General features: G+C 45.5%; 1 protein-coding gene and 2 pseudogenes across 1 annotated transcript; 1 reads left to right on the top strand and 2 right to left on the bottom strand.

The window, feature by feature from the left end:
* Nucleotides 1-13,176: 13,176 nt before the first annotated feature.
* On the top strand, nucleotides 13,177-92,875 carry TRIM71 (tripartite motif containing 71). Its single transcript, XM_054481256.2, has 4 exons — nucleotides 13,177-14,042; nucleotides 69,502-69,669; nucleotides 80,976-81,110; nucleotides 85,404-92,875. The coding sequence occupies exons 1-4, from the start codon at nucleotides 13,191-13,193 to the stop codon at nucleotides 86,853-86,855; spliced, it is 2,607 nt and encodes an 868-aa protein (XP_054337231.1). The 5' UTR covers nucleotides 13,177-13,190; the 3' UTR covers nucleotides 86,856-92,875.
* Nucleotides 92,876-113,856: 20,981 nt separating this feature from the next.
* LOC129033172 (large ribosomal subunit protein uL23-like) lies at nucleotides 113,857-114,397 on the bottom strand (annotated as a pseudogene).
* A 1,141-nt stretch (nucleotides 114,398-115,538) lies between these two features.
* LOC129034343 (U6 spliceosomal RNA) lies at nucleotides 115,539-115,638 on the bottom strand (annotated as a pseudogene).
* Between the last annotated feature and the right edge of the window lie 15,247 nt (nucleotides 115,639-130,885).

The raw sequence follows: 130,885 nt of genomic DNA, 5'->3' as shown, positions 1-130,885 counted from the left end.
GAAAACAGTCATGGTGGTTCCTTGAAAAATTAAAAATAGAACCACAAGCTGGGCATGGTGGCTCATAGCTGTAATCCCAGCATTTTGGGAGGCCAAGGCAGAAGGATTGCTTGAGTCCAGGAGTTTGAGACCAGCCTGGGAATCATAGTGAGACTCTACCTCCACAAAAAATAAAAAATTAGCAGGGCCTGGTGGCCGCACCTGTAGTCCTAGCTCCTCGGGAGGCTGAAGTAGAAGGATTGCTTGAGCCTGGGAGTTCAAGGCTGCATGCAGTGGGCTATGTTTCAGCCACCACACCAGCCTGGGTGACAGGGTGAGACCAAACAAAAGAACTACCATATGATCCAGTAATCCCACTTCTGGGTTTATATCCATAGAAAATGAAATCAGTATGTTGAGGCAGTATCTGCACTTCCATGTTCATTGCAGCATTATTCACAATAGCCAAGATATGAAATCAACCTAAGTGTTTGTGGAAGGATAAATGAATTTTAAAAATGTGGTATATCCAGAGAATGGAATACCATGGAGCCTCAAAAAGGAAGGAAATGTGGTCATTTGGAACAACATGGATGAAGTTGGAGGACATTATGCTAAGTGCAATAAGCCATAATAAGTGAAATAAGACTTTATGCTAAGTGAAAATAAAAAGATAAATATTGCATGATAAAGATATCACTTATATATGGAATCTTAAAAAGCTGAACTCATAGAAGCAGAGTGTAGAATGATAGCGGCTAGGGACTGGTGGGTGGAGGAAATGGGGAGATACTGCTCAGTTATTATTATAGAGCTGTTTTAGTCATGCAAGATGAGTAAGTTCTAGAGATCTAACATACGGCAATTATAGTTAATAATACTGTATTGTATAGTCGAAATTTGCTAAGATAGTAGTTTTTTTTTCTGGGGTGGGGGATGGACTGAGTCTCTCTCTGTCACCAGGCTGGAGTGCAGTGGCGCAATCTCGGCTCACTGCAACCTCTACCTCCCGTGGTTCAAGCGATCCTCCTGCCTCAGCCTCCTGAGTAGCTGGGACTACAGGCATGCACCACCACGCCCAGATAATTTTTTGTATTTTGAGTAGAGACGGGATTTCACCATGTTGGCCAGGATGGTCTCAATCTCTTGACCTCGTGATCTGCCCACTTTGGCCTCCAAAACTGTTGGGATTACAGGCATGAGCCGCTGCGCCCGGCCGAGAGTAAATCTTTTTTTTTTTTTTTTTTGAGACGGAGTCTCACTCTGTCTCCCAGGCTGGAGTGCAGTGACACGAGCTCGGCTCACTGCAAGCTCCGCCTCCCGGGTTCACGCCATTCTCCTGCCTCAGCCTCCCGAGTAGCTGGGACTACAGGCGCCCGCCACCATGCCCGGCTAATTTTTTCTATTTTTTGTGGAGACGGGGTTTCACTGTGTTAGCCAGAATGGTCTCAATCTCCTGACCTCGTGATCCACCCGCTTCAGCCTCCCAAAGTGCTGGGATTACATGCGTGAGCCGCCACACCTGGCCCTGAGAGTAGATCTTCTCACATACACAAAAAGCAAAAAGTTAACTATGTGAAGTGATTAATATGTTCATTAGCTTGATGTAGTGATTATCTTTTTTTTTTTCTTTTTTTGAGACAGGGTCTCACTTTGTCACACAGATTGAAATGCAGTGGTGCAAACCCTGCTCACTGCAGCCTCAACCTCCCAGGCTCCACCAATCCTCCTGCCTCAGCCTCCCAAGTAGCTGGGACTATAGGTGCATGCCACCATGCCTGGCTAATTTTTTTTTTTTTTTTTTTTGAGATGGATTCTTGCTCTGTCGCCCAGGCTGGAGTGCAGTAGCGCAGGTTCACGCCATTCTCCTGCCTCAGCCTCCTGAGTACCTGGGACTAGAGGCGCCCACCACCACGCCTGGCTATTTTTTGTATTTTTAGTAGAGACGGGGTTTCATCGTGTTAGCCAGGATGGTCTCGATCTCCTGACCTCATGAACCGCCTGTCTTGGCCTCCCAAAGCTCGGCTAATTTTTGTATTTTTTGTAGAAACAGGATTTCGCCATGTTGCCAAGGCTGGTCTTAAACTCCCAGGCTGAAGCAATCCACCTTCCTCAGCCTCCCAAACTGCTGGGATTACAGGCATGAGTCACTGTGACCAGCAGATGTGGTAATTATCTTACAACGTATAGGTTTATCAAAATGTCATGTTGTTAGTCAGGCATGGTGGTGTACACCTGTAGTCCCAGCTACTCCAGGGAGGTAGAGGCTGCAGTGAGCTATGATTGTGCCACTGTACTCCAGGTTGGGCAACAGAGGGACACCTTATCTTTTTTTTTTTTTTTTTTGACAGAGTCTCCCTCTGTCGCCCAGGCTGGAGTGCAGTGGGCACTTGGCTCACTACAGCCTCCATGTCCCGGGTTCAAGTGATTCTCCTGTCTCAGCCTCCCGGGTAGCTGGGACCACAGGCGTGTGCCACCACACTCAGCTAATTTTTGTATTTTTAGTAGAGATGCGGTTTTGCCACGTTGGCCAGGCTGGTCTTGAACTCCTGACCTCAGGTGATCTGCTCGTCTCAGCCTCCCAAAGTGCTGGGATTACAGACACAAGCCACCAACATGCCCACCCTGGGAGACCCTATCTCTAAGAAGAAGAAAAAAATTGTCTGTATTATTCACAATATGACTTTTTTTTGAGATGGAGTCTTGCTTTATCACCCATGATGGAGTGCAGTGGCGCTATCTTGGCTCACTGCAACCTCCGCCTCCCAGGTTCAAGCAATTCTCCCGCCTTAGCCCCCAGAGTAACTGGGACTATAGGTATGCACCACAATGCCTGGCTAATTTTTTTTTTCAAAAATTCATTTTAATTATTCCTTTATACCTATTTTACAAAATAAAGGTAAGACACATTTAAATCCTCCTTGTCCTAATTGGCTACGTTCCTAACTTGTTTTCTATCACTACAGTGAATGCTGCAATTCCCATCAGATGCTGATATAAGAAAAAATAAAATAAAATAGTAATCTCTGCTTCAATGTACAGTTTCCAGAATCTGCCAGAACTGGGGAACTGGGCAACAAGGCGTTCATAAGTCTTCCGTGCTTTGTCTGTAGGTTGATTCTGTGCCTCTCGAATGAGAATGCTCCAAGCATCAAGGTCATATGGATTCTCTTCTAATTTCTTTTCCGCTTTCTTCACCTTCTCTGAGACATACTCAGCTGCCCCCTGCCCAGCTGAGCCAGACCGCCAACACCAATCGCCACCACCCACTCAGATATGAATTAAAATAGGCTGCGCCCCTGCCAGCCGAGGAGGAGGTGTGTCTCTAATTTTTGTATTTTTAGTAGAGACGGGGTTTCACCATGTTGCCCAGGATGGTCTCGAACTCCTGACCTCAGGTGATCTGCCTAGGCCTGGCATTACAGGGATGAGCCACTGTGCCTGGCTTGTTTTTGTTATTTCTTTGAGACAGTGTCTTGCTCTGTTGCCCAGGCTGGAGTGCAGTGGCACAATCACAGCTCACTGCAGCCTCGACCTCCCAGGCTCAAGTGATCCTCAATATACTATTGGCATGTGCCACCACACCTAATTTTTTTTTTGCAGGGACAGAGTAATGCCATGTTGCCCAGGCTGGTCTCAAACTCCTGGCCTCAAGAGATCCTCCTGCCTTGGCCTCCCAAAGTGCTGAGATTACAGGCATAAGACATTGTGCACTCATATACACTTTATCAATTACACCTCAGTAACCCTTGAAAACACTTTTAATTTAAAAATAGTCAGGTACAGTGGCTCATGCCTGTATCCCAGCACTTCGGGAGGCCAAGGTGGATGAATCAGGTCAGGAGTTCAAGAACAGCGTGGCCAACATGGCAAAATCCATCTCTATTAAAGATACAAAAATTACGTATTAAAAAAATACAAAAATTACTCAGGCGTGGTGGTTCATGCCTATAATCCCAGCTACTTGGGAGGCTGAGGCATGAGAATCTCTTAAGCCCAGGAGGCAGAAGTTGCAGTGAGCTGAGATCACGTCACTGCACTCCAGCCCAGATGATGGAGCAAGACTCTGTCTCAAAAAGAGAAAAAAAGGTCAGGCGTGGTGTCTCATGCCTGTAATCCCAGCACTTTGAGAGGCCAAGGTGGGTGGATCACCTGAGGTCAGGAGTTCGAAACCAGCCTGGCCAACGTGGTGAAACCCTGTCTCTACTAAAAATACAAAAAATTAGCCGGGCATGGTGGCGAGCACCTGCAATCCCAGCTACTCAGGAGGCTGAGGCAGGAGAATCGCTTGAGCCCAGAAGGTGGAGGCTGCAGTGAGCCAAGATGGCGCCAGCCTGGGAAATAGAGCGAGACTTGGTCTCAAAATAAAAAAAGAAAAAAGAAAAAAAAAGTCTCCCCTCAATTTTTTTTTGAGACAGAGTCTCACTCCTTTGTCCAGGCTGGAGTGCAGTGGCACTATCTTGGCTCACTGCAGCCTCCACCTCCCAGGTTCAAGCGATTCTCCTGCCTCAGTCTCCTGAGTAGCTAGGATTGCAGGTGCACACCACCACGATCGGCTAATTTTTGTATTTTTAGTAGAGACCATGTTGGCCAGGATGGTCTCAATCTCCTGACCTCATGATCCACCCGCCTCAGCCTCCCAAAATGCTGGGATTACAGGCGTGAGCCACTGCGCCCGGCCTTAAAATTTTTTTCTGGCCAGGCGCGGTGGCTCACATCTGTAATCCCAGCACTTCAGGAGGCCGAGGCAGGTGGATCACCTGAGGTCAGGAGTTCAAGACAAGCTTAGCTAACACAGTGAAACCCCGTCTCTACTGAAAATACAAAAAATTAGCCGGGCATGGTGGCGGGTGCCTGTAGTCCCAGCTACTCGGGAGGCTGAGGCAGGAGAATGGTGTGAACCCGAGAGACGGAGCTTGCAGTGAGCCAAGATCGCACCACTGCACTCCAGCCTGGGCGACAGAGCAAGACTCTGTCTCAAAAAAAAAATTTTTTTTTCTTTGAAGTTTTTGTAGAGATGAGGGTCTTGCTGTGTTGCTCAGGCTGGTGTCAAACTCCTGGGCACATGCAATCCTCCTTCTTTGGCCTCCCAAAGTGCTGGGATTACAGGTGTGAGCTACTGTGCCTGGCCAATGAAGCTGTTTTAAAAAAAGAGCTGGGAGCGGCCAGACGCGGTCACTCAAGCCTGTAATCTCAGCACTTTGGGAGGCTGAGGAGGGTGGATCAGCAGGTGAGAGGTTTGAGACCAGCCTGGCCAACGTGGTGAAACCCCTTGTCTATTAAAAAAACAAAAATTAGCTGGGTGTGGTGGTGTGTGCCTGTAATCACAGCTACTCGGGAGGCTGAGGCAGGAGAATCACTTGAACCTGAGAGGCGGAGGTTGCAGTGAACCTAGACTGCACCATTGCACTCTAGCCTGGGCGACACAGCAAGACTCCATCTAAAAAAAAAAAGAAGAGCTGGGAGTAATGGATGTCCCAATTATTTATTGCTATGCTGCAGCAAATGACCACAAAATATAGTGGCTTAAAGCAACAATCATACCATTATATTTCACAATTTTGTGGATCAGGAATTCAGACAGGCTCGGCTGGGTGGGATGTTCAAGGATGGAGGTTTCAAGATGGCTTCACTCTTAACACCTACCACCTTGGCAGGGACAGCTGGGAGGCTGGGCTCCAGTGGGTCCCTGTCCTTCATGCAGATTCTGAGCCTCTTCATGTGGTCTCTCTGGAAGAAAGGTCAGACTTCTTACATCGTGGCTCAGGCTATGAGCGACCAAGGTGGAAGCTGCCAATTCTCTGAAAGGTTAGGCCTGGACCTGGCATAGCATTACTTCTGCCATGCTTTATTAATCAAAGTAGTCATGTTCTGGGAGGAGGGAAAAGGCTGAGTTGGAACCGCCAGGCAGAAGCTATATTGGGAGCTATGATGGCACCAGTGCACTCCAGCCTGGACAACACAGTGAGACCCTGTATCTAAAAATAATAATAATAATGCAAAATAAAAAAGGGAGCCATAATGGGTCCTAAGCAGTTGAGTCTGGGTATACGATGGTTGCGGTGGGCCTTGTGTGGAAGAGTGATGGAAATAATACTGGGTTGGGCATGGTGGCTCATGCCTGTAATCCCAGCACTTTGGGAGGCTGAGGTGGTTGAATCACCTGAGGTCAGGAGTTCGAGATCTGCCTGGCCAACATGGTGAAACCTCGTCTCTACTAAAAATACAAAAATTAGCTGGTGTGGTGGTGCATGCCTGTAATCTCAGCTACTCGGGAGGCTGAGGCAGGAGAATCACTTGAACCTGGGAGGTGGAGGTTGTAGCAAGCCGAGATCGTGCCACTGTACTCCAGCCTGGTGACAGAGCAAGACTCTGTCTCAAAATAAAATAAAATAAAATAAAATTAAATTAAATTAAAAAACAAAAAAAAAGGAAGTAATACTGGACAGGGAGTTATGAGAGACTAGAGAGGTCTTCGGCTGTCAGGTTAAGCAGTTAACTTTTCTAGGTAAGAGGGAGTCCTTGAATTCTACAGCAGGGGAATTCAAGGAATGAGTGAAGGACAGGATTAGGTCAAACAAGGATGAATAAATGGCGTAAAAATTTTCAGCTACAAAATCAGGCAGCATTTGGAGAAAGAAGCTGGTCAAGCTTAACAGCATGTATTGATTTATATATCTTTTGATTTTTCTGCTTTATTTATTTATTTATTTGAGACAAGTTCTCGCCCTGTAATTCAGGCTGGGGTGCAGTGGCAGGATCTCGGCTCACTGCAACCTCAACCTCCCGGGTTCAAGCGATTCTCCTACCTCAGCCTCCCAAGTATCTGGGATTACAGGCATATATCACCATGCCTGGCTAATTTTTGTATTTTCAGTAGAGACAGGGTTTCACCATGTTGGCCAGGCTGGTCTCGAACTCCTGACCTCAGGTGATCTGCCTGCCTTGATGAGGCACCACGCCTAGCCCTGGATAATTTTTTGTATTTTTTGTGGAGATGGGTTTTCGCCATGTTGCCCAGGCTGGTCTCAAACTCCTGGGCCCAAGCAATCTGCCCTCCTCGGCCTCTCAAAGTGCTGGAATCACAGGCATAAGCCACCATGCCCAGCCTATATTTTAAAAACAACTTTCGTTTTTAACCCTTATTATGAAAGACACAAATTTCATTTTCAAAAATCCAGAATGACAGTTTAGCTTTAAAATGGTTGGCAGCAGGCAGCCACTTTGGGGTCTTGAGCTGGGAATGACAAGAGGCAAGACTGCAACTTTCTGTTATGGAGGGGAAGGAGGATGTGGTTTGTTGTGTGAGATGCTGAGGTCCAGGGGAGGGTAGTGATTAGACAATGACAAACTTAAGGGTCGGCAGGCAGTTTGCAAACCACTCTGCTGAATACCAATTATTACACTTTTTTTTTTGTCTTTTCTTCCCCCCCGCCTTTTTGTGGAGAACAAGGTCTCGCTATATTGCCCAGGCAGGTCTCGAATTCCTGGGCTCAAGCTATCCTCCCGCCTCCGCCTCCGTAAGAGCTGAGATTGCAGACGTGAGCCACTGCACCCGGTGAATACCAGTGATTAAAAAACAGTGAACGGCCGGGAGCTGTGGCTCATCCCTGTAATCCCAGCACTTTGGGAGGCCGAGGTGGGCAGATCACAAGGTCAGAAGATTGAGACCATCCTGGCTAAGATGGTGAAACCCTGTCTCTACTAAAAAATACAAAAAAAATTAGCGGGGCATGGTGGCGGACGCCTGTAGTCCCAGCTACTCGGGAGGCTGAGGCAGGAGAATGGCGTGAACCCGGGAGGTGGAGCTTGCAGTGAGCCTACATTGTGCCACTGCACTCCAGCCTGGGCGACAGGGCGATACTCCATCTCAAAAAAACAAAAATAAAAACAAAAACAAAACAAACAAAACAAAAAAAAAGGTGAACATTTATAGCTTGGTACTATACTAAGCACTGTACATTTAGTAACTCATTTAACCCTGATAGTCAGGTACCTGTATCATTCCCATTATATGGACTAAAAATTTGAGGCACCGAAGGGTTAAGCAACTTGTCCAAAGCTCCAGTTAAGAGTGGTGGAGTTCTCAAGTCTGTAGTCCCAGCACTTTGGGTGGCTGAGGCAGCAGGATTGCTTGAGGCCAGGAGTTTGAGACCAGCCTGGGCAACACAGTTAAGACCTTGTCTCTAAAAAAAAAGAAAAAGGGAAAAAAAAAGAAAAAAAGAGTAGTGGAGCTGAAGTGTTAGTTTAGCTGAGTTCTGTAGTTAACCACCAAAGCTAGATATCTACTTTTACCATTTATATGTGCAATTCAAGTTTCTCTATTCTAATTTATAAAGTTCTAGGTGACTAGAGCTCCCATGATATCATCTGACATGTTGCTGTTCTGGACTCAGGGTTGTTGAAAGCAGCTGACACACTCTGTTAATGATTCCAAGGCCAGAGTCAGGCTGGAGTGAAGAGTTGGCCTGGTGTGTAAGAACTCCATCCCCCCCTAACTGGCAGGATGCAGGCAATGATTCAGTAGGTTAGGCTGGTCCCCCCCACCCCATCCCCTCACCCCCTGCCATCGTTCAAAATAGTAATTATGATGTAATGTTTGTTTAATGTTTAAAAAAATACTCTGGTGATTTATGGACTTAAAAATTATCTGAATGCACCCTGAGGATGATGCTGAAAGGTGCAATTTTGACATCAAAACAAGCGAGTGCATCGAATATTTAATTAAAGGATCAGATGAAGAAAGCAGATGCAAAGTCGCTCAGATGGAAATGTGGCCTAACCCCCAACCCAAGGTCTGAGAGAGTGGCAGAAGCTAGTGTCACCTTTGAATACAAAATGGCTACAGACGAATTCAAGAAAGAATGAAAATTTATTGCTTATATAATTTTAGGGCTAGTTTCTTTTTTTTTTTCTTTTTTTACGAGGCGGAGTCTTGCTCTGTCACACAGGCTGGAGTGCAGCGGCAGGATCTCAGCTCACTGCAACCTCTGGGTCCCGGGTTCAAGCAATTCCCCTACCTCAGCCTCCTGAATAGCTGGGATTACAGGCGCCTGCCACCACACGCGGCTAGTTTTTTGTACTTTTAGTTTCTTTTTAGTTAATTATTAAAATACAAGATGATTTATTTTCAGGATTCTTGAAGGCATATAGACTCCCTTTCAAATGTAAATGAGTGGAGGAAAAACTGGAAGCCTGTGTCCTCCTCCTTTGCTAACAAAGGGTGTTTATTAGCTAGGATGGCAATGAAAAATTTAATACAATGTAGTTTATAGCAGTGGACTGTGTCTTTGGCTCCTCATCTGGATGTGTAGCTCTGGCTCCTCATGGATAAGCTGTATAAAGCCTTATCAGATTCAAATACTGTCACTATGCCATATTAAAAAAAATCATTATAGCTATAAGCTGTATTTCTTATACAAGTGGGGTTAAATTGGTTGATTTAAAGATTTCCCTCTTTCCTACCGGTGCTAAAAAATTGTCTTAACCAAAATTAGGAATGTGCTAATTTAACAATTTACACTACAGGCCTGCTTCCTGGCAATGTGCTGTCAATTCAAGAAAAGAAAGAAGGAAAGCTACTTCACGATGAGAAATCAAACCTCACCCCCACTTCTCTCTCTTTCTTTTCTTCCTTTTTTTTTTTTTTTCTCTGAGCAATGGTCCCCAGGAAACAAACCCACAAACCGCTGTCAAGTTTGATTCCTCTTTCTGGAGTTACAGCCTTCCTGCTCCTCGGTGACGGCTCAGCTGGCATACCACCTCTGCGACTCGTTTTCAAAATACATGTTGAGTCTTAGGACCAGGAAGACGATTGAGGTTTTTTTTCCTTGTCATCTTTCTTTTCTTTTTCTCTCTTTCTTTTTTTGCTGGTGAGTGGGGCCATACTAAGAGGGAGACAGCAGGTCTGGGCCATCCCTCTTCTGACCCTCTGGGGCCATCTTCCTTCTGGCAATTCTCTTCCCCCATCTGTTTTCCTCTTGTTTTTGTTTTTTAAAAGAGAAGGAAAAACAATCAAAGAAAGGAAAAGAAACGAAACAAAACAAAATTACATGAAACATCTCTATGGCAAGACCAGTATGGTAGAAAATTATGGTAAAAAATTATAGGAGTGCATTGATTCATATGAGTATTTCATGTTTCTACACAGGTCTCAAATTATGGAAGAAATACATTGTTTACGCAAGAGATGGTGGCATGAAAGCTTCCTCTTTAATTTTTAAATTATACAAAGTTTGCTTCTTCGTTTGGCAAAGGAGGGACTCTGTTTTGGTCTTACTTGATCAATAATTTTTCACTCCTCACAAATTTCAGAAAATGTTCACTGATCTTCGTTTTGCGCCAGGTGCTGAGGAGGGAGCTCTGGGGGCAGCTGAGGGCTTAGGCATTCCTGGTGGGGCTGCCATGTTATTCCTCAGCCTGGGAAATGCTCCCATCTCAGGACAGCACCCTGGCACCCGAGATGGCTTCATCCTTTTGGAGAGGTACTTCTGCAGCTTCCTAGGGCCATCAGCACATGTGTCCAGCTGGGTTGATTTAAGAGCTCTTTCCAGGGTGATCTTCCCATGGATTCCAATGAGCAAAACCAGAGGAGCTGGGGAGGTCCGTGTAGTGTATTTTTAAATTTCTCCATCTTTATGATCCAGGCATATTTATGCAGGTTGAACACCGAGGTGTTTTTTTAAATTGCTTATCGAAGTATAATTTAAACAGTGAAATCGTGCACAGATCTTAAAGGGCATTTATAAGTTTTGACAAATGTACATACACGGCAATCTATTTTTATTTCACCACCCCAGAAGTTTCCTTCATGCCCTTTCCCAGTCAATACCTCCTCATCCCCAAGGGTACTTTTCCTCTCCCCATAGCTTAGTTCTGTCTGTTCTAGAATTTCCTGGAAATGGAATCACACAATATGAACTCTTTTGTGTTTGGCTTCTTTCTCCCAACACGATGTTTTTGAGTCATCAGGTTGTTGCCTGTACCAGGTTAAATAGGATATCACTAAAAGTGAGATAGTGTTAAGAAGGGGACAATTTTTACCCCATTGGCCTCCAGGCCAGATATTACCTAAATCCTGGTAAGTGGCCCTCCTTGCCCTTCCAAGTGAGTCTCTCTCCAGGGCCATGCAAGTTCCTCTCCCAGAACCGCTCAGGCGGCCTCGGGCACCACCCAGATGGCTGCGGGGCCATCACCAGGTCGCCTCCCCAGAACAGCTGCCCCCTGCTTCCCCCTAGCCCCATTAAAACTCAAAAGGGAACTCTGGCCCCTCTGCCGATCAGAATTCAGACTCGCTTAATTCCATGCATCCAACTGCACACAACCGTGTGATGTTTTGGTGATCAGATATGCAGAGTTCTTTAAAAAACGTAAAAAGAAAAAAAGAAAAGGTGGGTAAAAACCGAGATCTCCCGGGCAGTGGGTATGTCTCGGTTGAGCAAGGGATTCAGAATGAGATCTTTTCTTTTCTTTTTTAAATAAACGGAAGAGTCGTTCTCTGCTCCTCGCTCAGAAGGTTTCAAAGGTCGTCACACTGAAGCCCGGGGGCGTTCATCTCCCCAGCGGCCGGGAGAAGGGAGGAGGTTGGAGGGAGGAGGGAGGGAGCACACAAAAGCGGGCCGTGCTGAGAGGGCTAATGTTTCCTGTTTGCCTGGAGCCCCCTCCCCTGCCTCCCCTCCCCCAGCCCCCTCCCAGCACTCGGGCGGAAGTGAGTTTGCTCCTTTGGAGATTAAAAGGATTCCGAATTCCGATCAGTCCCAATAACCGGCGTACTGAAGAGAAGAGGAGGAGGAGGAGGAGGAGGAGGCAGAGGCGGCAAAGCAGAGAAAGAGGGGGCGCGCGCGCGCGCACGCAACCCGAATTGGGGGAGTTGTGCAAAGCCCCAGGAGGCCGGGGCACGGCGGGAGCAAAGCTCGGTAGGCGCAGCGCGGCCGAGGCCACCCGCGTCCGGATCGGCGACTCCTTTCAGAAAGAAGATGACGCGGGCGCGAGCCGGCGGCGTTGGCCACGCGGCTCCCGAGCTCGCCGCGCGGGGCTGTTGCCGGTTCCACTGATTCCAGCGCGCCCGAGAGGAGCCTCCATCCCCGAGGCTCGGGATCGGAGGGGGGACCAAGGCGAGGGCGAAATGGCCCGATGACAAAGGAAATGTGATCCCCCTTCTCTGCCAAGGTTTCAGAGAGGACGGACGTGAGGAGGAGGAGGGGCGCAGGGCGCGCGCGGAGCTCGGATAGCATTGCACGACGGCCCGCGCGGAGCGGGTACATCTAATATCTTCCTGCCGATGAATAATTCAGGGCGGCCCGCGGGGACCTGCGGCCCCGCGCGCTAAGCCGAAGGGGAAGGAGCGTGCGGGAGGCGCCCAGGCCAGGCGAGGCGGGGGCACGAGGGCTCCGGGCCGCGTGGGGCGCGCGTGCGTGTTAAGCGCGGGCAGCCGCGGCCCGGCTGGGCAGGCGCGCGGGAGACTCGAGGCGCGTGGGACGCGCGTGCGTACTGCACGCGTGCGGCCGCGGCTGGGCCACCACGAGCTGCAGCTGCTGCGGGGCCCACCGCCCTGCAGGGGAGGCCGTGCCTGGCCGTGCGCAAGCCCCAAGCGCAGCACGCCGGGCCACCCAGGAGCCCCTGGCCGCCGCGTCATGCGGCGAGTCGGCCGACGTCGCGCGGGGAGACACCGGCTTGGCGACGCGCCGCTCCCGCCTTTACTAGTTTGGGGCGCCTTCCCCTCCCAAGAACAGACTAAATCCGTTTAAAGAAAAGCAACGCACCAAATACTCGTTGAACCAAATTCTGCTCTCGCCAGGACTGGGACTGCACAGCGAACTCTCCTTTTGGGAACTCCTTTCGGCTATCGCGAAGCGAAGCCCCAGCTGCTCCAGGGAGTCTTCCGACCTCCCTGCCCCCGCTCGCCCCTCGCCTGTCGGGGCTTGTTCCGGCGTTCCCTCTTCGGAAGGCACGCGGCCCCCAAGTTATCCGGAGGAATCTGTCGCCGCTGGATAGGGGCATTTAATGCCTGCAGTGTCGGGGGTGGGAGCGCTCGGGCCGGACGTGGCGAGGCCAAGCGGGCAGCGCTGCTCTGGTGCCGGCTCCCGGATTGCAGGCCTAATCGATGCATTTTTCTGAGTGAGTCGGTGACTCCCCCACCCACCTCGTCCGCTCTCTCCTCCTCCTCCTCCTCTTCCTCTCTGGTCTCCTCCCTCCTCCGGGCTGGGTTGCAAATGGCTTCGTTCCCCGAGACCGATTTCCAGATCTGCTTGCTGTGCAAGGAGATGTGCGGCTCGCCGGCGCCGCTCTCCTCCAACTCGTCCGCGTCGTCGTCGTCCTCGCAGACGTCCACGTCGTCGGGGGGCGGCGGCGGGGGCCCTGGGGCGGCGGCGCGCCGCCTACACGTCCTGCCCTGCCTGCACGCCTTCTGCCGCCCCTGCCTCGAGGCGCACCGGCTGCCGGCGGCGGGCGGCGGCGCGCCGGGAGAGCCGCTCAAGCTGCGCTGCCCCGTGTGCGACCAGAAAGTAGTGCTAGCCGAGGCGGCGGGCATGGACGCGCTGCCTTCGTCCGCCTTCCTGCTTAGCAACCTGCTTGACGCGGTGGTGGCCACTGCCGACGAGCCGCCGCCCAAGAACGGGCGCGCCGGCACTCCGGCGGGAGCGGGCGGCCACAGCAACCACCGGCACCACGCTCACCACGCGCACCCGCGCGCGTCCGCCTCCGCGCCGCCACTCCCGCAGGCGCCGCAGCCGCCCGCGCCTTCCCGCTCGGCACCCGGCGGCCCGGCCGCTTCCCCGTCGGCGCTGCTGCTCCGCCGGCCTCACGGCTGCAGCTCGTGCGATGAGGGCAACGCAGCTTCTTCGCGCTGCCTCGACTGCCAGGAGCACCTGTGCGACAACTGCGTCCGAGCGCACCAGCGCGTGCGCCTCACCAAGGACCACTACATTGAGCGCGGCCCGCCGGGTCCCGGTGCCGCGGCAGCGGCGCAGCAGCTCGGGCTCGGGCCGCCCTTTCCCGGCCCGCCCTTCTCCATCCTCTCAGTGTTTCCCGAGCGCCTCGGCTTCTGCCAGCACCACGACGACGAGGTGAGTGCGTGGGGGCGTGTGTTTGTGTCCATCGGATAACTGCATGTGTGCTCGACAGGGTCTCCCGGCCGGTCCCACAGCGAGGGGAGGAGGCCCTCTCCGGATTTCTTTGTATTTCCTTTGGCTACGTGGCAGTCCTTGCTACCAAAGTAGATCATGACCTGGGAAGTATGTGGAAGTGGATTCTGTGTACGTGTCGCGAGGGGCCCCGAAAAATCCCATAGCGTGGGGTCCTCCCTTTTCCGATTTTAATTTCTATTTGGCAAAACGCGGCAATCGTCTTCAGTTAGGCGAGAGTTGGCAAGAGATAGGTGTGTGTGTTTGTGTAGACGTGGCCTGCTCTTGTGGGCACACCAGAGGCCTCCCAACGTGCTGAGAAGGCGCTCCTTTATTTTCAGATTTTTGTTTGGAAAACTCATAGATTGTTGCCTTTAAAATGGGGCGTGAGCCCGAAAGAGATGGTTGTGTGGGTGAGTGCGTGGAGTTTGTGTGCCTCCGTAGACCTGGTTTCCACGTGCGCACTGGTGAGGGGAAGACTGGTTTTTTTGTTGTTGGGACAGCATGGCAGTCCTTGCCTCCTTATGTTGGGTAAGAGTGTGAGCGTCTGTGGATCTTTGAGGGCCAAGGGCCCCCAGTCTTAAGCCCTTCTGTCTCCGCGGCTGCTTCCTATATTGTTTAAAATGCGTGTTCTGGCCCCTGAATTCTCCTAGCGTGAAATCGCCGTTCGTGGGCCCACGGCTGCACCCCGAGATAGAAGCGGAATAAGGGGACGACGTTACCTTCACCCGCCTGAGTCTCTTGGGCCGCGCCCGCCTGCCCCGACTCCAAGCCCTACAGGAACCGGTTTCCCTGGTTAGGAGGTATCCACCCGGCTCAACCAGGGGCTCGACTTCCTTGGAAAACACCAAGGCAGCCGTGCGCTGCTGGAACGCCGGAGTGCAAAGACTCTTAGGGCTACATCGCAACCCTCGGGCTCGATTTCGCCCTTTGGGCTGTCGAGTAAACTTTTGCTTATTTTTCACACGGTGGGACCCCTTTCTCCTTTCCACTTTGGTATTACGCGAGTGTCGTTTTCTCCCCCGAACCCAATAAAGGCAGGCCAAAAGTCATGAGAAGCGGGCTCTGGCCGAGGGGGTCGGTGACTTAGGCAATATACCTGTAGACCGGTGGGAGAGGGTGTGGGTGAAAGTCTTGACTTAGAGCGTAAGCTGGAGACTGCAGAGGCTTGAAAAGCCATAGTGGGGGTCGTGGCCTGTGTGAGCTGGAGAGTGGGTACCGAGCACCGCAAAGGTGAGCCCAGCGCCGCCGCCTTTTCCACTCCTAACCTGTTATTTGGGGAGGAGGGCGGAGCTGTTTATTGCCTGATGCCTTTAGCTGGCTTCTCCTGTTGGAAAAAAGTTGAAATTCTAATCTACTTGTTGTAGGCATCTCCTTTTAAAAGGTTTCTTCTAGGTAAGAAACTAGGGGGCAGTTATCTTTTTTTTCCCGTTTTTAAACTTTGAATGGACTCCTAGTTTTAATATACTATGGGTTCATGTTCTTTCATCACTTTTAGAAAAATGAGTGATTGAGGTAAATACCGATCCAAATCCCAGGAACAGAAAAATGGAGCCAATTCACTTGGAGATTGGGATCAAGTGCAGGGCGAGCAGAATGGGGTTGAAACCAGGAGTTTCCCCTCCTGAGAGGTGTTTTTAATGTCAGTTTATATTTCCAGTTAAAGATACACCTATATTTTATTTGGGCTGAAACAGTAGATGCTCAGTGTTGGCAGACTTGTAAAAGATTTATTCACTTTTAAAATTAGAAAACCTTTCAAACTGCATTGGGGAGTGTGAATTGAGAAGTGAAGCTCTCCAGTCACCCTGGGAGGTACTCGGAAGCTCTTCAAATTCACTTTTTAGCATGTGCAATGTCAGGTTGAAGTAACTAATAATCCTTAACATAAAATTTGCTCAGTTTTGAGCAAGATTCTACTTGCTCTCTTTAGCTTTTCATTAAAAACGTTTTGGAAATTAATTGGCCCTTTTATTCATTCCTGGATTTAGAACGCTAGAAATTTGAGATTAAAGGTGACAAACCAGTGTTCTGAGTAGAAGACTAAAGTGTCAGGAGAGACAGCAGTAACAGGTAGTGAGGTTTATAAACGGTTCCACCCACAGCTTAAATAATTCCTTTTCTTTGAAGGAAGTTAACAATTTGAGAATATTGTTCCTTTAAAAAATCATCCCTCTCTGGCTGGGAAGGAGCTTTAGGACATTTGGAGGATGATAGACTGACCCATATCTGGGTCAGTCAGTGTATCTGCGATACACTGAAATGCCTAAATCCACATATTTTAATGTGTATACTGCCTACCTCAGTTTTTAAGATGAGCTCCTTAACTGAGTTGCTTCCCTTGTCAACAGGCTCCGTTAAATAATTCAGAGTAGCACCTTTTCCTTATAGTGACTGAGGCCACCTGACCTTGGGAAGGAGGGCCCAAACACCCTACCCCAGCCTGCAGGGTCTCTCGCCTAGGGGGATTTTCTTCCTTAAGCATCCCCTTGGAAGTGCCTTCTTAGAATTGGCAAGTAAGGTGTCTTGTCTGAGCAATTGGCTTTAAACTGTAATTATGATAACCTGGAAATCTTTGGGTTTTCCAACGAAATAATGAGGCTTGCTGCTACTCTTTTATTTGGCTTATTTCAACAACATAGTTGGGGCTTTTCACTAGTTCTGTGCCTCCAGAGTCCGAAAGGCCTGCAGGCTCAGTGGCCCAGCCAGCATCCGGGCGGGGAATCCGAGGCGAGGAATCCGAGGTCGACGTCCCCGAAACAGCTGGCCGCGGGCCCGCTGCGTGCCGCGGGTCCCGGGAGAGGCGGACGCAGGTAGAGTCGCCGCGGGCCTGCGCCGCCGCCCGGCCAGCCCGGAGCCTGCCTCGGCTCTGGGGACGTGGCCTGGCCGGCGGCTGCTCTTCTCCCCGCAAGCACTCGCTGGGGTGTTCACGGCCGCTCTGGTCATGGAGAAGGGTCTTCGCTTGAGTTTTGGGGGAAGAGTTTCACAACTAGGGAGTTGTGAGTGCAGCTCCAGCAAGTGGCCCTTTAGTGTTGTTTTGCTTTTGGCATATAGAACGTGAGCCCTTTGCAGCCTTGGAGGCGACACCGGCAGCAGAAATCCTGGGTGTGTTGTGTGCCTAAGCTGGGCGTCAGGATTCTGTGACTGGCGGGAAGTTGAGCAGGGTTTGAACCCAGGAAAGCCTCTGTCACTAGCGGTGAGGGGCAGTGGGGGTGACATTGTTGCCACCTGGAAAACATTGTAGCCCGCCCCACCCGAGGATGGCAATATTGTTCTCAGGCAGGTCTGGGGGTGGCGTTTTCTGGAGTCTGGTTGGAAAAAGGGGTGCAGGTGTTGGTAGAATCCTTGCGATCCCTGTATTGGGCTTTAAAATGCCTCCTGAAGAGAAAAGTTCTAGAATTCCAACCTGATTTGACCCTGAACATTGAGCACTCCTGGGACTGTCTCCTGGCAGGAAACTTAAAGTGGCTTCAGACACTTGGAACAAGGAGGTTTGCTGCCTAAAATAATCGGTTGTTGTGTGAATTTGTTTTGTGTATTGTAAGTCATATTGTAAATGGGACCGTACCTGTATTCAGCACCAGTGTATATTATTCTCTGTTCCCAAAGTCTAAGTTTTTTCAGGTCTGCATATACTCAGTGTATGCATGCTTATTTTAAAATTATATTCATGTTTTTGCGTAAATTATAAAACCCATACCAAAATATTTTTAAAAGCATAATACAAATTTCCCACTTACACTGCAAGTCGAAGTAATTCTCTTTTTAAAGGTGCGAAAAGATATAGCTAAAGAACCACTTGCCTATCTTTTCCGTCTTTAGAGGCGATCAGATGTAACTAAGTTGGTGAAATTTATGATAAACTGAGAATTTCTACCAGAAATTGGGATTTTAATTGGAATCCAATTGATTCATATTAATTTCAACAGCTTTTTACAAAATTTTTTTTAAAGTAAGGATAAGGAGAGAAAGTGAACGGAAATGGGTATTATAGTATTTCTGTTACCTGCCTTCAACCTGCTCTACACTACTGGGTGAATGTGTCCTCTGAGTGCAGACATCTCACCTACTGGCTGGAAAACCAAACTTAACGTGCCTTGAAAATAATTACAGAGGTTGCTGCTTTGAATCCAGTTCAGCAGGTAGACATTGGGAAGCCTATTGAATTCAGAAAATGCTTGATAAAAATATATGGGAGGGAAATGTTCATTATTGGTATGTTAATTGCTTAGCCTTTGTGGGCTTAAGGTATTTCCATTAAAGTGCATAGGAATGGATTTTTCAACATGGACCCTCAGGAAGTGGGCCACGGCTAGTTTGGCAAGCCTGTGCTGATGAGGTTGCCTTGAAGGCATAACCTGTCATAAACTGTGCTAGTAATATGGAGGCTGTTGTGGTATCAGCACTGTCTGGGAAACCTTTTGTGATTATTTGTTCAGTTTCCTTCCTTTACAAAGATAAACTATAGTGGTTTTAGTGGTTTGGGGATTGCATAGATTTGATACAAGATTTGTATTTCCAATTCTAGGAATATACATTTTGGAAGACAAGATATTTGGGGAAAAAACGGTACTTTTTCTAGACTTCCAGTTCTTCATTTGACAATAGTATTTGTTCTTTATCATTGACATTGTTTTCAAAGTGAAATAGTTGTACTTGAAATGGGGAAACCCAGGAGGCGGAGGTTGCGGTGAGCCGAGGTGAGGTTGCGGTGAGCCGAGGTGAGGTTGCGGTGAGCCGAGGTGAGGTTGCGGTGAGCCGAGGTGAGGTTGCAGTGAGCCGAGGTTGCGGTGAGCCGAGGTTGCAGTGAGCCGAGATCATGCTATTGCATTCCAGCCTGGGTGACGGAACGAGACTGTCTAAAAAGATACAGGGAAATCTTCCTAAAAGTGTTTGAAGAGGGTCAGGTGTGGTGGCTAACGCCTGTAATCCCAGCACTTTGGGAGGCCGAGGCGGGCAGATCACGAGGTCAAGAGATCGAGACCATCCTGGCCAACGTGGTGAAATTCTGTCTCTACTAAAAATACAACAAAAATTAGCCAGGCATGGTGGCGCGTGCCTGTAGTCCCAGCTACCTGGGAGGCTGAGGCAGGAGCATTGCTTAAACTGGGGAGGTGGAGGCCGCAGTGAGCCGAGATCGTGCCGCTGCACTCCAACCTGGGCGACAGTGAGACTCGTCTCAAAAAAAGAAAAAAAAAAAGGTGTTGAAGATTGGATAAAAATTGCCATTTCCCATCTATTTCTCCCTCCCATTGTATTATAGCTACTTACTTAATACTTTTATTTAGTCCTTTTCTTTTTTTCTGAGATGGAGTTTCACTCTTGTTGCCCAGGCTGGAGTGCGGTGGTGCAATCTTGGCTCACTACAACCTCCACCTCGCGGGTTCAAGTGATTTTCCTGCCTCAACCTCCCAAATAACGGGGATTACAGGCGCTCATCACCTTGCCCGGCTAATTTTTTCTTCTTCTTTTTTTTTTTTTTAAAGTAGAGACGGGGTTTCACCATATTGGCCAGGCTTGTCTCTAACTCCTGACCTCAGGTGATCCACCTGCCTTGGCCTCCCAAAGGGCTGGGGTTGATTACAGGTAAGAGCCACCGCGCCTGGCTCTAGTCCTTTTCTTAAGGCTGAGTCTCACTCTTTCCAGGCTGGAGTGCAGTTGTACAGCTTCTTAAAGCCTTGACTTCTCAGGCTTAAGAGATCCTCCTGGCTGTGTCTCTCAAGTAGCTGGGACTACAGGCTCTAGCCACCACACCTGGCTAATTTTTGTAATTTTTATGGAGATGGTCTTTCGCCATGTTGCCCAGGCTGGTCTCGAACTCCCAAGCTCAAGCGACCTGCCTACCTAGGCCTCCCAAAATGCTGGGATTTCAGGCATGAGCTACCTGGCTGGGCTAGATAGTCCTCTTCTTTTCTTTTCTTTTTTTCTTGAGACGGAGTCTCGCTGTGTCACCCAGGCTGGAGTTCAGTGGTGCTATCTCGGCTCACTGCAACCTCCGCCTCCCTGGTTCAAGCAATTCTTCTGCCTCAGCCTCCTAAGTAGCTGGGACTACAGTCGTGTGCCACCATGCCCGGCTAATTTTTGTATTTTTAGTGGAGACGGTGTTTCACCATGTTGGCCAGGCTGGTCTTGAGCTCCTGACCTCAAGGTGATCTGCCTGCCTCGACCTCCCAAAGTGCTGGGATTCAGGTGTGAGCCACCGTGCCTGGCCCTTAGGTAGTCCTTTTCTAGAAGGATCTCAGGAGGCTAAAATGTCTAGTTTCCTCAAGTACTACTTAATATGGATGTAACTTTCTCCTCACATGTAAAATTATGAGCATAATTGGGCTTTATGTCTTTTCACTGAAAAAAGGAACTAATAATTGTGCATATATAGTAAGGGAGTTAGCTCTTGTGGAAGCTGTCAATGAAGTGAAATGGCTAAAATGCTTTTTTTTAAGTGGTTTGCCAGGGTAAAATGTGTTTATAAATTTTTCTGGTTCAAGAGAAATTTTCATTAAATTCTGTAGCTCTAAAATTTAACCCCCTCTGAGTTATTTCTGGTGCTAAAAGTCACATGGTTTGCCATTTCTCCATCCAGTTCTCTACACAGGGCAAGGTTTATTTTGTCTGTATTCATTCTTAGCAAATAAAGGACCATTTCATTGTCATTTTTGACACAGGCAAAAGGGTGAGATGAATTCTACACTATGCAGGCAGTTGCAAAATATTGCTTCCCCCCTTTTCCCACTCCCACCCATAAAACTAATAAAGGTTAAAGGCCTGGCTCACTAAGGCTGTTTTTAGCTATCTCTGACATTTTGGAAGAGAGCAAGAGAAAGATAATGATAAAGAATTACAGTTGCCTTAAGGGAGCAAGATGCCACCCATTGAAGCCTACTCTGTTACCGCTTTTCTTCTTGACCTTTCAAGCATTGTGGCTTGCAAGAGTAAGCTTGATCCATCTTTCCTCTAAAGCTGATGTGACCTCCTGCTTGTTCAATATTAAATTATTCCCCTCCTTTTGAGGTTTTGTCTATACTCACAAACTGAGTTGACTGAAACCAGATTGACTGTTTTGATTGACAAGACTCTGACTTGTCAACCTAAAAAGTGGGAGGAGTAGGGGGCCTAGTGGTGTCCCTTTACATTTGAAACTGTTTGACTTAAACGATATTCCAAAGTAAATCTTTGCCTCTCCCATGCCATCTCTTGCCTTCCTCATGCTATAGATAAATGCAGTTTGCTTACAACTGGCTTTGAAGGTAGAATGAAATGAAATGGGGAAGATCCCACTCAACTCCCATCCAGGCAGGGTGCGGTGGCTCACGCCTGTAATCCCAGCACTTTGGGAGGCTGACGTGGGCAGATCACATAAGGCCTAGAGTTCGAGACCAGCCTACCAACATGGTGAAACCCCATCTCTACTAAAAATACAAAAATTAGCCGGACGAATCCCAGCTACTGAGGCTGAGGCAGGAGAATCACTTGAGCGTGGGAGGCGGAGGTTGCAGTGAGCCAGGCTCGTGCCATTGCACTCCAGTCTGGGTGATAGAACAAGACTATGTCTCAAAAACAAGCTCCCATCCAAACCTGAGTTTTAGAGATACTCATATTAGACTTAGGCTAATAGGTTTTTTTGTCATCTTTACTGTAGATTTGCTGCTAACCTAGATGGTTCCTAACCGGAACTTTAATTCCCATCAGGTGAGTTTTTTTTTTTTTTTTTGAGAGGGAGTCTTGCTCTGTCACCCAGGCTGGAGTGTAGTGGCACCATGTTGTTCAGGCTGGTCTCAAACTCCTGACCTCAAGTGATCCACCCACCTCGGCCTCCCAAAGTGCTGGGATTACAGGTGTGAGCCACCACACCCAGCCAGGTGAGTTTTTTGTTTTTGTTTTTGTTTTTTTGTTTTTTTTTTTGAGGCGGAGTCTTGCTCTGTCCCCCAGGCTGGAGTGCAGTGGTGCGATCTCAGCTCACTGCAAGCTCCACCTCCTGGGTTCACGCCATTCTCCTGCCTCAGCCTTCCGAGTAGCTGGGACTACAGGCACCCGCCACCACGCCTGGCTAATTGTTTTTGTATTTTTAGTAGAGACGGGGTTTCACCATGTTAGCTAAGATGGTCTCAATCTCCTGACCTCATGATCCACCTGCCTCGGCTTCCCAAAGTGCTGGGGTTACAGGCGTGAGCCACCGTGCCGGGCAATTTTTTGTATTTTTAGTAGAGACGGGGTTTCACCGTGTTAGCCAGGATGGTCTCGATCTGCTGACCTCGTGATCCGCCCGCCTCAGCCTCTCAAAGTGCTGACATTAACAGGCGTGAGCCACTGCACCCGGGCTATGAGTTTGTTTTTAGTGAAGCTATAAATTATCATTTGGTACAAAAAATTAGCAGCCAGTTGTATTTCACTCAAAAACAATTTTCCACATAGAAGTAGTAGTCTTTAAATAAAAATACTGTTTTCAGTAATTATGTTAGCATATTGAAGTTGTGATTATTGGGAATGAGGTCCTTTATCATGAAGGGTAGGGGGATAATTCTTTTTTTTCTGATTTTGGTGGAGTCTCACTCTGTTGCCCAGGCTGGAGTGTAATGGTGTGATCTCGGCTCATTGCACCTTCTGCCTCCTGGGTTCAAGCGATTCTCCTGCCTCGTCTCACGAGTAGCTGGGATCACAGGCATGCACCACCATGCCTGACTAATTTTGTATTTTTAGTAGAGATGGGGTTTTGCCCTATTGGCCAGGCTGGTCTCGAACTCCTGACCTCAGGTGATCTGCTGCCTCAGCCTTCCAAAGTGCTGGGATTACAGGCGTGAGCCACCGCGCCTTGCAAGGGGGGATAATTCTTGATTGTGGTCATTTATCTGTATGAGCTTCTGCAGAATAGCACATTTTGTCAATATTAATAGGTTTTAAAGCAGAGCAGTGGGCACAAAAAAGAATAAAGTGGGTGCAGATCAGTTGTGTAGACTGAGAACATACCCTCCTGGCTCTGACACCCTGTGAATTCCAGGGACCCTTGAATGGACTTTGGAGCCTGAGTGGTCAGTCAGGTCAGGCGCCCCAAGAATGAGAGCCTTTGTAAACATCTGTTGGCTGCTGCATCCTGTAGCTGTTACTTCTGGAAAGTTTGGCCAGCCATTTTCTTCTCCTCTTAACCTTTTGCAGTTAAAATGTTTTTCTTGAAATGCCAGTGGATTTGGGGAAGTTGTTTCATACTCTATTGGGACTAATTGGGATAATTATTAAAATGCTGTTGTATAAAAAATCTGCACTTAAGTTTTGCTACTAAATATAGATTGGATGACTACTTAAGCACTGGTGTTTTAGAAATGAGAATTGTGAATGGTGGCATCAGCAGCCATTATTACCATGTTTTGGACACTTAAAGGAAGTCAGGAGTTTAGATCATGTATCTCCACATTTTGGTCTGTGCCCTCTGACATCAGTGTCAAAGGGAGATATTTTTATTACTTAGGATTATCAATAGATTTGTACTGAAAATGCTTCCAGAAATGTTGTAAATAAGCATTGAGCAGGAGAGTAGAAAGTTTAGGTAATAGTTGGAAAAATGTAAGATTCCTGATAGGCAGTCTTAATCCAGTGTCTGTTTAATTATTTGGCTTTGCTTGAGCACTCTGATTCTAGGTTAGATTCTCCTTTGCCTCAGTTTTTGCATCTGCAAAATGAGGGTAGCTCTTTGCAGTGTTGTAAGGAATAGAGCTGAAATATAAAGTCTCATAGCACAGTGCCCTACAATTGAAGGCAATTGTAAACTTTTTTTTTTTTTTTTTGAGATGGAGTCTTGCTCTGCCACCCAGGCTGGAGTGCAGTGGTGCAATCACAGCTTACTGCTGTCTCAACCTTCCCGGCTCAAGTGATCCTCCCACCTCTGCCTCCCGAGAAGGTGCATGCCACGATGCCTGACTAATTAAAAAAAAATTCTTTTTGTAGAGACTGGGTTGCACCATGTTGCCCAGACTGGTGTCCGACTCTTGGGCTTAAGCCACCCTCCTGCTTATCCTCCCAAAGTGCTGGGATTGCAGGCGTGAGCCACCTCATCTGGCCCCAGTTTACATTTTATATGAGGTGTTTGAAAACCACTAATTTTTCCTATAATTTTTTTGTAGAGACAGGGTTCTCACTTTGTTGCCCAGGCTGGTCTTGAACTCCTGGCCTCAAGTGATAGCAATCCTCCTATGTCAGTCTCCTAGAGTACTGGGGTTACAGGCATGAGCCACTGTCCCCCACTAGAAAACACTAATTTTTTTTTTTTGACACGGACTCTCGCTCTGTCGCCCAGGCTGGAGTGCAGTGATGTGATCTCGGCTCACTGCAACCTCTGCTTCCCAGGTTCAAGCGATTCTTCTGCCTCAGCCTCCCGAGTAGCTGGGACTACAGGCGTGCACCACCATGCCTGGCTAATTTTCTTTTTTTCTTTTTTTGAGATGGGAGTTTCGCTCTTGTTGCCCAGGCTGGAGTGGAATGGCGCGATCTCGGCTCACTGCAACCTCCACCTCCCAGGTTCAAGCAATTCTCCTGCCTCAGCCTCCCGAGTAGCTGGGATTACAGGCATGAGCCACCACGCCTGACTAATTTTGTATTTTTAGTAGAGACGCGGTTTCTCTGTGTTGGTCAGGCTGGTCTCGAACTCCTGACCTCAGGTGATCTGCCTGCCTCCCAAAGTGCTGGGATTACAGGCATGAGCCACGATGCCCTGCCGACACCACTAATCTTTAAAGCCAAGATATTGTGTGGGGGCTGGGGAGAGGAAGGGAAACTGTGGCATGTCAAGGAAGCAGATCAACTTGCTCAATGAAACAGTCTAATCTCAGCAACTAGAATATTTAGTAAGCATTAACGTCATGGTATTGTGTGTGTGTGTGCGTGTGTGTGCATTGGAGGAGGCATCTGAAGAGGAATCAAATCACAAGAAAGGCCTTAAGTCTTCATAGAAGAAGCTTCTCCATTACAAATGGGAATGCTGAGGCCTGTGGTATGAAATGACTTCATCAGAAACTGTCCTAACTCCTAGTCTAGCATTCTTTCCACATTGCTATTTATGTGACAATAACATGTGTTATTGACAAATGTAGCTTTTTGAGATTAACCCTTAAAAATCTGCTTAATACTAAATTTACTGCCTGAATTTTTTTTTTTTTTTTTTTTTTTTGAGATGGAGTCTTGCTCTGTCACCCAGGCTGGAGTACAGTTGGCATTATCTTGGCTCACTGCAACCTCGGCCTCCTGGGTTCCAGCATTCTGCCTCCCCAGGTATATGGGACTATAGGTACATGCCACTATGCCCGGGTAATTTTGTATTTTTAGTAGAGATGGGGTTTCACCATGTTAGCCAGGCTGGTCTTGAACTCCTGAGCTCAGGTGATCCGCCTGCCCTGGCCTCCCAAAATGCTGGGATTACAGGTGTTAGCCACCGTGTCCAGCCTCTAAATGTTTTTGTTTTTTTGTTTTTTGTATTTTATCTTCCTGCTTTGACCTTTTCTAAGTCATTAAGGAGAACATTAAAAAGCGTGAATGGGCTCTGGTGTCTTAGCCAAAAAGTGAGTATAACCATCTTGCAAAAAACTGCCTGTCATTCCAAAATTAATTTAATAGTAAGTATTACCAGAACAATAATTTAACAAGGGAGAAAGCTTTGAGTTTTGTTAATCTCTTGAAATGATAACTCCATCTCATAGTATCAGGGTGAGGTGCATCCTCTGAGCATATTCTATTCCAGATTGCCGGGAATGGAGCCCACCTCCTGCTCCTGTCCCCATACCCTCTCACCCTGGCCCCAACACCTCAGAGCAATTTGGCATTGATGGATTGGGGATTTTTACACTAAGTCTGGCCTCTGTCGATATCAGTGGATTTAAGGACCAATTCCAGCTTTTGCCTGATTGTCAAATTCCAATGAGTTATGCAAGTTGGGTTTGACCCTCAGAAGATCCCCAAACTCTGCCTTCATTCCTTTGCAGAAACAAAGAACACTTATTAGTTTTCAAGCCATAGAATACCTCCCCCTACCCCACATGTTGAGGGTTTTTTTTGTTTGTTTGGATGTTTGTTTGTTTTTTTGCCGGAACTGGAGTGCAGTGGCGCAATCTAGGCTCACTGCAACCTCTACCTCCTGGGTTCAAGCGATTCTCGTGCCTCAGCCTCCCCAGTAGCTGGGATTATAGGCACCCGCCACCACGCCTGGCTAATTTTGATATTTTTTAGCAGAGACTAGGTTTCACCATGTTGGCCAGGCTGGTCTCAGGTAATCCACCTACCTAGGCCTCCCAAAGCGTTGGGATTACAGGCGTGAGCCACTGCGCCTGCCTGCAAGTGTTGAGTTTTGATGGACTTTTCCCCACGTTATATAGATGGGGGTGGGGGACCGTGGGGGATTTTGGAGATGAAAGGGGAAGAGTGGCTTGAAAAATGCTCTCAGCTTCTTGGTATAGGTAAGACCATGAGCTACAGGATAACAACCAGATTTAAGTCCTAGTGTTGCCCTGTGTGACCTTGGACAAGTCACTTAACTGACTTGATTTCTGACCTTTAAGATGGGAGTGATAGGGGTGGCTACATCTTCCAGACCTATTTATGGGGAGCTCTTTCACATGAAGGTGATTTGAAAGAGCTAGAAAAATTTATATTGTAATGTGTGTGCCCATAACTGTAAATAATCATGAAAAAATTTGGCTTCAACTTTTCCTGCAAGTTGCAGCCAAACAGCTAAAGTTTCTTTTCATGAAATTAAATAATGTTGCTTATCTTCCTTTTTTTTTTTTTTTGAGACAGAGTCTCGCTGGGATGCCCAGGCTGGAGTACAATGGCGCGATCTCGGCTCTCTGCAACCTCCGACTCCGGGGTTCAAATGGTTCTCTTGCCTCAGCCTCCAAAGTGGCTGGGACTACAGGCGTGTGCCACCACGCCTGGCTAATTTTTGTATTTTTAGTAGAGATGGGGTTTCACCATGTTGGCCAGGCTGGTCTTGAACTCCTGACCTCAAGTGATCTGCCCTCCTTGGCCTCCCGAAGTTCTTGGGATTACAGGCGTGAGCCATTTCACCCGGCCATTATCTTCCTTAAAAGATATTTTTGGTTGATGGCCAAGCAGTATTTGATGCCATGAAATAACTTGGGCTGTTCCTCATTGCTGACAGAACTTGATGTGTTAAAATTTGCCATCAAAATATTTGAATGCCTGTTTCTGCTCAGTGTGAATTGTGGTCTTTGCTAAAGATGTTTAAGAGCAGTCTACATCCTGTTCCTTGCTTTAGTCTTGTGGTTTGACTGTTTGGGAATATAAAACTGAAAAGGAAAAGGTGAATTGTGGTGGGGGGGATTCTCTACTTCCCTATATGGCCACTTTATATGTGGTCTTATTTAAATTACTAGATGAAATTTAAACACTAAAGTTGGCCATACACAGTGGTTCATGCCTGTAATCCCAGCACTTTGGGAAGCCAAGACAGGAGGGTGGCTTGAAACTGGGAATTTCGAGACCAGCCTGGGCAATAAAGCAAGACCCTGTCTCTACAAATGAGCCGACCACAGTAGTTGTGCCCCTGTAGTCCCAGCTACTGGAGGAGTGGAGAGGGCCTGAGGTGGGAGGGTCACTTGAGCCCAGGAGATCAAGGCTGCAGTGAGCTATGATCATGCCATTGCACTTCAGCCTGGGCAACAGAGTGAGATCCTGTCTGCTAAAGTTAATGGAATCCAAATAAGTTCAGATGCGGAGATGAGTTTGAGGCTGAATGAACAGTAATCTTGGGGAATAGCCAGGTGTGGTGGCACACATATGTGTTCCCAGTTACTCAAGAGGTAGAAGGATTGCTTGAGCCTGGGAGGTGGAGGTTGCAGTGAGCTGAGATCATACCACTGCATTCCAGCCTGGGTTGCAAAGTGAGACTCTGTCTCAATAAAAAATATTATAATAAAGATTTTCAAATTAGACCTTTTATCTAATTTTTTCTACTTCTTTAAACATCCGTAAGGAAGAGATACGGGTACCCTCCTCTTCCTCTCTTCCTAGGGGGTGGACGATTGATACATTGAAGAAATAATTGGTGTATCAGGGGCCAGAGCCACATTAATTAATAGATAATATAAAGAATTATTGACTGGGCTGGGCGCGGTGGCTCACGCCTTAATCCCAGCACTTTGGAGGCCGAGGCAGGTGGATCACCTGAGGTCAGGAATTCGAGATCAGCCTGGCCAACACATGGTGAAACCCCGTCTCTACTAAAAATACAAAAACTAACCAGGCTTAGTGTTACGCACCTGTCATCCCAGCTACTCGGGAGGCTGAGGCAGGAGAATTGCTTGAACCCGGGAGGTGGAGGTTGCAGCAAGCTGAGATCGTACCACTGCACCATTGCACTCCAGCCTCGGTGACAAGAATGAAACTCTATCTTTAAAAAAAAAAAAAAAAAAAAAGAGGCAGCTGTTTTTGTTCCCAAACCTGTTGATTGTAATTAAGCCAGCTCAAGTAAAGATGAAATAGGAATGCAGAATATCGTAATTTCTATGAAAACTGACTGGAATTTCTATGAAAACTGATTTGATAAAGTAAGCCCTGGGGAAACAGCAGAGAACAAAATAGTCCCACATCCCTCAGGCCCTTGTAGACTTCACATTGGGATAATAAGATGATTTCCTGCCTTTGCTGTGTCCTTAATCTGCTTCTGACTGGAGTGGAGGCTGCTGCTGTTGCACAGAGGGAGCATCTGTGGATGGCTGGTTTGGAACCCCCGGCTATCTCCCAGGTGTGAAGTAAGACATTCAGTGTGTGATGGTTATAATCTTAAGAGTGAGAGGAGGAGGTTGAGTACAGGCTGCGAGAGTACTGAGAATGCTTTTTTTTTGGCTCAGGCTGAAGTGCAGTGGGAAGAATGACCTGACTTTTTTGTTTGAGAATCAAATGAAATATTTTCTGCAATATGCCCTGTTTATAAGTGAAGACATTTATGTAGAAATGTGGAGGAATTCATATGCGGACAGTGCTGCATGGGGGCTAATGGGAGCACCTGCTATGCCCCACCCCCATCCTTGACTATTGGAAAAAAAAAAAAACAATGGGTTTTTGTTTGTTTTTTAATTCTTCATTTTCCTAAAACAACAGGTTTTTACTTCCTTTGTTTCTGTTTTTAGCTTGAAAAGAGCCTTCAGGGATTTAGAGGAATATTCCAAGAGGAAAATTCGTTTTTCCAATTTAATTTGATTTTTAAAACCACATAGGTGCTGCAAATACAAAGAAAAACCACAGCTCTGTTCAGCTGTGGACTGACCCAAATATTTGGAGCTTTGGGGCTCAGAGTTACCTCCATGTGTATGGATGAAGTAAGGTTTAAGTGTCTCCACTTTTAAACTGAAGTTTGGTAGGTGAAACCTAGTGATTGTGTTTGTTACAGTGATAAATGGAAACCATTTTAAGAAAGGATAGCAAATCCTCTCATAGCAGGAGATAGTGATTAAGTCTAGATGATGTTTGGGACTTGACACAACAGCTACAAATTTCATGTTAAGCCTGTTGTGCAGTAAATCCAGACTTGCCTTGATTGAGATCCTACAGCTAAAGTTGTTACCTGTCTTCATCTGCAGCTTTATTGTTGGTTTATTTAAGTAGATTTTGTGTTAATTACATACACAAATGTTAACATACACAGGCATACAATGAAAGGCATTAAATATACCCGGGCTTCCTAGATCGGGGGAGTTTTACTTCTAGTATAGCCAGTTTTAAAGTTGGAAAATGAACATTTCCTTTTCTCATAAAAGGAGGGATGGTGGGAGGCCGGGTGCAGTGGCTCACACCTGTAATCCCAGCACTTTGGGAGGCCGAGGCAGGTGGATCACAAGGTCAAGAGATCGAGACCATCCTGGCCAACATGGTGAAACCCCGTCTCTACTAAAAATACAAAAATTAGCCAGGCGCGGTGGCGGGCGCCTGTAGTCCCAGCTACCCTGGATACCGAGGCAGGAGAATCGCCTGAACCTGGGAGGCGGAGGTTGCAGTGAGCCGAGATCGCACCACTGCACTCCAGCCTGGTGAGAGTGAGACTCCATCTCAAAAAAAAAAAAAAGGGATGGTGTTCACATTTGGCGTTTTGAGCATTCATTTTGTCTAGGGTCTACTACAGAATCTGAGCACAGAATTTGTCTGAATTTAATGACATTCTGCCTAAACTGGCAGAATGAACTGTCAGTTCCTTTTTATCCTAGCCCCATAGAACTTAATTTTTCCAGATTTTTTTGTTTGCTTGTTGAGATGTAAAACCAATTGTCTTCCCCATCAAAAAAGGTATGTAAAGCATCAAATGGAATAAAATTTAAAAGCCGTGTGCAAGATGAAATTATGAAGATGAGAAGGAGGTGATGTTAAGCTCTGGTTTGAGAGAAGAGGTTGAGTTTCAGGCTCTGCTGGGTTCCCGTTATTGCCATGTTAAGGACATCTGGACAAATCACAGTTTTTGCATGTGTAACATGATGGGGGGAGTGGGGGCAGAATGTCCATGGTGTAACAGTTCTGTAGCTTCAGCAGGTTAAGAAACATTCTCATTTTAATTCCTTGACTTTACACCTATTTGTAAATGTTATCACTGTGAGAGGGTCCTCTCCCCCTCTAAATAAAGCAGACAGGTTGGCTCACTGTAAACAGAAAAGAGGAACCCGGATCAATGAATGCTTAATCAAAAGTATGTTAACACTTGATAGGAGTGAAAAGGGAGGGAAGAGGTTACAATTTTGTTTTAAATGTGTGTTTAAAAGATAACATTTAAGCGTTTTGGGAAAATGATGTTTTGTTTAGAATTCACAACACTTGTCATTTTAGGTTGTTATTTTTCTGAGTATGTCTGTGCCTGTGAGTATAATATTTGATGTTTTTCATTTCTCCTTCCTTCACCATCCTTGGTCAGCTCATAATTGCTGGGTGAATAGAAAACTGAGATTTTTCTTGGGGATATCTTTTATCCTAAGAAGTAACTTTAGTTAACTCTAATCCTGATTTAATTATAAGTAATATATAAACCTATTTTGTTTGGATTATCTGTAAATTTTATTTTTAAAATGTACCCCTGTCCCACTTCTTTCCAAAGCTGTGGTGTTCCAGGTTCGTGGGGCTCCTTTCAAACAACCATTTACATATACAAGCATATAGAGGTTAGTCTTAAAGAACATGTGTAGGTGCTACCCTGTACTGACTTGCCGGTCATTACTTGCTCTAAACTTGGCCATTATGGTGCGAAATTTGTTTTGCCTTTTTCTGCTTCTGATTGCCTCTTTTATTTGGCTGTTGCCAGCAATGCACATCCTTGTGTCCCTGTAACCCTCTCTTATAGAAGGGAGATCCTCCCCTCCCCCGACAGCTCCCCCAGCAAGGAGATCTCTAGAACCCTGGAGAGGCATGTTTGAGATGTTAATAGATCCCAGCACTTTGCTCCTGAGAGCTTGCCTCCCAGCAGCCGCATTTCCTCCCTCCCCACCCCTCCCTTACTGCCATCAATCTAATGAAAAAAATGGATCGTCCTGTTGTTTTACTCTTCATTTGTGCAATTGCTATGAGGTGTGCGTGAGCTTTTCGTATGTTTATTGGCCATTTGAGTTTTCCTCCTGAATTCCCTGCTCCTGTTCCTGGTCTGATTTCTTGGGTTAAAAAAAAATTCAATTTGTAGGCATTTTGGATAAATACTGATCACTAGTTGTGTGTTACAAAAGATTTCTCTGAGGCCATAGTTTGCCTCCATTTAGTTTAACTTGGTATACATTTTAAATTTTAGTGTGATAGACGTTTACTTTCTCTACATTTTGTGTCTTTAGGTCCCACCTTAGAATATAGTCTTGGTATATCATATGAGGTGGATCTAATTTTATTTAGAACAAATAATGAGCCTAATGTCCTGTCTGTTCGTGAATGGTTTCTTGTCCTTTTTTTCTTTGTACCTTAGCTTTCAGGGAAGCCATTCTGAAAATAGCTGTTGGCTGTGGTGAAGAGCAGGTATATGAAGGCCCTTAACTTGTGAATGCCAGCTGGCTTGCAATCAGTTGAGTGTTCATGCTTCGTGGCCATATACTGGTAGCTATTATACTGGTAGCTGTTAAGGAAATAGTCTCTGCAGACGTTCAGTTATTCACAGCAGACGAGTGATGATGCTTGTATTGGTCTAGGTCTTGTTACAAACTACCCATTCCTTCAGCATGTACCTATTCCTGGGCTGGGCTCTTTCTGTACAGAATTGCTATCTTATAGGTGCCTTTTCCCCCAAATTTTTGTCTTCATTGGATTTTTAAATTGCAAAAGAAATAAGTAGTCACTATAACACAGGCAAACTTGAAGTAGATTAAGAAAAAAACAACAACAGCTTGCCAGTTTCACTCCCCAAATGTAATCATTGTTAACAGTGTGGATAATATAATTGTTCTTATTTCCTAAGCATATGCAACGCCATCTTTATGACTGTCTGTAATTTAGTCGTGTAAACATTGATACAAAGGTGTTTTGAAATTATATTGTATTTTGTACTGTCTGTAATATGTCTGTGTCACCACCACCACAATCAAGATAGGACATTTCCACCAGCCCAGAAAGTTCCTTTACTGCATTGCCTTTTTTAGTACAAATCTGTGGAGAATTTGGCCTGCTTTTCTGGTCATGGGTCTCAAAAGGATTTATGAAAAGTATAGTTTTAGGGGCTGTGGATATGGTCAAATCTCTAATGATGGAAAGTTGCAATGTCTGATGTCCTGGCTTACTACTGATCTGAGGATAGTTGTCAAACTTACTAACGTCGCTGGGCGTGGTGGCTCATGCCTGTAATCCAGCACTTTGGGAGGCCAAGGTGGAGGAATCACGAGGTCAGGAGATCGAGACCATCCTGGCTAACTTGGTGAAACCCCCTCCCTACTAAAAATACAAAAAATTAGCCGGACGTGGTGGCACGCACCTGTAGTCCCAGCTACTCGGAGGCTGAGGCAGGAGAATTGCTTGAACCCGGGAGGCGGAGGCTTCAGTGAGCCGACATTGTACCACTGCACTCCAGGCCTGTGGGACAGAGCGAAACTCCATCTCAAAAAAAAAAAAAAAAAAAAAAACCTCCTGAAGTCTTTACCTCTATGGCATTTAGCTTCTGAGAAGGCCCAGATTCTATCTTTTCTGTGTTTAAGACATTTGCTGTTTCAGGGCCACAATGCAAATGGCCAGGGCACATTGTTTTCCTCTGAGCAGATGCCTGCTGGGAGGCAAATTCCTCAAGGATTGCTCGGAAAATGTGGATGTGAATTTTGCTGAGTCAACACACTTTTCATTGAGCATCTGCCATGTGCCTGGCTCTCTCTCCGGGTGTTTGAGGACGCAAAGCAATAAACAGGGCTTGCCTTCTGGAGACCCTTACATCACTATAAAGGGAAGTGGAATTACCAGGGATTTGCGGTACCGTGGATAATGATGTACATGTAGAAGGACTAAATTATTTTGGATTAGGTACTATATGCTTATTATTATGTTTTTTTGAGACGGAGTTTCACTGTGGTTGCCCAGGCTGGAGTGCAATGGTGTGATCTCCAGTTCACTGCAACCTCCTCCTCCCAGGTTCAAGTGATTCTCCTGCCTGAGCCTCCCTAGTAGCTAGGATTAGAGGCATGTGCCACCATGCCCAGCTAATTTTATGTTTTTAGTTAGAGACGGGGTTTCTCCATGTTGGTCAGGCTGGTCTCGAACTCCTGACTCAAGTGATCCGCCCGCCTCTGCCTCCCAAAGTGCAGAGATTACAGGCGTGAGCCACCGCACCCGGCCTTTTTTTTTTTTTTTTTTTTTTTTTTAAATCAAGCACTTAAGGGGCACGCAGTGGAGAAGTGAAGTCCTAACGCAGAATGCCAGTTTCTGTGTATTCTTCCAGAGGCAGTTGATATAGGGGAGCTAAAGCTCTTTGGTCCTTGGAGGAAGGTTGCTTGTAGAGGCTAGTGAACACTTATGAGAAAGTTCATAGCTTTTCAGGCCTGCTGGTCAATTGGATATGACAGATTGGTGGTTTCCATTCCTGAAGACTCTTCCTTTTAGGAAAAATGTGGGTTTTGAGCTCCTTTTTTTTTCTTTTTTGAGACGAGGTCTCGCTCTGTCACCCAAGTTGGAGTGCAGTGTTGCGATCTCAGCTTACGGCAACCTCCGCCTCCGAGGTTCAAGTGATTCTCCTGCCTCAGCCTCCTGAGTAGCTGAGATGACAGGCGCATGGCACCACGCCTGGCTAATTTTTGTATTTTTAATAGAGTCGGGGTTTCAGCATGTTGTCTAGGCTGGTCTCGAACTCCTCACCTCAGGTGATCTGTCCGCCTTGGCCTCTGGGATTTCTGAGCTGCCATGCCCAGCCTTGAGCCTCCTTAATCAGAAATCTAAACTTACAAGGACATTTCACTTCAGGGGTGTGAGTGGAGGGTGTTTCTTGTCATGGACCAGGTATTATACATGCCATTCAGAACCATCTTTCATGGATGATAAGGTCCTGTGTGAAAGTGACATGAGTTTTTTTTTGAGACAAGAGTCTCATTTGGTCACCAAGGCTGGAGTGCAGTGGCACCATCTCGGCTCACTGCAACCTCTGCCTCCCGGGTTCAAGTGATTCTCTTGCCTCAGCCTCTTAAGTAGCTGGGATTTACAGGTGCGTGCCACCACGCCTGGCTAATTTTTGTATTTTTAGTAGAGACAGGGTTTCACCCTGTCAGGCTGGTCTCGAACTCCTGACCTCGTGATCCATCCACCTTGGCCTCCCAAAGTGCTGGGATTACAGCGTTGAGCCACTGCCCCCAGAAGATGTGATCTTACCAAGGAAGGACATCTGACCCCCCAAGCCCCAGAACTTACAGTAGGCTTTAGGCTGTTTCCTCTGTGCATAATTGTTGAGTCTTCACTGTAGAAAGTCGAATTGATTATTGAGCTTTTTTGGGGGGGTGGGGGTGGGGTCCCTTATCACTTTTATTGCTCGGCACTAGCAGGGTTCGGAATTGGTTTCTCATGTCTAATTCTTCCCTCATACGTGGATCTGCTGGCAAGTTAGAGGTTGCTGGGCTGGAATTGGGTAAGGGCATTGAAGGTGGGGGTGCTGCCCGGGGAAGAGGGTAGAAAGCCACTTGCAATGGTCCCAGAAGAAAGACCTGGGTGCTTTTGAGGAGCTGGGTGTTTGAAAAACTGGGAAGCACTTTGCTGAGGACTCTACTGGCGATTAGAACTGTATCTACAAAGCAAATGTTCAACCAATGTTTACAGAGTTAATTCAAACTGGCTCCAGTTTAAAAACTTTCCACCTCTGCCCTTCAAAGCAAGAGAGAACCTTGCTGTTTTGTAAGTCTGCCTCAAAATGTCTTTCCCAAGGCCTCCGCAAGCCTCCTCCAAAACAGGAGTTGTTCATCTCCTGTTCATCTGAAGACGTACCCACTGTATTGTCAGTGGAAGAGTGCACCAGCACAGGGAGAAAAGTTTGCATTCACCAATTCCTGTTCCCCACCCCCTTCCCTTCCAAAGGTCCCTTTTGCTGGGGATCTCTGATTGGAATCTCCCTAGAATCATCACATGTTGATATAGGCACTCTTTTAAATAGGCCAACAAACCCCGCATTCTGTGCTTTGAAGGACAGTGAAATGTTTGCACTGGTTACAGTAAAAGCCAATACATAGCATGAATACAAAGACCCTCGAGATAAAGTTAATGATTAAATTCAGAGGTTTTGGCCTGTTCCCTATAGAGATTGCTCTCTCCTGAACTTTACTCCATTATGTTTTGAGACAAAGCCCCGAAATTGCCTTCTGTGTTTATAAGGTCCAATTGTAATCTGTGCTGGAGACTTTCCCTTGAGTTTTCTCCATTCCTCCGACAGGGCATGCAGTGGGGGTAGGCTTCCTTAGGGCCCCTTGCTGGGGCTGCTTTCTTCTGTCCAGTTTTGTTTGGATACCACCCCCAACCCACATGCTTGGGGCAGGAGGAATTCCTCCCTGGGCTCTTTGTTCAGCAGGAATGACTGCCTCCTGGAATGTTGATCACCTTGGCCCAAGTGGCTAACACTGGTGAAGCCTTGCGACTCTGCTGCTGGGGAGCTTTCAGGGCTCAGCTGGGGGTGCAAGGGGGCATGCTTCTGGCCCTGAGTGGTGGGCTCCCTTCTCAGTCACCCCTGGGCTGGTCTAAGTGAGCCAGCTTTTATCTTATCCACAAACTAAAGATTCTATCCCTTACTCATTTAAAAAAGCCTGGCTGGGTGCGGTGGCTCATGCCTGTAATCCCAGCATTTCGGGAGGCCGAGGTGGGTGGATCACGAGGTTAGGGGATGGAGACCATCCTGGCTAACACAGTGAAACCCCGTCTGTACTAAAAAACAGCCGGGCGTGGTGGCGGGCGCCTGTAGTCCCAGCTACTCGGGAAGCTGAGGCAGGAGAATGGCGTAAACCCGGGAGGCGGAGCTTGCAGTGAGCTGAGATCGCGCCACTGCACTCCAGCCTGGGCGATAGAGCGAGACTCCGTCTCAAAAACAAAACAAAACAAAAAACAAACCCAAGGAGCCAGGCACAGGGGAAATGTGTGCCCTGATTTTATCAATAGTACCCTGAGTGTGATATTATACTATTGTTTTGGGAGATGTTACCATTAGGAGAAACTGGGTAAAGAGTACTAGGTATCTTTACCTAGTGAAGTGGCTCACGCCTCTAATCCCAGCACTTTGGGAGGCCAAGGTGGGTGGATCACTTGAGCTCAGGAGACCAGCCTGGGCAACATGGCAAAACCCTGTTTCTACAAAAAAAATAGAAAAGTTAGCTAGGCGTGGCGGTGTGTGCAGTGAACCAAGATTACGCCACTGTACCTCACTGCACTCCAGCCTGGGCAACGAGTGAGGCCCACCCCCAACCCCCACCCCCCAAAAGAAAAAGCCCCAGAGGCAGGGGATTGGTTAATAAGTTTAGTGCCTACACATTCTTTGGCTTAACATGGGTAGCTTCTCTACTGATGAAGCGTTCTAGAGTTTATTGTTTCCTTTTTCAAGAGGTTTGTGGGACTTCACCTAACTTGGATTCCCTGGACTTACCAGGAAGCTTCCTTTTAAATTTATTTTAATATTTACTTTTATTTTAAAAATTTCTGTAGAGACAGGAGTCTTGCCATGTTGCCCAGGCTACTCTGAAACTTCTGTACTCAAGTGATCCTCGGCCTCCCAAAATGCATGTGCCACAGTGCCCAGCCAGGGTGCAGTTCTTGAACTCACGCCATACACCTAGGAACAGCTCCACTCGCTTCTGAGCACCTGTCTGTACCTGCTTTGCTCTAGCACAATAAAGATTGCCCCTGTAATTTCAGCAGGGATTTCCCCACAGCTCAGCAGAGAGAGAAGGGAGGGGAGAAAGGAAACTCTCAGTGCTGGTCCTCATATGCTCAGGAGGGGAATTTGCAGGTTCCATCACTGTCTAGGTTTACTGCTGGGAAAACATTGTCCATTTTGAAAACTGTTAGTTTGATAATGGCATAATTATTTATTGTTGGTCATTTTGCTTTGACTGCCAGGAAGCTCGGAGCCAAACCATGGTCTCAATCCAGGAAGTCCCATCTGCATGCTGCTCTCCTTTCATGACTGAAGCTTGCTTGTGTTTGTCTTCTTTGTAAGCTACTTTTCTTAGATTTGGGTGAGAGTTCCTGAAAAAAATTTCAGTAAAAATTGAGTGTGATGGGGTTGTAAATTTTCCAGGATAGACAGGTTTTGATCCAAGAAATCAGACTGCTGAGTTAGGTAAAAGAATTAAGCCATTGTACCAGCATAGCACTTGTCAAATATGCACATAATCCCCATGTATGCTCTGTCCCTTCCTGGATAGAGTCCAGACCCGTGCCAAGGGGCGGGTGCAGAGACTTGCTAGCATGTGCCTCACAGAGAAGCTGGGGCAGTGAGGACTACAAAGCTCTCCTCTGTAAAAATCAAAGTGATTTGAGAAACCCCAGGGTTATTCATGTCCCCTTATACAGGCCTTAGCCAGGTGTAGGCTCTTCTGATCCCCATCTCCCCACCCCCACCCAGGAACCCTCTATTCTGCAATTTGGTACATCTTGAAACCCCTTCTTGAGAGGTGAGAGGAAGTGGTTAATCCCCACTTCCTTCCCTGGGAGTTTTATGGGCCTCTGGGAGCCTGCCTTACTCTGGCCTTAATGGTCATAAATGACCCTCTCTCAGGGCAGGGCCAAGCCCCTGTGAGTCTTAGGTGCTTAATAAATGCTTTTTGATGGTGATTCCCTTGGTCTTCTGTAATTGGAGGGCGGGGGTGGGACTATTTATAGGATTATCAGGGTGTTGACCACAGCCCCTCCAGCTGGGTATAGGCCTGGAACATTGTGATGGGGCAAGGGCTTCCAGGGTGCTGGGACTAGGTTTGACTGAATTGGTCAAGTCATGCCTTTGTTGAGAAATACAAGAGGGGTAGGGCCTCGCCCTCCAAGGGAGCCCTCTGCTTCATGCTACTTTCACCCCCCAAGATCTGGCCTGCATGGTAGCAGGGGGTGGGAGAAATGTGAAGGTGATCGTAATTGAGGGTTGATCTGGATTTGCACCTCGGGACACTCCCCCCAACTCACCAGGATCCCTTTTTTCATCCACCAGAGTTTTAAGGCATAGCAGTAACTGCCCAGTAAGCTTATTTCTTGGTTTGCCCAGCTCTTGGGACAGGCTTACCCAGGGGCCTTCAAGTTAAGGGATACTGGGATCTGTGAAAATGGAGTGGATGGCCCAGTTGTGCTTAGCACATTTAATCTTTATTAGTGGCAAAAGAGCTCTGGGAAGGAAATCTGGGCAGGCATCACCTCTCCTGCTAGCAGGTCCCCCTCCCTTTCCCTGCCAACTAATCCCCGTGCCTCCCATTCTGCAGGGTTTTAATTAACTGTGTTTAATCTTCCCCGGGAAGCAGGCTTAATGCCCGCCTGCGTGCTTATCCCGTTACCCGCTGGGTTTTCTGTTCCAGCCCAGCCAAGGACAAGTAACATTCTGGAGGAGTCTTCACCCAAGGGCCATTAGCTGAGGGAACCTCCCTGAGCTCCTTTCCTGTCGTGCTGCTTTCTGGGAAGGTGCAGAGCCGGCCCAAAAAGCAACCAGGGTGTGGGCAAGGGTTAATCTGGGCCCTGCCGCCCACCCTGCCTTTGTGGAGGAGCTCCATAAATCCTGCTGGATTTAATGTTATGCAAATAACTCCAGATAATGCACTTTTTTCTGGTTAGAGTCTCAAGATGTCTTAATGTGAACTTTAGAGAAAATAAGTGTCCTAAAAACTATGAGAGCCAAAGTATTTTACGGGAAATTATTTGTAGTGACTGCCCACTACGTGCTTACCCATGCTTTCTCTCGTGGTCGTGGTTATTTTGTGGGGTTGTGTAAATCAGCCCTTCCTTGGCTAACAATGACCTGGGAGTTGGTTAGGCCTGGGGCTCCCTACCCCATGGAGATTCTGATTCTCTAAAACTGGGGTGGGGCTCAAATTTGCATCTTTAACAAGTACCTCTGGGGATTCTAATGCTGGTGGCCCGTTTGAGATTGAGAAACAGATTTAAATGTTGCCCTAGAAGGAAGAGGGGATTTTAGGTCACAACAGAGTTCCCAGCACACTGTTTTGTTTTGTGAATTGGCATTTTACCTAATTGTCAGTCATAACTTCACTTTTATTCCCTTTCCCTGAGACTGGGTCTCGGTCTGTCACTCAGGCTAGAGTGCAGTGGCGTGATCACAGCTCACCGGAGCCTCGGGCTCCCGGACTCAAGCAATCCTTCTGCCTCAGCCTCTGGCATAGCTAGGATTACAGGCATTCTCCACCATGCGTAGCTAACTTAAAATTTTATAGAGAGCATCTCACCAGTGACCCACCGAGCCTGGCCAATCATAACTTTTCTATTTAATTTTAAATGATATCTCCTGAGTTGTAAATTAGTAGACCTGTATTATTATCAGATGCCCTGGTGGGTTTAAGCAGCCATTGATAATAATGAAGCTTTAACTTAGCTGATGAAGTCGGTTAACCAACTTCAAGCCATAACAATTCCTAGAATATTGAATCAACCTTTAGCCATCTCCCTCCTCTGTGCCACCTTGAAAAGATAGCCAGTGGAGACATTATATTTCTAAGAAGCCATTCTGTACTTCCAGAGTTCCCCAATTTTAATGACATTGGGATGGAAATTCAAATTAAGACAAGGTAATGAAGACTGAGTTTTTGGGCTGAATTTGAGCGAAACTCCCCAAAGTTGTTTCATGTGGGACTCTGCCTTCAACACAAACAAGGACAGCTTAGAACTAGGTGAGGCTGTGCATTTGAGGGCCTTGCCAGGTCTTCCCTTCTGGTTTCACCTCTGGTTGGCATCTCTGTTCTCTCTCTGAATGGAGCTGAACAGGAGCCACCTGGAGGCTTTCCAGGTACCTGTCTGAATTGTATAAAAACAGCTGGTGCTGTGCTGCGGAGGGGAGTACAGTAATTTTCAGACAGAGCTTAAATGTTTGTGGCTGTGTCTCCCAGACCATGCCAGGGCTTCCATTTCACTCCCAGGGTTAATTGGGTGAAAATGTGGGAGACACATGGCTCAAACCCATAGAAAGCTTGCAAAGATGTAGGAATCCCCAGGAGCTAGGGCAAAAAGGATGAAAGAGAATGAAGGTGTTTAGTATATTCAGGAGTCCCCACTGTCCCTCATCTGGCTGAGCAGCTCCTGCCACCACACCATGAACAGTCTTGCTGCCACCTGGCTTGGCAGCCCTCCTTCCCTCTAGCGGGTTTGCAGGGAGTCTTGAGTTTGGGGGTTACTCACAGGTACAAACCCTTTCTTCAACTCAGTGGTCACTAGGTAAATGAGATCATATGATATTATAAGCCAGTTGTATGTATTGTTAATGACAATATGCCCTGTGAGAGAACAAAGGGCCTTGGGATCTTTCATGAGGTTACTGGGTCAAATTGCCATGCGACCTAGGCCAAGTTTCAGTTTGGATCCTTTTTTTTTTTGAAACAGAGTCTCTCTGTCACCCAGACTGTGCAGTGGAGTGATCTCAGTTCACTGCAACCTCCACCTCCCGGGTTCAAGTGATTCTCCTGTCTCAGCCTCCCGAGTAGCTGGGATTACAGGCACCTGCCACCAAGCTCGGCTAATTTTTGTATTTTTAGTAGAGACAGGGTTTCGCCATGTTGGCCAGGCTGGTCTCAATCTCCTGACCTTAGGTGATCCGCCCAGCAGTTTGCATCATTTTTTAAAAAACGGAGTTGGAGACTATGGCTCACTAGCTTGTGCATTTATTTATTATGTTTTTGGATGGGAAACTAACTTGGTAAGCCACTTATTTATTTATTTTTATTTTATTTTTTTGAGATGGAGTCTCGCTCTGTCGCCCAGGCTGGAGTGCAGTGGCGTGATCTTGGCTCGCTGCAAGCTCCGCCTCCCGGGTTCACAGGATTCTCCTGCCTCAGCCTCCCGAGTAGCTTGGGACTACAGGCGCCTGCCACCATGCCTGGCTAGTTTTTTGTATTTTTAGTAGAGACGGGGTTTCACCATGTTAGCCAGGATGGTTAAATTGCCATGAGACCTAGGCCAAGTTTCAGTTTGGATCTTTTTTTTTTTTTTTTGAAACAGAGTCTCTGTCACCCAGACTGGAGTGCAGTGGAGTAATCTCAGCTCACTGCAACCTCCGCCTCCCGGGTTCAAGTGATTCTCCTGTCTCAGCCTCCCGAGTAGCTGGGATTACAGGCACCTGCCACCAAGCTCAGCTAATTATTGTATTTTTAGTAGAGACAGGGTTTCGCCATGTTGGCCAGGCTGGTCTCGATCTCCTGACCTCGTGATCCACCCGCCTCAGCCTCCCAAAGTGCTGGGATTACAGGCGTGAGCCACTGTGCCTGGCCACCACTTCTTATTTTTAAATTGGCATAATAACTGTATATGTTTAGGGGGTACAATGTGATGTTTGGTATATACATACATTGCGGAATGATTATATTCAGGTAATTAACTTAGATACTTACGTTTTTTGTAATGATAATATTTAAAATATTTAAAATCTGTTCTCAACACATCATTAACAACTGTGGTCACCATGCCGTGCATTAGCTCTTGAAAACTTAAGTCTTCCTGTCTAACTGAAACTTTTAACCGACATCTCCCCTTGCCTCTCCCCTATACCCACCCCTGTCCCCACTCCCCACTCCAACCCCAGCCTCTGATATTCTACTCTCTACTTCTACTCTAGTTCTCTTCTCTCTACTTCTATGAGATCAGCATTTTTAGATTCCATATATAAGTGACATCATGTGGTATCTGTCTTTCTCTGCCTGGCTTGTTTCACTTAGCGTAATAACCTCCTGTTTCATCCCAGTTGTTGCAAATGACAGGATTTCCTTCCTTTTAAAGGCTGAATAGTATTCACCCATGCATATATAGCACACTTTGCTGTCTTGTGAACAATGCTGCAGTGAATATGAGAGGACAGATAGCTCTTTGACATACTGATTTCAGTTATTTGGGGTATATACCCAGAAGTGGGATTGCTGGATCATGTGGTAGCTGTGTTTTTGTTTTGTTTTGTTTGAGTTTCTGTCACCCAGGCTGGAGTGCAGTGGCACAATCTTTGCAACCTCCGCCTCCCAGGTTCAAGCGATTCTCCTGCCTTATCCTCTGGAGCAGCTGGGACTACAGGCTCAGGCCGCCAGGCCCAGCTAATTTTTTTTTTTTTTTGAGACTGAGTTTTGCTCTTGTTGCCCAGCCTGGAGTGCAATGGCACAATCTCAGCACACCGCAACCTCTGCCTCCCAGGTCCAAGTGATTCTCCTGCCTCCACCTCCTGAGTAGCTGGGATTACAGGCATGTGCCACCATGTCCCGCTAATTTTGTATTTTTAGTAGAGAGAGGTTTCTCCACGTTGGTCAGGCTGGTCTCAAACTCCCCACTTCAGGTGATTCGCCCGCCTTGGCCTCCCAAAGTGCTGGGATTACAGGTGTGAGCCACCGCACCCTGCCAGGGTAGTGCTGTTTTTAACTTTTTGAGTAACCTCCATGCCCTTGGCTCCATAATGGCTGTACTAACTTTAAGATTGTGCATTTTAAATGAGTTGATACAGGGAAGCATCCAGGCCAGTGCCTGACTTACTGTATCCTTACATTTGGCAAGTACACATTGACTATCTGTTTTGAGCTCAGCTTTGTGCTCAGTTAAATGCAGCCCCTTCCATATGTGACAAATGAATGTGCTGACAACCAGAGATTCGCCTGGAGTTGGCCTCCTCCCACATTTGCCTCTCTGAGTCTTGGCTTAGCTGGCTCTCAATATGGGGCTCTGTTTTTTTGTTTTGTTTTGGGAGTGTAATGTTTTGTATATTTATGGGTTCAACCAACTGTGGATCAAAAATATTTAGAAATAAGGCAATAAAAATTTCAATGCAGTATAATTATTGACATAATATTTACATTGTACTAGGTATTCATAACCAATCTAGAAATGATTTAAAGTATGTGGGAGGATGTTCATGCATTGCCTGCAAATACTACACCATTTATATAAGGAACTTGAGCATCCTTGGATTTTGGTATCCAAGGGGGTCCTGGACACCCAGTCTTCCACAGATAACGAGAGACGACTGTACTTTACACAAGCGTGGCAAAGAGCCAGTTAATACTGTGTGACCTCGTGTGAGTTAATCTCTTTGCCTTAGATTTTTAATTTGTTAAATAGAGATGATAGGTAGATACTTACGGTATACTGTGCACATGATGAAATGCACAGATCTGAATATATGGTGAGTTTTGACAGTTGTGCACCCCAGGGTAGTGTGCATTTCTTTCTGCCCTCTTAGTTCTACAGGTCAGAGGAATCCTGCCAAGGGAGTTTTGCAAGGTCTGGCCCATAAACTCTTATCTTGTCTGCAGAAGTCAGCTGGTCTTGTCACTTCTTTCCCTGATAACCACCCCTCTTCCCTGGAGGGGTGGGCGCCTGAGTCATCAGGGCATGAAGCTGTTGTGGAAGCTTCCCTCCGAAGAAATAAGGGGATTGTCTTTGCTAATTCTTTGCTATCTCTTTATCTCATATTTCTTAATACTGTTTTCTTTTTATGGTTCTTTTTGGGAAACGAGGCTCAAAAATACACCTAGTTTTGTCTATGATTAGGGTCCTGAGGTTATTTTTCCCTTGCGCCAGGCAGTTTTAAAATGCCTGATGCCTCTTCATTTTTGCCCCTTAAAACACCAACCTTGGCCAGCTGAATGAAACCTGGGGCAGTGGCCAGGCTGTTTGACCCAGTGGAGTCTGGGGATGGTGGGAATCACCTTGGTTAGCTGAGACTTGAGGTCACAGGAAAACCAGAAAGCTGAGCTTTCATGTGGTAGTGTCATGGAGCAGTGGAAACTTGTGGATTTCAGAGCCCTGCCAGACACATCTCTAAGCCCCTAAACCCCAATCCTTCACCCCTATTCAGTGAGTTCCCTGAAGCTCTGGGGGTCTAGGGTTGGAGAGAGAGTAAGATGATATTTAAATTTTTTCAAACACTCTTATTTTAGGAAGTGGGAAAACATGGGATCCTGGCCCTGGGCAGTCAGGGGAGCCTTAAGCTGGGGGTACTAAGTGGACAGGGGACTTAAGGCCATGATAACTGCAATTGAATTTAAAAAGCTGTTATGTTGGAAAATAAGCCCCTCAGTTTGGATGGATAAGGTCAGAAGGAACTCAGTCTTGTGGAACTACTACTTCTTGGTAGTTAAACATCGTTTCATGGTGAAGGGAGAGCGAGTTCATTTACCTGCCTTAGATTAGAAACCCTGGCACTGCAGTTTCCCCCAGGACTAATTTTTAAACAGTGTGGTTAGAGGAAGGATCCTGCATAGGGCCTGGAGTTTTTTTTTTTTTTTTCTTTTGAGACAGAGCCTTGCTCTGTTACCCAGGCTGGAATGTAATGGTGGGATCTGAGCTCACTGCAACCTCTGCCTCCCGGCTTCGAGCAATTCTCCTGCCTCAGCTTCCCCAGTAGCTGGGATTACAGGCGTGTGCCGCCACGTCCAGCTAATTTTTGTATTTTTAGTAGAGATGGGGTTTTGCCAGGTTGGCTGGGCTGGTCTCGAACTCCTGGCCTCAAGTGATCCACCCGCTCAGCCTCCCAAAGTGCTGGGATTACAGGTGTGAGCCTGGCCTAGGGCCTGGAGTTCTAATCCTTATTTCTTAATTAAGCTGTGGCTGTTTTACCCGGTAAACAAGCCTCGTTCCCCTTCCACTTTTTTTGTCTGATGGGGTAAGAGTTGGGTGCATTGGCTATGGATTCTTAACTTTTTTGTCAAGAACCCCTTTAAGAATATGACCTGTGTACTTTCTCTCCAGAAAGAACTGCACACTCAAAATTTTGCACACTAATTGAGGGGTTGCCAGGCCCTGAAATTGTGCACACAAATAGAAGGTAGCTCCCATCTAGCTCCTAAGCTTGTGTGGCTCAAAGCGTTCTTGGGGTATGTCTTCAGTGTCTTTCAAAGCAAGATAGTAATCTGTTAATCATGTATTGCCAAAAATGAAACACAACCCCATGCATCTGGATGATTTCAGAATTTAGGCCCTGTGGCATGGAGGTTCGTTGTCTTCCAGTCTCCCTCCTTTCCGTGCCTCTTTTCCAAAGGCAGGTATTGGGACAGAAAGGTGTTCAGGCATCTGAGTTTAAAATACTAATCCTGTGGCAAATCTAGGGTTTTCTATAGGAGGATGTGGTGGTTAGCGGGTGAAGTTTGCATTGCTAATTGGGAATACAGATTTTTTGTGTGTGTGTGCAATTCTCTAAAAGCAAGCATTAGGGAGGGTGAAAAGCTAAGAGGAAATTGTTTCCCAAAGGATTTTCGCAAAAGGCATTTCCCTTCCCCCTCCTCTTGTGTTTGACCTATTTATGTACTTTCAGAGTGTTGATGTCATAGTATTTCAAAGGGATATTGTATGTCTTGACTGGTAACTGCTTTTAAATAGGCCCAAAATACTCCGTCCTCCATTAATGATCGGCATGGCTCCCGCCAGGAATGGAAATTGTCAGATTGTCATAGAATGTTTTAGTCATCCTGATGACTAGAGTCATTCTCTCTCCTGCTTAATTCTGGACCTTTTTTTACAACCACTGGAACATAATCAGCAAATAAAAATAACCTTTAAGGAAGACTAGCTTGTGTAGATGAACGTTCTTTGAATTTTAAGCTGAAATACTGAGGGCAGGATGGAGAGAACGCTGCTAAGCAGGATATCTTGACCGGCTTGTTAGTGAGGGTTTTGTAGGGGGACCATTCCCTGCCCCATCCGCCTGTTTCTCTTGTGGGATTAATCATTTCCTTTTGACCTTGTGCTCTGCCCCTAACATGTTGCATTGATCAGATCCTGAAATCTCAAGTCATTCTCCACCCCCACCACCCACCTCATTCTAATTAGACATCCTGAGGTGCAGGTTGGGGAGGGGTTTAAATAGAAAAGGTGTTCTCTATCAAAATACACAAAATGAAAAACAAATTATTATTTTTCACAATAAGCCTCTCCACTTTCCTGTTTTGTTTTCTTATGATTCTGTCAAGCTTTTTAGAAAGCTCCACTTTCTCACTGTGACTATGGAAATGTTACTGGTTCAGCTACACATTTTAAAGCCTTGTGTTTCTCGGGCTGTGGGGAAAAAAGTTTGTTCTTTTTGATAAGCCTTACGTCTCAATTTCCTCCTCACTCTCACTTTTTAGAAAATTTCTTAAGTAGATGGTGAAATTTGAATTTCAGGCTACAATTAGTAAAAGAACTGAATACAGTTGGTAATAGAGTGGAATACAATGAACAAATGGCCAAAGCCAATAAGGAGGATGAGGAGGATGTGCAGAATTCACTGATTGGTATATTTCTCTCCTTAACTGAATCCACCCAGCTAAGTTCTTTGAAGACTTAGCGTTGTCCTCCTCACCTTTAGTTAATGAAAGTGAACTGGCAAACTGGAAACTTTATTTTTTGTTTTTGTTTTTGGTTTTTTGAGACAGTCTTGTTCTGTCACCCAGGCTGGAGTTACAGTGGTGTGATCTCAGCTCACTGCTACCTTCGCCTCCCAGGTTCAAGCGATTCTCCTGCCTCAGCCTCCCGAGTAGCTGGGATTACAGGTGCCCGCCACTACACCTGGCTGATTGTTGTATTTTTAGTAGAGATAGGGCTTCACCATGTTGGCCAGGCTGGTCTCTAACTCCTAATCTCAGGTGGTCTGCCTGCCTTGGCCTCCCAAAGTGCTGGGTTTACAGGTTTGAGCCACCACGACCTGCCTGAACTGGCAACTTTGAAAGGGTTGGGGCAGTTCTACTCTGTGTGACATTAATCTTGGGAAACTTAATTATTTCAAACTTAAATTTCAGGGTGGCAAAACAGGTCTGAAGAGTATCAAAATTGCAAAAGAGAAAGGAAAGCTGATGTTATCACTTAGGCATAGCAACAGCTTTCTTTTGCGGGGTAGGCAGGAAAGGAATTTTCTGTTCACTTCCCACTTGGGAACAACTATTCAGGAGAGAGAAGTACCCAAAACCCTCTGGAGCGTGCCCGAGGGGTCCTGTGGGAACAAAGGCTCTGTATTGGACCTGCTGACAGCTTGGACCAGGCTGTTTTATGGTCGGTCCTTGGCCTTGGACCAAACTGGTCACAGATTCCCTGGGGGGTAGCCTTTTGGATTGCGGGACCATGAATGAAATTGGGGACAGGGACAGTGTCACAGCCTAAACTGGAGCGCCGGAGGCACATCCTGGAGAAGGACATTGAGAGCTGTGTTCCTTTTCTCTGACCAGAGGGAGGGTGGGGGTTGGGAGGCAGATAAATAGGTTTCTCCAGCTTCTCCATACGACCACTACTGGGTTTATGCCTGAGGGTGTTGTGTAGAAATTTGAAGTATTGGGAAGCAAAACAGTGGTTCAAACAAATGCAGTGATAGGAGAGTGGGGCTCTCAGATGTAAGAACTTAGAAACGACCCAAAGCAAGACAAGAGCATTTTGCCAGAGAGGTCTTCTTGTGCTAGGCTCATTTTAGGGAGCTATGGGAATGTGCTATTAATGTCAGGCTTGTTAAACCCAGCAGGCATTTATTCTTGACCTGTAGGGGATAGGGAGCCGTTGAGGGTTCTTGAGTTTGGAAGTAATGAAAAAAAGAAAGCAGTTGAATTTAGCAGTGGTTGATGGCACACAGGTAGAATTGCCTCTGCCTGAGGATTGCAGAACTCTAACTGGGTCGAGGAAGGTTTGTATTTGTATACTGTCTTTAAAAAAAAAACAAAAAAAAAAAACTTTATCTGGTATTTATTTAGTATAAGCAATAATGAAACATGTAGCTTTGTCTTGGAAAATATTTTAGGAACATGAAGAGAATAGCAAAAGGTATTTGCAATTAAATTCTAAGTAGCTACACAAACACACCCCAGTTTGGTGTGAATAAAAAGTATGAAATTTTGTTCTATGACAAACACTTTACAGGGACCCCCTCACTATAGATTTGGTTACCAAGGAATACTTGTACCCATTTTTCTTCTTTTTCACAAATAGTAACATATGTATACATTACTCTGTTCTGTATTTTTTCCATAATAATGTATCTTGGAGATTATTTCTCTCTCTCTCCCTTTTTTTTTTTTTTTTCTTCAGACAGAGTCTCACTCTGTCACCCAGGCTGTACTGCAATGGGACGATCTCAGCTCACTGCAACCTCTGCCTCCTGGGTTCAAGCGATTCTCCTGCCTCAGCCTCCTGAGTAACTGGGATTACAGGTGCATGCCACCACACCCAGCTAATTTGTTTGTATTTTTAGTTGAGACGGGGTTTCACCGTGTTGGCCAGGATGGTCTCGATCTCCTGACCTCGTGATCCACCCGCCTGAGCCTCCCAAAGTGCTGGGATTACAGGCGTGAGCCACTATGCCCGGCCAGAATATCTCATTCTTTTTAATGGTTGCCCTGGAATCAATTTATTTAACCATTATTAACTAGTACTCTATTAATGGACATTTAGTTTGCTTCCAGTCTCATGTGGTGCTATAAATCACCTATTTTTAAGGAAGTGCTTCATTCCTGCCTGGATGAACATCTGAAGATTGTCTTGTAGCTTGCAAGTGTTTTTACTAGAGAAGAGACACCCTTTTTCCTGAGGAGAAATGGAAGTTAAAAGTTTGTGCTGAGATAGCCAGTGGTGAGTTTGTCAAGTCTGGAATTTGGTTTTGTCAAAAGTTTGTGGGAGGCCTGGTGCAGTGGCTCACGCCTGTGATCCCAGCACTTTGGGAGGCCAAGGCAGGCAGATCACTTGAGGTCAGGAGTTTAAGACCAGTCTGACCAACAGAGTGAAACCCCATCTCGACTAAAAATACAAAAATTAACCAGGCATGGCGTGTGCCTGTAGACCCAGCTACTCAGGAGGCTGAGGCAGGAGAATCGTTTGAACTCAAGAGGCGGAGTTGGAGTGAGCTGAGACCATGCCACTGCACTCCAGCCTGGGTGACAGAGCGAGACTCCATCTCAAAAAAAAAAAAAAGGAAGAAAAGTCTTAGTGTTGGCCCCTTTGGGCGATCTTGGCTCACAGCAACCTCTGCCTCCTGGGTTCAAGTAATTCTCATGCCTGAGCCTCCCAAGTATCTGGAATGACAGGCATGTGCCACCATGCCTGGCTAATTTTTAAAAATTTTTTGTAGAGACTCAGAGGTCTCATTATATTGACCAGGGTGGTCTCGAACTCCTTGACTCAAGTGATCTGCTCATCTCGGCTTCCCGAAGTGCTGGGATTACACACATAAGCCACTGTGCGCCTGGCCTACATTCCCATTTTAATAGTTTTGTTCTCTAGCACATTCTCAAAGATAGTTATTTCTGGAGAGGCACCTCATTCATGGACATATACCTGGAAAGATGCTTCTGGACATTGCTTAGGCTGTTCAGGCTCTGAGAGGTTGTGAGCAGCTCATGGAAACCTGAGTTTTCCTCTGGCTGTCTGTGGCTGCCCACCTGACCAAGGCTCTGGAATGGAATCCATGAATGAGATTTTGATGGAATTAGCTGTGTGCAGAGCTGGGAAGGAACCTTAGTTTGAATATCGTCTTCATTCCCTAGGCCTTACTCAAGGAGGAAACAAGGCATCATCTGGCTAAATCTTTCTACCCCTCAGCTCCAACTCCTCACAAAGCTGTTTTATGTTCTTTAATAGATGAGAATGGTGTTTTGATGATCATTTTCTGGCCACAGTTTGAAGCTGGTGGGATACAGTGCTAACCACCCACTTAAATAGAGCTATTGCATAAGCCGTTATTTCCTTCTTTCTGTTTGTTCAAATGTGTATTGAGCACCCATGTGCCAGACACTTAGATGCTTGGAATGAAGCAGTGAACAAGACGGAAAAGTCAGTTCCAGCCTTTGTACAGTGATCTCCCTTACCCACAGTCAGCCACAGTTGGAAAATAGGTGAGTGCAGCACACAGTGTTTTGAGAGAGATACCACATTCATATAACACAGTATATTGTTACACAATATATTGTTATAATTGTTCTATTTTAATATTGGTTGTTGTTACTCTTCTTACTGTGCCTAATTTATAAATTACATTTTATCGTAAGTATATACGTGTAGTGAAAAACATGGTATATGTAGGGTTTGGTACTGTCCGTGCTTTCAGGCATCCACTGGGGGTCTTGGACGTATCCCCCAAGGATAAGAGGGAACTACTGTACTTCAATTCAAATGAGCAGGTGGTGTACAAGTGACTAGATACACACTTCCAGGGATTGTAAAGGGCTATGAGGAAAATTAAATCGGGTAAGGGGGTGGAAGTGAGGGGTACCAGTGTTGTGTTTAGTAGTGGGGAAAGTGTCTAGTGAGGTAGGTATGGGGCCACTGTGGGGTGGGAGAGGGCGTGGCTTTCAGGCAGAGGGAATAGCAGGGAGTCCAGTGGGCACAGTGACCCCCAGGAGTGAAGTGGGGGAGCCTCTGGAGGGTTTTAAAGAGGGGTGTGGCGTGATATGTCTCTGACCTGTCTCTGGCCCTCCTCTTTTGCTGCTACATGGGGAACACACTAGGGCAGGAGGGAGACTCAGATCCTCGGCCGGTCGGTTCTCTGGAAAGTATCTGGGAGAAGCAGTGTTCCCCAGAGGGACATGTCCCAGAATGAAGGTTCATCTTCAGGAATGGTGGTTTTGGGGAGCACAGCAGGAGGGAGACCCTGGCTGAGAGAGAGGAGGAAGGATCTCAGAGAGACCCCAGTATAAGCTGACATGTGGTTTAAGTGGTGAGGGAAGGGATGCCCTATGTGGTACACAGGGCTAATGAGCTGCCTCTGTATTGTTTATAAAACAACTCAACAGTTCAGAGGGACAGCATACAGGAGAGATGCCCCAAGATGGGTAGCTGGCCTCTCCCACAGGCACCATCTGAGCAGAGCCTGGATTGGAGTTCATTGTTGGTGCTGACTTAGGCAGGCAGAGCTAGAAGGTACCAAGTTTTCTCTAACAGTTTTATTTATTTATTTATTTATTTTTGCTTTTTTTTGGTTTGTTTGTTTGTTTGTTTGAGATGGAGTCTCACTCTGTCGCCCAGACTGGAGTGCAGTGGTGCAGTCTCGGCTCACTGCAAGCTCCGCCTCCTGGGTGCAAACCATTCTCCTGCCTCAGCCTCCTGAGTAGCTGGGACTACAGGCGCCCGCCACCATGCCCGGCTAATTTTTTGTATTTTTAGTAGAGACGGGGTTTTACCGTATTAGCCAGGATGGTCTCGATCTCCTGACCTCGTGATCCACCTGCCTCGGCCTCCCAAAGTGCTGGGATTACAGGCGTGAGCCACCGCGCCCGGCCCTCTAATAGTTTTCTTTACCTGGAACTTTCACCGCTCCCCTGCCCCCCCATCCCTACTTGCACTTTAAGACTTGACTTCTCCTCCTCCAGGAAGTTCTCTGAGATTACATCTCAGCTGGCCTTATTCAGTTGTCCCTTCTATTAGACTGATAGCACTTTGAGGGCAAGGACATCATAGTGCCAAGCATGAGGCAATAAGGAAATGTACTGGATGTCAAAAATAGGACCTCTGTTGGTGGAAGGTGAAAGGGGTGAAAGGCTGTTTTGACTGGACATGAATAAGAGTGGAGTCACTGGCCTCCTGCAGAGGAATTTGGGACATGTAGGGTCAGAGGTCATCATTCAGCATGCTTTTTCCCAATCTTATTTATGAAATCTCTCAACGTTCTTTTCAACGAGCAAACAAAGTAACCTGGAGAACCTGGGGCAGGAGTGCCTTCTTGGCTCATCGTCAGTCCTGCCTTGCAAACACTGTGATTTAACTTGCCTTGCCACTTACCAGGCTGGAACCCTTACGGGCTCATGACCACGCCTTTTTCTTTTGGAACTGCCACGGACATTTTTGGGTTTCATGTACTCTCTGTTAGGATGAATTCATCACCACCACCCTGAGAGGAAATGTAGTATCCCCATTTATGGGTGAAAACAGCTCAGTGAGCCAGCTTATCCAAAATTGCTGGAGAAGGACCACTCAACACTTGAACCCAGGTTTTCTGACTCCACAACACAAGTTGGCCCAAAGTTGTGTCCTGGCCTCCTTCCACGTGTCTGTAACAATCACTAACCTCTGGCCCCTCAAGGTCACCCAGCTGCCATGTACACACTTCTCTTCAGGAGCTTTCCCTGGGTCCCCATTCCCTCTGTTTTACTTCGAATTCTTCCTCTGCACTTTGGCCAGGAATAGCGTGCTTCTTTGCTCAAGCTGTTCCTTTTAACTGGCAGATTTGTAAATCTTCCACCTCAGTCCTCCTGGGTCTGTCCCATTCTCCCTGAGAAGCTATTTCTGATTTACCTGCTTAGCGCAAGGGCATGCTACTGCAGTGTCTCCTAGGCAGCGGCTGAAGTCCTTGTTGGAGTCATTTTGTGCAAAATTTCTAGCCATTTTTAGCAATTTTTTTCTAACTGGCCTCATGTGCAATTCACCCTTGAACAATGTGGGGGGTTAGGGCCGCTGACCCCCTGTGCAGTCAAATTTGTGTGTAGACTCCCCAAAAACTATATAGTATGCTGTTGATTAGAATTCTTACAGATAATATAAAGTCAATTAACACATGTATTATGTATTATTTGTATGTTACATGTATTATATGCTGCTATATTCTTCAATAAAGTAAGCTAGAAAAAAATGTTACTAAGAAAATAATAATGGCCAGGTGCAGTGGCTCATGCCTGTAATCCCAGCACTTCGGGAGGCCTATGCAGGTGGATCACTTGAGGTCAGGAGTTCAAGACCAGCCTGGCCAACATGGCGAAACTGTGTCTGTACTAAAAACACAAAAATTAGCCGGGCGTGGTAGTGGGTGCCTGTGATCTCAGCTACTCTGGAGGCTGAGGCATGAGAATTGCTTGAACCCGGGAGGCGGAGGCTGCAGCAAGCCGAGATCACGCCACTACAGTCCAGCCTGGGTGATAGAGTGAGACTCAGTCTCGGGGTGACCGGGGGTGACACAAAAAGAAGAAGAAAATGTGTTTACTATTTAAATGGAAAGTAGATCATTATAAAGGTCTTCATCCTCCTTGTCTTCTTTTGAGTAGGCTGAGGAGGAAGAGAGAGAGGAGGGTTTAGTCTTGCCATCTTAGGGGTGGCAGAGGTAGAAGAAAATCATGTATAAGTGGACCCTTGTGTTTCAAACCAGTGTTGTTCAAGGGTCAACTGTATTTTGGTTAATTCCTCCTTTGTCTTACTGATCCTCTCTAGCAGGGGTATATTTTCCAAATCAGGCCATGTGTGAGAGTAAAAGGGGGTGCTGTTAACAGTTAAGCCTAGACATTGTGAGCAAACCTGCCCAGACTGACGATGGAACAGCTTTGGGAATAGAAGCTTCTCAAGTTGTTTTTTCTTTCAAGGCTTTTATCACAGTCTTAAATCCGATGTAAATAGTTTAAAAATTAGCAGTGAACACAGCACACTTGACTATGAGGCCAGGATACTGTGGCCTCATAGTCTCTGAGTCTGAGTACAGACCAACTTTAAGAGCTGTCTCTAAAACAGATGGAGTTGGAGGCCCAGGAGGAAGTTCTGGGAGAGCCGGGAGGCCCAGCTGAACAGCCTGAGCCTCCCTGGCCACCTGTTCTTGGGGAAGAGTTTTAGATGCAGTGGGATGAGTATTGTGGAAAGACTAAGGAAAGCCACATAGGGCCTCAGAACAATTTGGGGGAAGGACAGAGCCAAATATTTAGGTTTCTTGTGCTATGTGTATCACCTTTTCCTGACTTTAAGTGATAGACAAAGTAAGGGTGACTTTTTCAGGGCCAGATGGAGCAAGACAGGAATTCCAGGACCCAAGTAAAGACTAATTTGAGGGCTTAGAAAAGTCTCCTGAAAACTTCGATTATGTAACTGAAACCACCTGATTGTTTCACCAGCTAAGAGCTTGTGAATTTTCTTTTTCCCACCATAGCAGGTCTGGCTTCTCCCATCTTTGTGAAGTTTACCCTTGTGTATCTGGTGGGGTGGATGGTCAGGCTTTGCCGCTCACCACTTTTATAGGGCAGAAGTGTGGGGGTTCTCCTGGCTTCGTGACCTGCTGAGTCTGGGCAGTGGGTGCCTGTTTCCTGTTTCACAAGTTCTGTTGAACAGCACGCTTGAGCATTCAACAAGCTTCATTTGTTGAAATGAGGTAGGATTTCTGATTAACATTCACACCTGAGACTCGAAATTATTTTTCATTACCATCATTTGCTAAAAGGAAAAACATGATGAGTGGTACCGCGATTTTACGGTTTTCTTTTTTCTTTTGGAGACAGTGTCTCGCTCCGTTGCCTGGGTGGAGTCCAGTGACGTGATGTCGGCTCACTGCAACCTTTGTCTCCTGGGTTCAAACGATTCTCCTGCCTCAGCCTCCCAAGAAGCTGGGATTACAGGCACACATCACCATACCTGGCTAATTGTGTTTTTTTAGTAGAGATGGGGTTCACCATTGGCCAGGCTGGTCTTGAACTCCTGACCTCAGGTGATCCGCCTGCCTTGGCCTGCCAAAGTGTTGATTACAGGCGTGAGCCACTGTGCCTGGCCAACTTTGGGGTTCTGAAGAGGGGTTTGATTGCAGTGGTTTTGCATACAGTGTCCCCAAATGTTGGTCTTTTTTCTGATTGTATCTTATTACCATTTAGTTGACATTTCCCTGCCTGGAATGTTGCTGGCCTGGGTGCCTGGGTTCCCTGGCTTTCCAGGGGTCATTTCACTTGGTCTTTGCTTATATCTTGCTGTAGTGACTGCTTCTTTGTAGTGGACTGTGCCCACTGGTGGGAAGAGGGTTGGGGGGAAGCCAAGGGACTGGGACTTTTATTTCTGTCCTTAGTGGAGCCCAGTAACATGGTTCCTGGTTTGACAGCTGCATTCATCTTTTTGCAGTGGGTGGGTTTATCCCCATGTGATTCCTGCACGGGCTGGGCCCTTCTTCCTCAGGTCACACCACCTAAGGAATCCAGCTTTCCTGCCACCCAGTTCTGTTCCCTGTTGGGCCAGTTTCTTCTGGTTTGCCTAGTCCCTTTGGCCCACCCTTTGTTGTGCTTTCTCTTCCTCTTCCTCTCTCTCTTTCTCCCTCCCCTCTCCTCTCCTGTTCTCCCCTCCCCCTCCCCCTCCCCCTCCCCTCCCCTCCCCTCCCCTCCCCTCCCCTCCCCTCCCCTCCCCTCCCCTCCCCCTCCCCTCCCCCCTCCCCCCTCCCCCTCCCCTCCCCCTCCCCTCCCCCTCCCCCTCCCCTCCCCTCCCCTCCCCTCCCCTCCTCCCTCCCTCCCTCCCCTCCCCTCCCCTCCCCTCCCCTCCCCTCTCTGATGGAGTTTCACTCTTGTCAACCAGGCTGGAGTGCAATGGTGCGATCTTGGCTCACTGCAACCTCCACTTCCCGGGTTCAAGCGATTCTCCTGCCTCAGCCTCCCAAGTAGTTGGGATTACAGGCGCCCACCACCATGCCCAGCTATATTTTGTATTTTTAATAGATACAGGGTTTCGCTGTGGCCAGGCTGATCTCGAACTCCTGACCTCAGGTGATCCAACTGCCTCGGACTCCCAAAGTGCTGGGATTACAGGCGCGAGCCACCACACCCGACCCCTCACACCTTTCTTTAAAAAGCCCTTTAAATTTGAGGTATTTTGCCTTTTATGCCTCATTTCAGTTGCCCTGCTCTCCTCATTGCTCTACCCAGGACCCTCTAGATTATTGATGGTTGGTAAGAGAAGATCACCATTGCTCTCTACAGTTTGGAGTTTCTCTTGGGGAGGTGGGAGGACTCTTAACCTGCTCAGTAACTGCCTAGATCACAGCCGTGGGGCCCACCTTCCTCAAGTTACTCCCCTGTGTGGGGGACAGAGAGTTATCTTCCATCTCAGAAGCTCCTAAAGCAGGCTGCCTGGCCTGGCCTGGGCTCTGCGTGGCTGGCCTGTTGCCCCTTTGCCATTTGTAAAGGTGTCTGCAGGGTAGGTTTCCTACTTTTGGAGTAGAGGCTACAAACACTAACCTGAAAAGGGTTTTTAAAAATAAATCGTGGGGCCGGGCGTGGTGGCTCATGCCTATAATCCCAGCACTTTGGGAGGCCCAGGCAGGCAGATCGCTTGAGCGCAGGAGTTTGAGACCAGCCTGGCCAACACGCTGAAACCCCATCTATACTAAAAATTCAAAAATTTGCCAGTTGTTGTGGCAGGTGCCTGTAGTCCCAGCTACTCTGGAGGCTGAGGCAGGAGAATCATTTGAACCTGGGAGGCAGAGGTTGCAGTGAGTTGAGATCATGTCATTGCACTCCAGCCAGAGCAAGACTGTCTCAATAAAATAAAATAAATAAATAATCTTTTTTTTTTTTTTTTTTTTGAGATGGAGTCTCACCCTGTTGCCCAGGCTAGAGTGCAGTGGCACGATCTCAGCTCACTGCAACCTCTGCCTCCGGGTTCAAGCAATTCTCCTGCCTCAGCCTCCTGAATAGCTGGGATTACAGGCCTGCTTTGCCACGTTGGCCAGGCTGGTCTCGAACTCCTGTCCACAGGTGATCCACCCACCTTGGCCTCCCAAAGTGCTGGGATTACAGGCATGAGCCACTGTGCCCGGCCAATAAATAAATAAATTGTTGGCAGGCCGAGGTGGGAGGAACGCTCCAGAGTTCAAGACTAGCCTGGGCAACAAAGCGAGTTCCTGTCTCTACAAAAAAATCAAAATCATTTTCTTTACGAGACTAAGTGTCCCCCTTTCCCCTACTTTTGCACTGAAGATGTTTGCTCTGCTCTCGCTCATTTTGCCTTTTACTTACAGAGAAAGATGTCAAGAAAGGCTCTGGTAATTGCTGGAATGTCGGGGGGAAGATGAGGTACTGGGAGAGTGTGTCTGGCTTCTCTCTTTAATACTCTCCTTGACAGGTGCAGTTTTGGGGAATGCCATAGAAAAGCTCAGACTTGGGACTTGGAGACAAATCTCCGTAATTCACAGACACACCCCAGCACCCACTCCTCCACACCCCCACACCCCACCTGAGCCTTGGCAAGCCCAGTGCAGCATGGGTACTTCTTGGCATTCAGAGAATTCACAGAGGCCACTTATGTGCTATCCACTGCTTCCCAGGATTGGTCACTTCCCAATTTAAAATAATTACTGCCTGTGAACAACTCTGTATTAAAACAAAATTTCTATAATAATATCTTAACTGCTTGATTTTTTTGTGGGGGGGAGCGGGTAGGAGGAATTGCCTAGAAAGGTAACTGGCTCTAAGCCTTATCAACCAATAGGACAGTGTAACCTTGATTCACTAACCCTAATCAAGACAGAAGGCAACTAAGTAATGCAGGGGACAAGGACACAAGATGATGGAACTTGCAGAGAGGAGGGAAATGTTCGGTTGTGTTAAAGGTAGAAAACGTGACTAGTAATATTTACTAACAGTTTTTATTACTAGTGTATTCTCATCCGAGTCTGTGTTTCTGCTTCTGTTCTCAGGACAGTTTTACCCAGGTAATGAGTGCCTTCCCTTGCTTTAAAAAAATCTGCCTTTCTACACCATCTCAGCCACATGGGCCATTGAAACGTACTTGGCTACTTTAGGAACTGAAAAGGTTTCAGGTGTACACTGTTGCCCGCTGTTTAAGAGGCGAGGACTGAGTTACATGGCCACCTACAGAGTCTGACCATTTTTTAAATGTCAGCCTCAAAGTACCACTGAGTCTTGTCCATAGCACAACAGATTAAAACCGTGCTTTGCTTTTGCAACCTTGGAGGCAGCTGGAAAACTTGTGTGTCTACGTCCAAATCTGTCTTTTCGTGTCCAGTTTAAAAATATATAATTTACATGGGCAGTGATCTCAGTGTTGGAACAAATCTCTTTTATTTGCTGCTGGAAGCTGCATGGGCCACTCATTAATACAGCAGAGGTCAGATGCATGCCGGGGCGGCAGCTGGGACACTAATGATTTCATATGGCTTTGTATGACCGCTGGCTGCCTGTGGTGCTGTAAATCGGGACTCAAGGTTCTAATTTTTTCAAAACCTCCAGGGAGGTTGCCTCTTGCGAGATAGAACTTAAGATAATATTTATAGTAGAGGGCAGAGGAAAAATAATACCTAATGGGAACATTGTGGAAAGAATGGTAGCAACCTATTAGAAGTAAATTATGTGGGGCCATTGGAGTTAACTCATTTATGGGCTCCATGAGTATTTTATTAGGTCCTTAGCTATGAAGAGTGCTGCGCTGTGGCCAGGCTCCAAGCATCACCCCCTCAACACTTAGGTTGTCAGTGGAAGGATTCTCCCCTCACTTTTGGGAGGGAGGAGTATAATTGAACTTTTTTTTTTTTTTTTTTTTGAGCTGGTCTTGCTGTGTCTGGCTTGAGCCAGGCTGAGTGCAGTGGTGCATACATGGCTCACAGCAGCCTCGAACTCTTGGGCTCATCAAGCCATCCTTCTGCCTCAGCTGTGACTATAGGCATGCCCCACCATGCTTGGCTAATTTTTAATTTTTTTGTAGAGACAGGGTCTTTGTTGGCCGGGCTAAGTGTACATTTTGAGTTTGATGATTTATATATACCTGTGTAATCAATCCTCCCATCAAGATATAGATTTTCCCTAATTCCAGAAGGATTCCCTTGGGGTCCCTCTAGTTCACCCTCGTTCTCTCCTGCAACTACTGCTGTTTTCTTCCATGTTGAGTTTTATCTTCATATATTAATAAATGGAGTTATGCAATATATTCTCTTGATTTTGGCTTTTTCAGCAGTCTTAGTGCCTTTAAGCTTCTTGTATGTAGGTGTATTTATTTATTTGTTTTTGTTTTTTTGAGACGGAGTCTCCCTTTGTCACCCAGGCTGGAGTGCAGTGGTGAGATCTTGGCTCACTGCAGCCTCTGCCTCCCGGGTTCAAGCAATTATCCTGCCTCAGCTTCCTGAGTAGCTGGAACCACAGGTGCCCACCACCAGGCCTGGCTAACTTTTGTATTTTTAGTAGAGATGGGGTTTTCACTGTTGGCCAGGCTGGTCTCAAACTCCTGACTAAAAATGATCCACCCGCCTCGGCCTCTCAAAGTGCTGGGATTACAGGCATGAGCCACCATGGCTGAACTTCTTGTGTGTAGTTACTGACAAACATCCTATTGTATGTATGTACCACGGTGTATGTTGATGTGGAAGTTTTGTTTTTACTTTTAAACATCCAAGACTGATTGATTGAGACAGGGTTTCTGTTGCCCAAGCTGGAGTGCAGTGGAATGATGATAACTTACTGTAACTTTGATGTAATTTTGAACTCCTTGGGCTCAAGCCATCCTCCAACCTCAGCCTTCTGAGTAGCTATCAAGTTTTATTTAAGTAAACATATTTATTTGTTCAAAACTATGTTTGGGAGGCAGTAATCGAAAACACAACTCTGGCATTTTCTAAGCTGTCACTGAGTATTGTGTAGTGTAACTTGGATCTGTTAGAGGACACCCCAAGCACAGGTGTGGCACTCTCAGAAAGATGCCCTTTTATTGCAGAGCCTTCAGGGAAATGTGTTAGAGACTGAAGGTGGTGGGCTGGTGGGGCATGAGTTTGCCTCAAGCTGTGTGGGGTGGGTGAAGATAACAAGGTGCCAGCCCAAAAAGCAGATTCTGATCTGGGAGTCAAGTAAGTCCAAAGGACCTAGGGAGCTGGTGCCTGCTGGGTTTGCCAGAGGCAGAGTGTGGAGGACGTGTTGTTTATTCGAGATCCCCTGCTTTGAAAGGCAGGATGCAGGATGTCAACAGGGTCCTGACACCCCAGTGCCCCCAGGAGCAGAGCACGAGTGTCTGCCGCCTGCCCTCAGGGCTCAGGCTCAGGTCCAGTGTAGAGTGGATAGTCTGGGTAAAGGAAATGGCAGGCATAGCTACATTCCCCAGTACGCATCCCTCTTCCCCCACTGGCATGTGTTGTCCCACAGTTGGTATTTTGCAACATCATGATTATACTTTTAAAAATTAAGTGTTTTTGTGTGTGTGTGTGTGTGTGTGTATGTGTGTCTTCACAAAGGCCTGGAGAAGTGCTAATTTTAGCTCAACATGGGGGGTGCCTGTCATTTTCCCTGCGGGAATCCCCTCCTCTTCTTTTACCTCGACGTCTGCCCCTTATGGTTCACCTGGAGAATTGCTCCAGCCCTGTAAAACTCACTGTAGCAGGGCCGGGCACGGTGGCTCACGCCTGTAATCCCAGCACTTTGGGAGGCCGAGGCAGTCGGATCATGAGGTCAGGAGACTGAGACCATCCTGGCTAACACGATGAAACCCCATCTCTACTAAAAATACAAAAAATTAGCTGGGTGTGGTGGCACGCGCCTGTAGTCCCAGCTGCTCGGGAGGCTGCGGCAGGAGAATCACTTGAACTCGGGGGTTGGAGGTTGCAGTTAGCTGAGATCACACCACTGCAGTCCAGCGTAGGGGACAGAGCAAGATTCCGTCTCAAAAAACAAAAAACAAGCAAACAAAAACAAACCAAAAACCCCCCGCAAAAAACCCACTGCTGCAGCCTGCAGAGGGTCAGAATCACGGAAAACTACATACACAGTTACACCACCCTTTCTCAGGCCACACTGATGGCTGTGTGCTCGGGGTTAGGCAGCAGCAAGAGACATACTCATGAAACTACTTTGACTCTGCCAAAACTGGTTGAAGGCGTTTGCTGTGCTGCCCAGGGCATTGTTCTTATCTGGGTTTTCATCTTCCTTAAGAGAGTCATTGCTGGGGGAAAATGATTTTCTTCCAGGATGAACTCATTTTCACACTTTTTAATAGTTCTGATAGTTCCTGTGAGCCAAAAATGAGGCTGTTTCTCTTTTTATCAAGTCAGCAAGTAAGCTAAGCCGAATTCCAGCATTCAACTCTGTAAACAAAATTTAGTCACTTTCACTATCTGTACCTTTTACTTTGCTTTTTTTTTTTTTTCTTTTAAGACAGAGTCTGACTTGTTCTGTCACCCAGGCTGGAGGCAGTGGAGATTTTGGCTCACTGCAACCTCTGCCTCCTGGGCTCAAGCGATTCTCCTGCCTCAGCCTCCTGAGTAGTTGAGATTACTGATGCCTGTCACCACGCCTGGCTAATTTTTGTATATTTAGAGGAGATGGGTTTTGCCATGTTGGCCAGGCTGGTCTCAAACTCCTGACCTCCAGTGATCTGCCTGCCTCAGCCTCCCAAAGTGCTGGGATTACAGGCATGAGCCAACCATGTACAACATGACTTACTTTTAAAACATGATGCTTCCAGGATTTTTTTTTTTTTTTTTTTGAGATGGATTACAGGCATGCGCCTGTACTAGGATTACAGGCGTGAACCACCACACCAGGCCTTTTTGTTTGTTTATTTGTTTGTTTATTTGTTCTGTTTTGAGATGGAGTCTTGCTCTGTCTCCTGGGCTGGAGTGCAGTGGCGTGATCTCGCCTCACTGCAACCTCTGCCTCCTGGGTTCAATCTATTCTGCCTCAGCCTCCCAAGTAGCTAGGATAGGCGCCTGCCCCCACACTAATTTTTGTATTTTTAGTAGAGGCAGGGTTTCACCATGTTGGCCAGGCTAGTCAACAAGTGATCCGCCCTCTTCGGCCTCCCAAAGTTCTGGGATTACAGGCGTGAGCCACCACGCCTGGTAAATGCTTTGTGTTTTGTGTATGTTATTAGTAAGAGCTGTGTGTTCAGGAGAAACACCCAGACATGGTGGTGTGCTACTGGAGTATGTTGAGGCTCTGAGACTTTGGACAGGGTCGTGTTGATGGAAAATAATTCAGGGACTTGTGAAGCTGGACCACTTCACCAAGGGCCTGTGTGATTGTGGGGCCTGGTCCCACAAGCAGGGGAGCAGGTAATAGAAGGAACCTATGCAGCGTTTTGGAAGCCTTGTGGAATGGGGCATTGGGGGAGCAGGGGCTTGCTAGGTGTGGTTAGTTGGCTGCTGTTGGGGAGGAGCAGTGGCAACTTTTGGGGGAGGAGCAGTCAGTGGTAGTGCAGAATTTTTAAAGAAAATTAGGGAGGAAGGGAGCATGGTATGGTTTTTGGAGTCACATAAAAACTTTAAGTGAACAAGTGCTAACAGATGACATTTTATGTTTGTCAAACTACACCTCTCCCTGGGCACCAGCAGTTGCGATGAGTTCAGATGCAGAGATAACTGCATCCCTCTCTGATTTCAAGTTTTCCTTTCAAATTGCCTTGTCCATGGGGCCCAAACATTTAAATTTGAGATGAGTAGATGCCTCTAACCCCACTTTAGGTTGTTCTTGGACACTCCCACTTTCACCACCATCCCTCCCCCTCTCCTTTTAGATCTTCACATGTTATGTTGCTTATTTAGCCTGGGAATGAATCTTGTTCAGCCAGACAATATTACATGTATACATTTAATACTGTGCATTTACATAATACATAAAATGGGACTGCAAAAGAACATTATTTTTTGCAGTGAAATACATAAACATTTACTAAATGACATAGGTAAAAATGATTAATCATTTTCACACCAGTTCCAGTTTTTAAAATTATTTTATTGACAAAAATTTGTGTGTGTGTATGTGTGTATATATACATACATATTTTTGAGACAGGGTCTCGGGGCTCTGTGGCCTAGGCTGAAGTGCAGTGGTGCGATCGTGGCTCACTATAGCTTTCATCTCCTGTGCTCAAGTGATTCTTTTGTCTTGGCCTCCCAAAGTGCTGGTATTGTAGACCTAAACCAGCATCCCCAGCCAGAATCTTACATATTTATTGTGTACAACATGTTTTGAAGTCCGTATGCATTGTAGAGTATGTATATTGAGCTAATTAACATGCATTGCCTCACATACTTATATTTTTTGTGGTGAGAATACATAAAAATGTACTCAGTGATTGTCAAAAATACTATAATAACTATAGTACCTTGTTGTACATCAGTTTTGCTGCCAAATAGTGTATGGAAAAACTTTTGTTTTCCAGAGCATCATTTTGGATGTTGGAGTTGCCGAAAGGGGATTGTGGGCCTCGGGGTGTGTGTGTTAATTGCTTGTGTGTGTGTGTGTGTGTGTGTTTTAATTCCTAACACCCCTCTTTTTGTTGCCTGAGATTCCTTCAATTTCTAGAGATACCATGAAGCAGCCCCGCTTAATTTATTTAACAGACGCTGCTGAGACTGCCAGAACACAACACAACAAGACTTTTTCTTTCCTTGGACTGCTCCTCTTCTAGGCCCCTTTTCAATGTTGGCGCCCATCAAAGCCTTCCACCCAAGCAGAAGTAGATCTTAACTCCAGTCCCAACTGTGAACTGTGTCCATACTGACTGCCTCTCCTGGCATCCCCTGCTGGCCTTTTGTTTTTGGTTGTGTTGAGAACAGAAACTGGTACTTTGCCCTTCACATGGGTGAAGGTCGACCTGACTGAAAAGAATTTGAGAATTCTTACTATCCAAGCTTGCAAGTAGGTTTCCCCCAATAACCATTATATCAAGTGATGTAACAATTGAATATATTACCAAATTGAAAACTAGGGATTCTGTAAAGAACAAGGATGTTAACTGTGGCATTGCTTGCGATTTTTCAAAAATTAGGAAACAGTTTTACAATTTTATTAGCCTATACTCATTAAGTTGTGGTACATTCATATAGCAACATACCATGCAGCCATTCGGAAAGCCAGGCATCTCTGCATGGAGTGACCCAGAACATTCTCCAAGTTAATATAGTTAAGAGAAACTTTGTTTTGTCTTAAAAAATTAAGTTATGCCTAGAAAAAAGCTTTTTTTTTTTTCATGGTTAAAGTGGAGACAATTGAGTGAGACATTAGGGATTTTTTTAAAAAAACTGTTTGCTTGTATTACTTTCTGCATTTGAACAAATACTTGTTACCTAGCCAAATAAAAAATGTTTTGGAAACATTCCCTCCCCATACTCCCACCAAAGAAAGGATAATTTGTCTGCAGCCGGGCTCTGTTGTCTTGAACTGGTAAGGACTATGCCTGAACTGGGTCCCTATTCCTTTCTTCTATTTATCCAGGCCATAGTTGTGGGGCAGCACGTGGCCAGAGCTACAGGAGAGGCTTCTGCTGAGGGCTTGGGCTGCAGATTTGAGCGCAAGCACTCAGTCTATCTCTGTCAAGTAAAGCTTTGTTTTAATATTACTTAATAGACTTGTTTCATGGCTAGATTTTACCCCCTTGAACTTGGCTTACCGTTTTTAAAACGAATCCTGTGTTGTCCCACGTGAGAACCTGCAGAGTAGCACACACAGGTAAGGCTTCTTCTGGGCCTCATTTGCTTCTGGAACCGGTTGTTGCCTCTACTTTACTTCTGTAGTGGGAAACTCAGAAACCCTCTTGGGTGGGTGGAGATCTAGCCAGGTGTCAACGGTTCAACCTTGGTTTGTGGGAGGCCAAGTAAATGTCCTCAGTCATTTTAAGGGATACCGAACTAATCTTTAAAAAGTTTACAGCAGTTTATATATTTTAGTTGAGACATTTCGATGAACTTAAATGGCGATCTGGGCCTTCCTCTATCCTTTCAGCTTACATTCTTCACTGATATAGGGGTAGTTGTGTTTTAAACCTGAAGCTCATTCTTTCAGATGTGCAGGGCTCCAACAGAAGTCCTTTGGTGTGTGTGTTCCTTGTTGGGCCACAGATAGTGTAAAACCTAGATTCCAGAAGCCTGGGTGCATGTGCATTTGCATGTGCACACGTGCGTGCACACACGTTCATTAACAAAGCATTTTATTTAAACGCTGGCTAAGGTACAAACATGCCTACTTTGTATTTTTATTTATTTATTTTTCCTTTAACCTCCCTCCCCCATTCCCCCCCGCCTAGTCTCCCGCCTGTTCCTTTCCTGCTGGGCTCACATTCCTAGGTCTTTGTCTCTGCCTGGTATTCTAGAAATTTTGGGAGAGGAAGGCAATGGGTGGGACGTTCTGGAAGCTGGGGGCAGGGAAGAGGGTGGTCACTTGCAGGGTCAGAGGTCAAGCCTCCTCCATTTAGCTGGGGCAGCCGGATTGTCGCCAGGCCCGAGGGGGCGTGTCTGTGCATCTGCCCGGGAAGCCCCAAACAGGCCCTGGAATTCCTGCTGCTAGACGACCTGTTCTTCCCAGTCCCTTCCCCCCCTTTCCCGGGAGCCGCTGTTCATGGCTACTCCCACATTTCTGGCTATAGGACCCTCCACACAGCTCCAGTTTATTCCCTTAAAAATAATTTTACACCTGTTTCAGAGAGAATTACATCCATGCACATCCTTACCTATCGATTGTTTTAACAGCTCTAAAATTGTGGTTTTTCAATTTCAAATTGTGGTTAGATGAGGCATGGAGCTTCTAAGTGACGTATGAAATCTTACCAAAGTTCTGCTCCAACTTTAGCTGGAAGGTTTATAAAAGTGGATTTCATTTTATAGTTTTTGGACAATGCATTCTTTTAACAATTCATTGTTTACTAATAATGAGCACATTGAGGCCATTCTTTTACTCACTGGTAGCTTTTTATTATCAACCATTTGGGTGCTCCCCGCCCCCATCTCTGTTGGAGGCAGCCTGGAGCTGTAAAAGCACTGGCTCTTCCGAAACCACAGTGTGTTCTGGGTACTTAGAACTGCATTGATCCTGTGTAAAATGATACCAGGCAGGGATTGCATTCAGAGACCCCTTTCATTTGTATATCTGGGCTCTCAAGGCTGGTCACGGGAGGGCTCTGGTGTCGCTCAGGGCACCCTGCCTTTCGCTGCCATCACCGGCCACTACTTGTTCTGACCAGGATTTTTTTCTGGCCACTGCATCTGCAGAATCTTTTAAAACCTACCATTCATGGGGGGATTGCAAATGTCCAGCATCATCCAGGTTCTGTATTTTAAGGTTGATCTAAACCTAAGAAAAATCACCTTAATTCTTTATAGTTACATAGTTGGAGTCTGGAGTGGGCACCCTGGCTCAGCCCAGAACTTACTACTTGTTTTGTTGTTGTTGTTTGTTTTGCACTCTTAGCCCGTGTTGCCTAGGCTACATTCAGTGCCATGGTCACGGCTCACTGCAGCCTCGACTTCTTGGTCTCAAAGGATCCTCCCACCTCAGGCTCCTGAGTACAAGCATGAGCCACCACGCCCAGCATTTTTTTTTTTTTTTTTTTTTTTTTTTGGTAGTTTGGGCCCAAGTGCTCCTCTAGCCTCAGCTTCTCGAGGAGCTTGGACTACAGGCATGAGCTGCCACGCCCAGCTACTAGAACTTAATTTTGAAGCTCTTTAGTTTCTGTTGTCAAGTCTCTATAGATAGACTTTCTGGGATGGAAGGGGGGTCTCCCGGAGGTATCCAGTCAGGCCCCTTTTGTTTCACAGATGAGACTGAATGAAGCCCATACAGGTCAAGAGAGGTGATTAGACAGATGGTTCCATAGCCAGGTAGCGCCAGGCTCAAGTTTACAGCCTGAGGTTCTTTTCTACTCACTAGCCATGGAGATGAGAGCAATCTAGGTAGTTACAATTTGCAAGAGCCCCTTAGTCCGAAGGAAGCAGGAGAGTGCCATTCAGTCCACACAGCTGTCTTGAGAAGAGGGAAAGAACGGATGCTTTCTCAAGGTTGCTTAGCTGTTAGAAGCAGGGAGGCCACCCTAAGGTTTAGTGACATGTTTATTCACATGTAAAAGAACCTTTCTGATGGAAGGTTTTTCACACTTCACATCAGCATAGGAGTGATCCCTTCATTCCCATGATAAATGGAGAGAGCAAAGGAAGGGAATGTAGTTCAAACTGGTAGAATTGCTTTAGCACCACGTCGTAAAAAGGGATTGGCCAGGAATTTTTCCTGAATTTATCCAGCTCAGCATCTTTTGGTTAGTATTTATACTTGAGAATTTTAGATTTACAAGATCATTAGGATTAGATAATCTCTGAAGGATAGATCAGCTTAAAAAGCAACTGACTTAAAGGAGGCAAGTTGCTGCTACCTGGTTTCAGTCTGCCACCATTGCTGGCAAAGCACTGCAGTGATCAAAATTGGTAGGAAAGTTACAAACCCTTGTATAAAGTAGGATCTGGGCCGGGTGCGTTGGCTCACGCCTGTAATCCCAGCACTTTGGGAGGCCAAGGTGGGCGGATCACGAGGTCAGGAGATCGAGACCATCCTGGCTAACAGGGTGAAACCCCATCTCTACTAAAAATACAAAAAAATTAGCTGGGTGTGGTGGCGGGCACCTGTAGTCCCAGCTACTCCCAGGGAGGCTAAGGCAGGAGAATGGCGTGAACTCGGGAGGCGGAGCTTGCAGTGAGCCGAGATCGCGTCGCCACTGCACTCCAGCCTGGGCGACAAGAGCAAGACTGTCTCAAAAACAAAGAAAGAAAGTAGGATCCATAAAACCTGCTGGTTATAGCAGAACTGTTACTTTACAAAAGTAAAAACACAATATCCTAAATCTTTCCTTTTTCCTGTTTCTGAATCGTGAAGTTTCTAGAGAACCAGTTTAACCCATGCTAGATTACACACTTCCCTATTAACTCAATTAGCCCTGAGTGGAGTAACTTCTGTGTGCTTGACTGAACCATTTAGGGGGAGCATTTTTCTAGTGGACACACTTTATGTGAAGATTTTGGTCATTAATAAAATAAAAATCTTGGAGAAGGAAAGAAGCAGCAGTCTCCCTCTGTTTGCCCCCAGCCCTCTCTCTTTGGAGCTCTCCGCCTAAGAAAACCTTCTGGGCCACCTCCAAGCCTTCTCCCCATCTCTGTCTCCCACAACACTCTGCCCTGCTTCTCGCCAGAATGAGCTTCTATTCAGTCTGTGCAGAATCGCCTGGAATCTCGCATCCTGGATCTCCACCATAGCAAGGTGCTTTTTACTGGTGATGAGAGAGCTGGTGTCACACCTGTATTGGAACCAGTTCTGCAGAAGGCTCATGCTGGCTTCCCTGCTGTGTCTTTGCTAACACTGTGGCCTTGAGCACTCCCCAACTCCTGTCCTCACCTGGAGATGAAGTGTGGTGTTGTATTTGTGGAAGAATTCCCATAGTATACCGCTTCCCTGCCTGTTGGATGTTAGCTAGCTTCCCCTCATGCCCAGGTGTACCAGAGGCAAATTTAAGCTCTGCTCTTGAAAGCAATCCAGCAAACATTTACAGAGTGGCGCTAAGTGCCCCGCTCTGTGGAGAGATACAGTAATGAGACTGGCCCAGTTTCTGTGCCAAGGAGTTTTCTCTCTTGAGAGCTGCTTGTTTATTAGCAGGTAAAGGTTGTGCCAACCCTTCTTTCTCTTCCTCCCTCCCTCCCTCCTAGCGTGCTGGGCCCCAGGGAAGTGTAGAACATCGCATAAAGCAGTTCTGTCAGCACTGGCTGCCTCCCAGGTTCAACTCCTTGGAATAACTTGGCATGAAGAAGAAAGGCAAGGAGCTGGCTGACCTTACCACTAGCTTTTTGCCTTCGTTCCAGGAACTTAAGCCTGTAGCTTGCTTGAGTGCCTGGGAGAACCATGCTTTACACTTTGCATTACTAGCTGTGGTGTGAGGATGGTTGTTACTGGCTCTTAACCTTGCTTCACACATCTAGGCTAGAGCAGCAAAGGAAACTTTTCTGGTATATTCTGACTTCCAGGCCACCAATATCAGACTAGGCAACACAGTCTTAACAACTTTTCTGGATAATGAAGCTAAGATTCAGGGCAAACTCTCATGCCAGGAGGTTTGTTTTGTTTGGTTTCTGCCTTTGAAGTGTCTCTGTTACAGTTCTGAATGAGACTAGAGTGGGATGTGGCATTCAGTTGTGTTCCCCCCTCCATTCCCCCTTGATTTGGAGCAGAGAGAGTGGGAGAAAAAAGGAAGCAGATATTTTTAGTTACGTTTGCGGTTACTCCACTGCTGCCTCTCCCTTTGGGGTGTGCTTGCTCATTGGGAAGCTGGTGGTTCAGTTGTGGGATCCAGGGCCCTCCAGTTGCCATCTTCCCTCCTCCCGTCCTGCATCTCCATTTATGCCTGTACCCTCTCTTGTCCCCAGGTGCTGCACCTGTACTGTGACACTTGCTCTGTACCCATCTGTCGTGAGTGCACAATGGGCCGGCACGGAGGCCACAGCTTCATCTACCTCCAGGAGGCGCTGCAGGACTCGCGGGCACTCACCATCCAGCTGCTGGCAGATGCTCAGCAGGGACGACAGGCAATCCAGGTGAGCCTTCCCTGCCCTTCCGCAGTTCCCACGTGAATCGAGCCCCCCTTTCTGTCGGGTGGCATAGACAGACAATTGGGCAGATTCCAGTGTAGGGGGTGGAATAGTGACCCAAATGAGCTCAGGTGACTGCAGCAGCGGTCCCTTTAGGGGTTCTGGCAGTCTCGTGAAGATGTCAGGGATGTGGCCAAAGTTACTGGTCAGATTTCTAAGCACCTAGCCTGGGCCCCAGCATACCACCTGCACATGTCCCACCCAGCCACCTCCCGAAATCAAAGTGGACATTGGCACTTTCCAGCCAGGACCGCAGAAAGGCTGGGTGCTTAGTGCTTCTTCTTCTTCTTCTTCTTCTTATTATTATTATTATTATCATTATTATTATTATTATCATTATTATTATTACTACTACTACAACATATTTTTTGAGATGGAGTCTTGCCCTGTCACCCAGGCTGGAGTGCAGTTGTGTGATCTCAGCTAACCACAACCTCCACCTCTCGGATTCAAGTGATTCTCCTGCCTCAGCCTCTTGAGTAGCTGGGATTACAGGCGTGCACCACTGCACCTGGCTAATTTTTTTTTTTTTTGAGATGGAGTCTCACTCTGTTGCCCAGGCTGGAGTGCAGTTGTGTGATCTCAGCTAACCACAACCTCCACCTCCCGGATTCAAGTGATTCTCCTGCCTCAGCCTCTTGAGTAGCTGGGATTACAGGCATGAACCACTGCACCTGGCTAATTTTTTTTTTTTTTTTTGAGACAGAGTCTCACTCTGTTGCCCAGGCTGGAGTGTGGTGGCACGATCTCAGCTCACTGCAAGCTCCGCCTCCCGGGTTCACACCATTCTCCTGCCTCAGCCTCCCGAGTAGCTGGGACTACAGGTGCCCACCGCCACGCCCGGCTAATTTTTTGTATTTTTAGTAGAGATTGGGTTTCACCATGTTAGTCAGGGTGGTCTCGATCTTCTGACCTCATGATCCACCTGCCTCGGCCTCCCAAAGTGCTGCGATTACAGGTGTGAGCCACCGCGCCTGGTGCACCTGGCTGATTTTTATATTTTTAGTAGTGATTGGTTTTCACCATGTTGGCCAGGCTAGTCTTGAACTCCTGAGCTCAGGTGATCCACCTGCCTCAGCCTCCCAAAGTAGTGGGAGCTGCTGAGCCCAGCCAGTGCCTTTTATTTATTTTTGTTTTTGAGACAAGAGTCTTACTCTGTCACCCAGGCTGGAGTGTAGTGGCGGGATATCAGCTCGGTGCAACCTCCACCTCTCAGGTTCAAGTGATTCTGCTGCCTCAGCCTCCCAAGTAGCTGGGATTACAGGCGCCTGCTGCCATTCCCGGCTAATTTTTCTATTTTTAGTAGAGACGGGATTTCACCGTGCTGGCCAGGTTGGTCTGGAACTCCTGACCTCAGGTGATCCACCTGCCTCGGCCTCCCAAATGCTGGGATTACAGGCGTGAGCCACCATGCCCGGCCTAATGCTTTTTAGACAGAGACCTTTGTGATACAGATTTACTTACTTATATGTGAGAAATTAGTGAGCAGGAGAATGTTATGTGAGGTTTGGTGTCTATAGTCCTTTCCTGGATGGTAAATCACCTGTAATTTGAAACTGTTGTTTCTGTTGAATTCCTATCAGCAGCTAGGGAGGGGCATGTGTAACTTTGATAATTGGCAGGGTTCTCTTACATAGTTAGGTGATAGTGTGCCTGAATTTCTATTAAATCTTGTCTGATCCAGGTGCCAAGGTTTTAGGAAATCAGAAAATTGTGACGTTTTCCCTGTGTTATAGGATACTTTGAAAGTCAAGAAAAGTTGTTCACCCTCTAGGAGAAATTACATAGGAACCATTCTGGAATGTTTATATAAGTGAATTGTTTTAAAAGTAAGATTTGGCCAGGTTCAGTGGCTCACGCCTGTAATCCTAGCACTTTGGGAGGCCGAGGTGGTGGATCACTTGAGCTCAAGAGTTTGAGACCAGCCTGGGCAACATGGGGAAACCCTACAAAAGGTACCAAAATTAGCCAGGTGTGGTGTGACACTCGCCTGTAATCCCAGCTACTTGTGGGGCTGAGGTGGAAGGGTCACTTGAGCCCCAAAGGTAGAGGTTGCAGTGAGCCAAGATTATGCCAGTGCACTCCAGCCTGGGCAACAGTTAAGACTCTGTTTAAAAAAAAATCTGTTTTGAAAGTGCTGAAGAATTGAGATCATGTGTCTTACAGAAGAGGGAGGATTTGATTTAATAAGTTTCTCAGCCGCTATCACATTCCCATGCGTGATACTGAAACAATCTTTTCTGATGAGTCAGATTTTATGATGTTCAGATCATAAAATTGGAAGTTTGAGAGACTTTCTGGAATGACTAATCCTGTCATTGTTACGCCAGTATTGCTCGTTGTCTTTAAAATGCCTTGAGTGTCTCTGTGTTGCTCTTCTCCTTTGTCAGTGTCTTCACCTGTGTGTCATTCTGTTGTATATCAGTGCATCTGTCCCTGTGGATGAAGTGGTTTGTGTCTTTCATTTTATGCCACGACAGTTGGGACCTTGACAAATAAATGCCTTACCCTGCTGGCATTTCCTCGACACCGGTGCCCAGCCTTCACTGTGGCATCGCCTGAGGAACTTAACCACTGGTGTCAGCCAGGCACGGTGGCTCAAACCTTTAATGCGAGCACTTTGGGAGGCCGAGGTGGGTGGATCACCTGAGGTCAGGAGTTCGAGACCAGCCTGGCCAACATGGTGAAACCCCATCTCTACTAAAAATATAAAAATTAGCCAGCCATGGTGGCAGGCACCTGTAATGCCAGCTACTCAGGAGGCTGAGGGAGGAGAATTGCTTGAACGCAGGTGGCAGATCCTCCTTGAACGCAGGAGCCGAGATCGTGCCACTGCACTCCAGCCTGGGCGACCGAATGAGACTCCATCTCAAACAGACAGACATACAAAAAGAGCCACTGGTGTCTAGGTCTGAACTCCTAGATTGTGATATGGTTTTATTAACCTCTTACTCTCTTAAGAGATTGAAAACAGTTGGAGCATTATTGAGAGAATGCTGGTGCTCTCTGTGCTTAGTAGGAAAAGCCACTGTGGGGGAGAAAAATGAGTTGTAACAATTTGCTGGAGGCTTATTAAGGAAAGCACCCAACAAATCATGAACAGTTAACATGGTAAAATCTCAGAGAAATGGAAATTCAATGGAAATTCTGTGGGGAGAAAAGAGTGTGGGGAAAATAAATACAGTCAGCTGTGTAAGTGGTGAGAACTTAGGCATAAATCCTAGAGGTATGATTCAAATATTAGTTGAATCTGAATACTAGATCATGGGGCATTTTGGGTGGAGGCATTTTAGGCCTGTTAATCTATAAGGCCACAGCCAGGTACACTACATAGATTGTGATTTCCTAGAAAGTTTTTGTTTAACCATAACTTGTGTGTGTTTAGCATCCTTAAGTCTTGCTCTGTCACCCAGGCTGGAGTGCAATGGCGCGATCTCGGCGCACTGCAACCTTTGCCTCCCAGTTTCAAGTGATTCTCCTGCCTCAGCCTCCCGAGTAGCTGGGGTTACAGGCGCCTGCCACCACTCCCGACTAATTTTTGTCTTTTTAGTAGAGACGGGGTTTCACCATGTTGGTCTGGCTGGTCTCGAACTCCTGACCTCAGGTGATCCACCTGCCTCGGCCTTTCAAAGTGTTGGGATATCAGGCGTGAGCCACCGTGCCCAGCCATTATTTTTTTTAAGAGACAGGATCTCTCTCTCACTCAGAGTGCAGTGGTGCCATCATAGCTTACTGCAGCCCCAAACTCCTGGGCTTTTAGGCAATCGATCCCCTTTCTTTGGCCTCCCACGTAGCTAGGACTACAGGTATGCTCCACTACGCCCAGCTAATTTTTATATTTTTTGTAGAGATGGGGCTCGCTTTGTTGTCTAGGCTGATCTCAAACTTCTGGCTTCAAGCAATCTTTCACCTTGGGCCTCCCAAGGCGCTGAGATTAAAGGCATCAGCTACCTTGCCCAGCCTGACAGTTTCTTAAAATGTGACACAAGTCTTCATCCCTTCAAATTTTCTCATGAGATGGCAACAATTCAGTCACATCTTCAGGCTTCACTTCTAATTCTAGTTCTCTTTGTATTTTCACCACATCTGCAGTGACTTCCTCCACTACTTCTTTCTGCTACAAGGAGTTGATCCCAACCCTAATCGATGACCTTGAGTTCACCCATTAGGGTTGGGATCAGCTTCTTCAAACATCCTATTAATGTTGATATTTTGACCTCTACCCATGAATCACGAATGCTCTTTTATAGTATCTCCAGTTTTAGTATATGTGCTGCCAAAGTGAGTACCACACATGTTCTTAATGGCACCTGGAATGGTAAATTTTTTGCAGAAGGATTACAAATGGGTTTGTCCAGATCCATCAGAGGAATCACTATGTGTAGTAGCTATCGCCTTACGAAGTTTATTTGTTAAATAGTAAGACTTGAAAATTGAAACTACTTCTTGATCCACGGGCTGTAGAATGGATGTTGTGTTACCAGACATGAAAACAACTTTCATGTCCTTGTGCATCTCTAGCAGAGTCTTGTGGGTGACCAGGCGCATTGTCAATCAGCGGTAATATTTTGAAAGGAATCTTTTTTTCTGAGTGGTAGGTCTGAACAGTGGGTTTAAAATATTCCGTAAACCGGCCCGGCAAGCCTGTAATCCCAGCACTTTGGGAGCCCGAGGCGGGAGGATCACCTGGGATGAGGAGTTTGAGACCAGCCTGACTAACATAGAGAAACCTCTTCTCTACTAAATACAAAAAATTAGCTGGTCATGGTGGCACATGCCTGTAATCCCAGCTACTTGGGAGGCTGAAGCAGGAGAATTGCTGGAACCTGGGAGGTGGAGGTTACAGTGAGCCGAGATTGCGTCATTGCACTCCAGCCTGGGCGACAAGAGTGAAACCCTGTCTCAAATAAATAAATAAATAAATAAATAAATAAATAAAAATTTAAAAAATTCCGCAAACCATGCTACAAACAGACATGCTGTCATCCAGGCTTTGTTTTTCCATTTGTAGAGCACAGGCACGGTAGATTTAGCATAATCCTTAAGGGGCCTAGGATTGTCAGGATGGACAATGACTGTTGGCTTCAACTTAGTCACCAGCTACATTAGTTCCTACCAAGAGAGTCAGCCCGTCCATTGAAGCTTTGAAACCAGGCATTGACTTCTGTAGCTATGAAAGTCCTAGATGGCATCTTCTTCCAATATAAGACTATGTCTTTCCAATATCGGGCTGTCTCCTTCTAATAAAAGGATGTCTTGAAAGTCTGTTGTTTAGCTGTCTTCATCAATTACCTAAGCTTGTTCTTCTGGGTAACTTGCTGCAGCTTCTATATCAGCACTTGCTGTGTCACCTTACGCATATATGTTTTGGAGATAACTTGTTTTCTTAAACCGTATCACTCAACCTCTGTTAGCTTCAAACTTCCGCAGCTTCCTCATCTCTCACCCTTCATAGCATTGAAGAGTTAGGTCCCTGCTCAGGCAGGATTAGACTTTGGCTTAAGGAGATGTTATGGCTGGTTTGATCTTTTCTCCAGATCATTAAACTTTCTTCATATCAGCAATAAGTCTGTTTTGCCTCATTGCTGTTTGAGTGTTCACTGGAGTGAACTTCTAATTTCTTTCGAGAACTTTACTTTGCAATCACAGCTTTGACGGTTTGGTGTAAGAGGCCTAGCTTTCAGCCTGTCTGTAGCTTTCTACTTGCTTTCTTTACTAAGCTTAATCATTTTAGATTTGTGGGACCTTTTCTTTCACTTGAACACTTAGAGGCCATTGTAGGGTTACTAAGTGGCCTGATTAACACCAAAGATCACTTGTCACAGATCAGCACACCAGATAAAATAATAATGAAAAGTTTGAAATACTGCAAAAATTATCAAAGTGTGACACAGAGACAATATGGGCTTTTGGAAAAATGACACCAGTAGATTTGGTTGATGCAGTGTTGCCACAAATCTTTAATTTCTTTAAAGAAACAAAAACAAAAATAAAAAAACAAAAACTGGCTGGGTACTGTAGCTCAAAACTGTAACATCAGCACTTTGGGAGGCTGAGGCAGGAGGATCACTTGAGCTCAGGAATTCTAGACCAGCCTGAGCAACATAGTGAGATCTTGTCTCTACAAAAAATGAAGAAGCTTAGCCAGGCCTCGTGTTGCGTGTCTGTAGTCTCAGCTACTTGGGAGGATTGCTTGAGGCCTGGAGGTTGAGGTTGCAGTGAGCCAAGATTGTACCACTGCACTCCATCCTGGGAGACAGAGCAAGACAGAGTGAGGTGTAGTCTCACTCTGTTGCCCAGGCTGGAGTTCAGTGCCACGATTTTGGCTCACTGCAACCTCTGCCTCCTGGGTTCAAGCGATTCTCCTGCCTCAGCCTCCTGAGTAGTTGAGATTACAGGTACCCATCACCACACCTGGCTAATTTTGGTATCTTTAGTAGAGACGGGGTTTCACCATGTTGGCCAGGCTAGTCTCAACTCCTGACCTCAGGCAGTCCACCTGCCTCAGCCTCCCAAAAGTGTTGGGATTACAGACATGAGCCACTGCGCCTGGCCAAAAATTATATTTTAGAGTGGACCACAGTAGCTCCGCATATCCAGTATGGTCGCCTACAAGTGTATGGGTGATGATTGCATTCTCTTACCTTCTGACCGTTGGGCTCTTTAAATACCACTGTTCTCCACAGTTGGCATCACTGATCGATATCTATATTCTTTCCCTTGAAAGCCAGATTTGGCCCAAGTCTCCTCCATGCTGACTGACTGCCACTTAGTAGTCAGCTGGAAAGTGCACTGATGTGCCAGTCCAAATGGAGACCCTCAACTTTTAAATGTTTAATTAGCTCTGTTAACATCCCAAAGATGGTTAAATTTTCTCTCAAGCACCATGCTTGTTGGGTGATTTCTCTTTTCTTACTGTGAAATGGATATATCTGTTTTGGAAGTTTACCCAGCCTTTCTACATTGTCATTTCCCCCAACCCATCTGCTTTATATGTCCTTCAGATGCCCTGCTGTTAGAGGTTGGGAACTAGTTCAGTAAGTCCTGGTCTACAATGCGGTGCTTGGCTGGGTAGTGCGTAATTTGGAAGGGAAAGACCTATTTTTCCACTATGCATTGGGTAGGGCTCTCATTGGGTAGGGCTCTCATTTTGTGACTCTCAGCCCAAGGAATATCTTTGCATGCTTGCTGATAATTAAAATTGCAACAAAAGCTTTGAATCCCCTTTTGAACCTGTTTGAAAAATGGAAGAAACAGTTTTTATCATAAAATGTGAGTTCCAAACATGAGGGATAAGTGATAAGCCTGGCTAGGAGACTAGGGGAAGAGGTGAGAAGGGTAATACACCCATTCCTATGCAAAGGGAGTGGTGTTTTTGTTTTTTTATTTTTTTTTATTTTTTGAGACAGAGTTTTGCTCTTGTTGCCTAGGCTGGGTCTTTTTTTGTTTTTTCTAACATATGATAGAAGTTAGATGTAAAAAAATCAGTTTGGCAAGTAGTATGACATTAATATTAATAGAAAGCAGTTTGCCACCTCTGCTTTCTATTGAGGAATGATTAAGAAATGTTACAGATATAGGTTTGGTTGCCTTGGTGAAATATTAGCTTGGACACCAGTTGTGCTAATTAATAACCAACACATCTAAAAATATAGAGGGTGCCGGTTACTAAGTTCTACTCTTTGGGCTCTAACCCTATCACACTCTTGCCATGTGATGCTGGGGCTGTGACTCTTCAAACTACATGTATGGGAAAAGGATTTCTTCCCTTTTTCTTCCAATTCATATTAATTATATTATTATCATATATATTTGTTTTGAGACAGAGTCTTGCTCTGTCACCCAGGCTGAGGTGCGGTGGTGCAGTCACGTCTTGCTGCAGCTTCGATCTCCCAGGACTCAAGCAATCCTTCCAGCTTAGCCTCCCAAGTAGATGGGACTATAGACAAGCGCCACCACGCCTGGCTAATTTATTTTTTTGTGGAGATGGGGTCTCACTCTTGGCCAGGCTGATCTCAAACTCCTGGGCTTAAGCTATCCTCCTGCCTCTGCCTTCCCAAAGTGCTGGGATTACAGGTGTAAGCCACCGTACCCGGTCCCAATTCTTAATAGCAATTCTTTTTCACCCTGACAGCAGAAGTTGGTTTCAATTTCAGATCTTGCCACTCCCAGAATTAGCTGGACGTAACCTCGCCACCTTATTCTGGGTTCTTGTAACCACAGCTTTCTTTCTTTTGTTCTCTCAGACAAAGCAGAAGAAGCTGCTTCTGCAGGTACTGTCTGCCTCAGTGTGCTCTTTGCCCCAGCAGTTCTCCCATACCTGTTTAACCATTTCCCTGTGCTAAATTCTGTTTAAATGTCTAGGTAGCTCTCTTGCTCTCTCTCTCTCGCTTTCTCTCTTTTTCCCTGGATGAATCCTGACAGCGTGAGATACTAAAAATGTATCAGTGCTATTATGATACCTGCTTATATGCATGCTCATCTGCTTGGCCATTCTAATTTTTTAACTTTTAGGTAATGTGGATGTAATATCTGTCTGCTTCACTTTATTGGCTTCTGTATTAGTTTATCGGGTCTGTTGTAACAATTTGCCATAAACTGGATTACTTAAAACAGCAGGCCAGAAGGCCAAGATCAAGGTGTCAGGACCATGCTCCCTCTGAAGGCCCTCAGGAAGACTCATTGCTTTCCTCATCCTGGCTTTTGGCAGTTGCCAGCATCCTTGGCTTGTACCTGCGTCAGTTTCCGTGTCTGCTTTGGTCTTCGCATGGCTTTGTTCTCTGTATCTGTGTCTGCACATGACCCTCTGTGAACATCAGTTTTGGGATTTAAGATTCAACTTAATCGACTATAACCTCATCTTAGCTAATTATATCTACAGAGACCCTATTTCCACACAAGGTCACATCCTGGCCCACATTTAGTTGAGCCTGATGTTTGGAGGGACAATATTTAACCCAACACAGCTACCTAGTGCTTTGGTAAACATGGTTATGGCTAGAGATGTGCAAATATAAAATTTATAGATTGTTCTGCTAATTGTTCTGCTAAATCCCAGGTGCCTTAAGTATCATGGGCTTTGTACTTAGCTCCTACTTTGACATGTAATGGTACTTGAGACAGGATTGTAAAGGTGGAGCAGAAACATTACAGAAATGTGCTGTTCCCTTCCAGCTTCAGAAGGGAAGTGGCATCAGAACTGGGTTTGGAAATTTAGGGTGAAGCATTCCAGGCTGTGGATATCCTGTGAGCCCTCTGGATCTACCCAGTTCCTCTGTGAATCAGCTCAGTGGATCCTTAGGTCACACAGGATCTCCTTAGGCAGAGAATGCAGTGTGGCAGCTAACCACTGGAGTCATGGGTGGTGTGCTTTTTTGTTTTGTTTTGTTTAAATAGAGACCAGGTTTCACCATGTTGGCCAGGCTGGTCTTAAACTCCTGAGCTCAAGTGATTCGCCTGCCTCGGCCTCCCAAAGTGCTGGGATCACAGGCGTTAGCCTCTGTGCCCGGCCACCATGGGTGTTTTTGGGGCTGCACCTTTGAGCGTGTCTTGCATGCCATGAATGTGTCAGCTCTCATCCAGAGCAAGTCAAACTGTTGGGCAGGAAGAATATTCATAAAAATAAGGTAGATCGTGTATTGTATGATGATGCCATCTATATGAAATACCCAGAACAGGCCAGGCGCAGTGGCTCATGCCTGTAATGCCAGCACTTTGGGAGGCCTAGGTGGGCAGATCACTTGAGCCCAGGAGTTCGAGATCAGCCTAGGCAACATGACAAGATTCCCCCATCTCTATTTGGAAAAAAAAAAAAAAAAGAAAGAAAGAAAGAAAGAAAGAAATGCCCAGGACAGACAGATCTATAGAGACACAGTAGGTTAGTGATCGCCATGGGGGAGAAGGAGGGAAGTGGAAATGACTCCTTAATGGTTACGGCCTTTGCTTTTTGGGTGGTGAAAATGTTCTGAAGTTAGATAGTGGTGGTGATTACACAACACTGAACATACTAAGTGTGACTAATGGTAAATTTTATGATAGGAGCTAAGTGGCCTGACGAGACATAATGGCTGAACTTTTGTCCCAGGTGTTTTATCAGCTGAGAACTATTAATAACAGTGTTTTACTCTGTGCCAGGTGCTGAGCTCAGCTCTACCCATGCATTGCTCTGCATTTCCCTCACATCTACACTTTACCAAGGTTGGAGAGGACCAGGAGCTTGTCCAAGGCCTTACAACTAGTAGGAGGCCCTAAACTAACCCAGGATTGGAACCTGGGTTACCTGTCTCCAGGGATGACTGGCCTGGTTTGCCCAGGACTGTCCCAGTTTTAGCATTGAAAGTTCCACATCCCAGAAACCCCTCAGTCCAGAGCAAACTGGATGATTGGTCACTCTGATTCCTAAGCCCATACCAGGCTCCAATTTGGGCTTCCCTGACATCCTTCTGATTGGATCACCTACACTGAAACCTGTTATACCAAGAGCAATCACTTTGGAATCCCTGATTTAATACCTTGGTATCTCAAATCCTTGTGGCTTTTCAAGACACACCATGTAATATTAATGAAAACACCATGCCTTCTGTCTGGATTAATTTTTTATGAACAATAATACGTCTGATTAAACTGGCTGATTTAACTACGGCTGGTACAGGGTGGCGTGTGTGGTGACATGTAGATGGTCTCTGACCACGGGGCACAGCTTCTTAGGTAGATCGGGGGATATTCCCAGTGTGCACTTGGTGTTCGTTCTGGCTGGGATGAGCTGTGTTGCCAGTGCCTTGACAAAAGCAGGATGGATTAGCCACTACCCTGTCACACACCCTCACGTAAGGGATGTTCCTGGCCTGCGGGGTTTCGCCTAGGCAGAGGGTGAGGCCAGGAAGTCTGGGGAGGCCGCTTGTGTGGCTGGAGTTGTACATTTTACATCTGATCCTCATTCCCAGTTTTCAGCTGTCACCCAGCTACACTGGTTTCGCTGTGTCAGAGTATCTCTTAATAGTTCTGACATTAACTGTGTAGGTGCTATTTCTCATGCAAAGAAATCCAGCTCTTGCCAGCAACTCCTTTAGTTACATGTCAGACAGATGCCAGTCTCTCCCTAAGTGCCTGTTTTCCTTCCAAGGGAGTGAATCAAGTGGTCTGGGAAGCCAGGGTGTCAGCCTTTCAAGTCTGACAGAGCAGATTCAAATGTTTTGTATAAGGAATGATAGTCCTTCTAATGCCTTGAAGTTGTTTCTTTTTTGGTTTTCCAGCTGAGCATCGAGCAGGCCCAGACGGTGGCGGAACAGGTGGAGATGAAGGCGAAGGTTGTACAGTCGGAGGTCAAAGCCGTGACTGCGAGGCATAAGAAAGCTCTGGAGGAACGCGAGTGTGAGCTGCTGTGGAAGGTAACAGGGAGAGCTCCCCGACCCAGGCTGTGCCCACTCGGCTTCCATGAACCTCAGCAGCACTCTACGGGACTCTTTACAGATCCAGGAGCCAAGCTCTAAGTTTAAAACACTTGGTAATTTTCCAGAAAGCCTGTTGGCAGAAAGATGCAGGGGGTCCCTGGAACATTGTGGGTGCTGTCTGCGGTAAAACAACAAGAAGCCTTTTCAGAAGTACGTGGGTAACCAAGACTGGAAGCGGTCTCCAGTTTTATATTGCATTCACTCAAAAGGAGGCTGAAGAAGGGAGCATAGTCGAAACTGTTGTTAAGAAAGGCAGGCTGGTAGGAAACATCCCTATTTTTGGTGACCTGGCTGGTTGCACTTCCTGACCTCTTGTGGAAAACCAGTTTTCCTCTTCGGAGGGCAGTGAGTGTGTGTCCTTTCTTCCTGTTGGAGCAGGAAAGAGTGCCGAGCACACTAGTGTGCTGTTTAGATAAAAATCAGCTAGAAAGACTACTTGCCCCACCCAAGTCAGCATTCCAACTGTTCCTTTTGTGATTTTATGTCCCCACTCAGAAAGGAGGAGAGTTAAGTCTATGAAAGGGCCAGTACTCCATGCCAATTCTTTAACTATAATTACATTCTCTGAACACACGAAAAAGACTAGAGCTGATTTATAAGGGTATCCTTGTGGAGTGTGCGTGTTTCCATCTCCAAACAATATGATGATGGTGGGGATGGCACCTCAGTTTCTGCAAGTGACCTTTGCTAACTACTGTGCCCTACAATGTTCTGCAAGGTGTCCCTGGATTTTGCATTGCATTTTCCATTTAGTTAACTTCACAACTGGATGGATGCTTTCTGCCTCTTCTGACCTCTTAAGGAATATGGCTCAATTGCTTTCTGACAAGAAGAGACTTTGGAGGTGTTAGTCCAAGATTTTTAATTCAGCATATTTTTTGAGCACCTTTGTGGGCATGACATCGTTTTCAGACACTCAGATGTCCCCATGGGTCTGCCAGTGTTATGCCACCCACGAATGTTAATTATAACTGAGGGGCCCACTTCTTGCAACCTGAGAGCTTTGTAGTGAACTCTGCCACAAACTCGCTCTTCTGGATTTCCTGATGAAAAAGGCCTTTGTGTGTGGGGGTTTCTGCCGCTTTCACCTTAGTTACCCTCCCTCCTGTGAGGCTGACCCACTGTCCTCTTTAAAGGCAATTCTGTTTCAGAAGAAATAGCAAGTTTTTACTCTTGGGAGAAGCCTGTTTGAAAGAAGAGTCCATCCCTTCTTCATTGTAGTAAGCAGTTTCTGCTTGCCCAAAAATTCATCTTCAGAGCATTCCAAAATAAGCTTCCTTATTTTGGACACTTTTGCTATAGAACCTTGCTCCAAATCCAAATCCTTTGGAACCTTGCTCCAAATCCTCTCTCTTTGACTAATTACTGACTTTTTTTTTTTTTTTTTTTCCTGTTCCTTCCCAGCAAATCCCTCTTACTTTGCCTGTCTCTGTCTGGGCATCTCTTTGTTACAAGTTTTGTTTTCCTGCATCTCTGGTTACTTTAAGATATATAAGTGCAAGGATTAAGACAACCCTGTTGTAAATATCCAGATGCCTCTCTTCATTCTTGGGCCTTACGTATTTCCAGTGGACTTGGCTACCTCATGGGGTTAGCTGCATATATATAGTTCATGGGTAAGAACCAAAGGTGGAGGTTTGGCCCAATGGGCAAATATTCTTTGATCTGTCCCCACGTGGGCCTCTCCATACACATGTATCCTGGTTCACTGAGCAGATGAAAAAGCAGGAATGAGTCGAAATCATATAATCACCCCTCCCACCCTAAAGGGAAATTCAGGTTGAAATCCAGCTCTTTCAACAGTGGACGCTTATTCTGAAATAGCCTTCTATGGCTTTCAGATCTGTAGAACAACTCAAGTTATGGTCCTCTGTGAAAACTATTTGGGTAAGTTCGTTCCCCTTCACAGGGGGAAATTGCTTAGAATTAGAGAACTTTTAAAGAATAGAGAAACTAATGTTTCATTGGTAAAACAAAATTCCATAATTCTAAATAGCATGGTTTGAGAACCTCAAGCAGGAATTATTTTGGCAGGTTAGAATCCATGTCCATATATATTATAGCATTTTAGATTTAAAGGGCTCTTTTGGAAATAATATAGACAAATTATTGCCAAAAGCGTGCTATCTTAAAATTTGGGGTACAGGGCTTCTCAGGTTCCCAGATGGGTTTTCAAAATCATTCTTAAAATACAGAAGTAAAGAGAAACTGGCCAACCACAGTGACTCATGCCTGTAATGCCAACACTTTGGGAGGCTGAGGTGGGAAGATTGCTTGAGTCCAGGATTTTGAGGGCACCTGTGGCAACATTAAGACCCCATCTCTACAAAAAAAAAAAAAAAATGGTGCTCTATGGTGGTGGTCTCTGTTCCCTCATTTGTTCCCCTTTAATACACATTTCCCAAACTAATCCTTTTGCGGTTTGTTGTTGTTGTTGTTTTGAGACAGAGTTTTGCTCTTGTTGCCCAGGCTGGAGTGCAGTGGCACGATCTCGGCTCACTGCAACCTTCGTCTCCTGGGTTCAAGCGATTCTCCTGCCTCAGCCTCCCAAGTAGCTGGGATTACAGGCACCTGCCACCACGCCTGGCTAGTTTTGTATTTTTAGTACAGACAGGGTCTCACTATGTCGGCCAGACTGGTTTTGAACTCCTGACCTCAGGTGGCCCACCCACCTTGGCCTCCCAAAGTGCTGAGATTACAAGCATGAGCCACTGTACTGGGCCCCAAACTAATTCTTTAAGAACATGAATCTGTCACGTCACTCCCCTACTGAAAGCTGTGGTTGTGAAATGCTGAGCCTGTGCCCACAGCAGGACCTTTGTGCTGGCTGTTTCCTTTGCTGAGATAGCTCTCCCTATGTCCTTTTGCCTAGTCTCAACCTGTAGGTCTGAACTTGTGAAAGGCACTGTCCCTCAGCACTCTTTGTCTATATCAGGGCCCCTAGACACTGTCTTTCACATCCTTTTTCTACTTTTTAACACCTATCACTATCTGACATGATCCTTATTTCTTCGTTTGCTTTTAAATACTGCTTTTCTAAACTACAACTCTGTGTGAGCAAGGACCATATTTTATATTTTCTGTGGGTTACTGCAGTACCTCCAATGCCTGGCAAAGTGTAGGTGCTCAGTAAACTCCTTTGTCAAATGGCTGTTTTTGGTTTTGGTGGTGGGATCTTGCTATTTTTTTAAGGTGGGATCTTGCTGTATCGCCCAGGCTGGAGTGCAGTGGTTATTCACAAGTACAGTCATGGCACACTACAGACTCAGCCTCCTAGGCTCAAGTGATTCTTCCACCTCAGCTTCCCGAGTAGCTGGGACTACAGGTGCACAGCACTGTGCCCAGCACTAGATGGCTGTTTTTAACTTTTATTTTTTTTAATTTATAGCTTACAGAAAAGTTGCAGTAATAATAGTAACTCCATATATTCCTTCTCCAGATTTACTGATTATGTACGTTTTGTCCCAATTATTATTATTATTTTTTAAGACGGAGTCTCGCCTTGTTGCCTAGGTTGGAGTGCAGTGGTGTGATCTCTACTCACTGCAACCTCCGCCTTCTGGGTTCAAGCGATTCTACCCACATCAGCCTCCCAAATAGCTGGGATTACAGGCACCTGTCACCACACTTGGCTAATTTTTGTTATTTTTAGTAGAGACAGGGTTTTGCCATGTTGGCCAGGCTGGTCTCGAACTCCTGACCTCAGGTGATCTGCCTGCTTCGTCCTCCCAAAGTGCTGGGATTACAGGCATGAGGCGTGCGTGTATGTGTGTGTGTGTGTGTGTATGTATGTGTATATATGTTTGCGATCTGAGAGTGAGTTGGCATATTGGAAACACAACGCCTTTACCCCTAATCACATTACAATTACAGAAATCAGGAAATTTGATTTGATACAGTACTAGCATCTACTCCTCAGTCCATAATCAAGGTTCAACAATTGTCCCAACAGTGCTCTTCATAGCTAGCCACTCCCCCCAGTCCAGAGTCACTAATTACATATAGTTGTCCTGTTTCTAGTAACTATCCTCTGTAACCCAAAACAGTTCTTCAGGTTTTTTGGTCCATTTTGATTTTGCTGCTTTTGAAGAAAGCCAGATGTCTTTTGTAGACCATCCCACAATATGTGTTTGTCTGATGCTTCCTTGTGATTAGTTGTGGCTTATGTGGTATTTTCTGTGCTTGGCTCTAAGCCTCTGTGTCTTTCTCCACTCTTGCTTTTCCCTCCAGGTAGAAAAGATCCGCCAGGTGAAAGCCAAGTCTCTGTACCTGCAGGTGGAGAAGCTGCGACAAAACCTCAACAAGCTTGAGAGCACCATCAGTGCCGTGCAGCAGGTCCTGGAGGAGGGTAGAGCGCTAGACATCCTACTGGCCCGAGACCGGATGCTGGCCCAGGTGCAGGAGCTGAAGACCGTGCGGAGCCTCCTGCAGCCCCAGGAAGATGACCGAGTCATGTTCACACCCCCCGATCAGGCACTGTACCTTGCCATCAAGTCTTTTGGCTTTGTTAGCAGCGGGGCCTTTGCACCACTCACCAAGGCCACGGGCGATGGCCTCAAGCGCGCCCTCCAGGGTAAGGTGGCCTCCTTCACGGTCATTGGTTATGACCACGATGGTGAGCCCCGCCTCTCAGGAGGTGACCTGATGTCGGCTGTGGTCCTGGGCCCTGATGGCAACCTGTTTGCTGCAGAGGTGAGTGATCAGCAGAATGGGACATATGTGGTGAGTTACCGGCCCCAGCTGGAGGGTGAGCATCTGGTATCTGTGACACTGTGCAACCAGCACATTGAGAACAGCCCTTTCAAGGTGGTGGTCAAGTCAGGCCGCAGCTACGTGGGCATTGGGCTCCCGGGCCTGAGCTTCGGCAGTGAGGGTGACAGCGATGGCAAGCTCTGCCGCCCTTGGGGTGTGAGTGTAGACAAGGAGGGCTACATCATCGTCGCCGACCGCAGCAACAACCGCATCCAGGTGTTCAAGCCCTGCGGTGCCTTCCACCACAAATTTGGCACCCTGGGCTCCCGGCCTGGGCAGTTCGACCGACCAGCCGGCGTGGCCTGTGACGGCTCACGCAGGATCGTGGTGGCTGACAAGGACAATCATCGCATCCAGATCTTCACCTTCGAGGGCCAGTTCCTCCTCAAGTTTGGTGAGAAAGGAACCAAGAATGGGCAGTTCAATTACCCTTGGGATGTGGCGGTGAATTCTGAGGGCAAGATCCTGGTCTCAGACACGAGGAACCACCGGATCCAGCTGTTTGGGCCTGATGGTGTCTTCCTAAATAAGTATGGCTTCGAGGGGGCTCTCTGGAAGCACTTTGACTCCCCACGGGGTGTGGCCTTCAACCATGAGGGCCACTTGGTGGTCACCGACTTCAACAACCACCGGCTCCTGGTTATTCACCCCGACTGCCAGTCGGCACGCTTTCTGGGCTCGGAGGGCACGGGCAATGGGCAGTTCCTGCGCCCACAAGGGGTAGCTGTGGACCAGGAAGGGCGCATCATTGTGGCGGATTCCAGGAACCATCGGGTACAGATGTTTGAATCCAACGGCAGCTTCCTGTGCAAGTTTGGTGCTCAAGGCAGCGGCTTTGGGCAGATGGACCGCCCTTCCGGCATTGCCATCACCCCCGATGGAATGATCGTTGTGGTAGACTTTGGCAACAATCGAATCCTCGTCTTCTAATTGCATTTCCTAGGTTTCTGTGTTTGGGGTGTGTGTGTGTGTCTCTCTCCCTCCCTCTCTCTCTCTCTCTTTTTGAATTTCAAAGAAGAAACAGTCTCAGGGAAATTTCTTTTTTCTTTTCTTTTTTTTTTTTTAAGAAAGAACAAGAAAAGTACAACATTGCTTAAGTCCTACCTCATCTTTATTTTTTTACAGATGAATGTACTTATCTTTTCTGCAGGGATTGAGCCTGTGAAGTGATAATTTCTATCTACCTCATAAATCTTTACATTTCCTTCTGCAACAGGCCCTCTCTTCCCCTCCTCAGTGGAGTTTGCGTTTCCCTCTTCCCCTGCGTGGGGCATGATATGCACAAGCCTGGCATCTGTATGGCTGGGAGGGCACTGGATGTGTGTGGTGGGGTGTATTCTGTAGATTGAGCCAAGGAAACACAAAAAAAAACTACTAAGTAAAAAAAGAAAAAACTATAAAACTTGGAAAAAATAGGATTTGAAATGCATAATTATAGAGTATCTGTGTTCTTGAGAATACTGTGTTTATATGGGGTTTAGATTATGTTGTGTTGTTTTGATCTTTTTGGAAAATCTTCTCTTTTTTTAAATGCTGCAACAGAGAAATTTCCTCTGTTCTTTCTTTATACCTCAGTGTGTTTAACATCCTCTTCTGCATCTTTTCTTGATCTTAGACGTTGTGGCTGTGGCTTGCTAGCCAAGAAAAGCAGACCCTTCATATTTTAGGGTACATAATCTTTGTTTATTTTAAGGGAGGGCGTGTGCGTGTTTGTTTCAAAGCCATCTTGCGCCCAAGTAGTAAAGCTGAAAATGACACACTGCCTCCCAAAGAACCTCTCCTTTTCACACTTTGGTTTCTTAGAAAAATATATAGATAGTAGCTCAGGATGTTTGATTAAACGTATTCTCAAAAGTTATGCTTTCTTATTTTGCTGTTAGGTTATAAAGGGTTAAATGGAAGGAAAAAGGAAATTAACCTCATTCTCAGAGAGAGGGTTTTCAGGCATGGGCTGACGTGGACATGAATGTGGGTGGACATGCGTGTGCTGAGGGAATCAGGGAGCACATTAAAGAACAAGGCACCCCCAAACTATAGGAACTCCACAGAAAGGGCAGGGTCCGTCCTGACCCCCGAGTGCATGTTGTTCTGTAGTACTAGGGGTTTCTTTTCCTAAAAAGAGTAGGCAAAGGAAAGAACGTTTATTTTACAAGCACAATTTTTTTCCTGCTTTGAAAGTTCAGGGAAATAGAAGGTTTGAAAGTCAAATTAATACCAACAGCCCAGTCCCACTCCCTCTGCTTGGGTCACTTTTTATAGGATTGTTTGCACCCAGGCCATGCTTTAGGACCTCATGGTTAACATGAATCCCCCCGCCTCCCCTCCCCCCCAAGGCCTTTGAATATAAAGGATCTAGAAACCAAATTGTCCCAACCTGAAATGTAGGATGTAATGTCTTTTCTTAAACCTGTAACTCGGTACCAAAGAATGAAAATTTAAGGCTCCCACTGCAGAACTGTGGGGTAGAATCTGTGTCACTTTACAGGATTGGTTGGTTGTAAGCTGGACTTGGGTACAAAACTTGTGCTTCTGGGCATTGTCTGTCTTTCAAGTGCAAAGCAGATGTAGCTGATACCCTGCTTGTCAGAACCCAGTGGGTTCCTGCATTGCCCCAAATACTGAAATAAGAACCAAATTCTGGAGGAGCCCTCCTCAGGGAAAAGAGGGACTCTCAAACAAACGTCAGTGACTTACAAGGGAGACCTCTTGTTTAAAGACTTAAGGATCAACTTCTGTTCCTCTATTTAAGAGAAATTTCTATTGCAAAATGGGTATAGTTTTAAATGAGCAGAACAGATTAACAAATGGAGCAATTTGTTTCTGTTATCCCAATAGAAAAGGAGATGATGGGGACAATGTGACAAGTCAATCAAGTTGCTTTTCCCGTACACCTCTTTTGGACGTTTAATTTACTACTACTACAAGCTACTCTGTCTCTTCCCATTGCTTTAATTCTAGGGTTTCTGAGTGACCAAAATGGGAAGAAAAAAAAAAAAATCTCACAGAGGAGGACTGCATGCAATAAAAGATTCAAAAGTTGGAAAGTAGCTTCAAACTGCTGCTGGCTCCCAGCTGCTGTTACAGGGTGGGAAGGTGTTAGGAAATCTTGTTTGTTAGAAGCTCCTTTTACTGTAGAATTTAATAGTGAATCATTCCCCAATGCCTATTCAGTTGCCTTTTGGCCATTAAGCTCTAAGTTCTTTGGTAAAGAGTTAATATAATTAAACATTTTTACTGTTTTCTATTTTGGAGTAACTTGGTGCTGATCTTCCTTCCCTTTCCCCAGCTGCCCAACAAGCCACCCTTTAAACACCAAAGACAACTGGTTTTAAATGCTTGAAAAAAATTTTATTGAGGAGATGGATCTTGATTAAAATCTTTTCATCATCATTTTCATTCTGCTCCTTTCTTTCTAATTTCCCCAGATGTAGGAAAATTTTGGGACCTGAATGAGAAATGTTCTTGGTGCATAACAGTAACTAGAGCTCCTTACTTGACGTTTTACTATGGATATGATTGAAAAGCCAAGATTTTCGCTCCATGGCTGAAATTATCAGGTCTTAATTTACAGACTTATAAATTTGCAGGCTTAGAGCATCTAGAACTATCCCCTGAAATATGTGTGTAGGTCAGAGATACTACCTCTTTGTCCTCAGTGATGGTATATCTCCTTACCTTTCTGTACCCAAAATGGTGCATGACTGGTATTTGAGAAACATGGTCACATTTGGAAAGCTTTTGTTTTTAAAACATTGGCCGTTTTTGGCTGCCCGCGGTTGACTCCTGACCCATAGGGATTGGTGCGAAGCACTTTGGAGAGTGTTTATTGTATGATGTGAAATGTTCTAAATCAAAGAAAGATGATAAAAGCCAACATTTGGCAGTCCCTAGTGTGAAACTGTGAAAAGTACCTGTGTTTAAATGCATAATCTCCTGCCCAGGTAATGCCAGGTAGCCAGGAGTTGGGTCAAAGAAGGGAGTCTTCATCCTGATGGAAAAAATAAGGTCCTGGGTATTATGAGGTAGGAGAATAAAAAGGTTTCTGGGGAGTAAGTATGACAATTAGTAGTCCCCATGGAGGTCTGATCTGGTCAGGTGGCAAGGGTTGGGTGGGGTATGATGTAAGCTCAGTTTATGTGTGGAGATGCCCATTGGGTTTCGATATATAGTTTTGAGTATTGAGATGTTTAAAGGACATCTAACCCATAGGTAAAAACTACTTTTGCTTGACACTGACTTAACATTTCAAAAGTGTTATTTTTGGTCCCAAGATCTAATGCTGTCTCAGAACATGTGCCCTGTTGTGGCTGCAAGTGGCACTCAAGTTGACTAGAGCACAGTGACCTGGGCTGTACCCCAAGTGCACTAACTCCTCAATGCCCTTTTAAGTCTAACTTATTTGGGAAATACATAACAAAGGGTACCATAAACCGAATCCAAATTACGTGTTGGGCCAAAAATGTTGCCAGAACTGAGGCACTTTGTGATGGAGTTGCAAGAGAATAGCTTGAGATTGGCTCAGTCTGATTTATTCTAGTTAAGCCAAAGCTTAATTATTTGAGGAGGAAAGTCTTTTAGGCTTGAAGCAGCAAAATACTGTTTATATATGTGTTACCTTCCTCATTGGAAGATTCTAAGATTGCTCTGTTCTGGTAGGTGGTGAAAGATATGCCAAAGTTTTAGGCTTGTTTTTCTGATCTTATTATTTTAATCCAGTGGTGCCAAAAAGTATTTAGGGTATATTTAAGGTATATTTAAAACATCACTCTGAATGAGTTTCCAACAGTCTGGGGCTGTATAAAAGTCACACTCTTGTACTTGCAGGTGATGGTGTCACAGGGCCAGGGCCTCCAGAGCTCTACAGCTTTCTCTGGTTTTCTGTAGGGCCAAGGGCACAGGACGCAGCATTCCAGACCACACTGACTGCTTTTGTTGAGTTTCTACCTCACTTGTGGCAAGTCATCTACCTCATGTTAGCATCTGACAGGTCTCAAAAAGAATAGTATTAATCCAGTGGGCAGTGGGTGGGAGTGGGAAGCTACCTCTAAAAGAAATGTTACCATAAATCTACAACTGATTTCTCCCAGGAGAAATGTTTTACTTACCTTGAAAGTGAAATGTCAGGCAAATGTAGTCATAAATCCAAGTAGTTCTTAGCAATCTGGCTTTTCCCCTTCAAAAAGAATTATGCATACCATTACTGTTGTTCAGTATTATGAAACTACTGGTTAATCTGACCTATTGGAGGACTTAACTACAAATAAAGACCTTTAGGTCTCTTTCTCTTCAAGAGAAAAATATTTTATCTGTATTTCTAATGTCTGCAAGTAATACCCTTTAGGAGCAATTCTAAAGGTCTAGATCTTGGAAACATCAAATATTTGAAGGGAATGAGAATCCTCTTGACTTCATGATTGTATTTGTAGCTCTCTGGACCCAGCAGGACGTTCATCACCATGATGTTGCAACAATCACTGTTTTGACTGAGCAGTGACTGTTGAAGTGTGTATTGCTCTTTTGTTTTGTGTTTTGATTTTTTTCTACCAAAGGTAACATGTTGACGGGTTTTTTTTTTCCTTGTTTATTAAATACTTGATAAAGTTGAGAAGCACATAACCAGGATATACTGTATTGACCCTCCCATCTCTCTTCTGCCCTAATTTTTGGTTGTTTGGAAGAGAGGAGGGTCCTAAGACCACTGTCATTATCATGAGGGGCTTATAAATGTCATGGTGAAGAAATACCTCAATTATGTCTATTTTTAAAACTGATCTTACGGGTTAACAAGCCAGCCTGGTGGGATATTTTCCATCATCATTTAACCAATAATGGTTCTAAAAGTTTTGTGTATCCACATGGTCTTAGACCTCCTTTTAATGATTGTATTAACTTACAAGCTCAGGTAGTATTTTTCTTAAGACTCTATCTCAGAGCACACTGACTGAATGTTGATGTGTGTAGCAAAGTGTTTACTTTCTTTAAATAACCAGCTCTGTAACTCTGTAAGTTCTTTGTGTTTCTAGCAGTCTGTGTAGTTTTCTTTCTTCAGAGGAAGATTTTTCACATTTCTGGGGTTTTCTTGCTTTTAGGGTGGTAAGATTCCTTTCTTTTTTTCCCTTTTCTCCTAAAATCGATGCAGGTAAGGGTGGGTGGGTAAGGGGTGTTGTTTTTTAACTAGCATGTTAGTTATACTTGGGTGGGTGGGAGGGTTGTTAAACTGAATCTTGCTTAATACTGTCCATTAGCTCTCATGCCGGGTCAGCAAAATGCTTTAATTTTTAACTGTAGAACATGTGACTCGGTTGAGTCTTTTTGTCTTTTTTTTTTTTTTTAATAAACAGAATTGGGGGAATTAATGTGGGCAGGTTGCCTTATGTAAGAATGACTAAGTTAAACCTCTTAATTTGTATTTGTCCAAGGCAGACATGATATAAGGAATATGCACTACCGTAGTAACTCCCCTGGCCGCAGAAACCACACTGCAAGCCTGTCCGGGGTGGGGTGCTGACTGCCATTTGCCACTTTTAAATGGGCATTGCCGTGGTAATGTGAATCCCATCAATGCAGTAGATGGGTGGGGAAATGAAGATTTCCCCCCAAACCTTTAGGCAAAAGTGAGTTTTTGTTTGGTTGGTTTTGGTTTTCTTCCCCCCCTCCTCTTGGCTTTCACATTTTAAATCTTAAATGTTACTATTGCAGGCCGCAGGCATGACAGGCAATGAGCAGGTGAAGAACCAATGGAAAAGTGTTCAAAAACTCCTGTGTTTAGCTAACAGGCTTCTGAATGTATCACTGTGGTCCACAGAGAAGGCTGGAGGAGGTAGCAAGGAGATGCTGTATCAGCTACTACAGCCTTAAAACAAAGTTGGTGTCTCTTTGGACTTTAAAATTGTTCCTATGCAGCTTATTTTATTTTTGTTTAATCAAATAAACGAGGGTTTTTCCATGGCTACAGTGTGTCTGTGTGATCCTTTAATCCATAGTAAATAAGGGTGTGTGCACTGTACTGGATGGAAAGGGAGTCCCTGAGATAGACAGTCCAGGAGCTGCACTGTGACTGGTGGGCCAGATTGGGCCCATGCGGTGCCTTCAAAAAAAGGTGATGGGAGCATTTTTAAATGGAGGAAATGTTAAAGAGCCTAAAAGTTCTGGATTGTCACGAAATTTCAGACCTGGAAGCCCTGTATGTATCTTCTCCCAAGGAGCTGAGTAGCAGATGTCCCTCTAGAGGCAAGTACGTGACTTCCCAGCTGCCACCGCCCTGTCTCCCCCTGTCTCTGGAAGGTCTTGGCCTTATCACCTCTGTCTGAGTAGGGGTACCTGGGAACCATTTGGGGTCTAAACTGTGGCCCCAGGAGATGTGAGCAACTCATCCAACTGGCTTCTCCCTCAGTGAGGGGATACCGTAGATGTTGGGTGGATAAAGACTTCATCATGAGCTTAATGTGTTCAGAACTTTATTTGGGATTTCATTTTTCACTGGACTTCATTTTCCCAACTTTGCTCACCTATTTTCTTTCGAGTCATATAGCCTCAGGCTTGACTTTTGAATGCAGTATCTGACAAACTAGAGAAACCAGCACCCTAGGTTCTACTTTTCCTGATGTTTTTTCCTGTCCTGTGTCCCTTTCCTGCTGTGAGACGTTTACACAGGTTCTAATGGTGTTGGGTCTTCACTACAGTACAGGAAACACCCTCTTAAAGTGCAGAGCCTCAGTACCTGACTTGGGAACCTCTGCTCTTTCCTTCACTCCTTCCCATGTTGGTGTTGATACCTTCAGCTTCAAAGTTAACACATCCTGAGTAGCAGTTTCAAAAAGACCCTGAGGTGTAAATGGACTCTGAATTCTTGCCTCCATTCTTCCCTCTTCCCATCTTCCATCTTTTTTGGGAAGGTCCTCTCACTTTCCCTTTTACCCATAGCTGGACACAAGGGAAGGCTTTTTTGTTGAATATAAGAGTTGGGTAGATGCACTTTTAAGTAAGGAGAGGAATCTTTTCTCTTTGATCTGTAAAAAAATACCTAAGAGAAGCTAATACAAAGAGGCAGGACCCATTTCTGAAGGAAGTGCAGGGAAGGGAAGCATACAAAGAACACCTGATCTTCAGTCTCCCTGATTTTCACAGCCTCTTTGACAGGGTGAAATGACCCTCGAAAGGGCTTAGAATGCCTATACCTCTTTGTAGCAGGCCATTAGGCTGCCTTTCTCAAAGGTTAACAGCCAATAATACAGTAGTGAGTATTGGCAAGGATGTGGAGTAATTGGAACCCTCGTATATGGCTGGTGGGATTGTGAAACGGTACAGACACTTGTTGAACACATCTTGACAGTTCATCATAGTGTTAGACATAGAATCCAGCAATGCCAATCTTAAGCACATATCCAAGAGGATTGATGACATGTCCACACAAGAACTAGTACATGAATGTTCATAGCAACATGATTCATAATAGCCCAAAATGCAGGCAACCCAAATTTCCCTCAACTGAAAACTGGATAAACAGCCATAAAAAGGAATGAGGTACTAATGCATGTTATGACATCAGTGAACCTCGAAGTGTTAAGTGAAAGAAGTCAGGCACGTAACTGCACATACATGAAATGTCCAGAATAGGCAAATAGGTACAAATAGATTTGTGGTTGCCAGGGCCTTGGAGGTTGAGAGGAATTGGCAGTTTTCTTTGTGAAACTCCATAGCAGCCATGGATGTTGAAAGTGCTCTGGAATTGGATAGTGGTTGTCGTTTCACAACTGGTGAAATTACTGGAGATCACTGAACTTTATATATTAAATGTAAACTGCATTTTATGGTATATAGATTATGAGAAGGCACAGCAACAAATCAAATTTATATCTGACTGCATTAAAAACTTCCGTTCGGCCGGGTGTGGTGGCTCACACCTGTAACCCCAGCACTTTGGGAGGCCAAGGCGGGCAGATCACGAGATCAGGGGTTCAAGACTAGCCTGGCCAACACGGTGAAACCCCGTCTCCACTAAAAATACAAAAATGAGCCAGGCGTGGTGGTGGGCACCTGTAAACCCAGCAACTTGGGAGGCTGAGGCAGAATTGCTTCAACCCAGAGGCAGAGGTTGCAGTGAGCTGGGATCACACCACTGCACCCCAACCTGGGCAACAGAGCAAGACTGTCTCAGGGAAAAACAAAACAAAAAATTTCTGTTCAGTGAAGAGGTTTGATTTTCTTTTCTGACCTCCGTACAACTAGTGTGAGCAGCAGTGCAGTTGACCTTGAAAAACACGGGTTCAGCATCTGCAAACAAATAGGGACGGAAAACATTTGTGGGATGTGAAACTGACCTATGTGGAGGGCTGAATTTGTATCCATGGGTTCCACAGACGATATGGAATACGTGTGTTCCACAGAGTGGCTGCATGGAGTATGTGCGGGTTCCACAGAGCGGCCGAATGGAGCATGCGCTCCATTGGTAGCTGCGGGCGGTCCTGAAAGCAATCTCCCGTGGTGCCGAGGGATGGCTGTATTTCATTGCATCTAAGTGAACTGTTAGCTCTCCTCACCTCCCGTGACCACAGGCAGTATCCTAGTATTCCTGATGGCAGGAAGTGTCATCAGCCTGGATCTGGGAGAGAGACAAGAGTAGCACGCCAGGCAACCAGGAATGCACATGTGATAAAAATGTATACACTGGTTGTGTGTTTTTTATGTTTTAAAAATCAGTTCAATGAAGTACAGTAGGGAAATTGTCAATAATTTATTGTAAATTTCAAAATAGAAGAGATTTGTATTGTTCCTAGCACAAAGAAAAGATAAATGTTTGAGGCGATGGATATCCCAAGTGCACTGATTTGATAATCACATGTTACACAAGTTTCAAAACTCATATGGACCCCTAAAATATGTCCAACTACTGTATATCAGTTTTTAAATTACAAACATTGAAACTTGAAAAACAACAATATTAAAGAAGCGAAAGCATAAGCCTCAGAATGGGAGAATATAAAGGTATAACTAATAAAGGATTGCCATCCAGAATATTTAAAGAACTACAATAAGGAAAACATACCCCAATTAAAAACAAGGAGGCAAAGGATGGGGTTAAGTTATTTACCGAGCTCAACTGCCCTAGAACTCAGGGAAATACAAACCAAAGCAACAATAAGATACAATGTTTTACTCATCCTTTGGATAGAAATAGGAAAGTCTAATTATAGCAACTGTTGGTGAGAAATGGGAACTGTCCTACACAGCTGGTGGGAGTGAAAAGGAGTACAACCTGTTTGCAGGGGAATTTGTCAATACCTAGTAAAGCTGAAGATGTACACACACACAGATCCAGTAATTTCACCTCCAGAATATGCTGTGGAGAAATTCTAGCACAAACAACAGCATAAGAAGACTTAAAACAGTCGCTGCCTGGTTGTCTGGAGTGGGTAATGCCAAGTATCTTGTCAGTGGGGAGATAGAAGAGTACATTTGATATATTTATTCAGTGCAAGTTAAAGTGAATGGGGACGCTACGTGTGTAGGTACATCTAAAAATCATTGAGTGAAAAGTTCTAGTATGATTTTACAGTATACCTTTTACATAACATTTGAAAAAAAGTACAAAACAAGACTACATATTTGCTATAGATTTGACTTGTTCGGCGAGCATTAAGTGGCTAGGTGGATGGCATGTGGTGGGACTTCTTGCTAGAAGAGGAAGCTGTAAAAGTGAGCCCAACCAATTTCTTTATGGTTACTAAAAATGCAGGTTGAGCAAGTAGATTAAGAAAGCCTCAGAACTTTGTTTTCCCTCTTCCTCCCTTTATGACTTGCTCATAAAACATGACAATAGGAGACAAACATGAAAACAATGAGGACAGAAATCTGTGTTTCTAGAAAGAATGGAATGGGTATAAAATGGGTATGAAGCGGTAAGAAATTGCCTTTCCAGGACAGACAAGCAACTGCCCCCACCTCACCCCCACCAACACTTCCTTTTCCTCAAGACATGTTGAATGTTTTGTTTTCTCTACCTTTAACAACCATCTTTGTCCCTAAGTATATAGCAATAGACTTAAATGCGTTTCAGGCCAGGAATCTGGCCGGGCGTGGTGGCTCACACCTGTAATCCCAGCACTTTGGGAGACCCAGGTGGGTGGATCACCTGAGGTCAGGAGTTCAAGACCAGCTTGGCCAACATGGTGAAACCCTGTCTCTACTAAAAAATACAAAAAAATTACCTAGGCGTGGTGGCTGGCACATGCCTGTAATCCCAGCTACTCAGGAGGCTGAGGCAGGAGAATTCCTTGAACTCAGGAGGCGGATGTTTCGGTGAGCTGAGATCATGCCACTGTACTCCAGCCTAGGCGACAGAGTGAGACAACGTCTCAAAAAAAAAATTTCATGTCTCCCAAGCAACAATCCAAATTTTTAAACTTTAATTGATGAGCACTAGAATAAAACACTGGAAGCATATAATTTGGTGGAATATTCAGACAGAATTCAACTTTTAGAGACTAGCATTTTTTTGGTCTAGGTATACTTTACATACAATAAATTTCACACATTTTAGAACACGGTTCTGTGAATTTTGACAAAAACACAATCACATAACCAACACAACAAGCACCATCAGGGCAGAAAAGCCAACTTGGCTTCCTAAAGGAGACAGAAACGAATGTCTCGTTAGTTTCATGGTCATTATCCATGAGATTGTAATACATGCTTAACCTGTCAAAATGTTTTTTTATAAAATAATTTTTATAAAATAATTGGTCTTTATTGTTCAACTATCATTGTCAATAAGACAAAGAAAGTGTTCCAGATTTAAAAAGACCAAAGAGAAAAAAAGACGAAAGGGACATGGCAACTAGTGCAATACTGTACATGATCTTGCTATAAGAACAATTTATGGCCGGGCGCGGAGGCTAATGCTTGTAATCCCAGCACTTTGGGAGGCTGAGGCGGGCGGATCACGAGGTCAGGAGATCGAGACCATTCGGATTAACATGGTGAAACCCCGTCTCTACTAAAAATACAAAAAATTAGCCAGGCGTGGCGAGCGCCTGTAGTGCCAGCTGCTTGGGAGGCTGAGGCAGGAGAATGGCGTGAACCTGGGAGGCGGGGCTTGCAGTGAGCCGAGATCGTGCCACTGCACTCCATCCAGCCTGGGCGACAGAGCGAGACTGCGTCTCAAAAAGAAAAAAAGAAAACAATTTACAAACTGGAAAATGATCAGTAGATTAGATATGTGTTGTGTCAATATTAAATTTCCTAAATTTGATGTATTTAATGGTTATGTAAGATACCTTTTTGTGAAGATTTAAAAGAGCATGATGAATGCATCCTACTCTCAAATGATTCAGAAAAAAGAGTATATATAGATATACAGGAAGAGAGAAGGAAGGAGAGAGAAAAGAAGACAGTGATAAAGCATATATGGCAAAATGTTAAAAACTGGTAAATCTGGATAAATGGGATGTTGAAATTCTTTATACTATTTCTGCAACTCTTCTATAATTTTTAAATTATTTTAAAATAAACCTTTTTTTTTTTTTCTTGAGACGGAGTCTTGCTCTGTTGCTCAGGCTGGAGTGCAGTGGCGTGATCTCTGCTCACTGCAACCTCCGCCTCCCGGGTTCAAGTGATTCTCCTCAGCCTCCCAAGTAGCTGGGATTAAAGGTGCCCACCACCACGCCCAGCTAATTTTTGTATATTTAGTAGAGACAGGATTTCACGATGTTGGCCAGGCTGGTCTCGAAGTCCTGACCTCGTGATCCACTGCCTCGGCCTCCCAAAGTGCTGGGATTACAGGTGTGAGCCACCAGCCTGGCCTAATAAACCTTTTTTTAAAAAGAAAATTTAATGCTAACTAGTACTTTTAAAAAAATGTTTTCCTGGTTTTTTTTTTTTTTTTTTTTTTTTGAGATGGAGTTTCACTCTTGTTTCCCAGGCTGGAGTGTAGTAGTGTGATCTTGGCTCACTGCAACCTCTGCCTCCCGGGTTGAAGCCATTCTCCTGCCTCAGCCTCCCGAGTAGCTGGGATTACAAGCGCCCGCCACCAAGTCTGGCTAATTTTTCTAATTTCTTTTTTTAGTAGAGACAGGGTTTCACCATGTTGACCAGGCTGGTCTCGAACTGACGTCAGGTGATCCACCTGCCTCAACCTCCCAAAGTGCTGGGATTACAAATGTGAGCCACCACGCCTGGCCCTAATTGATACTTATATACCCTTCTCATCAGTGCCAGTTCCTTAGAACACTAACACCATTAATCAGCGTTCTTTGACTTAGATATCTTTGTTGAGTGTATTTTAATATTCTCTATGTTTTTAGAACCCACATAACATTACAATTGTTTTATACAGTCAATATCCATTTAGATCAACCCGTATATTTACCCCATTCTTTTTTCTTCATGCCTTCCTGCAACTTTGAGCTGCCTTTTGGGATCATTTCTTTCTGCCTGAAGAATACTCTTCGTTATTTTATTTAGCAAGGCTCCATTGATGATGAATTCTCTCATTTTTCCATGTCTGAAAATGCCTGTATTTCACCTTTAATCTTGTAGACATTTTAGCTGGACATATAATTCTAAGTTGAAATTTATTTTATTTCAGCCTTTTTTAAAATTAAATTTTCGGTCGGGCTTGGTGGCTAACGCCTGTAATCCCAACACTGTAGGAGGCCAAGGCGGGTGGATCACCTGAGGTGAGGAGTTTGAGACCAGCCTGGCCAACATGGTGAAACCCCGTCTCTACTAACAATACAAAACTTAGCCGGGTGTAGTGCTGTGCTCCTGTGATCCCAGCTAATCGGGAAGCTGAGATAGGAGAATCGCTTGAACCAGGGAGGCAGAGGTTGCAGTGAGCTGAGGTCGCACCAGTGTACTCCAGCCTGTGCAACAGAGTGAGACTCCATCTCAAAAAAAAAAATTAAATTTTTATTGTGGTAAAATATACATAATAGGCTGGGTGTGGTGGCTCACGCCTGTAATCCCAGCACTTTGGGAGGCTGAGGCAGGCGGATCACCTGAGGTCAGGAGTTGGAGACCAGTCTGACCAATATGGAGAAACCCCATCTCTACTAAAACTAAAACATTAGTCAGGCATGGTGGCGCAGGCCTGTAATCCCAGCTACTCATGAGGCTCAGGCAGGAGAATCGCCTGAACCTGGGAGGTGGAGGTTGCAGTGAGCTGAGTTGGTGCCATTGCACTACAGCCTGGGCAACAAAAGCGAGATTCTATCTCAAAAAAAAATTATATTTTATATATATATATAAATATAAGAAACTTAACATTTTAGGCATTTTAACATGTACAATTTAGTGACATTAAGCAGATTTGCAATGTTGTGCAGCCATCGCCACAATCTTTCAGCGTTTTGAAAACAGATTTTCTTCAGGCTCCTGTTGTTTCTGTTGTCAACTTCAGTATGGCCCCTTTGAGCGTAATTTGTCTTTTTGTAATAGGCTCTGTCCTTTTTATGATCTTTGTTTTTGTTTTTTGTTTTTTGTTTTAGTTTTGGAGACAGAGTTTCGCTCTTGTTGCTCAGGCTGGAGTGCAGTGGCGTGATCTCGGCTCACTGCAACCTCCACCTCCCAGGTTCAAGCGATTCTCCTGCCTCAGCCTCCCAAGTGGCTGGGATTACAGGCACCTGCCACCATACCCTGCTATTTTTTTTGTATTTTTAGTAGAGATGGAGTTTCACCATGTTGGCCAGGGTGGCCAGGCTGGTCTCGAACTCCTGAACTCAGGTGATCCTCTGGCCTCAGCCTCCCAAAGTGCTGGGATTACAGGCATGAGCCACCACGTCGAGCCTTATGATCTTCTTTGGTTTTCAGATGGGCTTACTTGTTGATTTCTTTTTATTTATCCTGCTTTGGATTCTTAGTATTGTTTAATTTGGCTTGACATATTTCATCAGTTTTGGAAAGTTTTGGTCAGTTTCTTTTCAAATGTTTTTTCTATCTTATTTTGTTTTTGTTTTTGTTTTTTGAGATGGAGTCTCACTCTGTCACCCAGGCTGGAGTGCGATCGCCCGATCTTGGCTCACTGCAACCTCCAACTCCCAGGTTCAAACGATTCTCCTGCCTCAGCCTCCCGAGTAGCTGGGATTACAGGTGCCCGCCACCACACCTGGCTAATTTTTGTATTTTTAGTAGAGACAGGGTTTCACCATGTTGGCCAGGCTGGTCTCAAACTCCTAACCTCAGGTGGATCTGCCCACCTCGGCCTTCCAAAGTGCTGGGATTACAGACGTGAGCCACCGCGCCTGGCCTCCTATTTTCACTTCTTTTTTTGGGACTTCTATTAAATATATACTGGACCTTCTCATAAATCATTTTTGTCTCACTGAATTTTCCATCTTTTCCAAAATTTACTTTTTTTGAGTCAGTCTTGGTCCATCATCCAGCCTGGAATGCAGTGGCGTGATCATAGCTCACTCCAGCCTCGACCTTCTGAGCTCAAGCAATACTCCTGCCTCAGCCTCCCCAGAATAGCTGGGACTATATGCACATGCCACCATGCACTACTAATTTTTAAATTTGTTGGTAGAGATGGGGTCTTGCCATATTGTCCAGGCTGGTGTTGAACTCCTGGGCTCAAGGGATTCCTCCCACCTCAGCCTCCCAAAGTGCTGGAATTACAGGCATGAGCTACCATGCCCAGCCCAAAATGTACTTTTGAATTTTCCACATTTTTTATTTTTCTGAGCTTTATTCTTGGATTTTTTTTTTCTTTGAGACAAGATCTCACTCTATTGCCCAGGCTGGAGTGCAGGGTCACAATCATTGCTCAACCTCCCAGGCTCAAGTGATCCTCCCACCTTTCAGCCTCCCAAGTAGCTGGGACTACAGGCTTGTGCCACCATGCCCAGGTAATTATTGTCTTTTTTTGTGGAGAAGAGGTTTTGCCATGTTGCCCAGGCTGGTCTCAAACTGTTGGCCTCAAGTGATCTACCTGCCTTGGCCTCCCAGAGTGCTGGGATTACAGGTGTGAGCCACCACACCTGGCCAATTCTTGAGTTTTTTTTTTTTTGTTTTTTTTTTAGATGGAGTGTCGTTCTGTTGCCTAGGCTGGAGTGCAGTGGCTCAATCTCAGCTCACTGCAAGCTCCACCTCCTGGGTTCACGCCATTCTCCTGCCTCAACCTCCCGAGTAGCTGGGACTACAGGCGCCCGCCACCATGCTAATTTTTTGTATTTTTTAGTAGAAACTGGGTTTCACCGTGTTAGCCAGGATGGTCTTGATCTCGTGACCTTGTGATCTGCCCGCCTCGGCCTCCCAAAGTTTTGGGATTACAGGCGTGAGCCACCGCACCCAGCCAATTATTGGATTTTTTAAACCTATGTTTCAGTTCACAAAAATCTCTCTTCATTTGTGTCTAATCTGCTGTTAAACCCATCCCTTCAGTTTTTAATTTTGATTTTCATATTTTTCAGTTATTGAAAGTTTAGTCTACTGAATGTGGCTTTTGTTGCAAAGAAAAGAATAAAAAAATTAAAAATAAATAAAAAAGGAAGTTTAATATGTTATATCCTCTTACAGGTTTGAGTTCTCTGAAATTCTAAATTGTGTCTCTGATCTCTTTAAATGTATTAGGTGTAGTTATGTAAAAGTGTTTGATAATTTTTGTTTGTTTCTTTGTTTGTTTGTTTGTTTTTGAGACGGAGTCTTGCTCTGTCGCCAAAGCTGGTGCAATCTCGGCTCACTGCCTGTCTGCCTCCCGGTTTCAAGCGATTCTTCTGCCTCAGCCTCCAGAGTAGCTGGGACTACAGGCACATGCCACCGTGACTGGCTAACTTTTGTATTTTTAGTAGAGACGGGGTTTCACCATGTTGGCCAGGCTGGTCTCGAACTTCTGACCTCGTGATCTGCCCACCTCAGCCTCCCAAAGTGCTGAGATTACAGGTGTGAGCCACCGCGCCCGGCCGGTAATTGTTATTGTTGTTGATGCTGATGTGCTCTCTTTCTTGTCCTATTGCTTTGTGTGCATGGTCACTTTTTTTTTTTTTTTTTGAGACACAGTTTCACTCTGTCACCCAGGCTGGAGTGCCCCAGAGGCGCAATCTTGGCTCACTGCAACCTCTGCCTCCTTGGTTCAAGCCATTCTTGTGCCTCAGCCTCTCAAGTAGCTGGGACTACAGGTGTGCACCACCATGCCCGGTTAATTTTTGTATTTTTAGTAGAGACCAGGTTTCTCCATGTTGGCCAGGCTGGTCTTGAACTCCTGACCTCAAGTAATCCACCCGCCTCGGCCTCCCAAAGTGCTGGGATTACAGCTGTGAGCCACGGCACCGGCCCTGTTTCTTTGTGTGCTTGGTCACTTTGATTGGGTTACATATTGTATTTCAAAACCTGTTTGGAGGCATTGTTTGAGTCATAGAATAGTGTCATCTTTCTCTGGACTAGGCTAGAGAGTCAGAAAGTCTCACCAGATGCCTTGGGCACTAACAGTGGGGATCACCAGTTTTTGGGGCTTGAGATGATTTGGAGCTGGCTTCAGATCCATGAGGCCTGGTCTACTTTAATGCTACAGGGCAGCTCTTCAGAGTGCAAACTCAAAGTTAAGGGTGTTTACCAGGCATACCTTCCTCTAGAGGCCTCGGACTCTGACTTTTGTCCTTTTAGCCTTACAGGTAGTCAAAAGAGCAAAAAGCCTGTTGGCTACCTCTTGAATAATTGACAAAGCTCCCGAAGAGCTGAGTTAAACTTCTGGATTCCTGTTTTTTCTAAGTTCTAATAATTCTTCAGTAGTTAGTTAACTCACTGAGACCTTCAGTGGGATGTTTTCAGTATTTTTTCAGTTTTTTTAGTTGTTCTAAGAAGATTGTCAGTTGTTCCACGAGGGGGAAAAGAAAGGAGAGAAAAAAATTTAAAGTTCGTGATAAAGAAACAAAGAGAGGTCTACATGCGCCCCTGGACATCCAGTGCAGGTAGCATGAACTCTGCATGCACCAAGCACTTGCCCTCCATTCCAGGAGCGTAGGCTGTTGACTGTGGCTAATATGGCCGGGCGTGGTGGCGCATGCCTGTAATCCCAGCTACTTGGGAAGCTGAGGCTTGAACCTGGGAGGTGGAGGTTGCAGTGAGCCAAGATCACGCCATTGCACTCCAGCCTGGGCAAGAAGAGCGAAACTCCATCTTAAAAAAAAAAAGTGTTTAATAAAATTTATTTCTTGAAGCTTATTTTTGTCTGTTCATTGGGGTATTGTTTCCCAGAGCTCTTTTCTGGACCACTCTCACTGAGGAGTCTCCTCAGTAGTTCTGCCTTTGATGCTGTTGTCCTTTTTCATATAAATCTATGGGCTTAATTTTCTCATTATTTGATATGATTTCATATTGCCCTCTCAATAACAAATGTTTCTTGCATTCAGGGTGAAGGGTGAATATTAGATGCTGTGGGAGGTAAACTACATTCATAGACATAAGCAAAGCCAGATGGTCCATTTGGAGACTGAACTTGTGGCTGACCTCTAGCAGTTTCACACACAAGCTGGGGCCATGTTCCTACTTGCAAAATGGTTTGTGGTGTGTTGGCTCATTCCTTCTAAATCTTCATATTTATGAAGAGTGGTAATTTAGTTTGGGCATTATCTAGGACATTCTGATCATTAGATTTTCCAGTAATGGAAGATGGGGAAAAAAGTTCACTAGAGTCCATTTTGCTAAGTCTCTTTCTGACAATTTAAAACAAATTACTCTCTTCTCAGTTAACTTACCATTTCCAGTGTTGATTTTTCTTTTTTCTCTCAACAAGACTGTTTTTTTGTTGTTGTTGTTAACATTTTTATACCTTAAAAAAGGATGAGACAGGGTCTTGCTATATTGCCCAGGCTGGTCTCAAACTCTTGGCCTCAAGCAATTTTCCTACCTCAGCCTCCCAAAGTGCTGAGATTACAAGCGTGACCCACCACACCCAGCCCTTTTTCTTTTCTTTTTTTTTTTTTTTGACACAGTGTCTCACTCGGTTGCCCAGGCTGGAGTGCAGTGGCACAATCATGGCTCACTGCAGCCTAGGCCTCCTGAGCTCAAGCAATCCTCCCGCCTCAGCCACCCAAGTAGATGGGACTACAGGCATGTGCTATTATGCCCGAATAATTTCTTTTTTTAATTTTTGTATATGTGCTGCCAAGGTGAGCACTCTAAGTTTTTCTAGATACAGGGTCTTGCTATGTTGCCCAGGCTGGTCTTGAACTCTGGCCTCAAGTAATCCTCCTGCCTCAGCCTCCCAAAGTGCTGAGTCACCATTTCCAGCAGTTTTGTTTTTTGAAAGCAGGGTTATGGCTTATATTTATTCTTGATTCTCTATATTTAGCCTAGTGACAGAATGAAGGCTGTCCTAGAAGAAGTGAGGAGGTTGGGAAAGGAACTCTTTTGTAGGGAGGAAGAAGACATATGGAGTGGAGTTTGGGCTGGGTTTGGAACTTGAACTTTTTGCAATATTGACAAATGTGAATATGACCTTTTTAGTCGAAACTCCTACAGACACATGGTTTGGCTGGGTAGTCACATGCTTTTGCCTGTTGAGTGTTATGACGTGAATGTATTTTCTGCTGAACCAACCCCTTGGGGCCTGCTAAAACAGGTGGCTCAAAAACAACTTTGTTTTCTTGGGTGGAGTAATTTCCTGGTGTTTTTCTCAAAAGATGTCAACTTTTATTTTAGTGATGGAGGCTAATCTTGACAACTTTTATGGTCAAGCATTCTCAATATGTTTTAAAATGGGTTTTAGGCAAGGTGTGGTGGCTCATGCATATAATCTCAGCACTTTGGGAGGCTGAGGTGGGAGCATCACTTGAGGCCAGGATTTTGAGACCAGCATGGGTAACACAGCAAGACCCCATCTCTTCAAAAAAATAAAAAAATTAGCTGGGTGTGGTGGAACAAGCCTCTAGTTCTAGCTACTCAGGGGGCTGAGATGGGAGGATTGCCTGTGCCAGGAAGTCAAGGATACGGTAGGCTGTGATAGTGCTGCTGTACTCCAGCTGGGTGACAGAGTGAGACCCTGCTTATAAAAAATTTAAAAACAATTTTTTTTGAGATGGAGTCTTGCTCTGTTGCCCAGTCTGGAGTGTAGTGGCGCGATCTTGGCTCACTGCAACCTCTGCCTCCCGGGTTCAAGCAATTCTCCTGTGTCAGCTGCCCGAGTAGCTGGGACTTACAGGCCCATCTACTTTTTGTACTTTTAGTAGAGACAGGTTTCACCATATTGGCCAGGCTGGTCTCAAACTCCTGACCTCTCGGCCTCCCAAAGTGCTGGGATTACAGGCGTGAGCCACCGTGCCTGGCCAAAACAATTTTTAAATTAAAAAAAATGAGGCCAGGCACGCTGGCTCACGCCTGTAATCCTAGCACTGTGCGAGGCCGAGGCGGGTGGATCACCTGAGGTCAGGAGTTTGAGACCAGCCTGACCAACATGGAGAAACCCCGTCTCTACTAAAAATACAAAATTAGCCAGGCGTGGTGGTGAATGCCTGTAATCTCAGCTACTTGGGAGGCTGAGGCAGGAGAATTGCTTGAACCCAGGAAGCAGAGGTTGCAGTGAGCCGAGATCACACCACTGCACTCCAGCCTGGGCAACAAGAGCAAAACTCTGTCTCAAAAAAAAAAATAATAAAGAAAAGGAAAAAATGGCTTTCATATACAAGGTCCAGTTTCTGTTTCTGGTAGTAAGTGCTATTCTCGCTACAAAAGGCTGAAGACAGGCCAGGCGCAGTGGCTCATGCCTGTAATCCCAGCACTTTGGGAGGCCGAGGCAGGTGGATTGCTTGAGGTCAGGAGTTCAAGACCAGCCTGGCCAACATGACGAAACCCCGTCTCTACTAAAAATACAAAAATTAGCTAGGCGTGGTGGCGCGTGCCTGTAATCCCAGCTACTCAGGAGGCTGAGGCAGGAGAATTGCTTGAACCTGAAAGGCGGAGGTTGCAGTGAGCCTAGATGGTGCCACTGGACTCCAGCCTGGGTGACAGAGTGAGACTCCATCTCAAAAAAATAAAAAGGCTAAAGACAGTATTTTCTCTGGACTGAATTAACTGGCACTAATCTGAAAATTTTAACTTTTTACACTATGTCCTAGCCAAAGGGAGACCCTGTTGTACAGGGAGATTTCAACAGCAGCATGGACAACCTTTTGCCAGATGAGGCACTGGTTATCTGTGTGGGGCTGGCACTGGGATGAGTGCTTAGTGAGAATGGGGTAGGGTGGGGTGGAGACTGAAACACGGCCTCTAATCTGGACTCAGCAATCTCCTTTTGAGGTTTGGCAACTCGGTTTAGGAATGTGCCCACAACTTCAAGGTTTGTGATGGGAATGAGAAGAGAAGGGGTGAGGGACCCACCCAGAATACACTGTTACACGTCCCTCATGCAAAGAAGGGCTGGGCAGGTGCCAGCATGTCGAGGTTCCCAGCCAATTCTGGCAGATTCTCTTGAGAAACAAGCTCTGTCGTGATTCCAGCACCACCCATTATTGCTACATCTTCCACACAACATGTCTCCTGAAAACAACTCCCTCCAGGACATTGTTCCAAAAGCAAGGCCAAGACACAGGCAGAAGTCCACTTCTGAGGAATGAGAACGCGTGCTGGAGACAGAGCAATACCCTGGTGTGTGCCTTTTGTGAGTGGGGCAATTTGCCCAGTTGAGAAACAGGCCAATTAACCACCCTTGGTATTTGAACAGCCACTCCTTACTCATCTGGGTTCTTTTCTGCTTTAAGTATTTTTATTCTTGATCGTGCCAGACAGGCGTGTGTGTTTGCACCTAAAAGGTCATTTTTATATTTGTCAGTTCTCCAGGAAACCTCTGCCACTACCAAATTCAACATGCTGTCAAACTGAACCCATCTCCTCTCTTCCCGCTACTGGCTTCCCTTTGTGGCCTCCTCATTCCTTCCAGGGAGGGCTTCCTCCACTGTTTCACTCTCAGACTAGAGGCTTTGGTAATGCTCCTTTACTTATTCATTAGTTCATTTGATATTCAAATACATATTCAAATGCTTATTGAACATTTCTTTTTTTTTTTTTTTTGAGACAGAATCTTGTGCTATCACCCAGGCTGGCGTGCAGTGGCGCGATCTCAGCTCACTGCAACCTCTGCCTCCTGGGTTCAAGCAATTCTTCTGCTTCAGCCTCCCAAGTAGCTAGAACTACAGGCATGTGCCACCACGCCCGGCTAGTTTTTGTATTTTTAGTAGAGACGGGGTTTCACCATATTGGCCAGGCTGGTCTCGAACTCCTGACCTCATGATCTGCCTGCCTCAGCCTCCCAAAGTGCTGGGATTACAGGCATGAGCCACCTCGCCCAGAGAACATTTCTTTTTCTTTCTCTCTTTTTTTTTTTTTGAGACAAAGTTTCACTCTGTTGCCCAGGCTGGAGTGCAATGGCGGGATCTCGGCTCACCCCAGCCTCCACCTCCCCAGCTCAAGCAACTCTCCTGCCTCAGCCTCCTGAGTAGCTGGGATTACAGGCATGTGCCACCATGCCCAGCTAATTTTGTATTTTTAGTCAAGATGGGGTTTCTCCATTTTGGTCAGGCTGGTCTCGAACTCCCGACCTCAGGTGATTCGCCCGCCTTGGCCTCCCAAAGTGCTGGGATAACAGGTGTGAGCCACTATGCCCGGCCTCTTTCTCATTTTTATTAGAGTTATCACTAGCTTGAATTATCTTGTTTATTGATTTATCTTTTTTTGTTTTTTTTTTTTTTTTTGAGACAGAGTCTCACTCTGCCCAGGCTGGAGTGCAGTGGTACAATCTCTGCTCACTGCAACCTCCGCCTCCCGGGTTCAAGCGATTCTCCTGCCTCAGCCTCCCGAGTAGCTGGGATTACAGATACTCGCTGCCAAGCCTGGCTAATTTTGTATTTTTAGTAGAGACAGGGTTTCACCATGTTGGCCAGGCTGGTTTTGAACTCCTGACCTCAAGTGAACCACACACCTCGGCCTCCCTGTAACCTGGGGTTACAGGTGTGAGCCACCTCGCCTGGCTTATCGTTTTTTACCTCTTCCTCATTGAGCTCATTCACTGCTGTATTCACATTGCCTAAAACAGTGTCCAGTATGGAATAAACGCTTGATACATATTTGAAGAATAAATGAATAAATCTATGTAAGATATTTGTAATTTAGTAAGCAATACAAATTTAATGAATTATGCTTTTATTTATTATTTTAAAATTTTATTTATTTATTTATTTATTTATTTATTTATTTATTGAGACGGAGTTTTGCTCTTATTGCTCAGGCTGGAGTTCAATGGTGCTGTCTTGGCTCACTGCAACCTCCACCTCCCGGGTTCAAGCAATTCTCCTGCCTCAGCCTCCCGAGTAGTTGGGATTACAGGCATGTGCCACCATGCCCGGCTAATTTTGTATTTTTAGTTTAGACAGGGTTTCTCCATGTTGGTCAGGCTGGTCTTGAACTCCTGACCTCAGGTGATCTGCCCGCCTTGGCCTCCCAAAGTGCTGGGATTAGAGGCGTGAGCCACTATGCCCGGCCTATTTATTTTTTTTGAGATGGAGTCTTGCTCTGTTGTCCAGGCTGGAGTGCAGTGGTGTGATCTCGGCTTGCTGCAACCTCCGCCTCCTGGATTCAGGCAATTCTCCTGCCTCAGCCTCCTGAGTAGCTGAGATTACAGTTGCCCACCACCATGCCTGGCTAATTTTTGAATTTTTTTTAGTAGAGATGAGATTTTGCCATGTTGGCCAGGCTGGTCTAGAACTCCTAACCTCAGGTGAGCCGCCCTTCTTGGCCTCCCAAAATGTTGGGATTATAGGTGTGAGCCACCGTACCCAGTCTTTTTTTTTTTTTCTTTTTTAGAGACAGGGTCTCACTGCTCACTGTGTTGCCCAGGCTGGAGTGCAGTGGCTATTCACAGGCATGATCATTACGCATCACGCCTCAAACTCCCGGGCTCCAGACATCCTCCTGCTTCAGCTTTCTGAGTAGCTGAGACTAGGTGTGTAGCACTACCACCCAGCTTAATTATGATTTTTGTTTCATCTTCCATCACATCACCTTGTCTGCTCTGGAACAAACACATTTTTTGAATGCCTCTATGTGCCAGGCGTTATTCAAAGTACTAGGGATACTACAGTGAACACCACCAATAAAACTCTGTCCTCATGGAGCTCACATACTGTATTCCCTGTTTCCAGTCTCTCACCAGATCATTTGATTTGTCTTCCTCAAACGACCCCATCGTTGGCTCTTTACTCTTTTTTTTTTTTTTTTGAGACGGAGTCTTGCTCTGACCCCAGGCTGGAATGCAGTGGCGCCATCTCGGCTCACTGCAACCTCTGCCTCCTGGGGTCAAGAGATTTTCCTGCCTCAGCCTCCTGAGTAGCTGACATTACAGGCACCCACCACCATACCCGGATAATTTTCTTGTATTTTTAGTAGAGACAGGGTTTCACCATGTTGGCCAGGCTGGTCTCAAACTCCTGACCTCATGATCCACCCACTTTGGCCTCCCAAAGTGCTGGGATTACAGGTGTGAGCCACCGCGCCTGGACTTAAAAGTGTTTTTATCAGGAAGTGTTCCCAGAAAAACACTTTAAGGAAGTAGTGACATAAGAAAAGAAGGAGAGGCCAGACACCGTGACTCACACCTATAATCCCAGCACGTTGGGAGGCTGAGGCTGGGATAATTTGAACCCAGGAGTTCGAGACTAGTTTGGGCAACATAGTGAGACCCCATCTCTACAAAAAAAATTTTTAAAAATTGGCTGGTCATGGTGGCACACGCCTGTAGTCCCAGCATTCGAGAGGCTGAGTGGGGAGGATCACTTGAGCCCAGGAGGGAGGAGGGAGCCTGCAATGACCTGTGATTGCACCACTGCACTCCAGCCTGGGTGACAGAGCAAGACCCTGTCTCAAAAAAAAAAAAAAAAAAAAAAAAAAAAGATGAAAAAGTTACTTTCTTTTTTTTTCCTTTTTTTTTTTTTTTTGAGACAGAGTCTCGCTCTGTCGCCCAGGCTGGAGTGCAGTGGCGCAATCTCGGCTCACTGCAAGCTCTGCCTCCCGGGTTCACGCCATTCTCCTGCCTCAGCCTCCCGAGTAGTTGGGACTACAGGCGCCCACCACCACGCCTGGCTAATTTTTTGCATGAAAAGTTACTTTCATATAAATTTCTCATTTTTCCTTTCACATCCACCTTTCAAGATAAATTACCACAGCTAAGCAAAGGCAGAGAAAATCCAGGCCTAAGGCTCCAATTCTCCAGACCCAGGTTTGGGGTTGCAAAGGAAAAATGGCTCTGGATTGGGAGAGATTCTGGAAGAAGTGGGATGAGCTCACTACATGGGGGAGGTGTGGGTGAGGAGGAACCCATTTCATTTGGGACCAGATTCCTGCAAAGACAAATGGGTTCTAAGAGAAGGGAAGGGGCCCTGGAGCTCATTTTGGTGGTTTTGTTTTATGGGGTTTTGTATTGTTTATAAGGGGGCTGGGATGAGTGAAACGTTGGAAGACTGGTTCTATTGCAGGTGCAGGAGGCCATGGTGAGGGATGAAAAGCCAGAGACAGGTCCAGAGGGGAGAGTGGGAATAGGTGGGAAGAGTGCCAGCTAAGAAAATCTGAGTGAGGGCCGGGCGTGGTGGCTCATGCCTGTAATCCTAGCACTTTGGGAGGCCGAGGTGGGCAGATCACCTGAGGTTAGGAGTTTGAGACCAGCCTGGCCAACATGGTGAAACCCCGTCTCTACTAAAAATACAAAAATTAGCTGGGCGTGGTGGCGCGCACTTGTATTCCCAGCTACTCTACTCGGGAGGCTGAGGCAGAAGAATTCCTTGAACCCAAGAGGCAGAGGTTGCAGTGAGCCAAGATCATGCCACTGCAGTCCAGCCTGGGCAACAGAGTGAGACTTCGTCTCAGAAAAAAAAAAAAAGAAAATCTGAGTGAGGATGTTAGTGGGGATCTGGAAGGCTCAGAGACACAGGTGGAGTTGAAAGTAGGAGAACGGAGCGATTCTGCCTCTAGTTCAGTATCTTGCCCAAGGTCAGAGACGGGTCCAAGAACAGGAAGGTCTGGTTCCAGCCTGTGCTGTGATCTTTCTATATTTTGGTCTGGGTGAATCAAAGGGGAGCTTTTCTCTTTTCTTGCCCAGCTTTTGTCATCCATTCCTCAAGAAAGAGCCCTGTGTGTCTTGGGCCAGAAATCTCAGCCTTCAGAGGACTCTAATTCAGATCCTGCTGCCTCCTCACCAAGTCTGAAGTTGTCTTAACTTTTGGCTCACATTTTTCATCTTCCAAGCAAACCAAGAACCTTTGTGCAAATCACCAAACCCTTCCTTGTCTTGCCCCACAGAACTGTGGTGGAGTTCAAACAATTCACTGTGTGGGGAATGTCCTAAAAATGGCCTCATGCTGGGAGTCAAGTGTTGCTATTAATCTGCTGCAAAGCAAATGACATCAGTAAGAGGGGGAAGGAGAAGCCCAGTTGAGCAATGATTTCAAAATCATCACTTACTAGCAGAGTGATCTTGGGCAGGTCACCTCTCAATCTCAATTCCCTCACCTATAAAAATGGAGATTATTAGCTGTTGTGTAGGGTCATGGCGAGAAGTAAGTAAAATAACGGATGGAAAGGGCCTCACTGAGTATCTGGCTCAGTGTAAACCCTTGGTGAATGGGAGCCAGCGTGATGATGGCAGCTCCCTGTGTTAGGAAAAGGCATTGTCTAGCGCAAGGTGTTGGTAATGGCATAACACACCAGTGTAGGTCTGAAATTCGCTTTACATAGGAAGAATCTTTTAAGAATGGTGTTTTTTTGTTTGTTTGTTTGTTTTTGAGACAGAGTCTTGTTCTGTTGCCAGGCTGCAGTGTAGTGGCGCGATCTCGGCTCACTGCAACCTCTGCCTCCTGGGTTCAAGCGATTCCCCTGCCTCAGGCTCCCTGGTGGTAGCTGGGACTACAGGCACGCGCCACCACGCCCAGCTAATTTTTTGTATTTTTAGTAGAGATGAGGTTTCACCATGTTGGCCAAGATGGTCTCGATCTCCTGACCTCATGATCCGCCCGCCTTGGCCTCCCAAAGTGCTAGGATTACAGGCGTGAGCCACCACACCCGGCCTTTTTGGAGACAGGGTCCCACTCTGTCATTCAGGCAGATCACCCAAGCTGGAGTACAGTGGTGCGATCATAGCTCACTGCAGCCTCGAACTCCTGGGCTCAAGTGATCCTCCTGCCTCAGTCTCCAGAGTAGCTGGGACTATAGGCATCCACCACCACACCTGGCTAATTTTTAATTTTTTTGTAGAGATGGAGTCTCACTATGTTGACCAGGCTGATCTCAATCTTTTGGGCTCAAAGGATCGTCCTTCTTTGGGCTTCCAAAGTGCTGGGATGACAGGCGTGAGCCACTGCACCCAGCTAGGATAGTGTTGGATTGATAGACTGGGGATCTGTTTCACCACTGACACCAGGTGGCTGCATCACAGCTGATGAGGGCCATTCACTGGTCACTTGTGTGGTGAAAATAATCAGACTCCTAGAGTCCTAGAGTTGGGAACATCTGGTCACCAAAGAAGATATACAGACAGCAAATACCCATATGAAAATATATTCAACACTGGCCAGGCGCAGTGGCTCAAGCCTGTAATCCCAGCACTTTGGGAGGCCGAGGCGGGCGGATCACGAGGTCAGGAGATGGAGACCATCCTGGCTAACACGATGAAACCCCGTCTCTACTAAAAATACAAAAAAAATGGCCGGGTGTAGTAGCAGGCGCCTGTGGTCCCAGCTACTTGGGAGGCTGAAGCCGGAGAATGGCGTGAACCTGGGAGGTGGAGCTTGCAGTGAGCCGGGATCGCGTCACTGCACTCCAGCCTGGGCGAGAGCGAGACTCTGTCTCAAAAAAAAAAGAAAAAAAAGAAAATATGTTCAACACCATTCATCAGGGAAATGCACATTAAAATAACAATGAGATACTAGTGCAAACTTAATAAGAATAATAAGAGTGACTCTTTTTTTTTTTTATGGTGAAAAGATATATATATATATATTCAGAATTAGGCAGCTGGACTCAGTTTAGATGATCCCAATTTTGTTGGCAACATCCAAAGCATCGTAATCAGGAGCCAATCGAACATATGCCTTCTTCTCTCCATCAGGCCGAATCAGGGTGTTGACCTTGGCCACATCAATGTCATAGAGCTTCTTCACAGCCTGTTTAATCTGGTGCTTGTTGGCTTTAACATCCACAATGAACACAGTGTGTTGTTGTCTTCTATCTTCTTCATGGCAGACTCAGTGGTCAGCAGAAACTTGATGATAGCATAGTGGTCAAGCTTGTTTCTCCTGGGAGCGCTCTTCCGAGGATATTTGGGCTGTCTCCGGAGTCGCAGTGTCTTCGGCCGCCGGAAGGTGGGTGACGTGCGGATCTTCTTTTTTTTGTGGCTGTGGACACCTTTCAACACTGCCTTCTTGGCCTTTAAAGGCTTCGCTTTGGCTTCGGCTTTAGGAGGGGCAGGAGCTTCCTTCTTCGCTTTCGGCGCCATCTTGTGAAAAGGGAAGAGTGACTCTTAATTATATAACTCTAGCCTGGTGCGGTGGCTCATACCTGTAATCCCAACACTTTGGGAGGCCAAGGCAGATGGATCACCTGAGTTCAGGAGTTCGAGACCACCCTGGCCAGCCTGGCCAACATGGTGAAACCCTATCTCTACTAAAAAATACAAAAAATTAGCCGGGCATGGTGGTGGGCACCTGTAATCCCAGCTACTCGGGAGGCTGGGGCAAGAGAATCAGTTAAACATGGGAGGTGGAGGTTGCAGTGAGCCAAAATCGTGCCACTGCACTCTAGCCTGGGCAACAAGAGCAAAACTTCGTCTCAAAAAGAAAAAAAAAAACTATATAACTCTAATAAGAATGACTAAAATCCAGAACACTGAGAACATCAATGATGTGAGGATATGGGTAACAGGAATACTCATTCACTGCTGGTGAGAATGAAAAATGGTATAGTGTCTTTGGAAGACAGTCAGATTCTTACATAATTAAACATACTTTTTTTTTCCAGAGTCTCTCTCTGTCACCCAGGCTGGAGTGCAGTGGTGTGATCTCGGCTCACTACAACCTCCACCTCCTGGGTTCAAGCCGATTCTCCTGCCTCAGCCTCCTGAGTAGCCGGGATTACAGTCATGTGCCACCACGCCCGGCTAATTTTGTGTTTTTGGTAGAGACGGGGTTTCTTCATGTTGGTCAGGCTGGTCTCGAACTCCTGACCTCAGGTGATCTGCCTACCTCAGCCTCCCAAAGTGCTGGGATTACAGAGGTGAGCCACCGTGCCTGGCCAGCCATATTTTATTATCCTTAAAATATTGGCGAATATGATAGGCTAAAATGTTACCTCAGATCACTTTTTTCATTTTCCATTATGATTGAAATTATTCCATCATGATTTATTACTAATCATTTATTACTATTTGTATTTCCTCTTCTGCATTTTTCTTTTTTCATTTTGCCCAATACTGGAGCTTTAGCATCTTTCTTATCATTTTTATAAACCACTCATTTTATAAAGATGTTCATATAATTATGAGCTCTTTCTATGTGTATAATGCCGTTCTAGGTGCTGGATATATAGTATTTAACCATTAAGCTAAAATCTTTTTTTAATTTAAAATTTAATTAATCAATTTATTTTATAAGTATGAAATGTATCACAGATTTCCATGCCATTCTTGCACAGGGGCTATGCTAATCTTCTCTGTATCATTCTAAGCATATATGCAGTCAAAGTGAATACAAAGCTAAAATCTTTACACTTCTTTAGCTTGTATTATAATTTGTGAGATAGAAATGAAACATGAAAATATAATATTTAGTATTTTAGATGGGAATAGCTGCTAAGGAGAAAAAGCAAAGCAGAATGAGGTTGATAGAATATGTCAGAAGGGGTTGAAATTTTCTTTTTTTTTTTTTTTTTTTGTTTTTTTTGAGGTAGAGTTTCACTCTTGTTGCCCAGGCTAGAGTGCAATGGCGCAATCTTGGCTCACCGCAACCTCTGCCTCCCAGGTTCAAGCGATTCTCCTGCCACAGCCTCCGGGGTAGCTGGGATTACAGGCATATGCCACCATGCCCAACTCATTTTGTATTTTTAGTAGAGACGGGCTTTCTCCGTATTGGTCAGGCTGGTCTCGAACTCCTGACCTCAGGTGATCCGCCCGCTTTGGCCTCCCAAAGTGCTGGGATTATAGGTGTGAGCCAATAAGCCCGGCCATAGGAGTTGAAATTTTCATTTAGATAGCAATGAAAGACATCATTGGGAAAGTAACATTTTAAATAAAACTTGAAGGGAATGGGATAACTTACCATGCATACCTGAAGAAGGAATATTGGAAACAGAGGAAATGACAAATGCAAAGTATCTGAGGTGGCGACATGCATGGCATCTTAGAGGCAAAGGCGATAGTGGACATATTCTTTTAGGGGAATAGAGTCACTGTCCATTTAGCATTTACCCTTGAACTTTAAACATACAAAATTAAAGTCCATCATATAACCTTAGAACTAATTAAATCTCTTGTCTGGGTATGGTGGCTAATGCCTGTAATCAATCCTACACTTTGGTAGGCTGAGGCGGGTGGATCACTTAAGTCCAGGAGTTCAAGACCAGGCTGTGCAACATGGTGAAACCTTGTCTCCACAAAAAATACAAAAATTAGGGCCAGGTGCGGTGGCTCACGCCTGTAATCATAGCACTCTGGGAGGCTGAGGTGGGTGGAGCACGAGGTCAGGAGATCCACACCATCCTGGCCAACATGGTGAAACCCTGTCTGTACTAAAATACCAAAAATTAGCCAGGCGTGGTGGTGCACACCTGTGGTCCCAGCTACTCAGGAGGCTGAGGCAGGGGAATCGCTTGAACCCAGGAGGCCGAGATTGTGGTGAGCCAAGATCGCACCACTGCACTCCAGCCTGGCAACAGAGCAAGACTCCATCTCAAAAAAAAAAAAAAAAAAATTAGTTGGGCAAGGTGGCACACATCTGGAGTCCCAGCTAATTGGGAGGCTGAGATGGGGCGATTGCTTGAGCCCAGGGGGCAGAGGTTGCAGTGAGCCATGATTGTGTCACTGCACTCCAGTCTGGGTGACACAGTGAGACCCTGTCTCAAAGAAAATAATAAAAAAAAAAGGAATGGTGATATTCTTTGTATCTTCCAAATTCATTTTGAGCTTCTGAATCTAAACATTAGCTATAAATAAGATTGAGCTGAATAGTTGGTCACATTACTTTGTAACACATGACCCATGAGGGGCTCTAGTATGTAGATGAGGATGTGACAGTGAGTTTGGAGTGGCTGTCAACTCTGGAGGCAATAGAAAAACCAAAGAGAAACTTTTAGAGGAGCTAAAATTAACTATAACATTTAAAAACATATTAGATGGGTGAGTTTATTTATTTGCTTTAGAAATGGAGTCTTGTTTTGTCACCCAGGCTGGAGTGCAGTGGTGTGATCATAACTCACTGCAGCCTCCAACTCCTGGACTTAAGCAATCCTCCCACCTCAGCCTTCTGAAAAGCTAGAACTACAGGTACATGCCACGACACGCAGCTAATTTTTACTTTTATTTTTTGTGGAGATAGGCGTCTTGCTGTGTTGCCCAGGGTGGTCTTGAACTCCTGGCCTCAGGCGATCTTCCTGCCTTGGCCTCCCAAACAGTTGGAATTACAGGTGTGAGCCACTGTACCTGGCCTAGAAGGGTGAGTTTAAATACTGTAACTCTACTTTGGTTATTCTGCTATTTGTAAAATTCAGTTAATTTGAAGATTTTGCTAATGAATAAGTGATGTAAGTTACATTCAAAGTGGAAAATGTATTTGTTTCACTCTCATGATTCTAAAATCAGTTTTGTAGGTTAAAGTGTATATATATATATATATTTTAGACGGAGTCTCACTATATCGCCCAGGTTGGAATGCAATGGCACATCTCGGCTCACTGCAACCTCCACCTCCCGGGTTCAAGCGATTCTCCTGCTTCAGACCCCCGAGTAGCTGGGATTACAGGTGCCTGCCACCACACCTGGCTAATTTTTGTATTTTTAGTAGAGACGGGGTTTTACCATATTGGCCAGGCTGGTCTCAAACTCCTGACCTCATGTTATCCGCCCCTCTCGGCCTCCCAAAGTGCTGGGATTACAGGCATGAGCCTCTGCGCCTGACCAATATATTCTTTTTTTAATAATAAAAATATTTTTGCTAGTGAATAAGTGATGTAAGTTACATTCAAAGTGGAAAATGTGTTTGTTTCACTCTCATGATTCTAAAATCAGTTTTGTAGGTTAAAATATATTCTCTTTTTTTTTTGAGACGGAGTCAGCTCCTCAGGAGAAGCTGGGACTATAGGCACACACTATGCCCAGCTACTTTTTTTTTTTTTTTTTGAGGAAGAGTCTCGTTCTGTTGCCCAGGCTGGAGTACAGTGGCATGATCTCAGCTCACCACATCCTCTGCCTCCTGGGTTCAAGCGATTCTCCTGCTTCAGCCTCCCGAGTAGCTGGGACTACAGATGTGCGCCACCATGCCCGGCTAATTTTTGTATTTTTAGTAGAGACGGGGTTTCACTACGTTGGCCCGGCTGGTCTCGAACTCCTGACCTCGTGATCCGCCTGCCTTGGCCTCCCAATGTGCTAGGATTACAGGCATGAGCCACCACGTCTAGCCCCAGCTACTTTTCTTATTTTTTGTAGAGACAGGGTCACGCTGTGTTGCCCAGGCTGGTCTTGAACTTCTGGGCTCAAGCAGTCCTCCCACCTTGGCCTCCCAAAGTCCTGGGATTATAGGTGTGAACCACCATGCCTGGCCTAAAATATATTATTAAATTTGTTAATGTAGCTTGACTGACACTTTTGATCAAATCAGTCCCATTTTCCCATGATATGCAAGAATACTACTTATCAGCCTCAGTAGTTGATCACAAGGACATTTCCTTTTATCCTCCTTAAATAAAGAAATTGAAATAAAATATATCTTGGAACCTGTAACAATGTGTACTGTGTTTCATACAGTGAGCCCAGTTCCAAAAAAGGTATGAGGGAGCAGGGCTTTTATCATCAGAACGTACTGTTGTACCATGGATGCATTTTATTACATCAGCTCATTGTGTAAGCGTGAGTGTTATTCACATAATAATTTTTGCACCACAAAGTTATATATGTAAATAATATAATTAATATATAATTATATGTGCCTATATATCAATTATAATTAATGTATTAATAATAAATGAGATATAATAAATTATAATATTTAATTAATAATTAAATAATTAACTAAATATATTGATAATAATTATATATACTATATACAGGCACACACATACAAGCTCTCTTACACATATGAACACAGACATTTTTGTCTGATAACATGTTCACAATATCATTTCATGTTTTTAGTTTTTTATTTATTTTTTTATTTTTTATTTTTATTTATTTATTTATTGAGACAGAGTTTCACTCTTGCTGCCCAGGCTAGAGTGCAATGGAGCGATCTCAGCTCACTGCAACTTCTGCCTCCCAGGTTCAAGCGATTCTACTGCCTCAGCCTCCTGAGTAGCTGGGATTACAGGTACCCACCACCATGCCCAGGTAATTTTTGTATTTTTAGTAGAGATGCGGTTTCACCACATTAGCCAGGCTGGTCTCGAACTGCTGACCTCAGCTGATCCTCCCACCAAGGCCTCCCAAAGTGCTGGGATTACAGGTGTGAGCCACCGCCCCCGGCCTGTCTGTTTATTTTGGACACAGGGTCTTACTCTGTTGTCAAGGCTGGAGTACAGTGGTGCAATACCAGCTCACTGGAACCTCTATCTGCTGGGTTCAGGTGATCCTCCCACCTCAGCCTCCTGAGTAGCTGGGACCACAGATGTGAGCCACCACACCTGGGTAAGTTTTCTATTTTTTGTAGAGATGGGGTTTCACCATGTTGTCCAGGTGGGTCTTGAACTCCTGGGCTGAAGCAGTCGGCCTGCTTCAGCCTCCCAAAGTGCTGGGATTACATGTGTGAGCCCCTATGCCCAGCTGTGTTGTTTTAGTATATAAAGTTTAAATATATCAGAAAACAGAAAATGTCCATTTTTCTCTATATGACTTTTTTTTTTTTTTTCCAAGACAGTATCTTACTCTGTTGCCCAGGCTGGAATGCAGTGGTGCAATCAAGGCTGAGTGCTGCCTTGACTTCCTGGTCTCAAGCCATCTTTCCACCTCAGCTTCTTGAGTAGCTGGAACTACAAGCATGCACCATCACGCTGGCTAATTTTTGTATTTTTTGTAGAGATGGGGTTTCACCATGTTGCCCAGACTGGTCTTGAGCTCCTGAGCTCAAGCAATCTACCTGCTTTGGCCTCCCAAAGTGCTAGGATTATAGACGTGGACTACCACATCCACATCCGGCCTATGTGATTTTTTTTTTTTTTTTTTAGATGGAGTCTTGCTCTGTCGCCCAGGCTGGAGTGCAGTGGCGCAATCTCAGCTCACTGCAAGCTCCGCCTCCCGGGTTCACGCCATTCTCCTGCCTCAGCCTCCCGAGTAGCTGGGACTACAGGTGCCCACCACCACACCTGGCTAATTTTCTGTATTTTTAGTAGAGACGGGGTTTCACCATGTTAGCCAGGATGATCTCAATCTCCTGACCTTATGATCTGCCTGCTTCGGCCTCCCAAAGTGCTGGGATTACAGGTGTGAGCCACCATGCCCGGCCTTGGGTATTACTTTTTATCTTGGAATGTTCTCAAATACCATGGCATGAGAGAACCAGTGGCCACATTAATATAAGGTAAATGCTAAGTCTTTCATATTTCATTTTCCTCTCCACACTAACATCTGGCACTTAGGGAGGCTTAGTACATCCCAGCCCTTAACCCTGTGGTGCTAATATTTAAGCAGGGCCAGGGGCTGAGTGTTGATGTGGGAGTGTCCAGGAAATGACAGGTGCTGGAGAAGAATAGAGGAGAAGAAAGAGGGGAGGAAAAGGATATCTACTCCTAAGGGATGGAAGAGACAGTATTTGACATCTAAGGACTCTGAGGAAGGAGTAACCCTAAGGGGCTGGCCCAGGGTTTCTTCCACTGCTTCTAAGCAGACTTGTTTTTCTTTGTTGAAAGCCTGGGTTTTGCAGTTCAGGGCCCCCCTATTTGGCTCATCATGTTGCTATTAATTTTCTGACAGGTTTTTCTCCTTCTCTTTTTGTTACAGGATTCAGTGCCACAATGCCAGCAGGAAATCTCTGGGGCTGCTGCCACTGCCACCTCTTTCTGGGGCCTCAGTTGGTCCTCCTGGGCTCCCTCTGCCTGCTTGGCCCAGCAGGCTGCACTTAGCTTGCTCCTGGGCCCAGATCCCATGGCTGTCATGGCTCCGCGCTCAGCCTGTGACTGGACTGGGCATGCTGCGAGCGGCTTCTGTGTTGGATGTGACTGGACTGGGCATGCTGCGAGCGGCTTCTGTGTTGGATGCCAGTGTCTCGACGAGGGGAATGTGGTGGTGCATGAAAACTCAGAGATGCTAGCAAGTGTGGAGCCCAAATGGATGTTATAGCTCTTGCTTGGGGAGTCCTGAGGTCTGAGCCCCCAGAAAAGTCGCAGCTCTTTACCCCTGTAGCTTGGTGACTGGAAACACGTTACAGTTCTCTTTCTCTCATAGTCCAGTGAGTGGGGTGCTACAGCTGTTTCATTTCTGCCACTTGCAGCTCGGTGAGTTCCAGGTTCTTGTCTCTCGACGAAGAGTAATAAAATGCACAGACACCAGAAAGTAAGACAGAGAAGAATTTTATTGAGTAACAAAGGAAAACTCTCAACTGCAAGAGGGGACCCTGAAAGCCGGTTGCTGTCTTTGAGGCTGTATCTGGGGTTTTTATGGGCTTAGAATGGGAAAGTGCATGCTGATTGGTCCATGGGTGGGCTTGGAAAAAGCACCATTTGATTGGTTAAAAGGCATCATCTGGGCCGGGCACAGTGGCTCATGCCTGTAATCCCAGTACTTTGGGAGGCCAAGGTGGGTGGATCACCTGAGGTTGGGAGTTCGAGACCAGCCTGACCAACATGGTCTCTACTAAAAATACAAAACTTTTTAGTAGAGACCCGTCTACTAAAAATACAAAAATACAAAATTAGCCAGGCGTGGTGGCACATGCATGTAATCCCAGCTACCTGGGAGGCTGAGGCAGGAGAATTGATTGAACCTGGGAGGTGGAGGTTGCAGTGAGCTGAGATTGCACCATTGCACTCTAGCCTGAGCAATAAGAGTGAAACTGTGTCTCAAAAAAAAAAAAAAAGGAATCGTCCAGGAGGAACCAATCAAGAGAGAGGGTAAGATGAGGATACAAGTTCTCACTCTGGTCGTGGACTCTATCTGGAACTGGCACCTTGGTTTCAGGCTTTAAACTGTCTTTGGCTTGAAGGTTGGGTTTCACCAGGGACCCATCTCTGTCTGCCTAAAAATTTGTCTGTCTCCTGTTGCTATCATTTTTACCCTAGACCAAAAGCAAGATGGCAGCAACAGATCATGGTGCACCTCTGCAGTCTGTCTGCTAGTGGCTACAGCCACCTCCTACTTCCACAGATCCCACTCAAGGATTCTCAAAGCTACAGGGATAAGATTTCTTTCCAGCTGCCTTCCTGGTCGTGATTCCTCATGTCAGCTTCTTGAAGGCTGGGGTAACTATTTTCCTGTAGTAAAATTTCCTGTGATAGTCTTTCCTTTATTGCCTCTCCTATGTATAAAATGGGAGTGTTAAAATTCCTTATACTGAATGTACTGTCAATTTTCAAAGTTATTTACTTGGTAAAATAAAAATATATTCTTTAAATATACAAATCTGTATTTATATATTTTGTGCCTCCACTTGTATAATAAGGAAAGGATAGACCCTTGCCTTAAGAAAGGAAGAAGAGGGCGGATGCGGTGGCTCACTCCTGTAATCCCATCACTTTGGGAAGCCAAAGCGGGCAGATCACCTGAGCTCGGGAGTTCGAGACCAGCCTGACCAACATGGCGAAACCCCGTCTCTACTAAAAATACAAATTAGCCGGGCATGGTGGCACATGCCTGTAATCCCAGCTACTGGGGAGGCTGAGGTTGGAGAATCGCTTGAAGCCAGGAGGCAGAGGTTGCAGTGAGCCAAGTTCGCACCATTGCACTCCAGCCTGGGCAACAAGAGCAAAACTCCGTCTCAAAAAAAAAAAAAAGAAAAAAAAGAAAAAAAAGAAAGGAAGAAGAATCTCAGCCAGGTTGACTGAAAAGTAGGAAGTCAGGGTTGGAGACAATTGGTTAATCCAGAGACAGGATTTGGAGGTTTGAATGTATGTTGGGTGGTAGCCATTTGGGGCCAGGGAGGAGGGGCGTGTGCAGAGAAGGTGCCCCGAAAAATAATAACTCTTGGGTAATGGAGTATATTGGTATCTAGTAACATGGAAGGGACCACTTTTCTTTGGACTCTAGGCGCTGTTTCATGGAGACTCTGCTGCTCACCAGCAGTCTTCAATAGTTATTTTAAAATGATGGTACCCAGGGTCAAACTACTGCATTTTCACCAATGGGGCTATAGTCTGGGGAGCAGGACAATATTTGGGAGCTTCATTTCTGGAACAAAGTCACTGAGATTAGCAGCCAGAATTGAGGAATGGTTCAACAAATAGACTCATAAATCAAATAGCTACATATGTTTCTACTGAATAGGTACAGCAAAGATTAAGAGGCAGGAGTGTTTCCCTAGCCCAGCTCTAATTCCCTAATCTTGGTAATCTTTTTTTTTTTGAGACGGAGTAAAACCTGAGTAGTAACAGGGATCCCCCATGGAAAACAGTCAAAGTATACTTGCCACGACAAAGAGTGACCTCTGACTAAAATGCTCCCAGTGACTTCTGATGAGGAACCATTGGATTCTATTTTATTTATTTATTTATTTTTGAGACGGACTCTCGCTCTGTCATCCAGGCTGGAGTGCAGTGGCACAATCTCGGCTCTCTGCAGCCTCCGCCTACCAGGTTCAAGCAATACTCCTGCCTCAGCCTCCGGAGTAGCTGGGATTACAGGTGCCCTCCACCACGCCTGGCTAATTTTCGTATTTTTAGTAGAGATGGGGTTTCACTATATTGGTCAGGCTGGTCTTGAACGCCTGACCTCAGGTGATCCACCCACCTTGGCTTCCCAAAGTACTGGGATTACAGGCGTGAGCCACTGCACCCGGCCATGGATTCTATTAACAGGGAGCTCAGACCCACATAAAGCTATGGTTAAAATTGGGGTCAGACCTTGTATTTGACCATGTTTTCTTAAATATGACATCAAAAGCTGAGACAACAAAAAATAAATTAGATAAGTTGGACTTCCTTAAAGTTTAAAATTTTTGTGCATTAAAGGACACTATTGGCCAGGCACAGTGGTTCAAAGTGTAACCACTTTGGGATTGGACCAGATGTGGTGGCCCACACCTGTAATCCCAGTACTTTGGGAGGCTGAGGCAGGGGGCTTGCTTGAGCTCAGAAGTTTGAGACTAGCCTGGCCAACATGGCGAAACCCTGTCTCTACAAAAATATAAAAATTAGCTGGGTGCGGTGATGCATACTTGTACTCGAGCTACTCAGGAGGCTAAGGTTGGAGGATCACCTGAGCCCAGGCGGTCGAGACTACAGTGAGCCAAGATCACACCACTGCACTCCAGTCTGGGTGACAGAGCAGGTCCCTGTCTCAGAAAACAAACAAACACCAGGAAATCTCAGTTATCTAGGACTCAACCAGAATCCTTGGCTTCTTTAGTTTCCTTATAAAACAAACAAAAAACCACAGTGCAAACACAGCACTTTAGGAGGCTGAGGCAGGAGGATTGCTTGAGGCCAGGAGTTGGAGACCAGCCTGGGCAACATAGTAAGATACCTCTACAAAATATATACATATATATTAGCCGGGCTCTGACAGACTGCACCTCCATGTGCCACTCAGACATGCCCCCCCGCTGCTCCCTCATGAGCACAGGCTGGAGGAGCCTCTCGGCCACTAACTGCCGGCCGCCGTGTTGTATCCTATGCTCTCCTTTTTGGGCCGTCACAGGGTTTTGGAGGTGGTGGTGGAGGTGGTGGAAGTTGGGGTCCAGACATGTTGGTGTCAGTAGGAGGGCCAGGCCACAAGTGTCCCAGATTACTGGGGGATGCATTGAGGGGTGGGCTGTGGGGTGAACAGGATTCATCCCTGAAAATAATCTGCCTCAGGGCACAGAAATCCCCACCTGGCCAGAGACCTGGGCCATTTCCTTCCACCAGTGATTTTCTAACTGTAATATGGGGACAGCCTGGGTAGGATGAGGCTGTCAGGGTTGGGTCTCTCCTGAGGTTGAAGGGATGTGGCCAGAAGGATTAAGATGATTAACCAAGTATCTATCCCATGGCAGTAACTAAATTTGCCCTTCAGTGAACACTTTGGCCTCCTCTTGATCTCACAATGATATATTTTTCATAATACAAAAATAATGCATATTTCATCCTTCAGACTTTGAAAAAAAATACTTGTACGTTAACTTTTATTCTTTGGATGCATAGAAGAAATTAAGTGGTGTCCCCTGTTGTCACCTGATTAGGAGGAATCGTTGGGATTAAGCTCCAAGAAAGAGTGCTGCAGACTGGCTAAGCTGATGTTGGTGTGCTTGGAGAGAAAGGAAGACTGGCCTTTGTGGCAGAAAAAAAGCCATCAGGGGCTCAAAAGAAAATAGGGACATGGGGGCCGGGCGCGGTGGCTCACGCCTGTAATCCCAGCACTTTGGTAGGCCGAGGCGGGGGGATCATGAGGTCAGGAGATCGAGACCATCTTGGCTAATACAGTGAAACCCTGTCTCTACTAAAAATACAAAAAAAAAAAAATAAAAATAGCCGGGTGTGGCGGCGTGTTCCTGTAGTCCCAGCTGCTGGGGAGGCTGAGGCAGGAGAATGGCGTGAACCTGGGAGGCAGAGCTTGCAGTGAGCCGAGATCGTGCCACTGCACTCCAGCCTGGGTGACAGAGCAAGACTCCGTCTCAAAAAAAACAATAAATAAAAATAAATAAATAAATAAAATAGGGACATGGGAGTTGACCTCGCTAAAGGGCTACCTACTAGATGAAATCTTAGGCTCTTTTGCATTACAGTGTTGGGACATAGAGCTAACATTCAATGTGAAAAAAGAGGAGTGATGAGATTTGTTATTCTTTCAGCATTACATGTAAGTTTTTCTTGTTTCGAGGAATGCTGATGCCAATGATGACTTCATGTCTAATTTCAATTACCATTAGTATCTCACCCTGATTGACTACACTGAACTTTACTATCCTTAGACAAGGTGCCTAACCTTTCTCCATTCCTTGCCTCTGACCTCACTGTTCCGTTTGCCTTGGCATCAGTCCTTACTTGATTCTTTCTTCATCTGGCAAATATGGCCGGCAAATAGCAGCTGTCCTCAGAAGCCTTTCTTCGTTCCAACAAACAGAAATAGGTGTGATTTCTTTTATTTTATAAAACTGTGGTCAAATCTCACTTATTCAATATTACACTTAATTAAAATTATCTTATTTTACTGTAGAATTCTTTTCAACTCTTATTTTACATTTTACACTCTATTATAATAAATTCCTCACCTCTTTATGTCCTTCCCTGGACTATGAATTGGTGCCCTGAGAATCTAGACACTTTATATTCACCTTAAAATCCCATCATCCAGTAGGGTGTTGGATATGTAGGAGATGTTCAGGAAATCTTGTCAAATAATTGAGTGAATTTCATGTAGACACAGAAAAGTTCTGTTTTGGAAAATAAATTGAAACAGTATTTTAGCAGGGCAATTTGACAATATATATTTCAAATTTAAACTGTTCGCATCCTTTGACCATGAGATTTCCTCCTGGGAATTTGAGCTGCTAACAATCCTCCTACGTGAAAATTCATTCAACTTGGCTGCTTTAGCTTAATTTATATGGTTGTGATCCTGTAGTAGAGGTATGCCATGCTTTGTTACATTTGATATTCAACCATTTTCATTTGCCACTTCATAGTCTTCATACACATAATTTTTGTGACAATGTAAATGGTTCATATGGTGTCTGTTCCTTGGTTTGCTTAGCTGTTCTCATATTGTGGAATTGCATTTGTTATTCTTTCAGCATTACACTTATATTATCCAGTGATCACCTTTACATATAAAGGTTTTTGTGTTGTTAGGAAGACAAAGTGAATGTTGGATTGCCCAATTATTTCTTGACTTTTTTTTTTTTTTTGAGACGGAGTCTCACTCTGTTGCCCAGGCTGAAGCGCAGTGGTGTGATCTTTGCTCATCACAAACTCCGCCTCCCAGGTTCAAGCGATTCTCCTGCCTCAGCCTCCCGAGTGGCTAGAACTACAGGCACGCACCACTGTGCCTGGCTAATTTTTGTACTTTTAGTAGAGACGGGGTTTCACTGTGTTGGCTAGGCTGGTCTCAAACTCCTGACCTCGTGATCTGCCCGCCTCAGCCTCCCAAAGTGCTGGGATTACAGGCGTGAGACACTGCACCCAGACTTTTTCCTTCAACTTTTAAGTTCTGGGGTACATGTGCAGGATGTGCAGGTTTGTTACATAGGTAAGGCGTGCCATGGTGGTTTGCTGCACAGATCAACCTATCATCTAAGTATTAAGCCCAGCATCCATTAGCTATTCTTCCTGCTGCTCTCCCTCCTGCTCCCCACCCCGACAGGCTCCAGTGTGTGCTGTTCCCCACAATGTGTCCATGTGTTCTCATTGTTCAGCTCCCACTTATAAGTGAGAACATGCGGTGTTTGGTTTTCTGTTCCCATTTTAGTTTGTCGAGGATAATGGCTCCATCCATGTTCCTACAAAGGACATGATCTCGTTCCTTTTTATGGCTGCACATTTCTTGACCCTTGATATATATCATCTTTGTGGTTTTTATTCTCTTTTAAAGTATTTGTGAATATGATGAGGTAAAAAAGTATCTCAGATTTTGTTTTTCATTTTATTGTTTGCTAGAAAGATTGAGCTTTATTCCATTATCATTTATTACTAATTGCATTTCCTACCTGAGGAACTGTATTTTCTTACATACCTTTCACACACATGGCACTAAAGTTTTTCTTGTTTTTTTTTTTTTTTTGAAACTGAGTTTTGCTCTTGTTGCCCAGGCTGGAGTGCAATGGGGGCAATCTCAGGTCACCGCAACCTCTGCCTCCCAGATTCAAGCAATTCTCCTGCCCAGCCACTCAAGTAGCTGGGATACAAGTATGTGCCACCATGCCCAGCTAATTTTGTATTTTTAGTAGAAACGGGGTTTCACTATGTTGGTCAGGCTGGTCTCAAATTCCTGACCTCAGGTAATCCACCCATCTCAGCCTCCCAAAGTGTGTGATTACAGGCATGAACTACTGTGCCCAGGCTCTTATTTCATATAAGCTAATTTGTGCAAGATATTCATTTAGCAAATAATTTTGAGCTCTTCCCATGTGTGGGACATTGCTTTAGGTGCTAGGGATAGTTAACAAACAAGCAAAACTCTTTGCATTCATAGAATTTAAATCCTAATGTGTGGGACAGATAAGTAAAACAGAATTTCAGTATTTTAGGTAGTGAGAACTGCTTTTCAGTTAATAGTTTGATTCTCTTTGTGATTTTTTTCCGTCTATTTAAAAAATCATGTTCTATCTTTTTAGAGTTTTTTCTTAAACTTTAACCTACAAAACTTAAAGTCATAAGACTTTAATGTGGAACCCTTTAGTTCTGATCATTCTTCTGTTTGTTCTGCATTTTATTATTGAACAATATTTAATTCTACCTCATGTTTATGTACTTTCCAAGTAATACAATGTATTCATTTTATTTAGTTTTAGTTTAGAAATACTCACATATTTACTAATATTTTGCTTCATTCTTGCATCTCATACTTTCCAGGATCGTTTATGGTATTCATCACTAAGCCTTGATGTTTTATAAATAAAATTCAAAACGCTTTTTTTTTAAGTAGAAAAAATGCATTAACTGAGAATCCTTAAGACTATAAGATGCTGAATTCCAATAGATAAGAAATTTTTCTTTGTTAAGCTCTTCCTCAGTGCACTGATGTTTAATAAGGAAAAAGGGGGAAAAAAGACCGAACAGTAACATTTTAAAAAGATACCTGGCCGGGCGCGGTGTCTCATGCCTGTAATCCCAGCACTTTGGGAGTCTGAGGCAGGCGGATCACCTGAGGTCAGGAGTTCGAGACCAGCCTGACCAACATGGAGAAACCCCCGTCTCTACTAAAATACAAAATTAGCCAGGCGTAGTGGCGCATGCCTGTAATCCCAGCTACTCAGGAGGCTGAGGCAGGAGAATCGCTTGAAACCTGGAGGCGGAGGTTGCTGTGAGCCGAGATGGCGCCATTGCACTCCAGCCTGGGCAACAAGAGTGAAACTCCGTCTCAAAAGAAAAAAAAAAAAGATGCCAGGTGTGGTGGCTCACGCCTGTAATCCCAGCACTTTGGTAGGCTGAGGTGAGAGTATCACTTGAGCCCAGGAAGTCGAGGCTATAGTGAGCTGTGATTGCACCACTGCACTCTAGACTGAGGGACAGTGAGACCCTCATTAAAGAAAATAAAAAATAAAAAAGATGGGCTTTATTAAACTCTATACACGATTTTTTGGGTAAATGCTTTAATATTTATTTTTCCTTTTTTTTTTTTTTTGAGACGGATTCTTGCTCAGTTGCCAGGCTGGAGTGCAGTGGCCTGATCTTGGTTCACTGAAACCTCCACCTCCCGGGTTCAAGTGATTCTCATACCTCAGCCTCCTGAGTAGCTGGGATTACAGGCATGTGCCGCCACACCCAGGTAATTTTTGTATTTTTAGTAGAGATGGGATTTCACTATGTTGGCCAGGTTGGTCTCGAACCCCTGATCTCAAGTGGTCCACCCATCTCGGACCTCCTAAAGTGCTGGGATTACAGGCGTGAGCCACCACACCTGGCCAAATGCTTTAATTTAATAGTAATTCCAGTTGGTAGAACATTTAAATTTTTTCAGCTTAAGAAAATGACAGAATTGCTATACCAAGGTTATTGCTGTTCTTAGTATTCTGGATGACAAAATGAGAAGTCATTTTGGGCTAGAGCACTTCTGCATACAGTGTGGTCCCTCAGTATCCAGTAGGAGATTAGTTCCAGGACCCCCCTTGTTACCAAAATTCGAGGAGGGTCAGGTTCCTTATATAAAATGGTTAGTATCTGTATATAACCTATGCACATCCTCCAATATGCATAAGTCATCTCTAGATTACTTATTTTACCTAATACAGTGCAAGTGCTATTTTAATAGTTGTTATACTGAATTGTTCTTATTTGTATTATTTTTATTGTTGTATTGTTATTTATTATTTATTTATTTTTATTTCAATAACTTTTGGGGTACAAATGGTTTTTGGTTACATGGATGAATTCTACAGTGGTGAATTCTGAGATTTTAGGGCACCCATCACCCAAACAGTGTACATGGTACCCGATATGTAGTATTTTATCCCTCACCCTCCTCCCAACCTCCCCACCCCAAGTCCCCAAACTCCATTATATCACTCTATCTCTTTGCATCCTCATAGCCTAGCTCTTACTTATAAGTCAGAACTTACGGTATTTGGTTTTTCATTCTTGAGTTGCTTCGCTTAGAATAATGGCCTCCAGCTCCATCCAAGTTGGCTCACAAGACATTATTTTATTCCTTTTTGTGGCTGAGTAGTATTCCATGGTGTATACATACCACATTTTCTTTATCCACTCTTTAGTTGATGGGCACTTAGGTTGGTTATCTTTGCATTTGCAAATCGTGCCGCTATAAATGTGTGTGTGCATGTGTCTTTTTCACAGAATGACTTTTTTTCCTTTGGGTAGATCCCCAGTAGTGGAATTGCTGGATCAAACGGTAGATCCTGCTTTTAGTTTTTTAAAGGAATCTCCATACTATTTTCCTTTGAGGTTGTATTAATTTACATTCTTACTAGCAGTGTAAATGTGTTCCCTCT

Source organism: Pongo pygmaeus, chromosome 2 (assembly GCF_028885625.2).
Source record: "Pongo pygmaeus isolate AG05252 chromosome 2, NHGRI_mPonPyg2-v2.0_pri, whole genome shotgun sequence".
Classification (NCBI taxonomy): domain Eukaryota; kingdom Metazoa; phylum Chordata; class Mammalia; order Primates; family Hominidae; genus Pongo; species Pongo pygmaeus.
The sequence above is the reverse complement of the archived record's forward strand: the minus strand, read 5'-3'. Positions and strand labels throughout refer to the sequence as shown.

Bases quoted from the DNA above. Each gene is read 5' to 3' on its own strand.
- TRIM71 (XM_054481256.2), top strand. From the start codon at position 13,191: ATGGCTTCGTTCCCCGAGACCGATTTCCAGATCTGCTTGCTGTGCAAG. The intron at 14,043-69,501 runs GTGAGTGCGTGG...TCTTGTCCCCAG, and splicing joins GCCAGCACCACGACGACGAG to GTGCTGCACCTGTACTGTGA. The intron at 69,670-80,975 runs GTGAGCCTTCCC...TTGGTTTTCCAG, and splicing joins AGGGACGACAGGCAATCCAG to CTGAGCATCGAGCAGGCCCA.